Below are 143,171 nucleotides of genomic sequence, written 5' to 3'. Positions count from 1 at the left end.
TGCTGAACCCAAGGTTTTACCATTTTCTCATATGCTTTATTCTAAAAGTTTCATAGCTTCAGCTCTTACATTAATATCTCTGGTTCATTTTGAATGAAGTTTTGTATAAGGGGTAAGGTAAGGGTCTAAGTTAATCTTTTTTTTGTGTGTGTGTGGATATCCAATTGTCCCATTATCATTTGTTGAAAAGATACTATTTTCTCTATCTATGACACAGAGTTTTGCTCTGTTGCCCAGGCTGGAGTGCAGTGGAATAATCTTGGCTCACTGCAACCTCCACCTCCCAGGTTTAAGAGATTCTCCTGCCCCAGCCTCCTGAGTAGCTGGGATTACAGGCACATGCCACTATGCCCGGCTAATGTTTGTATTTTTAGTAGAGACGGGATTTCACCATATTGGCCTGGCTGGTCTTGAACTCCTGACCTCAAGTGATCCACCCGCCTCAGCCTCCCAAAGTACTGGGATTACAGGCATGAGCCACTGTGCCTGGCCTTATTTTCTCTATCAAACTGACTTGGCACCTTTGTCAAAAATCAACTAACCATAAATATTAGAGTTTATTTCTGGACTCTCAAATCTGTTTCTTTGATCTATATATTTATATCTTGTATTAGTACTAAATGGTCTTGATAACTTTAGGTTTATAGTAAGTTTTAAAATTAGGAAGTAAAAGTTTTCCAACTTTGTTTTAAAAAAATTATTTGCTATTCTGGGTCTTTTCATTTCCATATACATTTTGGGTAAAGCTTGTCAACTTCTGCAAAAACCCTGCTGGAGTTTTGATGAAGACTAAGTTGAATGCATGCATCAATTTGGGGAGAATTGTTATCTTAACAATATTGAATGAGTTTTCCAATCAATGATCATAGAATGTCTCTCCAATTATTTCGATCATCTTTAATTTCCCTCAGAATGCTTTGAAATTTTCGATGTACAAGTTTTATAATTCTTTTGCTAAATTTATTTGTATTTTATTATTTTTAATCCATTGTGAATGGAATTTTCTTGTTTTCAGATTGTTCATTGCTCATATACACAAATACCAATATACCCTTTTTTTTTTTTGAGATGGGGTCTCACTTTGTTGCCCAGGCTCGAGTGCAGTGGCTATTCACAGGCAAGATCACATTGCACTATAGCCTCAAACTTCACCTCAAGTGATCCTCCTACCTCAGCCTCCCAAGTAACTGGGACGAAAGGTACATGCCATCTCCACTGAGCCCAGCCTTCAGTGTATTTTTGCATATTGATATTGCAACCTGCCACCTTGCTGAACTTATTAGTTCTAATATGTGTGTATTCCTGAGGGTTTTCTGCATAAAGAACAATGTTGACTGCAAATAAAGACTTCCTTTCTAATCTGGGTGCCTTTTATTTTTATTTCTTGTATGGTTGCTCTGGCTAGAACCTCCAGTACGATGTTGAATAGAAGTTGCAAGAGCTGACATGCTTGCATTATTCTTGATCTTAGGGTAAAATAATTCAGTTTTTCATTGTTAAGCATGATAATAGCTGTAGGTTTTTCATAGATGCCTTTATCATGTTCTCTTTCAAGTTTGAGAATTTTTATTATGAATTGGATTTTGTCAAATGCTTTTTCTGCATCTATTGAGATGACAGTGTAACCAAGGAATTGTGAAAAAAGAAAAAAAGATGAGAATATGGTTTTGATACTTTATTAATATAGTATGTTATGTTAATTGATTTTAGGATATTAAACCATCTTTGCATTCCTGGGATGAATGTCAGTTGGCCAGAGTATATAATCCCTTTTATATGTTGCTGGATTCAGGATCAAACTGAATTTTAAAAATATACTGACTTTGGAAGCAATTCAGAAATTTGTCAAGTAAAGTGGCCTCCTTATAAAAATCTTGATGGTTTAAAGATATTCTTAAAAATTAGAAAGTTCAAATATCAATATCTTTTGTCATTAGGACTAATAACCCAAAAGATTTAAAAATAATTATATTAAGTATAATTAATATGGCAATTAACAATGTAGAATGTTTTCAAACTATGAATTTTTTAAACATTATGCAAATATTTTATTCACTTAAATAAGGGAAAGTCTATTTGCTTTTGTGAAAGTTCATTCATTTCTTAATGATGTTTTGCAAGACCAGTATTTATTTTATTTCACCATTATAATTATTGACTAATAATCTCATAATCTTTCTAAACATAAAAATTCACAGTTCACGTTATGATTTATTTATTTATTTTATTTTTTGAGATAGAGTTTTGCTTTTGTTGCCCAGGCTGCAGTGCAATCTTGGCTCACCACAACCTCCACCTCCGGGGTTCAAGTGATTCTCCTGACTCAGCCTCTTGAGTAGCTGGGATTGCGGGCATGGGTCACCACACCTAGCTAATTTTTTGTATTTTTAGTAGAGACAAGGTTTCACCATGTTGGTCAGGCTGGTCTTGAACTACCGACCTCTGGTGATCCGCCCCCCTCGGCCTCCCAAAGGGCTGGAATTACAGGTGTGAGCCACTGCGCCTGGCATGAAATTTTAATAGCTAGGCTTCGTTTTGAACAGTGAACATTATAGCTCTATCCCCCAATTCATCCTTTTTTTTCAAAATGAGTTTAAAAAGGTCTCTCTCTTTTTCACAAGCTAGAAAGTATCCTTCGTATGATGAAGATTCAAATTGCATCTTATTATCATGTCCTGGGACACTTCTCTGAAAGAATATGATGTCGCTTTTTGTGTCCTTGATGTTATCAGGAGGATTCATTTCCTATACAGAAAAAAACAACATTACCTAATTATTTCAGGACATGAACAATTTGAATATACGAAGTTTGTTTTGAAGTATATTACTGAACAGAACCAAAGTAGTTTTGCTTCTCAAGAGTTACATAAAAAAATCTCTGAACAGCAATACTGACCTCCTCTCCTTCTTAACTCCGAATCTCCTATTCTCCCTGTCATGGTTTGCATATTCAGGTCCAGGCCTCTAGTTTTCCCCTATTCATCAAACAGCTTACTTCTCTCCTCTCCCATTGAGTGGTGTCCACATTTGCTCAAGATGAAGTAGAGTTCCAGCAAAGACCACAAGCTTTTTGGGCTAATGTCAGTTTCTGTCCTCTATAACTATTCACAGCTAAAGACGTTGATGACCTCCTCCCATAAACTTAGGCTAGTTCTAGTTTCTTTTTCTTTTTGCTTTGAGACAGGGTCTCGCTCTGTTGCCCAGCCAGAAGCGCAGTGGTGAAATCATAGCTCACTGCAGCCTTGAACTCCTGGGATCAATCAATCCCCCTGCCTCAGCCTCCTGAGTAGCTGGGATTGTAAGTATACACCACCACATCTGGCTAATTTTTAAAATTTATTTTTGTAGAGAAGGGGTCAGGGGGTATCTCACTTTGTTGCCTAGGCTGGTCCTGAACTCCTGGCCTCAAGTGATCCTCCCACTTCGGCCTCCCAAAGTGCTGGGATTCCAGGTATGAGCCACCATGCCTGGCCTGTCCAGTTCTCGTTTCTGAGCCAACTGTGAGAGAGACAGGAAGTGCCAGGAATCTTAGCTTACTCTTTCAGTGGAGCCTGAAATTAAAACTTACTGTGAATAGACCCAATACTTGTTGTAGGGCTAGGCCCTGGGTTCCTGTATAAGCCTGCTGTATTGGCTCAGTTGGCAGCCCTTGACTCTGCCTCCCTGCCAAGCACTCCAGTTCCATAGTAGTCTTGAATTTCTGTCCTGAATATGGTCTACTTGGCTGGGCCCTGCCCTAGAAGGCCAAATGCAGATTCTTGTATGTTTCAGTCACAGAATAGGGTCCTGTGACAAATGGTTAGATTACTTGAAACTATAATCTTGCAGGTTATCCAACTGGTAGTGCTGCCTGCACTTTTCCTGTTAGTGCAGCATGTCTATTTTGCAGGATGGATCAGAACATGTGGGCACCACCTAAGGTTCTTCCATGTTAATCCTGGAACCAGTAGATGTTTTGAACTTAATTTTGGCCTCATGGCAGCACAGATTCCCATGATCCTAAGCACTGACAGAGAAACCTCCAGAATTAAAATAGCATTTCTTCATCCTCCTAAGATGACTGAAAGACTCTGGGTGGTGGAGGTCACCTCCAACTTCTCAATCAGTTGTGGAATCGATAGTCATAACTCTTGACCTTTGTTCTTTATCAACAAGTGTGGGTCTTAAGTTGATGAAAGTATAAACTAGTTTCCCTGTTGGCACCCACTTCTGCAGCTGTCTACAATATACCACAATTTAGGAAGAGACCCTAAGCTGTGGGCATCAATTTGGAACTAATCTGAAATCTAATGTATAAATGAGAAATAATCCATAGCCAAAACTTCAAAAGCTCTAGTAACATTACAGAGGAAGATGAACCAGTATAGAAAGTTACAGTTGAGCTGGGCGCGGTGGCTCACGCCTGTAATCCCAGCACTTTGGGAGGCTGAGGTGGGTGGATCACAAGTTCAGGATATCGAGACCATCCTGGCTAACACGGTGAAACCCCGTCTCTACTAAAAATACAAAAAATTAGCTGGGCGTGGTGGCAGGTGCCTGTAGTCCCAACTGCTGGGGAGGCTGAGGCAGGAGAATGGCCTGAACCCAGGAGGCAGAGCTTGCAGTGAGCTGAGATTGTGCCACTGCACTCTAGCTTGGGCGACAGAGCAAGACTCTGTCTAAAAAAAATAAAATAAAATAAAATAAAAAAAGAAAGTTACAGTTGAAAGTGAGAGTGTGGATAGGTAGAACAGGTGATCTCTTTAATCACAGTTATTGCACATTTCAGAATAGAGGTAAGGACATCCTTGGGCAGTAGCTTTCCTAGTTTTGATGTTGACCACTCCCAGCCATCATACGGAAGGTACACAGCAAATGGATGTGAAAGCAATCCCAATGACCTTGGAGAACCCCCAACTTGGAAAGCCCTACCTGGTGAAACTTGAGTGCTCCAAGGGGAAAGGGATTTTTTTTTTGTTTGTTTGTTTTGTTTTTACATCAGAAGGGGTTGAATCTGAATCCAGGGAAAGTTGATATTGACCTAACATCTCCCAAGTGCACTGGAAAGTCTGAGGGAACCCTGGCCAAGCCTGGATATAGATACATATATACATGTATATGTATATATATGAAACAGACACTGACAGTAACCTCTCAAAGCAAATCCCTCTTAGAGTTGTCAAGGTTCTTGACCAAAGAACTTTATAGGACTTTATAGCTAGTAATCAACAGTGAAAGGTGAGCACATAAGAGCAGCCAGTTTTATCTTTTTTTTTTTTTGAGATGACGTCTCATTCTGTCACCCAGGCTGGAGGGCAGTGGTGTGATCTCGGCTCACTGCAGCCTACGCCTCCTGGTTTCAAGCAATTCTCCTGCCTCAGGCTCACAAGTAGTTGGGATTACAGGTGCGTGCCACCATGCCTGGCTAATTTTTGTATTTTTTTTTAGTAGAGACAGGGTATCGCCATGTTGGCCAGGCTGGTCTTGAACTCTTGATCTCAAGTGAGACACTCGCCTTGCCCTCCCAAAGTGCTGGGATTATAGGCATGAGCCACCATGCCTGGCCTGTTGTATCTTATTATCTAGAACCTAGGCCACTTTTATAACCACTGCTAAGATCCTTATTAGTGACAGGAAAAGGGATTAAAGACAAGGGCTAAAACTGGTCCTAGTCCACCCCTCACTCTCTCCCTCCCTCCAACTAATATTTGCTGAGTTCCTTCCAGAAGCAGATTTGCTATGATGCTGATGAAGCTTAAATGTCAGATTCCCTCATTTGCACAGATCTCTTCAAGCCACCCCCCGCCCTTTTTAAAATTTGAATTAAATTATTAAGCTTATGCCTTTGGTAATTTTACATTTTTTTTTTTTTTTTTTTTTTTTTGAGACCGAGTTTCGCTCTTGTTGCCCAGGCTGGAGTGCAATGACACGATCTTGGCTCACCGCAACCTCTTCCTCCCGGGTTCAAAAGATTCTCCTGCCTCAGCCTCCCCAGTAGCTGGGATTACAGGCATGCGTCACCACGCCCAGCTAATTTTGTATTTTTAGTAGAGATGAGGTTTCTCCATGTTGGTCAGGCTTGTCTTGAACTCCTGACTTCAGGTGATCCGCCCGCCTTGGCCCCCCAAAGTGCTGGGATTACAGGTGTGAGCCACCATGCCCAGCCACATTCTTTTTCTTTAAAAGGGCATCAAAATTGAATAAACTTCAGGTTCCCCCAAATATGGATTTGCCCAGTTCCTACTAAGTGCCAAGCATTATTTCCATCTTCTTAACATTGTCACCAGTCTCCCTCAACAAGAATCCACTTGTAGGTTCGGACTTATCCCAGTTTCTGAATCTGCCTCTGCAGCTGAGTTTTCCTCTATCCCACATAGCTTGAGCTTGGCCATCTCCTTCCCTTCTAATTATGTTGCTCAGTAACAGCATGCTTAACCCTTTCCACCCTACCCTTCCATCCCAGGCCTCTTATGCCATTTTGATAACTAAGCTGCCTGTCAGGTCTAGAATGGGGACTCCAAATTGTCACCTGAAGGGGTGGCACTCTGGTTGGAGGGAGATAGCTGAGGAATTTGTCTGGGGGCTGTATCTGTTGCATATGCACCGTTCTTACTTGGATTATATTTTAGAGTGGCTTTTTTCTCCCTCCCAAGTTGCCCCTTGGTACCTTCACTAAGGTCATATCCTAACTGTCTTTCAGTGGGGACTGGGTGGGCATGAAAGCAGTTATTTATCGGGCAAATCTCCACTCAAAAAGAGTCTTCATGACATGGAATTCTCCTCTGAAGCATTGCCAATTTGTAAGCAGCCCTGGCTACTCTTACTGGCTCAGTCTGTAGCTATAGTTAATTGTGGTTTATCTAACAATAATAGAGGAAATAGAGAAAAATAATAGAGAATAATAATGGAGAATAATAGAGAAAAAGTAGAGGCCAGAAATACTTTATACCTGGCTTTCAGATAATTATAGCATTACATTTACAGCTGATCTCATAACTTTTATTCAATTACATTAACATTAAAAATAACATACATCAGCTGGAAGCTGAAGCTTGTGTCTAAGACTTAGGCTAAGGATCAGCAACAAAACAACTAGGGATTAAAATATTATCATAATTTACAAAGGTGTAGAAATACAGAAGGATAATTAGCTTCATTCTTCATAGCAGAACTCATTCTGGAAAGTCACATGTTATTCTTAAATGTATAACTCACATATGTATTCTACAGTATTATTTGTATAAAGACTGATTATTCAGTAGATGCAGGTCATAAAACAAGTGTTGTATCTCCTCTTCCTTGTGACAGGCTCAGAAAAACCACCGTTATCACAATAGGTAAAGAGTTTGATAATTTTTAGTAAGTATTCATTTTAATGGTTCTCTGCTTCTTGTTATTTCTGTTCTAGACAAAAGGTTGGTCTGAGGATATTTGAGTTTTCTTATTATATTATTTATATTAACATTAGAAATAATGTTATATTTCTAATTATATTAAATATATTAACATGATTGAAAACAAAGTAAGTCTCAGTCTTACCTTAAAGGAAATAATTTTGTTCTCACAGGAGAGAGTTGAAATTTTCTCACACTTCACAGAGATGGTTACAGCCATACCTCTAGGCTTGCTGTCTTTATACATACTTATAATAAATATGGTCCGGGGTGCATTATCTGAAATAAATATAATGAGAACTCTAGTTAGAAGAATTTTTGCACAGGAACATTTGCGGAAATTTAACCAAAGGATAGTCCTTAATACTCCTGTTCCCACTTTGAGACTTGGCCAGTCTGCAGGAGACTATGTACAGCTGGTCAGACATTTTTAAAAACACAGTTCAGGCCTGGCACAGTGGCTCATGCCTGTAATCCCAGCATTTAAAAGTTAAAAACAACCTTTTATAATCTATATCGTTAAAATACTCATAAACCTTGCAGCATGTGTGTTGTAACACATATTAAACTGTGGAGTTGTTTGTTTGGGAGGCCAAGGCAGGCAGATCACTTGAGGTCAGGGGTTTGAGACCAGCCTGGCCAACATGGTGAAACCCCAACTCTACTAAAAATACAAAAATTAGCCAGGTGTAAGTGGTGTGTGCCTGTAATCCCAGCTACTCGGGAGGCTGAGGCATGAGAATCGCTTGAACCTAGGAGGCGGAGGTTGTAGTGAGCCGAGATCACACCACTGCACTGCACTTCAGCCTGGGCGACAGAGTGAAACTGCGTCTCAAACAAACAAACAGCCCTACAGTTTAATGTGTATCACAACACACACGCTGCAACTTTTTCGAGTATTTTAAAGATGTGAATTCTAAAAGATTGTTTTTAACTTTTAAATGCTAAATAAAATATTTAAAATATATGTTAAGGTAAGTATTCAGTATTTTTAAAGAATGCACATTCACTGCTTCAACTCAGCCTAACTTTGATATTTGGAATTCGTATTTTGGAAGGCACAGTAGACTTGATCATTTTCTTTTCTTTTTAAGTTTTTTGTTTTTTTTTTTTTTAATTTTAGAGACAAGGTCTCTATATCACCCAGGCTGGAGTGCAATGGCTATTCACAGGTACGATCATAGTGTACTACAGCCTCAAAGTCCTGGCCTCAAGCAATCCTCCTGCTTGAGCCTCCCAGGTAGCTAGGATTACAGATAGATGCCACCACACCTGGCAACTTAATCCTTTTCTCTTGTACTCTAAAGTTTCTGGGGGAAGACAGACTCATTTGAAATGCGTGTGTATTTATTTTTAATATTTTGAAAACTATCAGCATTTTCAGCTGTAACAAGCAGGGATTAAGCATCCAACTATAGAGGTTTTAAACAGTTAATGCAATCACAATAAAGGGATTGGTGATTCAAAGGCAGGCTCAGAGAGGCATGACCCCTAGCAATGTCTTATTGTATCCAATTTTTAACCCCATCTAAAAAACGTGGATGCCTTATAAAGTTTCTTGTAAGTGAAATTATTGTTACTCCTGTGACTTTTCATCTAAAGATTGGGACTAGCACAGAAAAATGTAAGCAGTAAAACAGAATGGGAAGAAGTAGCTAGTCATTTCTATGTTTACGAATTAAAAAAAAAATACCTCTACAGTCAGAATCAGTCATATCTTCAAATAGGGGCCGATTTCCTTGGTCAATGAAGAGAACTTGGTCATTCAAATTTCTTATGATTGATAATTTAGATTCCATCTTGTGAAAGTAATCTGATTCCAGGTTTTCTACAATAAACGTTAAATCTCATTTAAAAATACATACTTTATTTGTTAATTGACAAATAAGTATGCTATATATTTTAGTTTTCTAGAACTATTAATGACAATCTTCTGTTCCAGAAGTAGCTACATTAAAGTTGCCTATTGTTTTTTAACCTACTCTCAAAGGCACACTCAATTTCTTGTTACCATTCAGAACTACTCTGCCTCTGAAGTGTTAACTTCAAATATCCTACTTTCTGACCAGTCTCTTACCCTTTTAGTTTTCTTACACTTTTACTCCAACTCTATGTGTTCTTAAATTTCACAACATCTTCCAGTCTCCTGACTCTTGTATTTCCTCTCTATCTAACCTCTTCCTGTCTTCCCTTCCTCCCCTGTGCACTGGATCTCAGAGTTCATTTTGTCTACCATTTTGCCAGGATATTTAATCCCTAACTTATTTGTCTTTCTGCTACAAAACTCCAAACTTGGCTGCTGAGTGCTGCTGGTGAACAATGGCACAAGGGTTCAAATTGGTGCCATTACAAGCATATCAATTGTCAATAATTCTTTTGTTTTCCAGTTCAGCACTCTCTCCCATAGCTGATAGCCGCAATTTCAAATTTTCTTTGCTCTCTTCAGGACCTCTACACCATCATCTCTGTTTTCATTTTCAGCAAATGATTTCCTGCTACTCCATGTACAAATTTAACTCTGGCAGCACCAGTTATTTCCTCTCTTCCTTTTGTCTCAAGGGGAAATGCGAAGGTGCCATTTCTGGTGTCTAGGGCTGATCCCATTTGTGCTCGCCATGTACCCTCTACTGAAGCTTTGATTTACCAATCATCCTTTCTCTTCTATCAACCCAGCAATTCTACCTCCTGAGTTTTATCCTGAAGAAAAAATCAGACAAATGTGTGAACATTTTTGTACAGGAATGCTTATGGGAACATTGTTAATAACAACAACAAACTGGAAACAAGCATTCACCAATTAGGAATTGATTAAATAAAATGGGCAAAGATATGCCCTTATTGTGAAATATCATGAACTTAATATAACTGCAATTACTCGTTGCCATAGAGAGATGTCCATATATATCACTAACTGGAAAAAGCAGCTTAGGTATAGTACAATCCCTTTTAATAAAAATATAAGCATTTCTGTGTCTGTATATATTTTATATATATATATATAGAAAGAAGTGTAGAAATATTGTATCAAAATGGTAGCTATCATTATTTCTGGGTGGTTTTTATATTTTTGTCTTTCATATTATTTTTTTCATTGCCTCAATTAGTTACAATGAACACATTATTTTCATAATCAAAAAAAGCACAAAGCTCTTTGAGATTTAAAACTGCTCCATCAACCCAATCTCACTTTGCAGCCAGTCTTGTTTCTCTCCTCCTTTTAACAGCCAAGCTTTTAGCAAGAATTGTCTGTATCATTTCTTCAACTTCCATTCACTGTTTCACTCATTGCAATCTGCCTCTGCCTCCAAGCTGCTTTCATTGAGATCACCATACTCCTTGTTGCTAAATCTAAAAGCTGTGTTCTGGCCCTTGATTCTCAAGGCTGCAAAATTCAACACAACACCTATCCCCTCAATCTTGAAATGCTCTCCTGGGAGTCGGTGGAATTCTCTTCGTTTTTCTTCTTCCCTTTTGGTTAGTCTGCTCTCTGTTCTGTATTAGCTTCTTTCTACTGCATCCTTTAAATGTAGGTATTCCCCCCAGTTTGGTACTTGGCTTTTACTCTCTCACTTTACACATTTCCTCTGATTTGTCTTTTTATCTCTATAGATTCAAATGCCATTTCTATGCATAAGCCTTCAATATCTCTATCTCCAGCCCAAATCTTTGTCCTGAGCTCAGAACCACATGTAGAAGAGTTTTTGGACATCTCCACTAGGATGTTCCACAAACATCTCAGATCCAAAACTCAATGCGTCATCCATCCTCCTCTTTGTATACACAAAAACCTGCTCTTCTTCCCTTGTTTCCTATTTCACTGAATGGTACAAATTGCCTAAGTGAAAAATGTAGGCATCACCTTTTCTACTTTCTTCTCCTTTCCAAGTCCAACCCTAAATCATGTCCTCTTGATTCTCTCAAGTGTTTCTAAAATCCATTCACAGCTCCTCATCAGCACTCCCCTATGTCTACCATCATTTCTTGTAAGAACTAAAATAATAGCCTCTCAACCCTTTTGTCCTTCTCACCCCACACCATCAATTCTTTATACCAAAGTCAGAATGATATTTAAAAAATATATTATTTCTGGCCGGGCGCGGTGGCTCACGCTTGTAATCCCAGCACTTTGGGAGGCCGAGGCGGGCGGATCACGAGGTCAGGAGATCGAGACCACGGTGAAACCCCGTCTCTACTAAAAATACAAAAAAAAATTAGCCGGGCGTAGTGGCGGGCGCCTGTAGTCCCAGCTACTCGGAGAGGCTGAGGCAGGAGAATGGCATGAACCCGGGAGGCAGAGCTTGCAGTGAGCCGAGATTGCGCCACTGCACTCCAGCCTGGGCGACAGAGCGAGACTCTGTCTCAAAAAAAAAAAAAAAAAAAAAAAAAAATTATATATATATATATATATATATATAATTTCTGAATTTTAAAGAATCATATGGCTACCTGGAATAAAGATTATATTTTCCAGATTTCCTTGCACTTGGTGTGGCCATGTGATTAAATTCTAGTCAATGGAATATGAGGGGAATTGATGTGTTTAACTTCCAATTAGAGTCTTTGAAAGGAATGAGCCTGACTTCTCTTATCTTGACCCTTTCTTGATAACTGGGATATGAACCGAGGAAGTATGATGATTTTCAACTATGTGAGTGAGATCAACAACTGGGGGATGGTGGGTAACAAGACTGAAGAAAGCTGGGGGTCCCAGTATCATCAGGTTGCTTCCAGCCATACTGCTTCTGAGCGGCCTACTTAGACTTTCTTTGAGAGAAAAATTCTCTATCTTATTCAGCTACTGTATCTTTGGATGTCTTTGTTACAACAAACTAATCTTTACCCTAGCTAATACATATTGTGCTTCATTAACCCTATTATCTCCAAGACAAAGTCCAAATTTCACATCTTGGGGTAAGAGAACGTCTTGCTCTACACCCTGTTTATCACTCTGGCTTCTCTCACCAGCCTTCTACTCCTACTCTACTTCCATTCTGAATTACCCTGAATTCATCATAAATGCCATGGTGTCTTTCAGATCTTGGCCTTTGAATGTGGTCTTCTTGCCCCCCCCATTCCTATCTCCTCTACTTCCAGAATTTTCTGCCACCCCCCCACCACCAACCCGGGAACCTCCCAAGCTTCTTCCAAAAGCATTTCTGAGAGGAGGTGTTACCGATTTTGGACAATTCTAATGCTTCAATCCCTTTTTCCTATGCAACGCTCCCCCCGCAACAGAATCCGTGACTTGGTGCTAATCTTAGGACCTATGAAACAGGCAAAGTCTATTTTGTAGATTCTAAGAGCTGGAGAATTTTTTAAGGCGTAGAGAAGCATCTTTTGCTAGAGTTTCTTCTTTGTATGTCTTATGATCATCTTCATTCCAAAGCTGTGCTACTGAGTCCACATTTCTTTGAGGGCAGATTGGCTTTCCAAATACATTGGTATTATGAGAACCATTTTTTTTTCTCAGCTGACAATGGTGATATAGATGTGTCTCAAGCAGATACTTAGTTTGCAAAGAAAAATAAATTCATTTATACTTTACCATCATCTTCAGCTAAGAGGGGGAAAAAAGAGAAACAGAATATGTAAAATTTTGTATTTCAACTCAGAATTTAATCTCATTCTAGCTTTCACTTTTGCTACTCCTCTTTCTCGAACTCCTATTTTTATGGTTTAACGGTCTGTCTTGGCTTTCATCAGAATATTATATAATCATCCAAAAGGCCCATAAAATGAAGCTTATCAGACTTAGTGTGTTCTCAGATAATTTAGACATAAAACTTAAACCTAGGGTTTAGAAATTTCAATATGTAACTAAAAATAAGTTTTATAAAATAAGAGATTTTACTTTTAAATTGATTGCTTAAATGGAAAGTCACCTAAGAAAACTCACCTAATAATTTTTTATGAAGGTTTTGTTTGTGTGTGTGTGTGTGTGTGTCAGGGTCTACTGTCATGCAGGCTGGAGTGAAGGGGTGGGATCATAGCTCACGGCAGGCTCAAATTCCTAGGCTCAAGTGATCCTCCTGCTTCAGCCTCCAAAGAAAGTAGGAGGTGTCCACAGGATATTTTTCAATTTTTTGTAGAGATGGGGTCTCACTTTGTTGCTCAGGCTTTTAAATGAAAGTTTCAAATGAAGGCAAACTTTCAAATGAAGCCAAATTGTTCACAGAAGATTAATCATAAGAATCAATTTTTAGGCTGTGTGTGGTGGTTCATGCCTGTAATCCTAGCACTTTGGGAGGCCGAGGCAGGAGGATCATCTGAGATCAGGAGTTCAAGACCAGCCTGGACAACGTGGCAAAACCCTGTCTCTAGTAAAAATACAAAAATTAGCCAGGCATGGTGGGATGCACCTGTAGTCCCAGCTACTCAGAAGGCTGAGGCAGGAGAATTGCTTGAACCCAGGAGGTGGAGGTTGCAGTGAGCAGAGATTGTGCCACTGCACTCCAGCCTGGGCAACAGAAAAAAAAAAGAATCAATTTTTACTTGTCAAACATATTTACATAAAATGGTGTAATTCACAGAACTCTAAATTTAGAGAATCTCTTACATAATTTGCCAATTTGCTTTGGGAAATTGTATTTCCTGAATGCACCCAGTTTTGTACTGGGATTTTTCCCATGGAAATCCCATGAAAACTGGGATTTTCATGATGTGCACTTACTGCCACCTGGAGAGTGAGCTACTGCTTATTAAAGTGCCAGGACACGTGGTGTGACAAAGTGCTGAGACCTTGGACATGTTATGGTTAATTTCTAGAGGTCCACTATTTTTTTTTAAGAGCCATTAATATTACAATGAAATTTGGTGACAAAAAGAGTCACTTAATAGTTCACCTCACAACATCTTTTCTAGTTGAATAGATTTATCTGAACCTGGTATTTGTTCTATGGCATTAGCCTTACCTATAAAGTAAAGCGTATTGTCAATAAATTTCATTGCCACAAAGTTGACGCAATTGTCTTCTACTGGTTCAGCAGCCATCTTTATTCCTAATGAAAGCAAAGAGCCATCTGTTAAGAGACAATGATTGTACCTTTTACTACTACTTTATACTACCTTCAAGTTCAGTGGTCAGTCAATCACCTAGTATACTGATGAACAATCTTGACAGTCAATAAATGCCAGAAGTTTCAGCTTATGAATACCCATGTTTAAGTGTTCTCTTACAAATCATCAGATATTTGGAAGATAGAAAGCATTTTCTCATTAAACAATATTATAAAGGGTAGATAAATGGCCCAGTACTGAACTGAATCATTATTTTAGTATTCCTTGAGAAATATAAATATATTATCAATATAAATATATTATCAATATAAATATAGTTTCATCTGATGATGCCAGAAACACATCTAATCCTGCCCTTTAGGAAGGACTGGCTTCATCCTTCTCTTACAACCAGTGGGTTCCTATGGGTGAGAGGCGGAAGGTTAGTGACTTCATTGTCAAAGTGGTAAAGGTGAAACAATGATAAAAAAGTGCTTCCATCTGAGGGTACAGGCAGGGTGGGAGAAGGCTGAAGCGCTCTGGCATTTGATGGCCCTCTTTCTCCCTGAGCAGCAGTGGTTTTTGATCTGGAGTCTAGATTATACTATATTTTTAACACAAGTAATACATAAATACAATCTTGCTGTAAAATCAAGGCATACAGGATTTGAAAAAAATTTAAATCCTTCTATTTGCTCTTCCTTTCTGCCCCTCTTCGAATATGGTGTGCGGGCTTCTAGAATTTTGTTATGGAATAGGAGTTCTCAATGTGAGAAATCTGTGAACTTGGATGGGGAAGAAAATACACATGTATTTTCACCAGCTTCTGAAATTTAGCATTCCTTCCATGATGAGTTGCAGGAAACAAACCACAGTATTATTAGTAGTACGTGTGACTCTGTCATTAATAGAAATACCTATTTTCTATTGTGCTACAATTATTGCAGAGATCTTGAGACATGGTTTAAACTCATTACTACTTTGAAATTACAGAAGTTTAGTTCTCACAGTAGATCTTATTATTTAATGTGTTGGTAAAAAGGCACATATATACTGCATCAAAATTTGTTTAAAAATTAAATGGTATGCAGGAGAGTATTCATAAATCTGTGCTCAAAATTTTTCTAGCATGATATGAGGCCTAGCATGTATGGTAGAGTAAGCAGGAATTTAAGACTCAGTTTAAAAAAATTAATCTGAATTAAGCTAACCCCAAAATAGTTGTCAGTTGGTGTTATACAACAGTTTTGTCTAGATTTAGTTCCTTATACACATCCAAATGTGGATGGTTATTATTTATTTTATTTAATAAGTTTAAATAAAATAAAATTTTATTAAACATTAATATTTAAACTTACAATTTATTTTTTCTTTTCTGCATTGGTTTTTATTAAATGAGTTTCATATCCAGTTTAAAAGGCAAATGTAAACATGCTTTCTTAAAGATGTATCATAAGCTGTTTTCTTTCAGTGAATTGAAGTGTTTGACAGAGAAGCAAATGTCAAAACCATGCTATCAGACATGTTTCTTTGTACTTATTATGCCAATAAGCATTTGTACTTATTATGACAAGTTTACATATAAAGTTTTTTTGTATTTTTATTTTACTTGTATAAATTTATGGGGCACAAGTGTAATTTTGTTTCATGAACATATTGCATAGTGGTGAAGTTAGGGCTTTGAGTGTATCAATCACTGGAATAGCACACTTTGTATCCATTAAGTATTTCTCATCCACCTCCCTCTCACTTCCCCCACCTTTTGAGTCTCTATTGTTTATCATTCTATATTGTCTATGCATCTGCACTACTTAGCTCCCACTCATAAGTGAGAACATGAGGTATTTGCCTTTCTGTGTCTGAGTCGTAGTCGTTTCACTTAAGATAATGGCCTCCAGTTCCATCCATGTTGCTGCAAAAGAGATGATTTCATTCTTTCTTATGGCTGAATAATATTCCATTGCATATATGCATACAGACACAGACACACACACACACACACACCATATTTTCTTTATCCAACCATCAGTTGATGAACAACTTAGGTTGATTTTATATCTTTGCTATTGTGAATAGTGCTGTAAATAAACATACAAATGCAGGTATCTTTTTGGTATAATGATTCCCTCTGGGTAGATATACAGTAGTGGGATTGCTGGATCAAAGGGTAGTTCTATCACTTATTTGAGAAATCACCATATTATTTTCTATAGAGGTTTTATAAATTTATATTCCCACCAAGAGTGCTTAAGTGGTTCCTTTTTCTGCATCCTCAACAATATATGTTATTTTTTGTAATAACAGCCATTCTGATTGGTATAAGATAGTACCTCATTGTGGTTTCAATTTGCATTTCTATGATGATTAGTGTTGACAAGCATTTTTTCATGCTTGTTGGCCATTTGTATGTCTTCTTTTGAAAAATATCTACTTGTGTCCTTACCTCATTTTTTGATGAGATTATTTGTTTTTCTGTTGTGAGCTGTTTGAGTTCCTTGTAAATTTGAGATATTAGTCCCCTGTCAGATGTATAGTTTGCAAGTATTTTCTCCCAATCTGCAGGTTGTCTATTTACTCTGTTGATTATTTCTTTTGCTGTATAGAAGCTCTCTAGTTTAATTAAGTCCCATATGTCTATTTTTGTTTTTATTGCCTGTGCTTTTGTGGGCTTGTTCATGAATTCTTTACCTAGGCCAATGTCCAGAAGAGTTTTCTCTAGGTTTTTTTTTTTCCATTTTACAGTTTCAGGTCTTACATTTAAGTCTTTAATCCATCTTGTGTTGATTTTTTTTTTTTTTTTTTTGAGATGGAGTCTCGCTCTGTCGCCCAGGCTGGAGTGCAGTGGCGCGATCTCGGCTCACTACAAGCTCCGCCTCCCAGGTTCACGCCATTCTCCTGCCTCAGCCTCCTGAGTAGCTGGGACTACAGGCGCCTGCCACCAGGCCTGGCTAATTTTTCTGTATTTTTAGTAGAGACGGGGTTTCACCGTGTTAGCCAGGATGGTCTCGATCTCCTGACCACGTGATCCGCCCGCCTTGGCCTCCCAAAGTGCTGGGATTACAGGCTTGAGCCACCGCGCCCGGCGAGTTGATTTTTATACATGGTGAGAGATATGGGTCCACTTTCATTCCTTCTGCATATAGCTACCCAATTTTCCCAGCACCATTTATTGAAACTGGTGTCCTTTTCCCGTTGTATATTCCTGTCAGCTCTGCCAAAAATCAGTTGGCCTAGTATGTGGCTTTATTTCTGGGTTCTCTATTCTGTTCCGTTGACATATGTGTCTGTTTTTATACCAGTACCGTGCTGTTTTGGTTACTATAGCCTTGTAGCGTAACTTGAAGTAGGTAAAAATTTTTTGATAACTCTGTTCTAATATAATAGGTTTCCTTTATACAGTTAAGTATTTAATTTTATGTCTGTAAAAACATTGTTCTGAGAAGGGGTCCACAGTCTTCATATTTCCCATGAAAGCCCATGCCACAAAAATAATTAGGGAGCCCCTACACTAGAATTCAGTGGTGCCTTGGGTTCCTGAAGGCATTTACGGTTGGGGCTCTAAGGAAGATGGGTGAGTCACAATTGTCAATGGTACACAGAGGAGTAGCCATAAAACTGTGTTCATAGGTAGAGAACTGACTCAAATTCTTTCTAACATAATCTAAAAGCAAGCATATATGTAAGCAGGAAATTAAAACTCAGTTGAAAAAACCTAATGCAAATTAAGCTAACCACAAATACTTGTGAGTTGGCAGCTATTTAACAGGTTTATTTTCTTTTTTAATAGAGATGGGATCTCATTATGTTGTCCAGGCTGGTCTTTAACTCCTGGACTCAAGACATTCTCTCTTCTTGGCCTCCCAAAGTGCTTGAGATTACAGGCATGAGTCACTGGCCTGATTTAACAGTTTTATCTAGGTTTAGTTCCTTATGCTTATCTAAGTATGAACAGTTATTAAATTTATCTTATTTAAATAATATTTTTTTTTGAGATGGAGTCTCACTCTGTCACCCAGGTTGGAGTGCAGTGGCACGATCTCAGCTCACTGCAACATCCACACCACCCCTCTCACCTGGGTTCAAGCGATTCTCCCATCTTAGCCTTCCAAGTAGCTGGGACCACAGATGCGTGCCACCACACCCAGATAAGTTTTCGTATGTTTGGTAGAGATGGGGTTTGACCACGTTGCCCAGGTGGTCTTGAACTCCTGAGCTCAAGTGATTTGCCTGACTTGGCCTCTCAAAGTTCTGGGATTATAGGTGTCAGCCACCATGCCTGGCCAACACATTTAAATAAAATAAAAACTGATGTACAAATGAATTTAAATAAACATTTAAATATTATAAAATTTAAATATTCATCAAACATTTAAATATTATAAATATTAAATATTTATAAATATTATAAATATATTATAAATATTAAATATTTATAATATTTAAATTTATAATTTAGAGTTATCACCTACTTTTTTAAAGGAGGGGATAAGGAAGACTCTTAGAGAAAAATAATATAGCAAAGGATGAAAAGATCACTGAGATAAGTCTAAACATTTTTTACCAAAACCCAAACCAACATTAATATTAAAAATCAGAACAATAATGACTAGGCTGTGAACTCCATGAAGGCATTTTCTTTATTCACCTTTATGGCTTCATTGCTGAACACGGCCCTATTATCAGCATCAGAAGGTGTTTGTTAATGACTGCATTAACTAAGAAGGCAGACATTTGTTAACCTGAGAGGCACTCTGTGTTTTGATTCGTCACCAGTTGGTGAAATAATGACTAGCATGATCTTCTCTACAAACCTTAATGTTACGTAATACACACATATTTATTAAAGTAATTCACCTGAAATGTATTCAGCAGTATGGGCAGGAATTGGATTAAATTACTGGTGTTTACTATTTTGAGTACATAGTTAGCCAATGAGTGAATGGATTTACAGAAGGACAATATTTGAGCTGATTCACCAGTTAAGGTTTGAGCATGAACTATGCATCAGGAATGTGGCCAGTAGCTGACCAAGCCACACATGAATGAGAGTTAGCTCCTACTCTCCAGTGACTCAGAGTCTAGTGGGAGAGAAGAATCTATAAAGAGTTACAAAACAATGTAATGAATGATATAAGAGCTGAATTTACAAGAGATTCATTCTTTCTGTTTGATGGTGCTGGAGAAGGTTACCACAGGAAGTGATGACTGTGCTGCCTTGAAAGAGAAGCAGGCATTTTCAAGGCCAGAGGAAGAGCTTCCACCAAGAAGAGGCAATGTGAACAAAGGCTAGGCAGCAGGGAGACTGAGAAAACATGGGTTGTTTGAGGCCTCAACATTTTTACCATAAATAAGGCAAATGTAGTCACATTTTACAGAAAGAATGCATTTCTAAAGATCTCACATAGTTCAAGGTTAACTTTTCTTTTCTTTTTTTTTTGGATACAGAGTTTCGCTCTTGTTGCCCAGGCTGGAGTGCAATGGCGCGATCTCAGCTCACTGCAACCTCCACTGCCCAGGTTCAAGTGATTCTCCTGCCTTAGCCTCCTGAGTAGCTGGGATTACAGTCATGCGCCACCATGCCCGGCTAATTTTGTATTTTTAGTAGAGACGGGGTTTCTCCATGGCTGGTCTCGAACTACTGACCTCAGGTGATCTTCCTGCTTCAGCCTCCCAAAGTGCTGGGATTACAGGGGTGAGCCACCGTGCCTGGCCTAATTTTGTGTTCTTTTAGTAGTGAGGGGGGTGGGTTTCTCCATGTTGGTCAGGCTGGTCTCGAACTCCTGACCTCAGGTTATCTGCCCGCCTTGGCCTCCCAAAGGCTGGGATTACAGGCGTGAGCCACTGCGCCTGGCCAAAGTTAACTTTTCTTTGGAAAAAAACGTAAAAGTTTGAGAGGAGATATTCTTGGAGTACATAAACCTACAACTACCAAAGCATATTGTTGCTTGCTATCTTTTTTTCAACTTTCTCAGCATTATTACTAGTGTTTTGTAGCCTGCTGTCTCCACACAGCCTATTATGGTGGTACTTTGGCCTTTTTAATATTGTTTTCTTGCATAAAACCTTGGTTTCAACATACTTATTTAGAGTTGGTTTTTTTTTTTTTTTTTTTTTTTTTTTTTTTTTTTTTTTTTTTTTTTGCACAGCAGTAACAATACATCCCTTAGCACTTGGATAACATTATCATATATAAAATTATTTAAAATTACATTAAAGGCTGGGCGCGGTGGCTCAAGCCTGTAATCCCAGCACTTTGGGAGGCCGAGGCGGGCAGATCACGAGGTCAGGAGATCGAGACCATCCTGGCTAACACGGTGAAACCCCGTCTCTACTAAAAATACAAAAAATTAGCCGGGCGAGGTGGCGGGCGCCTGTAGTACCAGCTACGCGGGAGGCTGAGGCAGGAGAATGGCGTGAACCACGGGGGGCGGAGCCTGCAGTGAGCCGAGATCGCGCCACTGCACTCCAGCCTGGGCGACAGAGCAAGACTGCGTCTCAAAAAAAAAAAAAAAAAAAAAAAAAAAAACACCACCACCAAGAACAAAAGAAGGGACCTGATTGAACAAGATGGGACAGAGGTCAGACAACAACTACTGAAGCAATTTTAACAGTTAAGAGTTGATGAGGCTATAAATTAAGGTAGTGAATTCAAGAGATACTAAACAGCAGGATTTCTCAGCTGATCTGTTGTGGGTCAAACAGAAGAAGGAGGAACTGAGGATGACTTCGTAGTTTTTGGATTGGGCAATTTGTTGAGTGGTTACCTCATTCATTAAGAAAAAAGAATGAAAATACAGCTCAAGTGTAAAATAATTAGTTCAGTTTTGTAAATCTGAGATGTATCACAGAAGTCAAAAGAGAAAGAGTTTCAGGAGGGGCTGCTTGAAATCAGAAACTGCAGAGCTCCTAATTTACATATAAGCTTACACTTGTTCATTGAATTTGGCAATTAGGAAGTTTTGGGTAACCGTAGAACAGTTTGGGTAAAGTGGAGGCAGCAGATGGTAGGTGGACAAATATCTAGGACAGAATGGGAGGGGGAAAAGTAAGGACAGTGACTACAAACTATTCTTTTAGGAAGTCTGGCTACAAAGTAGAGAGTTAGGGTAGTAGTTACTGGTGGGGGGGAGAGTTATATACATGTACAAATTTTAATTTGGCTCCAGATACATAGTTCCAATGGTAAGAGATCTAATAAATTACTTTTCAAAACATGTCCTAGTTACCTGCCCAAAACTGAAACCTGGGAGTCATTCTTAACTCCTTTATCTAATCTTTCCCTTGTCTGATAAATACTGTAGATTCTAACTCAGAAATGTCTCCAGAATTTGGTATCTCCTCTCCGTCTCCAACAGCACTGTTTTAAATCAAGCCCTCATCACCCCTGGCATCTTCTATTTTAATACTCTTCTACTTGGTTTTCTTGCTTCCAGACTCTCCTCTGTTGTTGCCAGAGTTATTCTCTCTGCCAGACCAGAACTTCCCCTTCCCCTGCTTTTTTTTTTTTTTTTTTTGCCTGCAAACCCTGCCTCATCTTTCATCCCGTATCTCTTTAATAGTTCCTCTATGAAAACTTCTCTGCTCTTTCATTCCTAGCTAATTATTCTCTCCTCAGAGTCCCACCTCCTTCACACCTGTTCATGCTTCTTAAATAGCTCTTACTACCCTGAATTGAGATTACTTTGATTAAAAATAGGTCTGTTCAGCTTCCATCTGAGTTTTAAGACAAGGAGTTGTCCTTTTTTCCCCTGAATCTTCAACACTTGGAAAGAGCTTACCACACAGTAAGAACTCAATAAATGTTGTATGAATAAAAGTTTGCTATGATAAACCTTGTTGCCATGACAACAGCATAGAAAGGGATGTGTAGAATATATATATTTTTTCTATCTTAAACTTTCCCTCTACCTGAAAGCCAATGAGAAGGAGGAAGAACAGGAGGGAAGCCTGAAAACAGAATTTAAAAAATAGAATAATTTTTTAAATGTCTTCTCCATTTTTCCCTAGTAGTTTCTTTTTTATTTCATGTGTTGATTTTGAATTCTTCATTCTTATTTTCTTACAGTTCTTCTTGTTAGTTCTCAATACATCTATGACTGATTACAAGTGGTGTGTTCTCATTCCCATTCCTCCTCTCCTCAATTTTCCTCTTCCTTTCTCATCCATGTTTCTTTGCTTCAACTCTAATCTATGAAAATAATAGTATCCATTGGATAAAAATGCTTTGACTATTTCATCTAAAATTCTCAGACTATTGACTTTTTTTTTTTTTAAGAGTTATAAACCACCTCAGAAAGATCCTCCCAGGAGTAAGCAGTGACAATTTGTTCTTTAAAACAAACAAAAAAATTTAGTTATGCAATACTTTGACAACTAGCCAGAGGCTAGTGAATGGCAGAATTTCATGATGGAAATTAGAACACATGAGTTCCAGTTTTGTCTGGGGCAAGTCACTTAATTTTAAGGGTCTCAGTTTCCTCATTTGGATAAGGAAGTTGGATAGTCGATCTTTAAGGTCTGTTCCAGCTCTACCAACCTGAAATTCTAGACTCTAGTTAAAGCTGTAAGGAGAGAACCAATGATATGTGGCAAACGGCCTAGTAACCACTTCTTCATAATTCTAAGACAGTACATATTTATGGCATATTTATTATACAATCAGCGTTGTTAAGCCACTAAGAGTTTAAAAACATACTATTAGGCTGGGCACGGTGGCTTACGCCTGTAATCCCAGCACTTTGGGAGGCCGAGGCAGCTGGATCACTTGAGGTCAGGAGTTCGAGACCAGCCTGGCCAACATGGTGAAACCCACCCGTTTCTACTAAAAATACAAAAATTAGCCGGGCATGGTGACATATGCCTTGTAGTCCCAGCTACTTGGGACACTGAGGCAGGAAAACTGATTGAACCCATGAAGCGGAGGTTGCAGTGAGCCGAGTTCATGCCACTGCACTCCAGCCTGGGTGACAGAGCAGGGCTCCATCTCACACAACAACAACAACAACAGCAAACAACAACAACAACAACAGCAAACAACAACAACAACAGCAAACATACTACTAGATTAAAAGTTAAAACGCCTTGAACTTGAAAAGCAACTATGATTATGTTTATCCTTGCTGTGGAGTTCCAATCCTGTTGAATAGGTATGGGATGAAATGAGGGAGCATGCTACGTAACTAATTCCCTGAGATCAGGTAGGTAGTCGGCTTGACAGCAACAAGATCAAAACCTAACTTTTCAGTTCTATAAATCATTTTTTCCTTGAACATTCTGCCATCTTATTATGAATGTGTGTATGTGAGTGTGGAAGAGGTGAGAGTAGAAGAAAAAAATAAGTTTTTAAGTTTTTGTTTTTGAGTCTGTAGACTCAAAGCAAAAATCAAAATGGAACTGATGTAGTTTAAATGGCCTAGTTTGAAAAGGAGAATTGAATTGAATCTCAAAGAATGCTTAAAGATTTGAATAGATAGAGAAGGAAATGGACCAGCATTTATGTGATAATCAAAACAATGTTGTGGTGGGGGTGAATTGAATAGAGCGATTTTTTTTTTCCTTTCTTTTCTTTTCTTTCTTTTTTTTTTTTGAGACATGGTCTGGCTCTGTCACCCAGGCTGGAGTGCATGACACAGCGAACATGGCTCACTGTAGCCTTGACCTCCTGGGCTCAAGTGATCCTCTTGCCTCAGCCTTTTGAGTAGTTGGGACTACAGGCACATACTACCACGTCTGGCTAATTTTTGTATGTTTTGGAGAGACAGGGTTTTTGCCATGTTGCCCAGGCTGGTCTTGAACACCTGAGCTGAAGCAATCCACCTGCCTTGGCCTTCCAAAGTGCTGGGATTACAGGTGTGAGCCACTGCACCCTGCCTGTGATTTTTGGATTGTAGTGGAACAGTCCTGCTGTTTTGCAGTGAACACAAGGTAAAGTGGGATTAGATTATGGAGGGCTTCGGAAATCAGGTAAAAGAGTAAATTTAATCTCACAGGCAATAGGAAAACATTGCAGATAAAAAGTTATTTTGAAGGAAGTTTTTTTTTTTGTTTGTTTGTGAAAGTCTCGCTCTGTTTAGTGGCTGAACTCACCACAGATTTGACTATCCTGGGCTCAAGCAATACTCAGCATCCTGAGTAGTTCTACAGGCATGCACCAACATACCCAGGTAATTTTTTATTTTTTTGTAGAGACTATGTTGCCCTGGCTGGTCTCAAATTCCTGGGCTCAGGCCTGCCTGAGATTCTAGGCATGACCTACTGCACCTGCCCTGAAAGAAGATTTAATAGAACTTAAAGTAGCTGAATATAGGCAAAAAAGAGGAATTTTAGGTGTCCTAAAATTTAGGGGGTCCTAATTTTTGTTATTCAACTTCAAACAGAGATATTTATTCAGCCCTTTCCTTAATTGTGAAAGAAAATTATCTCGGGGAATGCTATATTATCCAATTGTAGCCCAGTCCAAAGGTGTGGCAGATTTCATAAGATGACTAACCATGGGCAAATTTTTTGTTTGCTTTTAATGTAACTGATTCTGTCTTGAGACTCCCTTTAAAGAGAAGCTTATTTATTTTACCACTCTAAAGCAGTGATTCTCAGGGCGTTCCTAAAGTGAAAGCTATTTCTAAGAATTCTAAGACGTAATTTGTCTTTTTCACTCATTCTCTCATGAGCGTACAAAAGAGTTTACCAGAGGCTACATTCTGTGCAATATTGCAATAGTCTGAATGCAAAGCAGATGAGAATCCAGCAGATCTATATGGCTTCTATTAACCCAGTTAAAACACTTGTAAAAATAAAAAAGGGTCACTCTTTATGCTTTTTTTGGTTGTTAAAAAAGTACATAGTTATCTTTAAACATGTTACTTATGCTAACATTTGATGCGCTTAATGTAAAGGGAACATGAGAGCAAAAAGTTTGAGAACCTCTCCTCTAAAGTGATACTCTCCTATATCTGATAAAAGAAAAAAATTCTACTCTGACTTTGCTTATATTTCTTATGTTGATACTGACTGCTCATCGTAGTGATGCTAGATGGTTTATATTCCTCTCAATTGCTTTTCTAGCTTATTTACCTCTAATTGCCATGGCTGACTTTCCAAATAAAGAAGAATGATATTTCTTACCTGCGACAAATAGTTTCTTGCGAGAGGAAGCGATCTGGAAGGGCTGAGGTCCCTTTCCTCTTCCCGAGGCTGTGTAGACTGTAGCAGGTGGCAGCCGCTTTAGCAGCCAGAGTTGGCAGCCAGGAGGGCAAAATGCACTGGAAGACAACTCTTTGCTGACTGTCCAGGCAGTCGCCAGGGGAGCAAAGGGCTCAGCAAGCTGGGGAGAGAATGAGGAAGAAGGTGGAGGGAGGAGACTGCTGCCAGCACTCCTTGGGCCCGCCTTCAAACAGGCTCTTTCCTAGGGCAATAGAAGTTGAAATAAAGTGGCAGAGGATATGAGTACTTCTTTTAATGTAGTATCACTATTTTCATGAAATCTTTTCTTCCGTAAAAGTCGGGGCTCTGTGCCTTCCAAAACCTGTACCTCTTTCTGAGTACCTCTGACTTTAAGAAAGCACCTCCTTAGTCCATTAGAAGCATCTTCTTTTGTCATCTGTCTCTCTTCATTTTCAGACTTCCTGGTCACATTTCAGCACAAAACTTTTTCTTATTTTACAATGCGGAATAATCAGTCGTATTGGGGTAATTCCTACAATGTTACAACACTTAAAATATTTCTAAAATGTAACATTTTAAAAAAAGGAACATTTTGCAAATATTTCTTTTACTTTATAACCTCATTCAGGACTTCCCCTTCCTCCCAAGCTCAATATAGTGTCAAAGGATAGTTGATACAGGCCATTAAGATTTACTTTTCAGTGGAACAGGAGTCCATTTTCATAAAACATCTTAATCTGCTATATCAGATGCAAACCACATGGATACCATCATTAGAATTTTATTTAATAATTTTTACATTTTCTGCAACAGAAAGTAAGCTTGGGGAGAGGGATACCAAAATTCAGGTAAGAGGGTAAATATTTACTTACAGTTTCCAGTGTTAACACTTTCTATTCCTGGAATGATAGCAAAGACTGACTTAAAATATTTGAAATACAATTTAAGGATACATATTTTTGGGGCTTATGTTCAACTCGTTAAAAAATAGTCTTATAAAATGTAACTTTTGAAGAGCGGAGTGTAAATATCACAGTCTTGAAAATAATTAGTGGAAACAAAATTTCTTAGCCATTTTTTTCTTGAACATGTGCTAACCTGTATTACTTTGCTAGGAAGGGAATTAGCAAGGTGGCATTTTGTTTTTGTGTTTTGCCAGTACAGAGATGATATAAAAACATAGGGGTTCCTAGAGTCAGGTAACAAAATGCTTACCTAAACACTACTTTTTGTTGGTTTGTTTGTTTTAAAAACAAGATAGGGTTTTCATTTTGGGAAGTCATAAAAACATCACGTCCTTCAGCAGTGATTACAAAGGAAGTCTGTGGCAGGGTGGCTGGAAGTGCTTGGTGTGGTGACTATCAGAAGAAAAAAATAGTACCTTTAAGAAGTATATGATAAGAATACATACATGGCTCAAGTTGAAATAGTAAGTTTTCACCTTCCAACTGTAGAGTCCAATTGGGCCAATTAACACAAAAGCACGAAGTGGGATCAAGTAGTCATCAGAAGCAGAGCACTAAGCAAGCTCTAATTTTAAATATTCCATTGCCAGTGAATTTTCTCCAGCTGTAAAGATGCAGAAGGTGTAATTTACACATTTTGAAGTTTTGGGACAAACGCTTTTTTCTTTGATATAGAGCAATCCAAATGTCTCAATGTCCTTTGTACTTCATGGAGTTGTTTTCAAAGATTAAATGAGATAATGATGACAGCCCTTTGAATATTTTGAAGCTCTAGATAACAATATCTATATCATCTCACTTATTCCTACCCATTTAGCTTATGCAATGGAGGTTAGGATTTAAAAAATAAAATAAAATAAAATGTCCATGGTGTTATCTTAATCTCATGAAAGCATTTATGCATTAGGTGGAATCATTTTTCTTGGAAATATTTTAAGAATCGGATGGACAACCACCTGTTTAAATATCATACAGTGTGAAGGCTGTGAGATGAATTCCATGAGTATTTCCCAGACCCTTGGGTTTAATGAACCATTAAAAATAATAACAGTAATCATAATAAGGAGGAGGAGATAAACATAGTGGACAACTCTACATTTTACCAAGTAAAGACACTAAAAATGTAAGAATTTTTTTCTTTTTATTTCATAAAACTTATCTCACCTGTGCCCCCAAAATTAGGAAGGACATGTTATCAGAATAAAGCACAGTCACTTTAAAGTGAATATATTTGACTTGATGAAAACTTTATACTGCTCAGGAGTCTGAAACAATAAAGATAAAAATTAAGGCAAACTAAAACTTCATTCCTTTTCCCTTCATTTTACCACAGAGGGTAAAAATTCAACACAGATTGCTATTGTTCTGGGACAGTGTTTGAGACTCCTTACTTCGCCATAGTTATCTAGGCTAGTATTTAGTTACGTGGCCTATATTTCACCATATTAGCAACTCAGATTAAACACATTGAGCGCTTATTTTCTAGGAACTTATTTAAAACACCTGGCTTCTTCACAAACAGCAAATAAATATACACACACGCAATACTTCCAAGGCTTGATGATAACTAACGTTTAATCATGCAAAAGGAGAAAAAAAAAAACCTTAGTAATGTATGTAAGTGTTAAATATAGTTCTCTAAGATGTAAGATTTTGTACCTGGAGCTTATGGATGTGTGTTATTGACTTTTGTGTTATGAGGTAATTTGCTTTGTTTTTTTCTTCCACATCCATTAACTGGGCATAAGCTTGGAATGTTTATCTTTGAAATTGCAGGTCAAAGCCTCCACATTAAAGCACCCGATGAGGCAAAGCTACAATTATGTGAACCATGTGTGTTATGCAACACTTTTTGATAGCTGTTGCCAATTAAATTGACTTAACTTATTGACAGACTCGGGGAAGAATTTTCTAAGAAGGTGTGATTATGAAAGTTTGGTTGCACCAAAGAGGAAGAGGGGTAGTAACTGAGGCTCTGGATCTAAAAGCCTTGCTTGTGGGCCAGGGGAACACGTGATTAAAGCCTTCCTGCAAACACAGCATCTGCAAACGCGGTTTTAAACCCTTCCTGCAAACAAACCAAGTAAATTTTACTCGAAAAGAGGCCGTGGATGTGCTATTTTGTGTTCCTTTGCTGAGATTCTAAGCCGCTGGGACACACCCCGGCCTTGCTTTGGCAAGTCTTCCTTGTTCTTTCTTGACCAGTTTCAGATTTTTTCCTCATTCAAACACACACAGGGTGGCAGGGAGAGATTTTTGTTTCACGACTATTCCAAGTCGAGGGGAAAGAGCGGGAGAAAACCAGAAAAAAGCTGCCCTTCCGTGGGGCCAGGCTCTGGGAGGCTGCGGTGGGGAAGTGGGGGGGGTAGTTGGGGGGGGCGGGGGCGGTGGGAGGGCTGTCACGTGACTCGTGCGGGGGCTGCTGGGAGTGCGGCGCGCTTCCCACCTCCACCCGCGAAGTCCGAGCACCCCGCGCCCGGCGTCTTCACTCCCTCGCGTTCGCTGACGAGGAAGGTCCCCATACCGCGAAGTACATTGGCCTTGGGGTGGGGCCGGAGGGATGGGCGCCTGTGAGAATGTGACGGACTGTGACACAAGGAAGGGCGAGAGGATGGAAGCTTCCTCTGAGGGGCTCTAGTGGGACGGAAGCAACAGTAGGGAGGAAGTGGGGAGGGGCGGTGAGAAGTGAGGAAAAATGGAGGCGAAATGGCATGAGGGGCTAGGATGGCGTTGAGAAGAGGGAGAAGACTAGAAGGAGACAGCTGCATGGGGCAGAAGGGACAGTGCTTAGTAACAGCCAGGTCACTAAGCCTAAGATGGCAGAGCCAGGGCAGTGGTCAGTGTTTGGCACACAACGAAGACCAGCCCGTCCACCAGGCCTGTATCTGCTGAGGCCTTGAGCTATGACAGGAGAACGAACTTATTTTTGCAGAAACAGTTACTCCATTACAAGTTTTCATTTGACATAGGGGCACAGTGTTACTTTGGGAGAGAAGAGAAGGGGGTGAAAGGGAAAGGGAGAATTAGAAGGGGAAGGGAGGAGAGAAAAATCTGCCTGTTGGCTTCTCTGAAGTATTTTCCAACTCCCAAGGCAAAGTTAGCACTGCTGTGCATGTGTAGTATTTTCTAGATACTATTAATACTATTACAGCACGTAAACTTACATACTATAAAGGTACTGGCAGGAATGGAGACGTACGATACAGAATTTACTTAATAAGCATCTTTCAAATTTGTTGTTGCTCTGTCTTCTATATATGCATATTTTATAGGACTAATTAAACAGATGCGTTAGAGTTACCCAAGTCAGCATCGTTTCTCAAAAACAAGAAAGTCATTTGATAACTTGAATATGGACAGGGCTCCCCTCATCTCAAAGACACAGCGACTATACACTTCCAGGTTTCAACATTTGGACTCCTAGGGAAAATGCCTTCCGAATTTATGGAAAAGTACAAGTAAAATTTGAAGCTACTTTAAAGTAAGGTTGGACAGTGGGAATAACCTCAGACTCGAAGAGTGAGATCTCGGTTCTAGTTTAGCTCAGTCTTACTGGTGTCACTTGATCCACCGTCACTGTCCCTGTTTTCTCACTTGTAAAAAATGAGATTGAATTAGATGAACTGTAAGACCTGTTTCAACATTAAGATTTTGTGAAGATAGAAGAATCCTTTTTTTTTTTTTTTGAGGTGGAGTCTTGCTCTGTTGCCCAGGCTGGAGTGCAATGGCACAATATCGGCTCACTGCAACCTCCCTCTCCTGGGTTCAAGCAATTCTCTCGCCTCAGCTTCCCGAGTAGCTGGGATTACAGGCGCCTGCCACCACGCCCGGCTAATGTTTGAATTTTTAGTAGATACAGGGTTTCACCATGCTGGCCAGGCTGGTCTCGAACTCCTGACCTCAGGTGATCTTCCTGCCTCAGCTTTCCAAAGTGCTGGGATTACAGCCGTGAGCCACCGCGCCCGGCCGAAGATAGAAGAATCCTAACTGAGCCAGTCCTGAAACAAGGCAGAATTGCCAGAGAGACTCATTTGGCTAAGTACATAGAGAGGAGTAGTTGAAAATGATAGGACTAGTAGGCTTGCACCAGATAGTACAGGACCTTGAAGGCCATATCATGGAATTTCAGCTTATTCTGGAACAATGAAAGTTTTTGAGTTAAAGGAATGCAGTAATCAAAGTTTTGAAAGATTACCCAAATAGCAGTTGATAGAATGATTTAGAGGAGGGAGAAATTGAGTTTAGGAAAGTGACAGATAATGACAGTCTAAATTAACATCAGCAGTAGGAGTGGGAAAAAGGGAAGGGTTCCAGAGAGCTTGTAGCATGGAGTTTGTACCTAAATCTGGCATTGTTCTAAGCTTTGTAGCTGGTGCCTTCGGAATATGATGGCAAATCACCTTGTAAAGCCTGATAATAGAAATTGCAAGAGGCCAAGAGAATTGGAGGTAAGCTGTATGCCTATGGAGGCTTAATCTTTTATTCTGTTTTACATACTACTCGAGTTTCTTCCCTGTAAGAAAGCTGTATAGATAAGTGGAATTTAATGTATTCGTATGCCCAGAGCTAGGATTGTCCTACAACATAGCAGGAACTATGTTGATTCCAGCTGCTTTTTCACTAAGTATAGGCCTCCAAGAAACTATTGGGAGATTTCTTTTTGGTAGCTTGAGATCTAGAGACAGAAGTGAGTCTGTGCCTTTATGATCCATAGGATTTTATGTAATTATTTTGCTGTGATAAGTAAGATAACTAGGTACTATAGTTACTGATCTTTTTAAAGAGCACAGTATCCTGTCCTTTACTACTGCCCCCACCAATTGATCTGTTGCATTTGGGACATGATTTGCTCCCTTGAAGATTATATTGTTTTGCAAAATTTCGCAAGCATTTGGCTACTATCTAAATTGTGTTTAGCTTCATTGCTATGAGAACATCTACTGGTTCAAGATACCAGAGGCTTTTTCAGCAGGAGTTTAAAACCACATTTAAAGTCTAATTTAAGGCTGGGCCCATTGGCTCATGTCTGTAATCCTAGTGCTTTGGGAGGCTGAGGCAGGAGAGTCGCTTGAGGCTAAGAGTTTCAGGTCAGCCTGGGCAACACTGCAATACCTTGTCTCTGAAAACGAGGCGAGGCGAGGCGAGGTGGGGCGGGACGGGGCAGGGCGACAAAACACAAAACTAGCTGGGCATGGTGGAATGTGCCTGTAGTCCTAGCTAGCTACTCAGGAGTCTGAGACAGGAGGATCGCTTGAATCTAGGAGGCTACAGTGAGCTAAGATTGTGTCACTACACTCTGGCCTAAGTGACAGAGCGAGAACTTGTCACAAAAACAAACAAATGAAAAGCAAAGTCTAGTTGAAAAGCAAAATAAAATTTAATATATTGAGCAAAGTGTTTCTTGGGCCTGTACATTTCCTTAATAATAAAAACTCAAATGACTAAGTCATATGCTTTCTAGCATGTTTGCCTTTTTCTGAAAAATGTTTTATTTGCTTTTTCTTAATAAACAAAATATGTATGTCCTGAAAATCTTATTGACTGTACCTGTTTTCTTTATTTTGTTCTGTTAGTCTCCAGTGCCAGATAGTCCACAGCTGTCCTCTCTTGGAAAATCAGATTCATCTTTCTCTGAAATTTCCGGACTATTTTATAAAGATGAAGCCTTGGAGAAAGATTTAAATGGTGATGTATAAAATGTTTATATTTCTAAACATCAGTTTTATAATGCAGAAGGTTTGTTATATTTTATAACTTACATGATTTTTCTTGAACAGATGTGAGCAAGGAAATTAATCTAATGTTGTCTACCTATGCAAAGCTTTTAAGGCAAGTACTTACAGTATATTCTCTGGGGTCTTTATGTTAGTTTTCTTCTGGAAACTCTGTATTGGGAAGTTTAATTCTGTGGCTGCCAAACCTCTCCAGTAATTAAAACTCTGGAATTTTTTATTCTACCTCAGTCCCTTATAATAGATTAGTTGGTTATTTTCAGGGAATAGTGTCAACTTTTCCATTAAAAATCCTTTTTTTTTTTTTTTTTTTACTCTTGCCAAGCTAATACTAGACTGTATATATCTTGGTCTGTGATTAGATGACATTACATTTTAAATTTTATGTAAATACCTCTTTGAGAAAAATGTTTGGTGAAATTAATGATAACAGACTGATATTAAAGATAAATATTTATGTCATAGAGAGTCAGCCTTTCATATCAATGGATTCTGAGTCTGTGGATTCAATCAACCACACATTGAAAATATTTGGAAACAAAGGGTGGTTGTGTCTGTACTGAACATGTACAGACATTTTTTTCTTGTCATTATTTTTCAAACAATACAGTATAACAACTGTTTACATAGCATTTACATGGTATTGGTCTTATAAGTAATCAAGAAATAATTTAAATTATATGGCAGAATGTTCTTAGGTTATATGCAAATACTATGGCATTTTATATAAGGGACTTGAATATCTATGAGGGATGTTCCTTTGGTATCTGTGGGGGATTCTGGAACCAATACCCCATGGATACTGAGGGATGACTGCATTTATATTTTACCTATATCTATTTTAAGACCAAATTTAAATATTTTATTAGCTTAATATGTTTATAGAGTATTTTTTTTACACTGCTGGACAGTCATTATCCTTGGATAGTGGTTTGTATGGTTGTAAAAATAATGTATATAATTGAATATTAGTGTTATAATGTATAAGATACACTTCCTGTTGTGTCAGGAGACCTTTTTGAGTAGTCAAAAATATTTGTGGGACTAATTTTTTTTCTGAAGAGTATTAGTAAATTAATGAAGTTCTGTGGCACATAAAGCCATTTAAATGAAATAGTTAACAAATATTGCGTAATGAAGAACAACATAATGATGTTGTTTATATCTACTTAGTTTAATATACAACTTTTTTTCCTATTAGTGAGAGAGCAGCAGTAGATGCGTCTTACATTGATGAGATAGATGAACTCTTCAAAGAAGCCAATACTATTGAAAATTTTCTAATACAAAAAAGAGAGTTCCTGCGACAGAGGTTTACAGTGATTGCAAACACATTACACAGATAAAATATATACTTGAAATAAGCTGAGAATTTAAACCTATTATTGTTACAATGAAAGAATGACATTTATGCTTTGAAAGCTCTCGAGTTGTTAAAGAAAATGTATATCTTGATTAGAGAAGGGGAAATTCCTTGAATTTCTAGGTTTAAAAAGGAACTTTTAAATTCCTTAATGTTAATATTAATGTTCATGTTAATGTCCTAAGCTGGCCATTAACATGAACTACGTCACTTTTCTTTTGAGGGTCAAATATTTAGCTTATTTTATAGAAGTGTAAATTATTTAAATCTTATGTGGATTCTTTTATTTTTTCCTTAAACTTCTTAGTGTTTCTTAAACTTCCAAAAAAGGATTCAGTTAATTTATAATGTTTAATGATATTATACTTTTAGAATATTTTGTTTAAATATCAGATAGTTTTGGAGATAATTTTGAATTTTTTTTTTTATGTTCAGGATTATAAAAGAAAGTTAAAACCTTAGAGGTGATTTTTCCAGTTTCTTAGAATATAATGATATAACTGTGTGCTATTTCCATTTGATTATTTTCACTATTAGTTATTATGTATGACTAATAAAAGCTCTTGGCTTAAAATTATTTTCTTCTGGTAAAAGTAGTAAAATAAAAACCAGAAATTACTCACCAGAACCTTGTATGAGTTGGCTTTTTTACACATCAACCACATCAACATGTGCAGTTAATGAATTATATTTAGAAACATTAGCAGCAGTGTGGTATGGGATAAAGATTAGTGATCCAGAAGTAAATAGATTGGCTTAAACAACAAGATGACTTTGGGAGGTCACTTCAATCCTATTATAATTGAGAAATTGAATTTGGACTGGAGGATCTATACTACTCATCTAGCTAAAAAATTTATCCCTTTAATGTGAAGTACTACCATGATTTTACTGAAAACTTTCTATATTATATATTACTATATGGGATAGCTATATTAACCAGATTTTTAAACAAAATAGCACCCATTTTTCAATCATATAGGCAGTTCAGTTTATTACATGTATATTTTTCCAATATAAGCAATCAGAAAATTGCAGATAGTACTATAGGGAATTGTTATTCCTAAGGGAGACTGCACATTTGCCTTGCTGCCTTCTAAGCTCTAAAATAAAATCTCATTTCATCATATTACTGTTGTAAGGCATAAACACCACATAATGTAAATACTCATATAAGAAAAGATGACAAAAGTGAAATAAAGTAATACTTGCTAAAGAAAATTGGTTAAGTGGAAAAAATTATTGGGTTGATAGAGGTGGTAGCACAGAACAGGTTGGAGGTCAACAAAGTAATTATTAGAAATGAATTTTTTTTTTTTTTTTTTTTGCCACGTGCAGTGGCTCCCATTTCTAATCCTAGCTACTTGAGAGACTGAAGTGGGAGGATGGCTTGAGCCCAGGAGTCTGAAGCTGCCGTGAGCTATGATTGCATCACTGCCCTCTAGCCTGGGTGACAGAGTGAGACTCTGTCTCTAAAAAAAGAAGGAAAGAAAGGAAATTTTTTCAATTTTTTATTTTATTTTATTTTTTTTTGAGACAGAATCTTGCTCTGTTGCCTAGGCTGAAGTGCAGTGGTGCGATCTTGGCTCACTACAACCTTTGCCTCTCGGGTTCCAGCGATTCTCCTGCCTCGGCCTCCTGAGTAGCTGGGATTACAGGGGCCTGCTACCACACCCGGCTAATTTTTTTTTTTTTTTTTGAGACGGAGTCTTTCTCTGTCTCCCAGGCTGGAGTGCAGTGGCGCGATCTCGGCTCACTGCAAGCTCCGCGTCCCGGGTTCACACCATTCTCCAGCCTCAGCCTCCCGAGTAGCTGGGACTACAGGCGCCCGCCAACACGCCCGGCTAATTTTTTGTGTTTTTAGTAGAGACGGGGTTTCACCGTGTTTGCCAGGATGGTCTCGATCTCCTGACCTCGTGATCCGCCTGCCTCGGCCTCCCAAAGTGCTGGGATTACAGGCTTGAGCCACCGCGCCCGGCCTAATTTTTGTATTTTTTTTCTTTTTTATTATTATACTTTAGGTTTTAGGGTACATGTGCACAATGTGCAGGTTTGTTACATATGTATCCATGTGCCATGTTGATTTGCTGCACCCATTAACTCATCATTTAGCATTAGGTATATCTCCTAATGCGGTCCCTCCCCCCTCCCCCCACCCCACAACAGTCCCTGGAGTGTGATGTTCCCCTTCCTGTGTCCATGAGTTCTCATTGTTCAATTCCCACCTATGAGTGAGAACATGCGGTGTTTGGTTTTTAGTCCTTGCGATAGTTTACTGAGAATGATGTTTTCCAGTTTCATCCATGTCCCTACAAAGGACATGAACTCATCATTTTTTATGGCTGCATAGTATTCCATGGTGTATATGTGCCACATTTTCTTAATCCAGTCTATCGTTGGACATTTGGGTTGGTTCCAACTCTTTGCTATTGTGAATAGTGCCGCAATAAACATAGGTGTGCATGTGTCTTTATAGCAGCATGATTTATAGTCCTTTGGGTATATACCCAGTAATGGGATGGCTGGGTCAAATGGTATTTCTAGTTCTAGATCCCTGAGGAATCGCCACACTGACTTCCACAATGGTTGAATTAGTTTACAGTCCCACCAACAGTGTAAAAGTGTTCCTATTTCTCCACATCCTCTCCAGCACCTGTTGTTTCCTGATTTTTTAATGATGGCCATTCTAACTGGTGTGAGATGGTATCTCATTGTGGTTTTGATTTGCATTTCTCTGATGGCCAGTGATGATGAGCATTTCCTCCTGTGTTTTTTGGCTGCATAAATGTCTTCTTTTGAGAAGTGTCTGTTCATGTCCTTTGCCCACTTTTTGATGGGGTTGTTTGCTTTTTTCTTGTAAATTTGTTTGAGTTCATTGTAGATTCTGGATATTAGCCCTTTGTCAGATGAGTAGGTTGCAAAAATTTTCTCCCATTCTGTAGGTTGCCTGTTCACTCTGATGGTAGTTTCTTTTGCTGTGCAGAAGCTCTTTAGTTTCATTAGATCCCATTTGTCAATTTTGGCTTTTGTTGCCATTTCTTTTGGTGTTTTAGTCATGTAGTCCTTGCCCATGCAAGGATTACAGGCTTGAGCCACTGCGCCCGGCCTAATTTTTGTATTTTTAATAGAGACGGGGTTTCGCCATGTTGGCCAGGCTAGTCTCGAACTCCTGACCTCAGGTGACCCACCTGCCTCAGCCTCCCAAAATGCTGAGATTACAGGCATGAGCCACGGCGCCCGGCCAAAAGGAAATTTGTAAAAACTAAATACAACCAGAACATTTGTGAGTTAATACGACATGTCATCTGGATTTCGACCTACCATCATTAAGAAATGTTCTTTTTCTAAGCATTTATTACTAATATGAAAAACAAGGCCGGCCAGGCACGGTGGCTCATGCTTGTAATCCCAGCACTTTGGGAGGCCGAGGCGGGCGGATCACGAGGTCGGGTGATTGAGACCACGGTGAAACCCCGTCTCTACTAAAAATACAAAAAATTAGCCGGGCGTGGTGGCGGGCGCCTGTAGTCCCAGCTACTCGGAGAGGCTGAGGCAGGAGAATGGCATGAACCCGGGAGGCAGAGCTTGCAGTGAGCCGAGATTGTGCCACTGCACTCCAGCCTGGGCGACAGAGCGAGACTCTGTCTCAAGAAAAAAAAAAAAAAGAAAAGTAAGGCCAACAGGTTGTTTCAGACTAGATTTCATAATATACTTGTTATATCCTGATGGTATCACCATTGTTTAACATCTAGTTCTTCCCTTTGCAGGTTCAGAAAATTGATTTGATCATTTCATTTGATATGATTAAGACTGGAGAACTGATTTTAAGTCACAATGTGTTTACTGTTCAGCACTGTTCAGAATTGTTATACCTTGTAGTATAAAGGTGCCTGAAAGCCTAATCATGAAGGCTTATTTTTTAAATCAAATTTGGATGGCTTTGGTACCATCCACGTAGACAAGAGTAATTATCTTGGCTAGGCGTGGTGGCTCACACCTGTAATCCCAGCAGTTTGAGAGGCTGAGGCAGGCAGATCACTTGAGGTCAAGAGTTCGAGACCAGCATGGCCAACATGACGAAACCCTGTCTCTAATAAAAATAAAAAAAAGTAGCCGGGTATGGTGGCATACACCTGTAGTCTCAGCTACTCAGGAGGCTGAGATGAGAATCACTTGAATCCGGGACGCAGAGGTTGCAGTGAACCGAGATTGTGCCACTTTACTCCAGCCTGGGTGACAGAGTGAGACTCTGTCTCAAAAAAAAAAAAAAAAAAAAAATCTCACAACTGGAGAAATGCTATTGCAGGAATCCCATTGCCCTTTAATTTACACTTCTAATGTTACTCTTTACTATTTCAATAAAATCTCACAAATTTATAAGTTATTTTTCATTGATTACTAATCAAAATATATACCAAACCATCTTTGTACTCTGCTATATGTTTTAAGACACTCCCTTCTGACAATTTTAACCACTTCTTTCTTGAAATACAATTTTGCTAGGAAAACATGATATGTTAATGTTAAAAGTAACTCTGTGGCAGTGCTGTGGGAGTTATTAGAAGACCTTTTGGTAAGAGAGTCAGAGAGGTAGATTTTAAATTGGATTTTTGAAAAGGAAAGGGGATATTTCAGGCAGGGGAAAAGTTTCTTCAGTGGCACAGAAGAACAAACATATCATGGTATGTTAGTCACTTTGCTGGGATGATAATTCATGAAGGGGAATAGTGTATGGTCTAAAATCCTGGAGAGTAGGGACAATCTTGTTTCTTGGTATTCTTTCTTTGTAGCACAGTATTTGCTACATTGGTGCTAAAAATGTTAAATTAATAAAGTCATATACATTTTAAGGGCATACTTTCACTCATGCTAGATTGTTAGAAAATGTTCTGTAAAATTAATGAATAGAAAAGAAAAGGAAGGATGAAGTGATTTAAAGGCAGAGAAAAAGGATGAAAGGTAAATTGTTGCCAGATTGTAGAGTCCTCTAGTGGCAGTCTAAGTTCAGACTTTATTCTGTGTTGGAATCTTCCAGAAGAGAAGAGTGGCATAATGAAATTGATGCTGTGCATCAGGATAAACGGACTTAACTGTAGCGTGAGAACAGGTTTGAAAAAGAAAAGTTTAGGGAGGGGGAGACCACTATTGGTGGTCTAATTTTAATATTTCAAACAGCTACTGATTATAGATAGGGTGTTTGGATGGTTGTCATGGAAATAAGCCCCGCCCCTTAAGCCACCTCCTCTCTTTGACCTGTCAGTGAGGGAGGGACAGTCCAGGCAGTTCTGTGCGTGTTCACCGTTTAGTAATACTCAGAACTGCCAGTGTGAGAGGATTTGGAAATCACGGGATCTGCTCAATACAAAAATTTTTTTCGAGTCTTTCTCCATTTTATCAGGAGTCTTTCTGCCACTGCAGTGGATTTCCTTCCTGTGATGGCACACCGGCTCCCAGGTAGAGAGTTTGCCCCTTTCTCTTCCTCATCCTCCTCTTCTTGCCAGTCTGTGCTTAGAATTCTGTGCCTCTTTCCTGAAGATTGCTGGGAGCTTCTGAAGCTTTGCGTCCTGTGTGGCTCAGATGAAAGAGCAATTCCTCAGAGTCCCGGAAGTTAAAGAAGGCTGAGTTAGGATTGTTTCCTCATGGTCAGGGAAACAGCCTTCACATTTGTATATTTTATGCAATATTTAGGGCGGGATTCAGGGGCTTGGGATTCTTTGGGATTTGCAATAAGAAGAATATTCAATATTTAGGCTTTTCTAAATTGAAAAATCACTGCCACATGTTCTAATGTAATTGTTTGGTTTCTCTATTTGCATTTTGCGGGGACTGCCTTAAAACTCATTTATTGTTTTATAGCCTTCTATTATAGTTACCATTGTTACATAATTTTATGTATAGAAATTGGCGGATCTACAGCTTTCAGAAATCATACTAATATGCACTATAAATTTTAAAATTACTTAATGTAGTAATTTAATGTTTGCAGTATGCAAGGGAATGTATTATGTACTGGAAGGAGAGGGGAGACAAACACCAGACCCTGTACTCAAGGAGTACTGGTAGTATCATTTATCATACAAGACAGATAGGATAAGGTCCATATGAGAGCTATAAACAGATGCTGTGAGTTCAGACTAAGGAGAATCAGTTCTTGCTGTAGGTAAGGGGAATGCTGTGTTTATAAAGCAAATGACATGGAAACTGGATCTTGGAGGATGAGTTTGGTGAGTGAATTTCATCTGAAGGAGTTGGGAAATATTTTAGATGAAGAAAATTGATTGGGGGGAAATTAAACATTGTATTTTGACATGTTGAAAGTCACCTGCAAGAAGTAATTGATGAAATTAAGAGACTAGATGAGATTGCCAAGGGAGAGTGCTGAGATTAAAGATCCAAGGTAGGACCTTAGGAACATTCATGAAGTGATAAGGGGCATAAGGAGCCCATAAAGGGAATTAACATTTGGAAAGCATCCACTGTGTTTATATTTGATTATGACAACAGACATAAACAGGAAGTATTAACCTCCTTTTATTTCCATTTTATCATTGAAAAACCTGAGGCTCAGAGACATTAAGTAACTTGCTCAAGGTTGTCAGCTAATAAGTAATAAAACTAGCAGAATGCAGAGAGTAGTTACAGGGCAGCAGGAAAGTTAGAATAGGACAATGTCTCAGAAGCTATGAATAGAAAGGAGTTTAAGAAAGTGTAATTGTCAAATTCTATGGAAACTTTGAAGAGCATGTAGCAGATTACCAACAGCATGCTGTAGAGTATACAACATATAGACATGTAAATATTTTCTACAATGTAAAATGCTTTAAATTCGTGTATCTCTACTTAGACAAATGCCCAATCAGGCCATTTAATTTACTTAAAAAAGTAAGATGAGTAAATTACATACCTGACCTTAGGGAATTTATTTGAATCTGAGAATAAGATAAATATGCATAATGTTAATAAAAGTAGAGTAAGATAAATACCTGAGAGTTTCCTTCTCTATCTTTTCAAAGCATCCTCTTTGTACTTCTGATACTGTAGTTCCCAGATTTTAGTATGCTTAAGAATACCTCCTTGTCCTTCCCCAGAGATTCTGATTTATTAGGACCAGAATGGAGTCCAGGAAACTGCATTTTAGCTGTAACACCAGGTATTTCTGTTGCAAGTAGTCCTCATACCAGACTCTGAGAAACAATGCTGAAATAAAACACAGTGTCAGTGATCTGTTTACTAGGCAGTCAGTTCTTTTATTTCAGGGTTCTAATGCTTTTTATCCTCAGCAGTACCAAGTACTTTGTCAAATGAATAAAATAAAGAAGATATTACACCTTATTAGACTGATCATTAAAAGCTATGTAAATATAATAATAGCATTTTTTGAGTATTCTGTTCTAAAAGCTTTACATAAACTAACTCATTTATTATAGCCTTAGAAGTAATATGAATTATCGTTATCCCCATCTTAGAAAAGAGGAAACAGACCACAGAGAGGTGATAAGTGTCTTTCTCAAGGCTTCTTATTTGGGAGAGGGCATATTTGAAACCAACCAGTCTGGAGGCAGGTAGAGCCCCAGCTCACACCCTTAAATATTACACTGTGCTGCCTCTTAAGGGAAGTACTGTAACACTGGAGATAGACCTTGACCAATTAATGGAATTTGCTTTTTTTTTTTTTTTTGAGACGAAGTTTCGCTCTTGTTGCCCAGGCTAGAGTGCAGTGCTGCGATCTCGGCTCACTGCAACCTTTGTCTCCCAGGTTCAAGCGATTCTCCTGCCTCAGCTCCTGAGTAGCTGGGATTACAGGGGTCCACCACCATGCCTGGCTAATTTTTTTTTTTTGTATTTTTAGTAGAGATGGGCTTTCATTGTGTTGGCCAGACCGGTCTCGAACTCCTGACCTCAGGTGATCCACCTGCCTTGGCCTTCCAAAGTGCTGGGATTACAGACGTGAACCACTGTGCCCCACTGGAATTTTCTTAGAACTAGAGAAAAGGACACTGGGAAAGACATTCAGGGTGAAAGAGAATTTTATTTGAAAAATCAGCAAAGAATTAGGTTTGACTCAATTGTTACATGTCATATAGGGGAATAGAATGTCTCATGTGCTTCATGCTGAATTTTTGAAAGATTTGGAAGAAATGGAATAGTAATAACTTGCTAAAAGAATGCAAATCTCACTTCTTAAGAATAATAGTGTTCCTATATGTTAGCTCATTTTTCTAGCCTAGATTTCTGAATCACTCTTAAACTTTTATGAGATAAAGAATTCTATTTTATAGCACTTAATTATTTATTTGACCACCCCTCTATGTTAGGCAGTACTGCCTTGTGAATACTCAGTAATGTTAAAATAATAGGGAAAAGTTTCAGTACCTTATTATACAACAATGATTTTTACTTCTTGTGCCTTTTGCACTTTAGGTAATTTCAGACTGGATATCACTGCATAATTTAATTTTTGACACCCTTCTACTGGAAAATGCTTTGTATTTTCATGTATATGCCATTAAAATAAAAGGAATTAAATTTAAGATCTTATTAAATTCACTAGAATCGCTATGAAATCTTTGGAATCACATTCTGGTATATCTAAATTACTGGGGTCAATACAATTAGATAATATTGAATGGTGGTCATTTTTATAAAAACGAGGTTGCTCTTAGCACATCTGAGGTTGGCATGTAGATTTATTCTTGTAAAAAGACAAGCATTGTTCAACTATGAGAAATGATAAAAATAGTAATTGAAGTCCTAAGTTAGTTCTTAGGCAGATTAGTAGTCCTAAATTAGTTCTTAGGCAGATTAGTACTACAAAAAATGGAAGAATTGTTGTGGGTTGAAAATGGAGAACTAGGCCGGGCGCGGTGGCTCACGCTTGTAATCCCAGCACTTTGGGAGGCCGAGGTGGGCAGATCACGAGGTCAGGAGATCGAGACCACGGTGAAACCCCGTCTCTACTAAAAATACAAAAAAAAACTTAGCCGGGCGTGATGGCGGGCGCCTGTAGTCCCAGCTACTCGGAGAGGCTGAGGCAGGAGAATGGCGTAAACCCGGGAGGCGGAGCTTGCAGTGAGCCGAGATCGCGCCACTACACTCCAGCCTGGGCGACAGAGCGAGACTCCGTCTCAAAAAAAAAAAAAAAAAGAAAAAAGAAAATGGAGAACCAAGCCTTTGATAGTCTGGGAATGAGGAAGGAGAGAGAAGAAATTTGGAGACTGTATTTGGTGTTAGGTTTACGTTTCCCTCAACTGCCTGTTGATAAGATTATTGTCTGTGGGAAACAGGCAAGTTTATAGAAGATTTGGTAAAATATTTTTTGTGCTTTTGGTTTCCTCTGCACAGTTTTCAAAAGGTACTTGAGAAATACTCATCAGAAAAAAGCCGTCTTTGGGCAGTGTCGGGGTCTGCCATGTGTTGCACCGCTACTGACCACAGTGGAAGAGGCTCCACGGGGCATCTCTGCTCGAGTCTGGGGACATTTTCCTAAGTGGCTCAATGGCTCTCTACTTCGAATTGGACCTGGGAAATTCGAGTTTGGGAAGGATAAGTAAGCCTTGATTTTGGAGAACAACTTGGATTTCTTGGCATGGGCGGTTCTATGGGATACGCATTAATATCTGCTTCCTCTGTGAGGTTAATATTGCCATTCCATCCCTTTGATTACAGATAAAGAAACTGTAGCCTAGAGGAGAAAAAAGGAGACTTTTTAAACAAAATGTCCTGCTTTTTCTGCTCTGTAGACTATTGTAAATTTGAAGCCCTCTGTGGTTTGTACCAAAAGAAGAGAGGTGTCAGAAGCTGTCAGTGTGATGACTGAGCTGTTTCCCCACAAGTTCCTGAAGGAAGGGCAATGTCTCCTCATACCACTCTCTCCCTCACCCAGCACTTGCCAGACACGTGGTCTCTTTCAGTTCCTCAAACTGGGCACAGTTGTATCTTCTCAGCATCTTAGAATTAGTTCTCTCACCTATGTTCCCTAATCTTCCCAAGACTGGTCTTTTCATTCAGATGTCAACTCAAATCTCATGTCCTTTGAGCCTTTCCTGATCTCCCAACATAAAAATGCCAGCACAGTCATCCCTCAGTATTCACAGGGCATTGGTTAGAGGACCTCCCTAAATACCAGAATCCAAGTATGCTGAAGTCCCTTATATAAAATGCATTTATTTGCTTTTAACCTACATATATCCTACCATATCTTTTAAATCATCTCTAGATTACTCTATAATACTTAATACAATGCTTACACATACTTCATTCCCATGGATTTGTCTTAGTACTCAGCAAATTCAAGTTTTGCTTTGCAGAACTTTGTGGCATTTTTTTCCCACAATATTTTTGACTCCAGAGATTGGTTGAATCCACAGATGTGGAACTATGGATATGGAGAGCTGACTGTATTAATTACAATTACCTATTTTAATTCTCTACAGTGTTATCAGTGTCTGGTATTTTTTTTTTTTTTTTTGAGATGGAGTCTCGCTCTGTCGCCCAGGCTGGAGTGCAGTGGCTCAATCTCGGCTCACTGCAAGCTCCGCCTCCCGGGTTCACGCCATTCTCCTGCCTCAGCCTCTCCGAGTAGCTGGGACTACAGGCGCCCGCCACCACGCCCAGCTAACTTTTTTGTATTTTTAGTAGAGACGGGGTTTCACCATGGTCTCGATCTCCTGACCTCGTGATCCACCCGCCTCGGCCTCCCAAAGTGCTGGGATTACAAGCGTGAGCCACCGCGCCCGGCCAGTGTCTGGTATTTTTTATTTGTTATTTGAGTGTTAAGCTCTGTTCCCCCACTAGAATGTAATTTGATGAGGGTAGATACTTTTTCTAGTTCATCCTGTATCCCCACTACCTGTAACAGTGGTCTGCACCTAAATAGCATTCAATAAATAGATGCCAATAAATGAAAAACCCAGGCAGGCTGAGGAGCCTAGGGGTAGGGTGGGAAGGAGGACTGGTCGAGCCCTGGGTGTGGGACAGAGTGCATGTGTGTGGTGTGTCCCCAAGGGCAGAAAGGTGGCGAAGGGAGGCAAATCCAAGTGGGTGGAGGGAGGGAAGGGCGGGAGGAGAAAAAGGTGGGAGGAGGACCAGGTGGGAGGGTGGCGGCCCACTCAGGACCCAGCGGGGGCAGCGCGATGAGGCGGATGACCCTGTTCCTGAACCGCAGCCCGAAGAACGGAAAGGTGGTTGCTGTATATGGAACTTTATCTGATTTGCTTTCCGTGGCCAGCAGTAAACTCAGCATAAAAGCCACCAGTGTGTATAATGGGAAAGGTGGACTGATTGATGATATTGCTTGGATCAGGGATGATGATGTTTTGTTTGTTTGTGAAGGAGAGCCATTTATTGATCCTCAGACAGATTGTAAGCCTACTGAAGGATTGTTAGGATTCCACACAGACTGGCTGACATTAAATGTTGGAGGGCGGTACTTTACAACTACACGGAGCACTTTAGTGAATAAAGAACCTGACAGTATGCTGGCCCACATGTTTAAGGACAAAGGTGTCTGGGGAAATAAGCAAGATCATAGAGGAGCTTTCTTAATTGACCGAAGTCCTGAGTACTTTGAACCCATTTTGAACTACTTGCGTCATGGACAGCTCATTGTAAATGATAGCATTAATTTATTTAGTGTGTTAGAAGAAGCAAGATTTTTTGGTATTGACTCATTGACTGAACACCTAGAAGTGGCAATAAAGAATTCTCAGCCACCGGAGGATCATTCACCAATATCCCGAAAGGAATGTTTCCGATTTTTACTAGCAACTCCAACCAAGTCAGAACTGTGATGCCGGGTTTTGAACTTCAGTGGTGCCGATCTTTCTTGTTTGGACCTTTGATACATTCACTTCAAAATGGCCAATTTAAGCCTCTGTAATCTTGCACATGCAAATCTTTGCTGTGCAAATCTTGAACGAGCTCATCTCTCTGGATTAGTGCTTGACTGTGCAAATATCCAGGGAGTCAAGATACTCTGTTCTAGGCAACCTACAGAATGGGAGAAAATTTTTGCTATCTACGCATCTGACAAAGGGCTAATATCCAGAATCTACAATGAACTCAAACAAAACAAGAAAAAAATCAAACAACCCCATCAAAAAGTGGGCAAGTGATACAAACAGATACTTCTCAAAAGAAGACATTTATGTAGCCAGACACATGAAAAAATGCTCATCATCACTGGCCATCAGAGAAATGCAAATCAAAACTACAATGAGATACCATCTCATGCCAGTTAGAATGGCAATCATTAAAAAGTCAGGAAACAACAGGTGCTGGAGAGGATGTGGAGAAATAGGAACACTTTTACACTGTTGGTGGTACTGTAAACTAGTTCAACCATTGTGGAAGACAGTGTGGCGATTCCTCAAGGATCTAGAACTAGAAATACCATTTGACCCAGCCATCCCATTACTGGGCATATACCCAAAGGATTATAAATCATGCTGCTATAAAGACACATGCACACCTATGTTTATTGCGGCACTATTCACAATAGCAAAGTCTTGGAACCAACCCAAATGTCCATCAATGATAGACTGGATTAAGAAAATGTGGCACATATACACCATGGAATACTATGCAGCCATAAAAAATGATGAGTTCATGTCCTTTGTAGGGACATGGATGAAGCTGGAAACCATCATTCTGAGCAAACTATCGCAAGGACAGAAAACGAAATACCGCATGTTCTCACTCATAGGTGGGAATTGAACAATGAGAACACTTGGACACAGGAAGGGGAACATCACACACTGGGGCCTGTCATGGGGTGGGGGGAGCAGGGAGGGATAGCATTAGGAGATATACCTAATGTAAATGATGAGTTAATGGGTGCAGCACACCAACATGGCACATGTGTGCATATGTAACATACCTGCACATTGTGCACATGTACCCTAGAACTTAAAGTATATATATATAAAAAGATGCTCTGTTCTAATGCAGAAGGAGCATCCCTGAAACTGTGTAATTTTGAGGATCCTTCTGGTCTTAAAGCCAATTTAGAAGGTGTTAATCCGAAAGGTGTAGATATGGAAGGAAGTCAGATGACAGGAATTAACCTGAGAGTGGCTACATTAAAAAATGCAAAGTTGGAGAACTGTAACCTCAGAGGAGCAACTCTGGCAGGAACTGATTTAGAGAACTGTGATCTCTGTGGGTGTGATCTTCAAGAAGCCAACCTGAGAGGGTCCAACGTGAAGGGAGCTATATTTGAAGAGATGCTGACACCACTATACTTGTCACAAAGTGTCAGATGAGAAATTTTAGGGGCTGGAGGAAGATCTACAAGATGAAAATGTTTTCCTTACCACTTTTCTTTCTCCACCCACTCAGTTGTCTAGAAGAAATAACACTATAAGGAAATTTTAAAAAAACATTTAGAGGATTATGCTTGTTCTCAGCAGTGCATAAGGGAAAAAACTGACTTTTTTTCCATCTTCTGATTCTTAACAGAAAAGCACTCATTTAATAGATGTAGGGAAACTAGATATTGCTGCTTTTTGAACAGGGTAGGAGGGTTTACCTAGTTTTATGACCGGGAATAGTATCTATTATATTTGCTTTTAAATAGGCATGATGTGGAAATACCATCTTGGTTTGAGATGCATTTCAGGATTTTAATTTATGGAAAGCACAACATATGCAATTATATTTATTGAATACCTAGATGCAGTATGGATATTTAAATTGTTAAAACTTTATGAAAACTTGGTAAAGGTTGTTCAGGTTTATAAATAGCTTTAGTGATGCCTCCCCTCTTTAAATACCTGTCACACTGTATGAATATGGTGAGATCAGACTCCCTAAGACTCTTTTCAGGTTCATTTTTACAATGTTTACTTTTTAGGACAAAACAGTAGCTAAATTAAAGTAATATCCAGTTCTTACTGATTGAAACAGAGTGGAAAGAAAGACATTGTTGTACATCACTGTCATTCCAAAGGTACAGTAGAACTCTGGATGGAGGAAGAACTCACCTATCACCACAACACTTACAAATAAGAATTTCTCAGAATTTCATTCTAGGCAAGTTCCACTCAACACCAGACCAAGCAATTCTATCTGTTTACACTATTAGCCTAGTTTTCTCATATAATCATCACAAGCATAGGAAGATACTTCAAAACCAAAAAAGCGAGGTGCATCATTAATATTCATTTAATTCAAATACCAAATAGTCTACATAGGGCCAGCTTAGAAATAGATACTAAATCCAGAGCTACTGCAATCAAAGCTTATATGAATGAATATGGTAGAGTTGTCTGCTAAAAGGCAATGTAATACAATTGCAGCTAGAACCCTACCGTGGGGAATGAGGAATTTTTTATTTTTTTTTGAGACAGAGTCTCGCTCTGTCGCCCAGGCTGGAATGCAGTGGTGCGATCTCAGCTCACTGTAAGCTTCGCCTCTCGGGTTCACGCCATTCTCCTGCCTCACCCTCCTGAGTAGCTGGGACTACAGGCACCCGCCACCACGCCTGGCTAATTTTTTTGTATTTTTAGTAGAGACAGGGTTTCACCGTGTTAGCCAGGATGGTCTCGATCTCCTGACTCATGATCAGCCTGCCTCGGCCTCCCAAAGTGCTGAGATTACAGGCATGAGCCACTGCGCCCGGCCTGTGAATGAGGAATTTTAAACACACATTTGATTATAGCCGCCAAAAAATATATATAAAGTAAAAATAAAGGCATTTGGCTGGTCCAAGATGTAATACCAATCAGTCAGCACCTGTGATTCTTTTATATTTATATATATATAAAAATAAAACAAATTTTAGCCCAATTTTCTTGAGTCATTATCTTTCTGCAGCAGCAGAGGAAGGGCCTGTACCTCCCTACCAATGACCTGGTGTCCTTATTTCTACCCCAAGAGCAGGGATATTAGCTGTGTCCGAATGGGTTCTGAATTCTACAGACTCATCAACATGAGGCAAGGAATCATCGAAAACCACCTGTGTCTCCTTCGGGGGAATGACATATCTTTAGTATTTATGTAGCTTATTCTTCTGTATCTACATATGCAAAGCTTTCCTTAACAGTAAAGGGTACATATGCATAGTGGGAGGAGATCAGACCTTTACAAGTGAAGGAAAGCAACTTCAGAAATGAATTATTTTCTTTGCTTTATTATTTTTACCAAGACAGAGAAGTATTATTGTATTGAGAAATAATCTATTTTCATAATTACTATGTGCCTAAATTATATTTAAATAATTTCACTCTGTACTATATTTTCAGGAATTATAGAATGCATTATTCATTCACTTAAAGGTACCTCTGTAGAAATAACGTAAAACTGCAGAAAGATCTGAAAGATCTAAACATGGTGTGCTTAGAAACTGCAGACTTTAGATCTAATGTATACTGCATTAATGAACGATATAAAGTGTTGAAAAAAATGAAAAACCAATAACTCTTCAGTATAAATTTCTCTCAGTGTCTACTAGGGACGTGCAGCTATGTGACAAAACCTCTACGGCGAGGAAGGAATCTGCTTTGTTTTAAACATTTTTAAATATTAGAAATAATTTTTTATTATAAAAGTTTTACCCATATAAACTTTTTAAAATATAGAAAAGGGAGGCTGGGGGAAGCATGTACCACCTGACACATCCTTTATTATCACTTTGATGTATTTCCTGCCAGTTTTCCTCACTATTTCTATGGATTTGTTTTAAATAATTACAGTTATATGTAGTATTTTTTGCCCCACTTTAATAAAACTTCACACTATCATAAGCCTTTTTATCCATGTTGCTACCAAGTCTGAATGATCATTATTTTTAATGGCTAGATAAATTCCAGGAATTATTGTTTTTTAAAAAGATACTGTGGTAAAATATAGATAACATACAATTGACCATCTTAACCATTTTTATATATAGAATTCAATGGCATTAAGTAGATTCATACGATTATGCTACCATCCATCCACAGAATTCATTTTACCTTGCAAAACTGAAACCCTGTATCCACTGAACACTAATTTCCCATTCTTCCCTTCCTCTAACCCCTGGCAACCACCATTCTAGTTTCTGTTTGGTAAATCACCATGCCCTTTCCTCTGGGCCTGATTGGAATTTGATCATGGTCCTTCTGTGCCTCTCATGGTCTGTTGTTGGAAACAGACCAAGAATTAGGAATGCTTAAAAAAAGACTATGAGGCAAAGAGAAGTAGAAGAGAAGGACGGCAAAGGGGAGGAGGAGAAACTTAATCTAGCTCCCAGAGAATAAACAGCCTCTTACAGAGGGTATATGGTATTTCACCTGCTGCAGAAGGAGACGCTGTAATATATTTTTCAAACCAAGTAGCAGAACCACTCAGGGCGCAGGCTTGCCCCACAGGCCTCTTTGAAGATAAGTGTCTTTGTGGGAGAAGTGGATGGCATGGCTGGCCCTCACAAGTGTCTACTTTGTCCTCAAATCAGTTTCTTAAAAGCCAGTGGTGGGCATTTATAGCAGGAACAAGGTCTAGCCTTCCCCTTGGACAGATATCTTTAGGTCAAAAGGAGATAGACACTCAGTTTAGTGGTTGACTCCCCAGATAGGACCTACAGGGAGAGGCAGTGACCTAGGGAAGGGCAGTGTAACCTTTCACCTATGGATAAGAATAGCCCTGCTCACTTGTGAAGCTCTTATCACTCTGTTAGATGCCATTTAACAGATTCATGTCAGCATGCAGACACAGTGATGACATGCCACAGGCCTATCTTCAATTAAATTTTTTTCATCAATGATTTAATTGAAGACATATTAGTTTTTAAAGTTATGTGAAAGCTGGGTGTGGTTGATCACACCTATAATCCCAGTGCTTTGGGAGGCCAAGGCAGGAGGATGGCTTGAGGCCAGGAGTTCAAGGCTAGCCTGGGCAACATAGCAAGACTCCATCTCTACAAAAAATAAAAGTTAAACAAAAGTAAAAAGAATAAAGTTACATGAATCTAGGCAGAATACTAAATAGCATCAGCACCTTTAGTCTCTACCATTCTCTAGACAGGATTTCAGGATCCATAGTCTAGGCTCCCAGTTCCTGGACTATCGCCACTGTAATGATTGTCCCCCTCCATGCCACTTTGACAAGGCCACATACTAAGGCCATACTTGGAAGTTACTCTACAGAATTTCCCCACCCCTGCAATCTTGAACTCTGAAACTTTACTCTGCTCAAAACCCCAGTTTTCACAGTCCTACATTCCCATTAAACTTATTTTTTTCATTCCTTAAAGTTCTCCTTTCCTTCCTGTCCTCCACCTTCTTAAGGCTTATCCAGTGTCTCTTAATTTCTTCTCCCTGGCCCAGACTTTGCCGTCAGTCACTTCAAGCACTTTCAACACCACGCTCACTTCCTTTGCCCTGGTGGTCACTGCCTCTTCTCTGATTATTTTCAGTTCTAGATTAGCCCATCCTTAGTTTCCCCTGCTCATGGCCCAGGCCTGCTAAGCAGGTCTAGAGCAAATCACACAACCTTGCTGATTAATTCAATTACAAAATGATGATTTCCAGTCCTAGCTGAGTGCTTGGTGCTGCCAGGAATCTTTAGCAGTCAGTGTTCTTTCCAGCTTCTCACGGGGTCTGCTGCAAGTCTCTGACCCTTTCCTGAAGCCTCCTTCATTCTCCCCGTCCCTTTCACCCTCAGCAGATAAACTGGGCTACTTCATAGGAAGGAATGACTTGAGGGACAGCTGCATTTGAACTCCTTCAGCTTCCCTCTTCCCACCTCCACACTTCCCCACACTCCTGATCAGAGGACGCAGCTCTCTTCCTCTTCTCTGAAACCTTGATGCATCATGATGGCTCCCATTTCCTCATCTACCAAGTAACTCTTAGAGCTCCCTTACCATTTGGGATGCTGTAGAGCCCAGGATGTAGTGTCATCACTGAATTCAAACCCTTGTTCTGCCACTGAGCAGCCCTGCGACTGTGGGCATATTCCTCTGAACCTTGGTTTCCACATCTGTAAAATGGGAAAAATATTCCCTTGCAGGGTCAATGTGAAGGGAAAATATGTGTATAAGGGATGTAGCAAAGTGCTTAGCACAATACCTGGCATGTAGTAAGTGCTTGGTAGATGGCAGTTATCTCACTGGCAAACTTATATCTAGATACTCTCAAACGTGGATCTCCCACCCTGCCCCCAGCTCTTGGGCTCTAGACCTGTATTTTGCCAACTGGCTGTGGAACATCTATACTCTGGTGTTCTACAAATAGTTCAGACTCTCTCAAAACCGAGCCATTGACTTTTCCCCAGTACTTGTTCTTCATGTCTTCTCCATCCCAGTTAAAGCATCACCAGCCAGCCAGTCATTCAGGTCCAACATTTTGGACCCTCTTTTTGTTGCTGCCTACATCCTATCAGTCATCTCTGACTTGTTTCTGGAGTTTGTCCTTTGCTCACTGGTGCTACTTCAGTTTAGGTGCTTATCTTCTCTTGCTTGGATTATTGCCTGGGCTCCTCGTTGGCTTCTTCAATCTGCATGCTGTTCTTTGTATTCCAGGATGCTGGTCACACAGTTTCACTCTCCTGTTTCACAACTTCACACTTTCCTGCTGAAGGTCATTAAGCCTTAGTCTAAGTGCTGGTGGTCTCAGGCAGACCTGTTTCTCCAACATTATCACCTGCCACTGACAGCTGCGCCCACATGCTACCCCCTCAACTGGCTGTTCCTCTAAGATACTATATGTCTTCTGACCCTTCCTCCTTCCATCACCTCTGCCCTTGTCCCCTCTGCAATTGGCAGACATCCGTAAAGACCCAGCCAAATGTCTCCTTCCCTCTTGACCTTTCCCTGATTCCCCCAGCTTTCCATCCTGTTGCTCCTTCTCTGCATAAATAGTTTTTTTCTTTTTTGAAGTGTCTCCCTTGTAGCAGCAATCTCTTTGTATCCGTTATTTATGTGCCTGTAAGTGCTAACCTTGGCACAATGCCTGGCAGATAGAAGACGTCGACTTGAATAAATGAATGCATGGAATGACAGGATGTCTTGAGATAGAGTCTAACAAGTTGAAATCTATTAAGTAGCAAAAATTCTTGAAATTATTGTAAGTTTTTTTGAAAAATACTACCAAAGTAGACAAACCATTAGTTAACATGATCAAGAAGAAAAAAGGAAAAGGCACAAATATACAAAGTATGAAATGACAATGGAGAAGGAATAATTGAAACAGAAAAAAATTAATTACAAGAGACTTTGAAGGCCTTTATGCAAATACATTTGAAAGCCTTGATAAAATGGATAATTCTATAGGGAAAGCAGATTACCAAAAATGATGGAGGCCAGGTGTGGTGGCTCATGCCTGTAATCCCAGCACTTTGGGAGGTCAAGGCAGGATAACCTTAGCACTTTGGGAGGGTGAGGCAGGAGGATTGCTTGAGGAAAGGAGTTCGAGACCAGTCTTGGCAGCCTGGCCAGACCTTGTCTCTACAAAAATAAGAATAAAAAGAATTAAACAAAATTGATAGAGAGGGAAGTTTTTTTTTTTGTTTTTTTTTTGTTTGTTTGTTTTTTTTTTGAGACAGAGTCTCGCTCTGTCGCCCAGGCTGGAGTGCAGTGGCGCGATCTCATCTCACTGCAAGCTCCGCCTCCCGGGTTCACGCCATTCTCCTGTGTCAGCCTCCTGAGTAGCTGGGACTACAGGCACCCGCCACCATGCCTGGTTAAATTTTTTTGTATTTTTAGTAGAGGTTTCACCGTGTTAACCAGGATGGTCTTGATCTCCTGACCTTGTGATTCGCCTGCCTCGGCCTCCCAAAGTGCTGGGATTACAGGCGTGAGCCACAGCGCCTGGCCTTAGAGAGGGAAGTTTTAAGTAGACCAGTTTCTGTAGAAGAAATAGCAACCTCATTAAGGAAATGTTTCTCAAAAAAATTACCAGGTCCAGATTATTTCACAGATGAATTCTACCAAACCTTCAAATGTGAGATAGTCCCAATACTTTATAAATTATTTCAGAGCATCAAAAATGAAGGAAACTTCCCAATTGTTTTTATAAAGGAAGCAGCATATTAATATCTAAATATGACAAAAATCATGGAAAAAAGTAAACTGCAGATTAATATTATTTATGAATATCCACGATAAAGTACAAAATAGGCCAAATATTGTGGCTCACACCTGTAATCCTAGCACTTTGGGTTGCTGAGGCAGTAGGATTTCTTGAGGCCCGGAGCTCGAGATTAGCCTGGGCAACATAGTGAGACTCCATCTTTACAAAAATATTAAAAAGTAGCTAAGTGTGGGGGCGTGTCCCTGTAGTCCCAGCTACTTGGGAGGCTGAGGCGGGAGGATCACTTCAGCCCAGAATTGAGGATGCAGTGAGCTATGACAGTGCCACTGCACTCCAGCCTGGGCCACAGAACAAGACCCTGTCTCTTAAAAAAAAAGTACAAAATATGTAATACTAATAGAGCACTAATAAATATTTTGTTAAGAAACAGAATTCAATACCACATTAAAAAATAAAATTAACTTTGATCAGGTGGGATTAATTTCAAGAATACAAGGTAGGCTTATTATTAGTAAATTCATTAATATAATACAAATAGACAATATTAAGTTCCAGGAAAAATAATCACAGAATTATCTCCATAGATGTTGAAAAAGCTTTTGTGAAAATTTAACATTCATTCTTCCTAAAAATTGCTTAAGAAAGTAGGGTTTGGCCAGGCACAGCGGCTCACGCCTGTAATCCCAGTACTTTGGGAGGCTGAGGTGGGTGGATCACAAGGTCAGGAGATCGATACCATCCTGGCTAACATGGTGAAACCCTGTATCTACTAAAAATACAAAAAATTAGCTAGGCGTGGTGGCTCGTGCCTGTGATCCCAGCTACTCAGGAGGCTGAGGCAGGAGAATCGCTTGAACTCGGGAGGCGGAGGTTGCAGTGAGCTGAGATCATGCCACTGCACTCCAGCCTGGGCAACAGAGTGAGACTCTGCCTCAAAAAAAAAAACAACAAAAAAAAGAAAATAGGATTTGTAGGATTTGTTGGGTAGTTTCTAAATATGATTTTATATGCATGTATTTCTTAATATATATCTCTTGGTATATGTATATAATATATATTATAAATATCTTATATATCTCTATCTATTATATCTTGGTGCTACAAGCAGTAATACTACATTGGAAAATATACCAGTATTTTCTTCAAGTCCAGAAACAGGAAAGGATGGTCAGTATCTTCACTACTGTTCAACATTGTACCAGATGTAAGCAATGCAATTAGATGAAAGACATTGACCAGAGGCACAAGGACTAGTAAAGTAAAATTATCTCTTTTTGCAAGTGATATAATATTACTATTATATTAATATAATACCATATTAATCCTGGAAAACCATAGAGGATCAATGATAAAACTAAATTTAACAATAAAAGGTAAGGTCACAGGATATAAAATTAACACACTGAAATAATATCGTTCATATATGCAAACAATAATCAGAGAACATAATGGTAGGGAAACTTCACTTACAATTGCAACAAAGAAGATTAAATACTTAGCAATGAATTTAGAAATATGCAAACTTTAAAACACTCTTGGAAGACAAATTCAAACAAATGGAAAGACCATCCCCTGTTCTTGAATAGAATGATTCAACATCATAGAAATGTCCCAGTTCTCTTGAGTCAGTTTATAAATCTAATACAATCTTAATAAAAATTCCAACAAGCTGTTTAAGAAAGTTGGACCAATTGATACTAAAGTTCATATAGCACAATAAATATGTAAGAATTGACAAGAAAACAATAAAATTTTTTTTTCAGAGGGAGCAACTAGCCCTACCAGATATTAAAATACACCATAACACCTTTACAATTAAAACATTGTGATATTGGTGCAAGAATAGACCAATAGATGAATGACATAGAATAGAAAGACCAGAAGTAAACCCAGGAACTTAGGGAAATTTAGTTATCTGATAATAGTGGCATCTCCAATCATTGGGTTAAAGAAGGACTTTCTCTTTCCTGCAATTTAAAAAATTCTGGTAAAATACATATAACATAAAATTTACCATCCTAACCATTTTTAAGACAACAGTTGAGTAGTGTTAAGTATATTCATCTCGTCATGAAACAGATCTTTAGAACTTTTTCATTTTGTGAAATTGAATCTCTAAACTCATTAAGCAGCAACTCTTTATTTCTCCTTCCTCCTTCCTCCTGTTAACCACCATTCTACTTTCTGTTTTTATGAACTTGACTACTTTAAATACCTTATATAAGTGGAATCATACAGCATTTGTCTTTTTACCACTGGCATATTTCATATCGCATAATGTCCTCAATGGTTCATTCATGTTGTAACATGTGACAGGATTTTCTTCGTTTTAAAGGATAAGTAATATTCCAGTGTATGTTTGGGGGAGGCAAAATTTCCCCTCTTACCTCTTAGGGTCTCCAGCTGAACCCAATAATTAAACTGAAATAGGACAAATTAACAAGAGAAAAGCATACCAGTTTTATTTAGTAAGTTTTACATGTACCTTGGAACCCCCCACCCCCCTGCCACTCTTCAAGAAAATTGAAGAGCTAAAGAATAAGTCAGGGCTGAAAGCTTATATACTAGGTTGGACAAAGAATAGTAAATGGTGAAAATGTGACAAGACAAAGGAGTTTGGGCCAGGGCAGTTAATTGTGGGAAAGTGACCATGAAGATAAAGGTTAGTTTAACAAGGTTCATTTGCACAGATCTTTCTCATTTTCTCAGCCTCAACTCCCTACCTCTGGTGACATAAATATCTTCCTCCCTTCCGGTACAGGGAGGGCACCTTTCACATGGGAGTTTTATTCCTGCTTTCAGGAAGGAATAAAGAAGGTCAGAGTGCCCTTCATTGCATCTGCTATTTTTCAAGTGCCTTTTAACTCAAAATAATCAGTATGTCAAAGTGGCATATTTTGGTGTAGCATGCTCTGAACCCTTACAGTGTAAACATTTTGTTCATGCATTCAACCACTGATGGACACTTGAGTTGCTTCCACCCTTTGGCTATTGTGAATAATGCTGCTGTGAACATGGGTGTACAAATATCTCTTCCAGTCTCTGCTTTCAGGAACCATTGCCTTTTAAGACAATGATGTTAGCTTTGTTTACCCATACTGAGGATGTTAAGCATTCAATGTGTTAAGCATATGAAAGAAGAGACCATATAATAAACCATTTAAAAAGCAAAGCCACAAACTTTTCCTTACAGTTTTCAATGTTTATTTAAGTAGATCATTTCTACTGTAATCATATGGACAAAAATGATTATCCAGGAAGGACAGTTATCTTATTTGTCTACTTTAGCATAATCTTGATAAAGCTGAAAAATTTTAAAGTAAATAGAAGCTTTAATACATATAAGATATGAAGATAACTATTTCTAAAAGCTTAGGAACTCATTCTTTTTCTTTCTTTCTTTTTTTTTTTTTAAATGAGACGGGGTTTTGCCGTGTTGCCCAGGCTGGTCTCAAGCAATCCACCTGCCTCAGCCTCCTAAATTGCTGGGATTACAGGTGTGAGCCACTGTGCCCAGCCTGGAACTCATTCTGATTTGGTAAACATCAGGCATCCCATATCCTCTCATGCTATTCTCTTAGCCATGGAGCAAAGATTAGAATTTTCTTAGGATTCACCACAGTAGGGGTTTTCTAAAACGTGAGGGTTTTTTTTTTTTTTTTTTTTTTTTTTGAGACAGAGTCTTGCTCTGTCGTCCAGGCTGAAGTGCAGTGGCGCCATCTCGGCTCACTGCAAGCTCCGCCTCCCCGGTTCACGCCATTCTCCTGCCTCAGCCTCCCGAGTAGCTGGGACTACAGGCGTGTGCCACCACGGCCGGTTAATTTTTTGTATTTTTTAGTAGAGACGGAATTTCATCATGTTAGCCAGGATGGTCTCAATCTCCTGACCTCGTGATCTGCCCGCCTCAGCCTCCCAAAGTGCTGGGATTACAGGCGTGAGCCACCGTGCCCGGCCTATTCTTTCCTTTTATACCTAGGATATACCCAAAATGCTATCCTCCCATAATTTCAAGTTCTCTGACTAATCAGGTTGTGCTGGGAACCTGTCCCGTTTCCTTATCTTTATATTTGAAATGAAGATCTATCACTCTGTCCCTCATTTTTATCCCATGTTTTCTTACTAATATTTATTTATTTATTTTCTGCTTTTGAAGGTACAATCATTGGTTTGATGGGATGGCACTGCTTCACCAGTTCAGGATGGCAAAGGGCACAGTGACATACAGGAGCAAGTTTCTACAGAGTGATACATATAAGGCCAACAGTGCTAAAAACCGAATTGTGATCTCAGAATTTGGCACACTGGCTCTCCCGGATCCATGCAAGAATGTTTTTGAACGTTTCATGTCCAGGTTTGAGCTGCCTGGTAAAGCTGCAGGTGATAGTGATGATTATTTAAACTATTACGATATATAACCATCTATACAAACATAAATCTTGAAAATAGATTTTTTTGTGTATGTGAGAGGATGTTGAAACTGCTTTCTCCCTTTGAGTGTGTGCTTAGCGTCGGCTACAGTAAGCTGTGGTACTGAAATAACTCTAGGGTTTGGTTTCAGCCATGACTGACAACACTAATGTCAACTATGTGCGGTACAAGGGTGATTACTACCTCTGCACTGAGACCAACTTTATGAATAAAGTGGACATTGAAACTCTGGAAAAAACAGAAAAGGTAAAGTATACGCAAAAAAAAAAAAAAATGAATAAAATAGATCGTAACATTTCTTTCCATTTGAAATACTTTTTAGAGTAGTATATATCAAGAAGAAATTGAAGCCTTAACTACACAAAAAGAAAGTTATTCATGATGCAGGTCACATTTACCCTCTGGCCTGATGGCCTCTGGGTTGGTTTTCCTTAAATATAATTCTAAACTCCTTCCTTAGTCCTAATATCTGAAGGCTAGGGTAAAGGAGAAATAGAATAGTACTGATCTATTTGGCTAGTTGGGGTGTTCTTCCTAGCTATGGTTAGTATTGGACTGGAGGTTGTCTCTACCTGTATTTCCTTCACATAATATATTAATTAACAGAAAATTTTAGACTAGATTTTTAATTTTAATTCTTATGCTTCTTTTGAATTTTCCTGTGATATTAGGCAAATTTATTCAGGATGGTTTTGTTGTTAGTAGTGGTGATGTGTTTTTGTTTGTTGTTTTAATCTTGATTTCTTTTTTTTAGTGGGAAAAATAATTTTTATTTCTCAGAGGCAAGAAATTAGGGCTTACATTGCAGTTTTCATATCATATTTTTAAAAACATTAGATATTTCTACTATTTATGCATGTAAATAGAGATCTGCCCATTAAAAATCTCCAGTGGTCTCAAATTTGCAGGTAGATTGGAGCAAATTTATTGCTGTGAATGGAGCAACTGCACATCCTCATTACGACCCGGATGGAACAGCATACAATATGGGGAACTCCTTTGGGCCATATGGTAAAGTTGCAATAAAGGTCTTTTTAGAAATAATTGAGACCAGGCACGGTGTGTATATAAAGATGAATACTACAGGTTTGTTTTTTACCGGCACGAGCAGAGAGAGGGTGCTCTGGACACCTCTACACCCAGCTCTCTCTCCTCTTTATTACTTGATCTCAGATAAGGAGGATTCTTCAACACTGTTATAGGAAACAGCAAACATCCTTCTAAGTAAAATGTTTCAGCAAAATGGATCCATGAACCCAGCAGTTTTTGGTCCATCTATCTTATCTTGATCATTAAAAAAATCAATTTTATAATAAATTACCTCTGTTAACCAAGTAGATAACTTTGTAACTCATTCATAATATGATAAATACTATTTCACCATTCTAAACTACATTTTTTTTTTTTTTTTGAGATGGAGTCTTGCTCTGTTGCCAGGCTGGAGTGCAGTAGTGCAGTCTCGGCTCACTGCAACCTCTGCCTCCCAGGTTCAAGCAATTCTCCTGCCTCAGCCTCCAGAGTAGCTGGGACTACAGGTGTCCTCCACCATGCCTGGCTAATTTTTGTGTTTTTAGTAGAGACGAGGTTTTACCATGTTGGCCGGGATGGTCTTGATCTCCTGACCTCGTGATCTGCCTGCCTGGGGCTCTCAAAGTGCTGGGATTACAGGCGTGAGTCACCGTGCCTGGCCAATTACACTTTTTTTTTTTTTATTTTTATTTTTATTTTTTTACGAAGGCTTGCTCTGTTGCCCAGGCTGGAATGCATGGAATGCAGTGGCATGATCTCAGCTCACTGCAACCTCCACCTCCCAGATTCAAGTGATTCTCCTGCCTCAGTCTCCTGAGTAGCTGGGATTACAGGTGCTTGCCACCATGCCCGGCTAATTTTTGTATTTTCAGTAGAGACGGGGTTTCAGCCATGTTGGTCAGGCTGGTCTTGAACTCCTGACCTCAAGTGATCTGCCTCGGTCTCCCAAAGTGCTGGGATTTCAGGCGCGAGCCACTGCGCCTGGCCTAAATTACATATTCTAAAATAATAGTTACTAGATCTGTGATTTTCAACCTTTAATGTGCCTAACAATAATCTGGAATGTAGATAGAATCATCTGGATTTCATTCATCTTCAGGGATTCTGGTTTAGTAGAACTGAAAAGAGGCCAAGAATTTGCATTTTAACATGGTCTCTGGGTGATCTTGGTGCAAGTGGCCCCTGGATCTCACTAATTAACCCAGCCAGTAATCATGAGAGCCTGTGCTTGTTACTTTGCCTCAGTTTGCTCCTTATACAAACTCTTGGAGAGTCTCCCAGAGTTCAGCTGACAGTATTGGGCAGGTCCGATCTTTCTGGACATTCCTCTGCTGGGTGTCCTGGGTGTCTGTTTGTCTTACCTAATGCCTTCAAGACTTGCAGTTAGAGCAGTTCATTAACTAATGTGTTTAAATTCTGTGAATTGAGTAATCCAATTGCTGAGACAGGAAATTCATCTCTTTATCTTCTCCTAATCCCAATGAACACTGAATCTACTTTTTTTTTTTCCTTCACTTGATTATTTGGTTCAGTGAGAAGCTTTTGAACTGGAACTCAATGTGCAGGTGACTGCAGGGAGCTCGACTACTTGATAGACATTTGGGGGAAACTTAGTGATTCTCATTGTAATACAGTAAAATGCTTGCTAGTAATTGCTACCTTTAGGAAGTAAAAAGCTTTGGTTTTAGCTTTTCTAGATATTTTTAAAAGGCTTTTTAAAATTTATAAAAATCCTGTAAACATTAATCAATCCAGTTGGTTTTTAATACTTATTTAAAATATGTTCTTCAGACTAATATTAGAGACAATAATAGAGTACTCTTGGACTATAGAGCTTGCCTAATATTTCTTTCATCACTGTACAAAGCATGATGTTTTGTATATAGTGAGTTCTCAAAACATATCTATATCCCCAACCTAGACCTCCCAAGTATTTTATATCCAATTGCTTACTCAGCATTCTTCCTAGAATGTCTAATAGGCATTACAAAATTAACTTGTCAAAAACCAGACTCCTGATATTTTCCTCTAAACTACCACCACCTCCTCCTCCTCTCCTCCCCCTCCTCCTCCTCCTCCTTCTTCTCTCTCTTCCTTGTTCTCCTTCCTTTCCTTCCCTTCCCTTCTTTCCCTCCCTCCCTCATTCCTCTTTCTTCTTCCTTCTTCTTCTTTTTCTTTCTTCGATTACAGATGGGGTCTTGCTATGTCACTCAGGCTAGACTTGAACTCCTGGGCTCAAGACATCCTCCCAAGCAGCTGGACTATAGGCATGCACAATTGTGCCTGGCTTATTTCTTTCTCTCCTTAAGATGAGTCTTCCCCATCTCAGGAGATACTAACTCCATCTTTCCAGTTGCTAAGGACAATAACTGTGGAATCATCCTTTACATTTATCTCTTACATCAGTTGATCAAAAAGTAATTTCAGGGTCAGGTGCAGTGGCTTATGCCTATAATTCCAGCACTTTGGGGGGCTGAGGCGGGTGTATTGCTTGAGCTCAGGAGTTGAGAGCAGCCCGGACAATATAGCAATACCTCATCTCTACAAAAAATACAAAAATTAGCCAGACATAGTGGCATGTGCCTGTGGTCTCAGCTACTTGGGAGGATGAGGTGGGAGGATCACTTGAGACCAGAAGGTTGAGGCTGCAGTGAGTCGTGATTGCACCACTGCACTCCAGCCTGAGTGACAGAGTAAGACCCTGTCTCAAAAACAAAACAAAAGAAAAGTAATTTCAGCAATGCCTTCAAAATATATCAAAAATCCAACCACTTCGCACCACCTCCATGGCCAACACTCCACTTTGAGTCACTATCCCTTCTCACTTGAATGACTGCAGTAGCCCCTAAACTAGTTGCCCTGATTCTGCCCTTGCCCCACTTCAGTTTCTTTTCAGCACTGTAACACCAGAGTTACCAGAGTTATCCTTTTAACCCACACCCGCTTCTCTGAGCTTACCTCCTAGACTGTCCTTCTCGCTTATCATGATAGGGCCACACTGGCCTCCTAGCTGATACTTAAACACTCCATTCGTGCTCCTGGCTGAGAACTTTTGCATTTGCTCTTCCCCTCACCTGGAATGCATTTCTCCCAGATATCCTCAAGGCTTTCTTCCTCACCTCCTTTAGGTCTTTACTCAGACATGACCCACTTAGCGAAGCTTTTACAGACCAGCATATTTAAAGTTGCAAACAGTAGCCCCTACTCCTCATATGATCACTCCTAATCCTTATTCCTTGGCTTATTTTCCATTATAGTTCTCATTGTCATCTGATGCATTGTATTTTTACTTATTATATGATTTAAAAGAAAAACAATGAGACAAAATAAGAGATTTTGTCTGAGCACAGTGGCTCACACCTGTAATCGCAGCACTTTGGGAAGATGAGGTGGGAGGATTGCTTGAGACCAGGAGTTCGAGGCTGCAATGAGCTATGATCACACCACTGTACTCCAGCCTGGGTGATAGTGCAAGGCCCTGTCTCTAAAAAAAATGAAGAAGAAGAAGGCAGAGGAAGCGGGGGGGGGGGGGATTTTTGTCTATTTTGCATATTTCTGTATACAAGTGCCTAGAATATAGTACTAAGAACACTCAGAAGGGTATCTGGAATATAGTCGGTGCTCAAAAAGTAGTAGTTGCAGAATAAATAAAGAACTGTATTGGAAAGCAGATAAACAAGCAGAAAATTGTATACAATGAGATACGTGCTATGACTACGGGGATGTAATGAGGACATACGATAGGGGCACCAAGTGCCTTTGGGGTGGGGAAGAGTCAGGGAAGACTACTTGAGGAGTGGATATCTGAGTTGATTCTTGAAGAGCCAGTAAGCAATAGCCAGATGAATGATTGCATGAAAGAATGTTGATGAGAAAGGTTGGGATGGAACCCAGAGTGACCCTAGGGGTCCAGAGGGTTGGAGGGAAGGAGTTGGACATGAGTGCAAATGGAGACTGTAGTTGTTGGAATAGGGGAAGGGAGGGAAGGAACAGAATTTGAGGATATTCCTGGCTGCTATCTTTTTTTTTTTTTTTTTTTGAGTTTAAGAACTTCAAATCTATGACCTGTCTATTCACCATACATATGAGACAGGTCCATTATAATCATTACCTCATTATATAATAGCTCTTTTTTATTATTATACTTTAAGTTCTGGGGTACATGTGCAGAATGTGCAGGTTTGTTACATAGGTATACGCATGCCATGGTGGTTTGCTGCACCCATCAACCCGTCATCTACATTAGGTGTTTCTCTTAATGCTATCCCTCCCCTAGCTCCCCACCTCCTGAAAGGCCCTGGTGTGTGACGTTCTCCTCCCAGTGTCCATGTGTTCTCATTGTTCAACTCCCACTTATGAGTGAGAACATGCGGTGTTTGGTTTTCTGTCCTTGTGTTAGTTTGCTGAGAATGATGGTTTCCAGCTTCATCCATGTCCCTGCAAAGGACATGAACTCATCCTTTTCTATGGCTGCATAGTATTCCACAGTGTATATGTGGCAGATTTTCTTTGTCCAGTCTATCATTGATGGGCATTTGGGTAGGTTGCAAGTCTTTGCTATTGTGAACAGTGCCTGGCTGTTATCTTAATGTTTCCTATGAATTAGAGATGAAGTTAGCATTATAGTACAATGAATCATTGGTTGATCACTTTGGATGTGCTGTTTCAAAACCTTAGCTAATTATTTTCATAGAGCTAACATTTTTAAGATCCAAATCTTTGTTTGAAATAACCCTTCAGGAAATAAGAGTGTCATGCATATTGCATAAATCTCTTAATTGCTTTTGGCAAGTCCACAAGTGCAAGAGTTGTCTTTTAATCTAGAATACATGTAAAACAGGTAAGATAGGACTTTTCATTTTTCAGGTTTCTCCTATAAGGTTATTCGGGTTCCTCCAGAGAAGGTGGACCTTGGGGAGACAATCCATGGAGCCCAGGTGATATGTTCTATTGCTTCTACAGAGAAGGGGAAACCTTCTTACTACCATAGCTTTGGTGAGTCCAGAGATAAGGCAAATTTCAGTGGGCCCTGCCTTGATGTTGCTGTAGCAGAAGGACTAGTTTGGCAAATGTTATGTTAATAGTTTGTCACACTATGGTGATAATGAGACCAAGGTTGCATTTTGATGCCTGGTAAGGTTATTCTGTTTAGTCACATACTCCTGACCGTAGCCAGCTGACTGCTTGAAAAGATATACTGTAGTTGCTTTAGTATAAGCAATTACTAAAAAATTAATTGATATAATTTAAAATTTTAGGCAACCTTAAAGCCCACAAATACTAATCATACATGAAAAGGTTGTCTTGACTATATTTTTTGGGGAAATTCATATTCTATATAGATTGATTCAGCTTTTACTCAGAATATTTATTTTCTGTATTTTAAATCATTATAGCCAAACTGCTTCTAGATTCTTATCCCCAGTATAAGCAGGAAAAGGATTAAGGGATACGTGTAAAGATCATAAAGACACTTTAATACTATACTTTTTTACTTTGTTCCTAAACCAAACAATTTAAAAAGAAAAGGAAAAAAAGATAAAAAGCAAGCTGAGAACATGCAACCCAAGCTATTCTAAGCAGTTCCCTTTTTTATAAAGGAACAGGAAATATGTATAGTAAAGCTGGGAGACAGTAAACATGTATTTCTGGCTGGCATTTTTTTAGGGCATCAGTAGGCATTCAGACAAGCCCCCATAACTGGCACATTTCAGACAACTCTAGTTTGCCAAATAACATTTTTATTGTTGCTGGAACCTTTTAGGAATGACAAGGAACTATATAATTTTCATTGAACAACCTCTAAAGATGAACCTGTGGAAAATTGCCACTTCTAAAATTCGGGGAAAGGCCTTTTCAGATGGGATAAGCTGGGAACCCCAGTGTAATACGCGGTTTCATGTGGTGGATAAATGCACTGGACAGGTGGAGTATTTTGAGTATATTTATCATGAAAATTGTTGGAAACAAAGGCAAATTTCCATATAGTTGATTTTTTTTAACCTTCCCTGGGCATTATTTGCATAAGACACTTTTAATCAAGGATATTACCTTCTTCTGTAGGTTGAGCTAGCTACTTATTAATTAGTACGATGGATTTTGCATATTAGAGAATTATAGGAAATGATTTTATCTTTTTAATGATCTGATTCAATTAAAATGGCGTCCAGGAAACTCTTAGGGTGGATTTTTTCCATATCATAATAGTTGCTAAAGAGGGTGTTGTTCGTGCAGAAATCTTCTGTAATTTTTGCAATAATACTTTAATTAGTTGATTCTCTGGCTTCCTTTTTCTTTTTTTTTGAGATTTTTTTTTAGACGGAGTCTTGCTCTATCACTAGGCTGGAGTGCAGTGGCGAGATCTCAGCTCACTGCAACCTCCACCTCCTGGGTTCAAGTGAGTCTCCTGCCTCAGCCTCCCGAGTAGCTGGGACTACAGGTGTGCGCCACCACACCCAGCTAATTTTTTTGTATTTTTAGTAGAGACAGGGTTTCACCATGTTGGCCAGGATGGTCTCAATCTCTTGACCTCGTGATCCACCCACCTCAGCCTCCCAAAGTGCTGGGATTAACAGGTGTGAGCCACCGTGCCCTGCCCAATTCTCTGGCTTCTTAATATGTGAATATGACAATCCTACTAAAGTCCATGCATGTTGGTTGAATATCTTTTTATACTCCTGATTCATAACGCTATTATATTTGCCTACTTTTTACCTCTCTAAAGAGATAGTATCTTAAATTTACTCTATCTGGATCTCATTACAAAAAAAAATTTAGTAATGACTGCACCTTAAAAAAATTAGTCTCTGAATTTATCATCAGTATACTGAGTAGCAATATTTTCTATTTAACCACACAGTTAGAGTCCAAGATTTATATATCACTCAAAACACTGGGCTATATTTCATGAGGGATTTAAGTTCGTTGTAACAATTGATTGGTTTATATCAAATAGCCCCAGTTCATTGCTTAAAAAAGCAATGTTTAAATCAAAGCATTGCTTCTACATTCTGTATTCTACTTTTATATATACTGGACCTGCCACTTCAGAGGGGAAAATCCTCCTAATTTTCTTATTTTGAACTTTTTGGACCTGTTTCCTAAAGGAAAGGGAAAAAAGAAGAAAACTAAAAAGAGTTTTTTTCATTGTTTGTGTTTTCCCCTGCAGCTCCTTCCAGGGAGATACTACAGCAAACCTTTTGTTACATTTCATCAAATCAATGCCTTTGAGGACCAGGGCTGTGTTATAATTGATTTGTGCTGTCAAGATAATGGAAGAACCCTAGAAGTTTACCAGTTACAGAATCTCAGGAAGGCTGGGGAAGGGCTTGATCAGGTAAACATTAGAATTTGTCAAGAGTCATCAAAATAATTTTGAACTCCAAGATCTGGCTTTGGCTTTGGAATTACATGTTTCTCTCTCTCTCTCTTTCTCTCTTTTTTCTTTTGAGACTGAGTCTCGCTGTGTCACCCAGGCTGGAGTGCAATGGTGCGATCTCGGCTCACTGCAACCTCTACCTCCCAGGTTCAAGAAATTCTTGTGCCTCAGCCTCCCAGGTAGCTGGGATTATAGGCACGCACCACCATGCCCTGCTAGTTTTTAATGTTTTTGTAGAGATGGGTTTCACCATGTTGGCCAGACTTGTCTCGAACTCCTGACCTCAAGTGATCTGCCTGCTTCAGCCTCCCAAAGTCTTGGGATTACAGGCATAAGCCACCATGCCTGACCTAGGAATTACATGTTTCTCTTGTCTCCTTGTGGCAAATAATGAGAGAGAGTGGTTTTAAAGCATTGAAGACATAGCTTCATCATTTATTTAATATTAAAAATAATTTGAAATAGCTTATTTAATACCTAATAAGTAAGAAACATGGCAAAGAGAGCCAAGATATGTGTTTAGAAGCATATGTGGCTGGGCACGGTGGCTCACGCCTGTAATCCCAGCAATTTGGGAGGCTGAGGCAGGCAGATCACTTGAGCTCAGGAGTTTAAGACCAGCCTGGACAACCAAAATGGTGAAACCTCATCTCTACTAAAAATGCAAAAATTAGCCAGGTGTGGTGGTGGTGGGCGCCTGTAATCCCAGCTACTTGGGAGCCTCAGGCAGGAGTATCGCTTGAACCAGGAGGTGGAGGTTGCAGTGAGCCAAGATTGCACCACTGCACCCCAGCCTGTGCAATACAGTAAGACTCCATCTCCAAAAAAAAAAAAAAAAAAAAAGCATAGGTGATAGTTCCTTATTTCCCTATTACACTTAAGCACCAAAGTTTGCTAGAAGGGATAGCAAAGTAGACTGTCAATCAGTCCACCTAGTTGAAGAGATTCACTTTTTCCTGATGCTGAATCCAAGGTAAAGTTTTTCCTTGAATTATGAAATATACATTGTTTCTAGCTGTAGCTTTATTTTTTAGCTATAGTTTTCTTTTTAAATGTTTGTAAAATAGTACTTATTAAGTTTACTTATGCCTTGCTAAGCTTACTTATAGCTTTATGGTAGGTCTTGACATCTGTGGTTGTTTATCTCTTTTCTGTTTTAAGATTGCCTGTGTTTTTCATGGCCTTTTGCATGTCTATACATTTTAGAATCCATTTATCAGGTTTTGTTTTTGTTCTTGTTTTAAAAATAAAATTAATTGTTTATATTTGAGGTTTACAACATGATGTTACGGGGTACATGTAAATATTAAAATGGTTAGTATAGTGAGGCAGATTAACATATCTATCATCTCACATACTTTTTTTGTGTGACAAGAGCAGTTAAAATCTACTCGTTTAACAAAAATCTCTGATAGAATACAATCTTATTGGCCGGGCGCGGTGGCTCACGCTTGTAATCCCAGCACTTTGGGAGGCCGAGGCAGGCGGATCACGAGGTCAGGAGATCAAGACCACGGTGAAACCCCGTCTCTACTAAAAATACAAAAAAATTAGCTGGGCGTGGTGGCGGGCGCCTGTAGTCCCAGCTACTCGGAGAGGCTGAGGGAGGAGAATGGCGTGAACCCGGGAGGCGGAGCTTGCAGTGAGCCGAGATTGTGCCACTGCACTCCAGCCTGGGCGACAGAGCGAGACTCCGTCTCAAAAAAAAAAAAAAAAAAAGAATACAATCATATTAACTTTATTTCTTACATTTGTACGTTAGACTTCTAGACTTGTTCATACTACATATCTACTGTTTGGTATCCTTTGAGCTACATCTTGTCTTTGCCTTCCCCTCCCCTCTGGTGGTAACCACTGTTTCATTGTCTTTCTCTGTGTATTTGAGATTTTCTTTAAAAAATTCCACATAAAAATGAGATCATGCAATTTTTTTTTCCTTTTCTTTTCTTTTCTTTTTGAGACAGAGTCTCACTCTGCCACTCAGGCTGGAGTGCAGTGGCATGATCTCGGCTCACTGCAACCTCTGCTTCCGGGTTCAAGTAATTCTCCTACCTCAGCCTCCTGAGTAGCTGGGACTACAGGCACGTACCAACATGTCTGGCTAATTTTTGTATTTTTAGTACAGACTAGGTTTCACCATGTTGGCCAGGCTGGTCTCTAACTCTTGACTTCAGGTGATCCGCCTGCGTTGGCCTCCCAAAGTGCTGGGATTACAGGCATGAGCCACAGACCCCTGCCTCATAGAATATTTTTCTTTCTGTGTCTGGCTGTTTCACTTAGCATAATGTCTTCCAGGTCCATCCATGTTGTGGCAGACGTTAGGATCTCCTTTTCTAAGATTGAATAATACTCCATTGTGTGTATATATCACATTTTCTTTATCCATTCATCTGTCAATGGGTATTTAGGTTGTTTCTGTTTCTTGACTATTATAAATAATGCTGCAATGAACGTAAGAATGCAGCTATTTTCATGAGGTGGTGATTTCATCTCATTTGAGTATGTACCCAGGAGAGGGATTGCTGGGTCATATGTTGTACAGTTGACCCTGAACAACACGGATTTGAACTGCATGGGTCCTTATATGCAAATTTTCTTCTACCTCTCCACCCCTGAGATAGCCAGACCAACCCCGCTTCTTTCTCCTCCTCAGACTACTCAATGTGAAGACAATGAGAATGAAGACCTTTATGATGATCTACTACCACTTAATGAATAGTAAATATATTTGCTCTTCCTTATGACTTTTAATAGCATTTTATTTTATTTTTTTTGAGACAGAGTTTTGCTCTTGTTGCCCAGACTGGAGTGCAATGGCGCGATCTCGTCTCACTGCAACCTCCGCCTCCTGGGTTCAAGCAATTCTCCAGCCTCAGCCTTCCGAGTAGCTGGGATTACAGGCATCTGCCACCATGTCCGTTGTATTTTTAGTAGAGATGGGGTTTTGTCATATTGGCCAGGCTGGTCTCGAACTCCTGACTTCAGATGATCTGCCCACCTTGGCCTCCGAAAGTGCTGGGATTACAGGCTTGAGCCACCACACCTGGCCTTTAATAACATTTTCTTATTTTCTTTTTTCTAGTTTGCTTTATTGTAAGAATACAGTATATAATACATATGAGATACAAAATATGTGTTAATTAACTGTATGTTATTGGTAAGGCTTCCAGTCAACAATAGGTTATTAGTAGTTAAATTTTTGAGTAGTCAAAAGTTATGTGTGGATTTTCGACTATATAGGAGGTTGGCACCTCTACCCCGCTCCATGTTGTTCAAGGGTCATCTGTATTTTTGATTTCTTTAGGAACTCCTATACTGTTTTTCATAATGGCTGTAACAATTTATATTCCCACCAACAATGTACTGCAGTTCCCTTTCTTCTACACCCTTGCCAACATTTGTTATCTCTTGTCTTTTTGATAATAGCCATCCTTATGAGTGTGAGGTTTTATGTAGTGGTTTTAATTTGTATTTCCCTTATGGTTAGTGATGTTGAGCACCTTTTTATATGGCTATTGGACTTTAAAATTTTATTTTACTTTTTAGGGACAGGATCTCACTCTGTTGCCCAGGCTGGGTGCAGTGGCATGATCATAGCTCACTGAAGCCTCAAACTCCTGGGAACGCGTGATCCTCCTGCCTCAGCCTCCCAAGTAGCTGGGACTACAGGTGCGTGGCACCACACTCAGCTATTTTAAAAACTTTTTTTGTAGAGGCAGTGTCTTATTATGTTGCCAAGGCTGCTGTCAAACTCCTGGGCATGCGTGATCCTCCTGCCTCAGCCTCCCAAGTAGCTGGGATTACAGGTGCATGGCACCATGCTCAGCTAATATTTTTAAAATTTTTTTGTAGAGACAGGGGCTTTGTTATGTTGCCAAGGCTTTTCTCAAACTTCTGGGCTCAAGTGATCCTCCCGCCTCAGCCTCGCAAAGTGCTGGGATTACAAGTGTGAGCCACCACACCTGGCCTCTATTTTTGGAGAAGTGACTGTTCAGGTCCCTTGCCCATTTTTTATTTTTAATTTTTAATTAATTAATTAATTAATTTTAACTTTTAATTAAAAAGTAAACTTTAATGTTGAAAATGCAAACTTGGGGAAGACAGCAAAGATCACACACAAGGCTGTCACTTCACACTTGGAAGGTTGCACAGCGGCCAGGCAGAGGCACTCCTCACATCCCAGACGGGCGCAGCTGGACAGAGGCGCGCCTCACTTCTCAGACAGGGCAGCGGCCGGGCAGAGGCGCTCCTCACTTGCCAGATGGTGGGCGGCTGGGCAGAGGCGCTCCTGGGGCGGCAGGGGCAGCAGGGGCGGCAGCTGGGCAGAGGCGCTCCTCAGTTCCCACGGTGGGCGGCCGGGCAGAGGCGCTCCTCACTTCCCAGATGGGTGGGCAGCCGGCTTTTCCCATTTTTTAATTGGGTTATTTGTTTTTCTGCTATTGAGTTGTAAGAGTTCTTTATAAATTTTGAGGCCAGGTGTGATGGCTCACATCTGTAATCCCAGCACTTTCGGAGGCCAAGGTGGGAGGATTGCTCGAGCCCAGGAGTTCAAGATCAGCCTGGGCAAGATGGCAAGACCTCATTTCTACAAAAAAATTTAGAAATATACAAATTTTGAGTATTAATTCCTTATTAGATGTGTGGTTGCAATTTTTTTTTCCCAGCCCATAGGTCGCCTTTTCGTTTTGTTGATTGTTTCCTTTGCTGTGCAGAAGCTTTTAAATTTGATGTCAACTTGTCAGTTTTTGCAAGGAAAAAACCTGATACAGTATTGCAACTGTAGATCAATTTGGAGATAACTGACATCTTTACAATATTGAGTCTTCCAATCCATGAACATGGAATATCCCTCCATTTATTTGGATCTTTTAAAATTTCTCTCAGTAAAGTTATAGTTTTCAGTATAAAGATATTACATTTCTTTTTGTGTGTTTTGAAATTATTGTAAATGGTATCTTTGAAGCTTTCATTTTCTGTTTATTGCTCTTTATGAAATGCAATTGATTTTGTATATTATCTTCATATCCAGAGATCTTGCTAAATTCACTTATTAGTTCAAATAGTTGATCCACAGATTATTTTGGATTTTCTATGTGCACAGTCAAGTTACCTGAAAATAATGACAGCTTTCTTTCTAATACTTAGGGCTTTATTTCTTTTTCTCGCCTTACTGTACCAGCTAGGTCTTCGAGTTGAATAGAAGTGCAAGATAGTGAATAGAAGTTGAATAGGTAGTGTTGAAAATGTTTAATATTAAATATAAAATTGCTATAGGTATTTTTCTAGCTATCTTTATCAGCTTATCTTAGTAGTGCCTTTTAATGAGTAAACATTCTTAACTTAATATAGCCCAGTATACAGTCTTTTCCTTTATGACTTATACATTGTACGTCTTGTTTTAGACATCTTCTCATGGCAAGGTAATGAAAATATTATCCTATGTTATCTTCTAGAGAAGTCAAATATCTGCATATGCATTATTCTGTTTCTGGACTCTATATTCTGTTCCTTTGTTTCTACTTATGGTTACTTGTGCACTGCATTAAAAAAGTCTTAAGGTTTAGTATCAAGTTATCCTAATATTTTTCTTTTGAAAAGAGTGTCATGGCCATCCCTGGCCCTTCACGTTTTTGTATAAGTTTTAGAATCAGCTGTCAGTTCCCCACACAAAAATATGGTCACATTTTAATTGTATTTGCACTGAACCAATATATCAATTTGAGAGAGGACTAACCTCTTTACACAATGTTGAGTCTTCCAGTATGTGAACACAATATATCTTTCCATTTATTTGAGACTTCTTTAATTTCTTTCAATGTTTATAGTTTTCTGGTTACAGGTTTTCTGCATCTTTTGTTAGATTTATTCCTAGTTTTTTTTTTACATTATTTTAAATGTTGTTTATTTTTTGCTTTCATTTTATGTTAGTGTTGCTATATAGCAATTTTTTTTTTGAGACAGGGTGACGGTCTCACTCTGTCACCAAGGCTGGTGTGCAGTGGTGTGATCTCAGCTCACTGCAACCTCTGCCTCCTGGGTTCAAGCAATCCTCCCACCTCAGCTTCCCGAGTAGCTGGGAATACAGGCATGTGCCACCATTCCTGGCTAATTTTCATATTTTTTTGGTAGAGATGGGGTTTCACCATGTTGGCCAGGCTGGTCTTGAACTCCTGACCTCAAGTGATCCACTGACCTTGGCCTCCCAAAGTGCTGGGATTACAGGAATGAGTCACCGCACCTGGCTGGCAATTGATTTTTGTTTGCTGATTTTATATTCACGAATATAGTAATTACACTTACAAATTCTAATAATTATAGATTCTTTTAGATTTTTTACATCTATAATATCATATGCAAGTAATGACAGTTCCTTTTCTAACTCTACATGTAAGCTGTTTATTGACTTTCTTTTTTTTTTTTTTTTTGTCTTATTTCACTGGATCTTCAGTACAGTGTTGAATATAAGTGATGATAATGGCATCCTTAACTTGTTCCCAATCTGAGAGGCAAAGCTTGCAGCATTTTACCATTAAGCATGCTGCGTGCTGTAGATTAAAAAAATATAATAGAAACTGTCCCTTCTTGGGGGTCATGATGGGCAGCAAGATGCGTCTGCTAGCAGGGTCATTCAGGTAGTAAAGCCACATGCTCCATTAATAAGCTTCCCTGCTAGAAGAGACAATCCTAAACCCAATGTACCAGAAACTTTGAGATCATCAGGGCAACCATCTCAAGATTCTGCAATTTCCCAGCCCTCTAAGGGAAGTAAATTACTAGATTTGCGATGTACCAGACACTGCAGAAGTAATGAAAACATTACCTCAGAAATATAGAAGTAAACTTGTGTCTCAAGAAGAAATTGAATTTGTCCATTGCGGAGATGCAGAATAATCACTGTGGCTGCTGTTTGTCATCAGACGAGAGAATTACCTTTACAATAAAGGACTTCCAAAAAAAAAACCAGACTTTTTTTAGAGCAATTTTAGTTTTAAAGAAAAATCAAGCAGAAAGTATGGAGAGTTTCCATATTTCCCTCTCCTGCTAATGGTACATTTGTTACAACTGATGAATCAATGTAGGAGTGTTACATTATTACTAACTAAAGTCCATACTTTACATGATGGTTAGGTCTGTGTTGTACAGTTCTACGGGTTTTGAAAAATGCACAATGTCATGTATCTACCAATATCATACAGAATAGTTCAATGCCCTGAAAATCTCCCTGTGCTCCACCTATTCTTCCTTTCCCCTTTCCTCCTCTCAGCCCCTGGAAACCACTGATCTTTTCACTATTTCTCTAGTTTTGACTTTTCCAGAATGTCACATAGTTGGAATCATACAGTATGTAGACTTTTCAGCTGACTTTTTTCACTTAGCAATATGCATTTAAGGTTCCTCTGTGTCTTTTGTGGCTTGAGAACTCATTTCTTTTTATCGCTGAAGTATGTACCACAGTTGTGTATTCATTCATTTATTGAAGGACATCTTGGTTGGTTCCAATTCTTGCCAATTATGAATAAAGTTCTTATAAATATTTGTTAGCAGGTTTTGTGTGGACATCTTTTTAAAAAGATACATTTTATTAGATTAGGAGAGTTCCCTTTTACTCCTAGTTTACTGAGATTTTTTGTCATGAATAGATGTTGGACTTTATCAACTGTTTTTTTTTTTCTGCACTATTGAGATCATCATATAACGTTTATCCTTTATTCTATGAACGTGGTGAAGTACACTGACTGATTCTTTAAAAAATGTTCATAACAGCCATTGATTGATTTTTGAATGTTAAGCTACCCTTCCATTCCTGAAGTAAATCCCAATTGGTCGCATTGTATTTGCTTTTAAATATATTGCAGGATTTGCTTTGTTACTATTTTGTTTAGAATTCTTTGTATCTATGTTCATGAATAAAATTGCCCTTTAATTTTTTTCTTTTCTATAATGTTCTTACTAGGTTTTGGTTTTGTGGTTTTTCTAGTCTCATACAATGAGTTGAGAATTGTTCTCTGTTTTCCTTCTCTCTGGATGATATTGTATAGGATTGACATTATTTCTTAAATTTTTGGAATAATTCAACAGTAAAGCCTTCCAGACTTGAACATTTCCTTATAGGCAGATCTACAGTTCTAGAATATTGATTTGGTTCTCTTTTCCAATTTATAGTTCTCTACCACAATTCTCAGTTTAAAATAATTTCCTTAAACATATTTAGAATAGTTAAAGTCTGATAACTATTATCTGGATCTTCCGTGATTCTGTTTCTGTTATCTGTTGTTTATTTTGGTTTTTAATCATGTTGCCTTGTCTTTTCATATGCTGGTTATGTTCTTTCATTTGCAGAATATTGTGTTTTAAAAACTGTGGAAATATTTTGAGACACAGGATGATGTTATTTTCCTCTAGAGAAGAATTTCACTTGCTTATATAATTTGAAGCAGGATTCAGTCCATGCAAGAGCTGGACTATTTCTTGTTTATTCTTATTCGTAGGGTACAGACCTGTGAGGTCCCAACCCAAAGGACTACAGGTTTACTAGGCCTTCCTCTTCTTGGAAAATTGTAAATTCAAACTTTTGTCACTCTAGCCCTCAAAACTATTGAAAAGCCCTTCTCTTTAAAGTTAAGGGATAAGCGAGTTGCTATGGCTATATCCTTATCAAAAAGTAGCATGAAGTATCCTTGTGGTGATGGATCTGTTCCGTATCTTGAGTGGGGTGGTGGGTATATGAATTTACACATGACAAAATAGCATAGAACTAAATACATGCACACACACACACACACACACACACAAATGAGTGCATGTTAAACGAGAATAAGGTTGGTGGATTGTATCAATGTAAATTTCCTAGTTGTGATATTGTATTATAATTATGCAAGACATTCCCACTGGCAAAAGAGGATGAGGAATATATGGGAAATCTCTGTATTATTTCTTTTTTTATGGTGTAAAAAGTATATATATATATATAACATTAAATTTACCATTTTAACCATTTTAGGTGTGTAATTCACTGGCATTAATTCACAATGTTGTGCAACATCACCACTATCCATTTCCAGAACATTTTCATCATCTCAAACAGAAACTCTGTACCCATTAAACAATAATTCCCTGTTCCCCCCACCTCCAGTCCCTGGTAACCTCTATTCTACTTTCTGTTTCTATGAATTTGCCTATTTTAGGTACTTCATATAATTGGGATCATACAATACTTGTCCTTTTGTGTCTGGCTTATTTCACTTAGCGTAATGTTTTCAAAGTTCATCTATGTTGTAGCATGTATCAGAATTGCATTCCTTTTTAAGGTTAAATAATATTCGATTGTATACACACACACACACACACACACACACACTATATTTGTTTATTCATCTGTTGATGGATACTTGGGTTGTTTCCATCTTTGGAGTATTACGAATAATGCTGCTATGAACATTGGCATACAAATATCCAAGTTCCTTTTTTTAGTTCTTTTAGGTATATCTCTAGAAGTGGAATTGCTAGATCATGTAATTCTGTGTTTAACTTTTTGAGGAACTGCCAAACTGTTTTTCCACAGTGGCCACAGCATTTTTCATTACCATCAGCAATGCACAAGAGTTCCAGTTCTTCACGTTTTTACCAACATTTGTTATTTTCTGGGTTTAAAAAAAAATAACCATCCTAATGGGTGTGAAGTGATATCTCATTGTGGTTTTGATTTGCATTTTCCTAATGACTAATAATGTTGAGCATATGTTTAAGTAGTTAGGGGAAAACTTGCCCCAGTATCCAGTTGGTTTCTGTGGGTTTCCTTTTCATCCCAAACCTGGCCCCTTTGTTCTTCACTGTCTTTTTAGCTCACCAATGCCTTCAGGCAGCTGTTTTAAACATTTTGTCCATAATTTCTAGTTGTTTTCAATGGGGTAGTTGATCCATATGATGTAATCTACCATTATTTGAAGTGTCTTTTGGTTTAGCTATGACTTTGCAAGAGAAAACAATTGTAAATATAATTTAAAGTCATTTTTAAAAAGCTAGTAACTTCTGAAGCCATGGTGACCTTTTAGAAAAAAAAAGCTAATAACTCTTTATGAATCTTAAGAATAGCACTAAATCTTTACTCACTAAAAATATTTCTGCATGCTACAGAGATCATATAGACTAGGTATATGGGAGGAAATGGTGCAGTTTGTTCTCCATCCTACAGTATTTCAGGAGAGGAAAATGGGCTTAAAGCACTTACTGTCGGGAAAAACACACTTACTTTATTTGGGTCTCCTGCTTAAACATCATCTCTACGGAGAAGCTGTGTTGGGAGTTTCCAGGATAATTCATTAGGAGGATTCATAAGACTCAATATAGGTCAGGCGAAGTAGCTCACGCCTGTAATTCCAGAACTTTGGGAGCCCAAGGCAGGAGGACTGCTTGAGTCCAGGAGTTCGAGACAAGCCTGGGCAACATAGTGAGATCCCATCTTTATTTAAAAATTTAAAAAAGACTCTATATAGTCATACTCATGACTCATGATTACAGTAAAAGGATACAAAGCAAAATAAGCAAAAGGAAAAGGTGCTTGAGATGAAGTCTAGAGGAAACCAGGTACATGCTTCCAAGATTCCTCTCCCAGTAGAGTCACAATGGACACGCTTAATTCCTCCAGGAACTAGTGACAACGTGTGTAAAATGTTGTCTTCCAAAGAAACACTGGGATGAATCATATAAGCATAAAACCCCTACATGGTGACCCTCAGTTACTGATGTTCCAGATCCTCAAGGGAATGGAGGTGTTCATTATAAATCACATTGTTAGCATAAACTGTCTGGACAAACTACTGCGGAGTCACTTAAGGACTGGCACATGCAAGAACACTCTTATCAGACAGAACAGCCCAAGGGCTCAGTTCCCAGTAACAGCCCAAGGTCAGTCATGAAAACAAGTCTTTCTTGAAATAGTGCAGGGTTTGAGCAACCCAGGCCTGCTAAGTTGATCCTTTTCCACACAAAGGGCTACCTGATCAAATCTGAAGAAGGAAAGCACTGCTTGTTACTCTCTAGTTTCTTACTGTTTGTTATATAATCATTTGTTTATTTGATGCTAATTAAATAACACTTTTTTTTTTGAGACGGAGTTTCACTCTTGTTGCCCAAGCTGGAGTGCAATGGCACGATCTCGGCTCACCGCAACCTCTGCCTTCCAGGTTCAAGCGATTCTCCTGCCCCAGAATCCCGAGTAGCTGGGATTAGAGGCATGCACCACCATGCTCGGCTAATTTTGTATTTTTAGTAGAGACAGGGTTTCTTCATGTTGGTCAGGCTGGTCTTGAACTCCAGACCTCAGGTGATCTGCCTGCCTCGGCCTCCCAAAGTGCTGGGATTACAGGAATGAGCCACCGCACCTGGCCACAAATATTTTCTAATTTTTAAATTTCTTTATTATCATTCCTCCACTAGAATATAAATTATATGAGGCCAAAGACTTTGCTTTATTCATGACTGTATCTCCAGTGTCTAAAACTGCTTGGGCTATAGTAGGTACTCAACAAATATTAAGTAGGTGAATGAATGGAAATTATCATTTATTTAAATATTTAGGAATGCCAATGATGTTGACTGGATCTAAATTATTGGGACGTACTGTTACCATATGAATGACAATTTTCATCTCTTTCTTCTTCCCAAACAGGTCTATAATTCAGCAGCCAAATCGTTCCCTCGAAGGTTTGTTTTGCCTTTAAATGTCAGTTTGAATGCCCCTGAGGGAGACAACCTGAGTCCATTGTCCTATACTTCAGCCAGTGCTGTGAAACAGGCTGATGGAACGGTATGCTATGAACAGACATTAGACTAAGACTTTGAACTTTAGTGGTGTTACTTTATTCTTTAGCTGTTTTCCAAAATGTTTGGTACCCAATAACTTTTATAACATTCATCCGAGCAGGGTAAGGTCATGTAACATTGCTTGCACAAGAATTGCAGAAACAGTGGGAATTAACACAGTGTTTATCTATCCTTCCTGTGCTTTGAAACAGAGATATGGAACTGTCTAATGGTTGTGGAATGTCTATTCATTTGAGCTTGGCATTAGCAATCCCCACCTTTTTTTTTTATTTATTTTTATTTTTTGAGATGGAGTCTCGCTGTGGCGCCCAGACTGGAGTGCAGTGGTGCTATCTCGGCTCACTGCAGCCTCTGCCTCCTGGGTTCAAGCAATTCTCCTGCCTCAGCCTCCCGAGTAGCTGGGATTACAGGCACCTGTCACCACGCCTGGCTAATGTATTTGTATTTTTAGTTGAGATGCGGTTTTGCCATGTTGGCCCGGCTGGTCTCAAACTCTTGACCTCAGGTAATCCGCCTGCCTCAGCCTCCCAAAGTGCTGGGATTACAGGCTTGAGCCACCGTGTCCAGCCGCAATCCCCACCTTTTAGATAATATGTGCTTAGCACAGGCCTATCATTGTGTAGCTGTCGATGCCTTAGCTTTAGAAGAATAAAAAGCATATGTCCACCTCCTATGTCATTTGACAGCTTATTAATAAAATTTGATAACCATTGTGCATCCACACATATGATGGAGAGAGGAACACTATTAAAAAATGACATAGAACCTCAGTTCCCAAGCCCTGTCACAAACCTTTATAGGGTATGAGGCTCCTCACTGACCTACATAAGAGGAAAATAAGAATTAAGCAACCACTACAAATCCTTTTTAAATCTCTTTTAGATCTGGTGCTCTCATGAAAATCTACATCAGGAGGACCTAGAAAAGGAAGGAGGCATTGAATTTCCTCAGATCTACTATGGTCAATTCAATGGCAAAAAGTATCATTTCTTTTATGGCTGTGGCTTTCGGCATTTGGTGGGAGATTCTCTGATCAAGGTTGACGTGGTGAATAAGACACTGAAGGTGATGAAAAACTCTTTCCTTTTTGAACTTTTCAGAGACCTGTTCTTCCCTTTGAATTAGTTTGTTTTATTTAAAGTAGCTCTTAAGATTCTTCAGTATTTAGGCAGCTCAGCTATTTTCTTTTATTTGAGAACTATGAAATCATCTAAGTTAGGGGTATGTTTCTTCTAGGGAATCCAAATTGACCCCAGGCCCAGCAAAATAATTCTGTGTTTCATCTTGATGTTATTTTGGGAGCAATTGTGGGGTTAGGGTTGTTGGGACACCTATATTTAAAGTTGATGGCAAATTATAGTTACACAAATTGTGTTCGATGGTGATGGAATCTGGGACTGCAAAGACTCTCTCTCTTTCTCCCATATTCAACTCAGTAGGCCTGATTCTTTTACTTTTGGAATATTCTATTGACAGCCTGTGTTAGTCTGTTCTGTGTTGTTATAAAGAAATCCCCGATGCTGGATAATTTATAAAGAAAACAGGTTTAGGTAGGGTGTGGTGGCTCACGCATGTAATCTCAGCACTTTGGGAGGCTGAGGGGGATGGATCACAAGGTCAGGAGATCAACTCCTGGCCAACATGGTGAAACCTTGTCTCTACTAAAAATACAAAAATTAGCTGGGCGTGGTGGCACATGCCTGTAATCCCAGCTAATCAGGAGGCTGAGCCAGGAGAATCACTTGAACCCGGGAGGTAGAGGTTGCAGTGAGCTGAAATTGCGCCACTGCACTCCAGCCTGGCGACAGTGCGAGACTCCGTCTCAAAAACAAAACCAAACAACAACAACAAAAAATAAAAACAAAAAAAAAAAGAAAAAAAAGAAAAAGAAAAGAGGCTTATTTGGCTCATAGTTCTGTGGGATGTACCAGCATGGTACCAGCATCTGCTCAGCTTCTGATGAGGCCTCAGAAAGCTTACAATCATGGCAGAAGGCAAAGAGGGAGCCTCATGTCACATGGTGAGAGAGTAGGAGCAAGACAGAGAGGAGGAGGTGCCAGGCTCCTTTAAAACAACTACCTCTCAGACGAACTAATAGAGCGAGAGCTCACTTATCACCAAGGGGATGGTGCTAAGCTATTCATGAGGGACTGGCCCCCATCACCCAGCACTTCCCACTAGGCCCCACCTTCAGCACTGGGCTCAGCACTTCAGCATGAGCTTTGGAGGGGACACACATCCAAACTATATCACAGCCAAATTCATGCTTGGAGTGACAAAAGCCATAGAAAGCTCCCTACTTACTAATTGCCTTTTATCGAATGCTTTTTTTGGGACTTGCAGGTTTGGAGAGAAGATGGCTTTTATCCCTCAGAACCTGTTTTTGTTCCAGCACCAGGAACCAGTGAAGAAGATGGTGGGATTATTCTTTCTGTGGTGATCACTCCCAACCAGGTAAATATATTTCCCTATCACCAGTCAGAAAGAAAAGTAGCACTGAATCATCTGATAAATCAAGGATGCACACTCATCTGTTGATAGTTTACTTTGATTCCTTTTCCCTTCTCTTCCCCTCCTTACTATTTATATACCCTTTTATCTCAATCCATATTTTATTGTTTTAAAGTTCTGTTTGGAAGACCATAATAACAATTTGTATTTACATAGGAATTTGTTATTTACGAACTACTTACACATATTTAGTTATCAAAACAACTTTGTGGGATACCATTTTATACATGTGGAATTTGTAAAGTAAAGAAGTTGAAGTAGACTTGCATCAGATCTCATAGTGGTAAAGCCAGTATTTAAATCCAAGTCTTTTGACTTCCAGTCTAATGTTTATACCATCATGTGTGCTGCCAATTTCAATGAACTGACCTCCAAGTCCAATGTCATCAGTCCTGGTCCAGTGTCCCAATAACACTATGCACCATCTGACTTCTTGTCTAGGGCAATCTTATGGTAAATAGGTTCACTTTGAGTATCAACTTTGATTAATTATTAGTGGCTGCCTGGGGTGCAGGGCTCTGAGGCCTTTTAAGGGTTCAGTAAGAAAGGCTGTGATCAATTAGCAATATCTGCCATGGGCTTTAGGAGGACTTTGTCCTCATGCCATGCACTTGCCATTCCTGGAATTAGATTTGGCAGATCTCAATCTGCCTTGCAATGCTGCCCTTTGAACAGCTCCAAAGTAACACAAAATGGAGGCATTTCTAACTTGGAAGAAAGAGTTTCTGTCTTTTAGAAGATTGGAAACGTGCAAGCAAAAATATTAAACTCAAAAAAATCCTATAAAGGTGATTGATAGGAACAACTTGATTTCTTTGCTGTAGGTATGAACTTCTTTAGCCATGATATCCTTTCCAGTCCAGTTCAGCAACTGAGGAAACAATTTGTGCATGTATAGGTGAGGCACTGTGCTAGGTTCTGGGGAAAGATATTAAGATGTGTAAGACATGGTCTTGCTCTATCTTTCTCTTTTTTTTTTTTTTTTTTTTTATAAAGACAGGGTCTTGCTCCGTCACCCATGTTGGAGTGTAGTGGCACAATCTCAGTCCACTGCAACCTCTGCCTCCCAGGCTCAAGCGATCCTCCTGCCTCAGCCTGAGTAGCTGGGACTACAGGTGTGCACCACCATGCCTGGCTGATTTTTGTATTTTTTATAGAGATGGGGTTTTGCCATGTTGCCAAAGCTGGTCTTCAACCATGATCTCAAGCAATCCACCCACCTCGGCCTCCCAAAGTGCTGAGATTACAGATGTGAGCCACTGTGCCTGACCAACATGGTCTCTCCATTAGGAATTTTATAGCTTAGTGGAGGAGACAGGGAAATTTTTGATGAAAGAAAGATAATTTTCAATATTGTCTTTTCTAGAATGAAAGCAATTTTCTCCTAGTTTTGGATGCCAAGAACTTTGAAGAGCTGGGCCGAGCAGAGGTACCTGTGCAGATGCCTTATGGGTTCCATGGTACCTTCATACCCATCTGATGGGACAACCACAAGGTCTGGAAACTAGGTTTAAAATAAGTGTGCACTTGGACATAAAGACTGGAGAAATAAACACTGAGGACTCCAAAAGGGGGGCAAGGAGGAAGAGGGGCATGGGTTAAAAAGCTACCTGTTGAATACTATGTTCCCTATTTGGGTGATGGGTTCGTTAGAAGCCCAAACGTCAGCATCACACAATATACTCATGTAACAAGCCTGCATATGTACCCTAGAATCTAAAATAAAAATAAAAAGAAAAACAAAGCATGTACTCTATACAAAAGACAGAGCATAAAGGGCACTGTACCTCCCAAACCAATGTCCCAAATAGACATTTAGTTTAAAAATTTCTGTTAAAAACAGAATTCACTATTTCCTTGCCACTGTCAAGTCACGCCATGGCAGAGGCTCGAGTGCATACGAGCTTTGGTTTTACCCTTAATACACCATCATGGCCAACGGAGGCATTGCTGCTGGAGGTGTCATGGCCATTAACACTACTATATAAGAGGTGCTGAAGACCGCCCTCACTCATGATGGCCTAGCATGTGCAATTTGTGAAGCTGCCAAAGCCTTAGACAAGCACCAAGCCCACCTTTGTCTGCCTGCACCCAACTGCAATGAGCCTACATATGTCAAGTTGCTGGAGGCCCATGGTGCTGAACACCAACTCACCCTAATTAAGGTTGATGACAACAAGAAACCAGGGGAATGGGTAGGCTTCTGTAAAACTGAGAGGGAAACTCCTGAAAAGTGGTTGGCTGCAGTTGTGCAGCAGTTAAGGACTATGTCAAAGAATCTTAGGTCAAGGATGTCACTGAAGAGTATTTCAAATGTAAGAAATGAACAAATAAAACTTTGGCACTCATATTTCTTAAGAAAAAACACCACAAAGAATTCATAATATAACTATGGTTATATATATATATGTGTATATATATATATATATAGGCTTTTCCTTGAAATAATTAAGAAAGTATTGATACAACCTTTTGAAGAGAGTTTTAAATTTCATTTATTGGCTATATCTTCCTCTAGGTAATAATAAGAATACATGAAAGAAAAAATCATGTATTTTGGTCATTACTGCAAGAATTAAAGAAAAAGGAAAGAAACATGAAAGGTGGCTTGCCAGTTAAGACAGGTTTATCTTAGAAAAAACAAACCCGAGAGGAGCCTTTTGGCTGAGTTAGGTTAGAGGCACACTTTTTTAGAGACTAAGAGTTTTTAAGGATTCAGGGTGGGAGAGTTTATTAGAGGCTTAGACTGCTTCTGTGTTTCTTTGTTGTGTTTATTTGGGAGGGAGAGTTGTGTGTTTGTTCCCATACATATTTTTTGCAGCTGCAGGCATACCCCCCAAAGTCTGCTTTTAGCTTCCCTATCTTAGTGCACCTGAAAGGAGAGGAATGTCCTTATTAAGACCCTCTGTTTTACTGGGCCCCATTATATGAGGGTGAAATTTGGCAGTTACCCAAGAGACTTTCCCCCTACTTCCCTCTGTGCCCGTATTGCTTTATTTGTGTTTTACTGTCTGCTTTTTGTGTTTGCTTGTAGTTAGAAGAGGAGTGATTTCCTTGAAATGCATGAGGCTAGAAAGGGAGCTGGAACTTAAAGTGGCAGTTTGTCCAAAATAAAGATGCTCCTGCTCTGTCAATTACCATCATCAGATAGGTGGGTGACAGAGGTCCTAGGAGAAGAAATACAAATGATCATAGATAGTAGACTTTGAATATAAATCTGAAAAGCACCTTGTTCTTTCCATCACAGTCTGACTGTTACCATTGGTCCTAAGGTACTCAGAAGACAGGAAGCTGGCTATATCCTGCATGGAGGCTTCTGCTAAACTGTTTTCTTCTCTGCTGTCCACAACAGATGCTACTGCAATTGCACAACCCTCCTGTGGACCACCCACTACCCCCACCCCACCCTCGGCTCGGCTTTGGGAGCTTATTTTAAGGTACATCACTAAAATCAGGCATTTCTTCTAATCTCTAGGTGTGTAGTTCTCAGGGATGGATGACAAGCCAGTAGTTCTTCATTTAATTGGACAACAGGTGGCACTAGAGACCATATAATCTCCACATTTCTAAACCCTGCCTGTTCTTACCAACAGCGGTAAGCAGGCAAGGTCTGTCACTTAAAGGACACTCTTGCCAACACCCCCAAAATCCCTTGTTCCCTTTTCCTTCAGTTACACTCCCTTCCCCTTCAGTTACACTCCCTTCCCTCCGCTGAACTCCATTCCAGGACCAGTTAAACTGTTTATGCTCCTTCTGCATGGTGAATGCTCTGGAGAAGAGCCCCAGACATACAATATGGGACACCTGTGAACTCATGGTTAGGCTCTCTGCACGGTCCTGGACTAACAGTTTCCTGTCTAATTTTCCTTAAGAGTCACTTCAAACTTCACAGACCCTATCTTCTTTAGTAGTGTGTTCCATACATGCAAATTCCACGTGTGGAGCTTTGCACTGTGGCAATAAAGTAAAAGGGCTGAGTTCCATGTCTGGGTTTGTGAGATGCAGAACACAGCAGCAGGTTTAGAATGGCAAGAAGATGCCTAAACAGAACTAATACAGCAGATGCAGGAGCAAAGAGCCTAAGGTAACCATGAGAGTGTAAGTCCCCCAGAGTTTCCTTTCACACAAGTCCCTGAAAAGGCATTCATTGTACTTTTTCAGACAAAACATGGAGATTTGATTGATCTTCCTAGGTCTGAAAGGTGAAGGAGACTCTGGATGACCACTGTCAAGTCCATAGATCTGTCACATCTTTCCTCTGTTTATAAATCTCTATCTTAATACACAGGGAATGAAGTTCAGACATATGAAGGATAGCAGTATAATCATAAGATTTTGACTTAAGGATACCTGAATTCTGCCTTGGCTCTGCTCTCTGTTTCTTGAAGGAGAAGACAAAAAAGGATCAGTGGCATGTTATAGTGTAGGCACATATGCCTGGTAATCCAAGGGAGAAAGTTCTGGTAAAATTGAGTGAGCATATGACCAAGGCCCAAAGCATAGGCTGGGCCTCTTCCTCTCCCTAACCCCAACTCTTACCACTAGCCAGTGTCCAACGATTTAAGGAAAGGGAGTAAGTGGTGCACAACTGAGGAGAAAAGGAAGAGGCAAATGGGCAGGTTGGGTCCTCCACAGGAGGCAAGCAGTAGAAAAACATATGAACCAGCCAGCCAGGCCTCCTTGGGGCAGGGTGGGAGTAGGGGAGAGCTTTGGCTTGATGTTTTTTTTTTTTTTTTCCTCTGAGCATAGCTCTGGAGAGTAAGCAACACCATGTGTGGTACTTTTAACACATTGTAGGCCTGCCTGTGAGTAAACAAGGCCCAACCAGTGCCTGGAAATGTGATTTAAGCAGATGAAAATTCCCTTTTTGTGGGGAGCTAGGAGGGAGATAAGGGGGTGAAACCTCCTTTCCTTTATACTTAAATGACATTCAAGGCCTTTCAATAATTTGGTCCCCAATCAATATTTCCAGTCTTACCTCTCACCTATCTCCCCATTGTAGCCGAGAACTCGTCAGTATGCACTAAACAAGCTGTACTTTTCCACATTTCCTTTGCTTACATTCTCTTCCTGGAATTCCCTTATCTACCTGGTGAATCTTAAAATCCAGCTCAAAAGTCATCTCTTCTTTGAAGCTTTCTTTTACTTACTGAGGGAGAATTAGTGGTTTTTTTTTTTTTTTTTTTTTTGGTCATGATTTATTTCTGTGTTTAGCTCCCTCCCTAGCTTGAACTGTATGAGGACAGGGACCATGTGTTTGTTACTCATACTGCGCCCCTGGCACTTAGCAGTGCACTTGGCATTCATTAGATGTTAAATAAACACTTTTTTTTTTTCTACTTAATAAGTGAATGAGGACCGGAACGTGATAGATATGGGGCCTACCTTGCCAATATATGTCCATTGGAGTACCTTATGGGATCTTTTTTTTGGGGGGGGCTTGGGGAGGTTTATTAAGTGATGCTTTAGTCTCAGTCTCTGCCAGCAACTGGGGGGTGGGGTGACTCCACTCACCCCAGGATTTCCCAGACTTGCTGCTTTAGAGGAGAGAGGCAGGAAGCCAACTATCCTCTAAGCCCCAGCTTGGGAAGCTAGGCTAGTACTGGGGTGGGGGCAGCAGAGCTGAGACCCTCCAGCCCCAGCCCCCAGCCTGTGCTATGTTCCCAGCCTGAGCGGGAGGAGCTGAGGCAATCCTGGCCGCAGCCTCCCACACACAGCCCTGCTCTTGGTGCGCCATTCACTGCCCTGAGTTATTCATGATCTCTGCTCCCACATATTCACCTAGACACTCCAAAAGCCAGCCCCACACCCAGCCCCTTCAGGTCTTTAGTCCTGAGGAGAGCAAAAGGAGGGACAGGGACCCTTTAACTGAGCAGCTTCAAGGGGCCTCTCCTTTCTGTTGCCCACTGAATGCCAGCCCCTCGTCTTCAGCCCTCCCTTAGATAGGAAGGGGGGTGGTGGTCTCAGACTGCACCCCCTTTCTTCTTCTTCTCTTCCTGGCATCCCATTCTGTCCCAGCACAGCAGCCAAGAGCACAAAGCACAGCACCTGTGAGGCTGGTGGGCACAGGAGCCCGTGCTGGCACAGGCCAGACTGCCTGCATCCCTAGGTGTGGCCTGCTCCTGCCCTAGAAGCTAGACAGAGGGAGACAGAAAGCAGAAGTCGGGCAATGGGATGTGCGGCCCCTGTGGCAGGAGGAGGAGCACACGAACCCTGACCCTGCTACTTGGTATAGGCCACTCCAGGCCTCGCTTCTGTAAGAGCCTCTGTGGCTGGCTCCAGAGCTGCCCGGCCCCCATAAAGGGGACTGAAAGGAGGGTGGGTGGTCCTTGAGGAGGGGAAGGGTCTGCAGAGAATCACTCAGACACCAGATATTACCCAGCTCTTCCCCCAAGACCTGGAGGGTCCAAACTCCTTGCCCCAAACACCTGCATCTTGGGTGAGGAAGAAGGGCCTCTTCTGCTGTTCCTTCCCCTCAGAGATCCAAGAACCCACTCCAATGAAATGCAGGTACCCATGCCTACCACCTGCCCCTGGAGACAGCAGGGGAGTTGAGGCAGGAAGGCTGGCCAGGGGCCCTTATGGGATCTTTTAATAGAAGTTAGCCTTCTGAGACAACGCAGCCAAGCACAAGCCAGTAAATGTTGCAAGAGTGAAGGGGGAACTATACCTAAATGGCTGTTGATCTCAAAGTACTGAAAGCTAAGTTAAGAGGAACGTTATTTGCTTATTGGTTAGTGTGTTAGTCTGCTGGGGCTGCCATAACAAAGTACCACAGAGGTCTCAACAGAAATGAATGGTCTCACAATTCTGGAGGCTAGAAGTCTGAAATCAAAGTTGCTTTCTTCCTTCTGAGGGCTTTGAAGAAAGATCTGTTCCAGTTCCCTCTCCTGGGCTTGGAGATGGTGTTGTCTGTGTCTTCACATGATCTTCCCTCTCTATGTGTCAGTTTTTGAGTCCAAGTTTCCCCTTTCTACAAGAACACCAGTCATGTTGGATTAGGGCCCATCCTAAAGACTTCATCTCAATACGTGTGCAACAATCCTATTTCCAAACAGGTTAAACTTCAACTCTGCAAATGCAGTGAAATATTTTATTAAAACAAACAAGTATTATTAATAAAAATAATTTTGCAGAAATTTCTCTTACTCTTTCACTTTATTTTGATTCTTTAAGTTGGTTTTGGAATGAGCAACTATTTGTGTAACCACTGACTGTTAGAGAGTATTTATCACTGAGAGAGTCCATATCTGGGAAATAATGTTTCTGTTCTGAGTGATCTCGCAACAGTAATTCACTTATCTGGGGCTGTATTTTCTTATCTGTAAAGTGAAAGTATTGAACTAAACAGTCTCTATCTTGAAAATCTATAAATGTTATTTGAAGTTTTTCTTTACAGTACAATGGAGTAGATGAGACAAACATCTGAAAATGTATGGAGAGTGTTTGCTAAATAACCTGTTAGTAGTTTAATGCAGAACAAACGAAATATATAGCTGTAAATAGGAGATATTTGAGGGAAATCACCATTTGAGCTTATTTCGATCGCCCCCATCATTTTATCTTTCTTTTTACAGGAAACTTTTCCAAGTCTGTTATTAATCACTGACTTGTCCTGCTTTTCATCATTTGATTTTTCTCATATACAGTGGCGCTGCCCTCCCCAGTACCTGGAACAATGCCAGCCACATAGTAGATGCCCAATAAATATTTAGTGAAAGAGTGAATGGAAGCAAGAGGTGACATGATTCTGGGAACTGTGTGTAGTTTGGTCACTTTTGTGAGTAGATGTGAGGAAACAAGATCTTTTCACTCTCAATGTGTCTACACTGGCAGAAGAATTGCTAATATGTGTTCAGGGGTGCCTGTGTTCACACTATGCCAACCCAGAGTAATAAATGAGTCCATACACGCTTGTGGATAAGAATGGCTTTAGAATTTCCTTTAGTAAGAATCATTACACAACAGTCCAAAGGACTGTTGTCACGTGGTCCTATTTGTGCTCTCAAATTCTTGCTCTTTTTAAAATTTTTTTTAAAGAAATGAGGGTATTAATCCTAAGCAAAAAGAACAAAGCTGGAGGCATCATGCTACCTGACTTCAAACTATACTACAAGGCTACAGTAACGAAAACAGCATGGTAAGGGTACCAAAACAGATATATAGACCAACGGAACACAACAGAGGCCTCAGAAATAACACCACACATCTACAACCATCTGATCTTTGACAAACCTGATAAAAACAAGAAATGGGGAAAGGATTCCTTATTAAATAAATAGTGCTGGGAAAACTGGCTAGCCATATGTAGAAAGCTGAAACTGGATCCCTTCCTTACACCTTATACAAAAATTAACTCAAGATGGATTAAAGACTTAAATATCACACTGAAAACCATCAAAACCCTAGAAGAAAGCCTAGGCAATATCATTCAGGACATAGGCATGGGCAAGGACTTCATGACTACAACACCAAAAGCAATGGAAACAAAAGCCAAAATAGACAAATGGGATCTAATTAAACTAAAGAGCTTCTGCACGGCAAAAGAAACTGCCATCAGAGTGAACAGGCAACCTACAGAAAATTTTTGCAATCTACCCATCTGACAAAGGGCTGATATCCAGAAACTACAAAGAACTTAAATTTACAAGAAAAAAATCAAACAACCCCATCAAAAAGTGGGCAAAGGATATGAACAGACACTTCTCAAAAGAAGACATTTCTGCAGCCAACAGACACATGAAAAAATGCTCATCATTACTGGTCATCAGAGAAATGCAAATCAAAACCATAATGAGATACCATCTCACGCCAGTTGTTAGAATGGCAATCATTAAAAAGTCAGGAAACAACAGATGTTGGAGAGGATGTGGAGAATTAGGAATGCTTTTACACTGTTGGTGGGAGTGTAAATTAGTTCAACCATTGTGGAAGACAGTGTGGCGATTCCTCAAGGATCTAGAACTAGAAATACCATTTGACCCAGCAATCCCATTACTGGGTATATACCCAAAGGATTATAAATCATGCTACTATAAAGACACATGCACCTGTATGTTTATTGTGGCACTATTCGCAATTGCAAAGACTTGGAACCAATCCAAATGTCCATCAATGATAGACTGGATTAAGAAAATATGGCACATATACACCATGGAATACTATGCAGCCATAAAAAGGATGAATTCATGTCCTTTGCAGGGGCATGGATGAAGCTGGAAACCATCATTCTCAGCAAACTATCACAAGGACAGAAAACCAAACACCGCATGTTCTCACCCACAGGTGGGAATGGAACAATGAGAACACATGGACAGAGGGCGGGGAACATCACACACCCGTGCCTGTCTGGGAGTAGGGGGCTGGGGGAGGGATAGCATTAGGAGAAATAACTAATGGAAATGACAAGTTGATGGGTGCAGCAAACCAACATAACACATGTATACCTATGTAACAAACCTGCACGTTGTGCACATGTACCCTAGAACTTAAAGTATAATAATAATTAAAAAAAAAAAAAGAAAGAAAAAGAAACGAGGGTCTTGCTCTATTGCCCAGGTTGGACTCCTGGGCTGAAGGGATCCCTCTCCTTCTCAATAGCTGGGGCTACAGGAGTGCATCACCACGCCCGCCTGGCTCAATTCCTGTTCCTTTTGGTCTATAAAGCGGACTGTGGCCCTGGGGTTCATCCGATACAGTCACCAGTCACTGGAGCTTTACAGGAGAGAGTGGGAGGGGACGCTCAGAGAGGTCACTCAGGACCCAAAGTGTGCCCAGACGGGCCCTAACTACGTGGCGTGACCTCAGGCGGGGCAAACAGATCGAGAACACAGGGTCCCCATCCACCCTGACCGCTCCAGGGTATGCTTAGGTATCCCAACTCTTGCTCTCCGAAGAGATTCAGATAGCAAGAGACACCCTTAACTGTCTCCCGAGGTCGGGATTGGCCGGAGCGGAAGCAGAGACGCACTTCCCAGGTGCGCGCCTGGCACGCACTGCGCAGCCGCGGTGGGAGGAGGCACCGGCCGCGCGGCGGGAGGAGGTGCTGGCCGAGCATCGCAGACAGCGCCGGGAAGATGAGCACGACAGGTGGTGGCCGTCGCTGCCAGGCACAAGTGTCCCGCTGCATCTCCTTCAGCGCGAGCCACCGATTGTACAGGTAGGCTGTGCACACAGGTACAGCGGCGGGCGGCGGGCGCTGGACCCCGGAACGTCACCGGGGCGGGGCCGGCGGGCGTGCTGACGTCGGGCCCGGGAGGGACGCCGGGGCTGCTGGGGCGACGCTGAGGACGGAGGGCGTCGCGCGCTGGTCGTCTTCGCGGTGCTTCGGGCGGCCCCTAGCATCCTGGTGGCGGCTGGAGTGTCCCCAACCCTGGAGGACAACCTCCTGGGGGAGGTCGATGGTTAACGGAGCCGACTGCGGAGGGCGATGGCCCACGTCTGGGTGCGGGGCCCACACCCGGCTCTGCGACTCGAAGAAACGTCTCTGCCCCTAGGAGTCCCTTGGTGTAGACCACAGGGTTGCTGTGAAACTCAGCAGTGTTAAACTCGCGTATGTTACACAGTACCTGGCGCGGCGTAGACACCCAGTAAATGTTAGCTAATCTTGTATGCCAGGAGCATTGGCGACCATATCTAATGTAATTACAAGGCAAGTTTTAGCCCCGTTTTTTTACCAAAGACAGAATGAACCCAGTCCCTGGTGGTCTAGTGGCTAAGAGGAAAAAAAAAAAAAATGAACCCAGACGTTCAGTTTCCGAAGCAGCATAGTTGGGATTTGAATCCCGATCATACATACCGCTTGCATGCACTGACGAGTTGATTTTGAGGAATTTTACCACGCACTAACAAGCTCCACTCTCTGGCCCTCCGTATCGTCGTCTGTGAAATGAGGATGACCATTGCTATCTAACAGGATTCATCCCTCCATTCGCTAAACCAGGGTTTGTTTCGTGCTTGTCAGGGCTTGTGCTAGGTAACGGATGCATCAGGGATCTTGTATGGGGTTTCCAATCTGGCCTACTTTGTGGAGGGTACACTGAGAGAATTTTGTGCAAAAGACTTTAGCACTCTAAGTACAAGAAGTGGCTGAGCAGGAGAAAGTGGGGGTGTGTTATTCCATTTTGCATTGCCACAGAGGAATACTGAGACTGGTATTTTGTAAAGAAAAGAGGTTTATTTGGTTCTGCAGGCTATACAAGAAGCATGGCACCAGCATCTGCTTCTGTTGAGGCCTCAGGGAGCTTCCACTCATGGTGGAAAGCGAAGGGGGAGCAAGCAGGCAACTCACAGGGCAATTGAGGGAGCAAGAGAGAGGAGAGGAGGTGCCAGTCTCTTTTTAACAACCAGCTCGCCCATTAACTAATAGAGCGAGAACTCACTCATTGCTTCAGAGAGGGCACCAAGCCATTCATAAGGGATCCACTCCCATGAGCCAAACATCTTCCACTAGGCCCCACCTCCAACATTGGGGATCACATTTCAACATGACATTTGGAGGGGACAAACATCCAAACTACATTGGGGGGAATAATAAAGAGGATCTCAAAAAAAAAGGGGTTGTATAATAAGAAGCGTAAACACCTGAGGGTGGTAAGGCCTCATAGACAATGCAAAATTGAATGGATGGGTATAAGTATAAACATTCCTTAAGCAATTTGTTTTCTGTCTGAGACAACAGCCAAAGATTGTAATTTTAAAAATTCACCTGCTTTGAATATTCCTCAACAGATTGGTAAAGTTCTCATGAGGCAGTAGTTGAGACATAGTATAAAGCAAGATTGTTAAATAGGAGACTTACCAGGTCATGTAATTTTTTTTAAATTATTTTTTTCTGGATGAGTAGTTTAGCTTCTGAGAGAAATGAGATAGTAAGCCACTTTGCGGATCACCATCTATGTTTATCATTATTTTCTGTTATTTCATTCAGCACTTACCTAGTACATTGTAGGCACTCAGTAATGTTGAATTGAAAAGTGGAAGGCCCATGAGCAGATCAGTTGTTGTGGAACAAGGGGGTTGAAGTTAAGGTTTGTTTGTGCTAATTTGTATGGTACAGTCTTCTAATTAGGGAATATGCCATGGTTTCTGACATATACATGAGTAATAAAATCAACGTGATTTCTGACTCTCCATTTGGTGAGCTAAAGTAATAAACTGGGAAACTTTTCAAAGATGAGAGCAAATAATAAATATAAGGAACAGAGAAGGGGGTTTGAATGTGATACTTGTGTCATGCTGACTTTTTTTTTTTTTTGGTCAGTAAATTTCTAAGTGATGAAGAAAACTTGAAACTGTTTGGGAAATGCAGCAATCCAAATGGCCATGGGCACAATTATAAAGGTGAGAGAAAAACTGATGACATTTCAGCCCTTCAATAAGGATGAAAGAGTATTCAGCAAATGTAGACATAATGAATGGGAAAACTTACGGACACAGTGTGAATGCTTTGAGCCTTGAATGAGAAGTTAAATGGGAGTTCAGAATGAAAGGGTCTATTGTCTTGATTGGGTGCATGTTAAGTTTTACCTTGCAATTGTCAACTCTTACAAACAGTCCAAAACAATGAATGGTTTAAAGCATTTTTCTTTGTCCTAGAGTACACAATTTCTTTCTGATTATGTATGGCTGAGACTAATGTTAAAATTAGATTTTATTCTTTGAGTAAATAATGACTGACAAAAGGGGAATATTGCCTAGGAATGTAATGTATGGCAGAAAAATAAGTTTGGTCTAAAGCTTTGCCAGCATTGTTCCAAGAAAGTAGGTAATTTGTTCAAGGATAAGAGACTTGATTCTTTGAGGTACAGCCTGCCTTAAAAAACAGCTACATAAGCCATAGAGTATAAAACAGTATGTGGTGTGGTGGCATAAAAAAAACCAGACAAGGTGTCAGGAGATTAGGATTACTGGTTTAGCTACTGTCTCTTCCTTAATCTATGGTTTCTCAGTCTCAGTGTACTCACTTATCATGTAATACCTAGTGGTATTTGTACAGAACTAAAATACATAAATTCATAAAAGTTATTAATGTGTAAAGCACTGATAAAGTTTGTTTTTTGTTTTTTTTTTGAGATGGAGTTCCGCTCTTTTTGCCCAGGCTGGAGTGCAATGGCGTGATCTCCCCTCACTACAGCCTCCGCCTCCCGGGTTCCAACGATTCTCCAGCCTCAGCCTCCCGAGTAGCTGGGATTATAGGCGCCCGCCACCACGCCTGGCTAATTTTTGTATTTTTAGTAGAGACGGGGTTTCAGCATGTTGGCCAAGCTGCTCTCAAACTCCAGACCTCAGGTGATCTGCCCGCCTCGGCCTCCCAAAGTGCTGGGATTACAGGCTTGAGCCACCACGCCTGGCCAAGATTTTTCAAATGCTTCTCACAAGCACTTTTTAATTTACAAAGCATTACTTTAGACTTTGTATACATTCATGTGAGTAAGGGGATAAGAATTTAAGGCCCAGTAGTATTGCTTGTTCAGAAAGGTACTGCTCAGTATTGGACCAGCTTGCTGTGTAGCTGGACACCTGCAAGTACATTTTCTACTTCTACAGGCAGAGATTGAGCAGCATCTTGATGCTCCCTAGTGCGTTAACATAAGCAGAATTTACACTCTTTTCAGCCTTGACTGAGTGCCTCTGCTTAGCCAACGTTCCTACTAAGCTCCTTTGTCTTGATTGCGTTTTGCTTTGGTTGCTAAAAAAAAATCTTAACTAAAATAACAGATGTTTTGGGGTAAATATTTAAGTATAGCTTTTGGGGACAGATCTAATAATTTATGTTGCCAACTTGTGCATGTATGTTGCTAACTTGTGCTTGGATGTTAATCTGTTGAAAGTCATGCTGTTTTTTTTTGTATTTTGTTTTCTTTCCATAGTCGTGGTGACAGTACATGGAGAGGTATGTGCAGAAAATATTTGTGTGGTTTTTGCAGATTGCTGGGCTCTCTTTCAGCCAGTGTGGTGGATTCTGTGTTGAAAACTATTCCAGTCAGTATTGCTTCATTGTTGGCCCTTATATATGTGTGTGTGGTGAGCTGCCGCCATTCCAGGCCTCTCCTCTACCAAAGTGTTGTCTTTAATGTGCTGTATGTGGACAGGTAGAAGGGCTATACAATGGAAAGGATGCTTGAAGTACATGGTGCTTCCATGCTGAGGTCAATGATTATCTCTGGTATGAAGGCAAATGTGCAAATGTGGGCACAGTCTCTGCACATTGTACTGCCTTTAATAATTTGCCAGCCGTTTAATATGGAGAGCCTATGACAGCAATATTCACCTTTGTTTATTCTTTAGATTGACCCTGCTACGGGAATGGTTATGAATCTGGCTGATCTCAAAAAATATATGGAGGTAATGGCATGTTGGGTGCTTATTATGTGCTATTCCCTAAGTATAATATTTGGTGGCCCCCTATCTACCTCCCCAAGCAGTTATCTCCTAAGGTTCCATGACTTTGTGAATAGAATTGGATGTGGGTGTTGGGGAATAGTTGGAAGAACTACTCGCATGGCCTTTAAAGGTGTTGTGGTGACTTAACAGAAATTAGTCACAGTTGGGTTATGGTGATGGGAGGAAATTTAACATGCTCACCTTGTATTCCTTGTTGGAATATCCTGATTTCCTTCAGTTAACAAATTCTCCATTTCTTTTAAGACATAGCTTTCTCCTTGAGACTTACTTTCTTTCTTTTTTTTTTTTTTTCAGTAGGCACAGAACCAATGCAAACTTTTCTTTTTGGTAGAGATAGGGGGTCTCACTATGTTTTTCAGGCTGGTCTCAAATGCCTCCTGCCTTGACCTCCCAAAGTGCTGGAATTACAGGCATGAGCTACTGCTCCTGGCCTTCTCCTTGGAGCTTTCTCTTCCATCTCTGAATATTCCTTGTACCTTTGATCATAGATTTAGACACCACACTGTGTTGTTCATTCTAGCTTTATTATAAACTCACCAGAGCAGTACATCATAGAGATAACACACAAGGTGTTCAATGAAGAACTTAACTGATTGTGTCATTATAGAATTCTTGCACTGTAAGAGACTTTGGAGATTATTCAGACCAACTTCTTCAACCCATAGATTAAGATTGAGAGATGCTGAACTGACTTGCCCCAGGTCATGTGGCTAGTCATTTGCAAAGCTGGGAGTAGATTTCTTTCCATCCAGCTGTTTTATTATGCCGTCATTTCACTAGCAGCTTAGTTTTGTTCTGAAATTTGACATTTGCTTTATTAAAATGATGTTATTAGTAATGATTACTTCTTTCACATTACTTATTCATATATTCAACAAATTTCTCTACTTTGCATCAGTTTTTGAGCTAGGTATATAAAGATGAATGAGATGTAGCCCACAGAGTGTATACATTACTTTTTCTAGGAGGTGAAGAATATTAATTGTTAAATAACTGTTGATTTAATAAATGAGTAGAAGAATGAGTGAATGAAGAAACAGCACTGTGCTCAAAATACTTTAGGAAAGTTATAGAGATAGGGCCAGCATGCATTTATGGGGCGGGAGTCAGGGGGCAGTGGGGGAGAGAGAGAGAGAGAGAGACAGAGACAGGAGAAGAGGAGGGGGAGGGGAGGAGAAGGGAGGGGAGGAGAGGGGAGGGGAAAGAAAGAAAAAGAAAAAGAGAAAGGAAAAGAAAAGAACAGAAAGAAAGGAGACAAGACAGTAACATAAAAGGCCTCCACATATGACTAAATACTGGAGGAGGGGTTCTCTATGCTGTTTTCTGCTTTTGTATGCCTGAAGGACACCACACACTTTCATTAGTAAAAGTGGCTCATCATGGCATATAGAGTAAAGTTAGAGCCCTACCGTGGGGGGAGGATTGCTTGAGCCCGGGAGTTCAAGGCTGCAATGAGCTATGATTGTGCCCCTTGCACTCCAGCCTGGATGACAGACCCTGTCTCTAAAAACAAAACAAAAGAAAACAAAAAGCCCTGCATAAGAGGCTTTGATGGAGAAATTGGGACTGGAACTGGGATTGAAGATGAAGCAAGGATGCCTATTTTCTTGTTATTCATGTGGAACATCCTTTCATTGGATATATTTCAACAACTGTTTGATCTAGGACTTACTCTTTTTGTATGATTCTAGTTTTTCTCAAGAAATGATTGCTATTACTGTTATTAATGTACCCTTCTTGAAACTACATCCTGTGGAAAATTAGATTTTTTTTCACAAATGCTTAGATTTTTTGCAATAGCTAAAAGCAAAAACCTAGAAAGAATAAGGCAATTTAATCCTTGCTGATGATGAGGAAAAACATTATGTTAATATACATGAGCATTAGGGAGTAATAGTCTTTACATATTTATATTTTTCCTTCTATGAGCCCAAGATCATTCTTAAATTATTCCTCATAGCAAAAATTTAGAACTACTTACATAATTTCAGTCTAGATCTGCTTTATAAAATGTAGTAGTCACTGGATCTTTGTCCTTATGATATTGTGGCATTGTTGTGTAGGTGTGACAGTGTTATGGAAAAATATTTGTGCTAACTCTTTGGACAGGATTCACAAAGTGTTAAACCGAATTCCAAATTACAATGGCTTGTGTTGCGAGAAAGCTCCAGGAATTCTCTGCTTTTTGGTTTCTCACCTCTTTTTATTCAGTAACAAGGATTCCTAATCATTACCAACAGCTGGGCCTGACTTTATTTTACAACTTGAAATTTTGTAAGGTTGCCTTGTAAGACTCAAATCTAGTACTTACAAGTGTTTAGTTAGTGGCTAAGTGATAAGGTGAGGTTTAGAGGCATAAGTGGAACAATTTGGAATTTGAGTCATAAATGGAGTCAATGATATTTTCCCTTGGTTTTATCTCTAGGAGGCGATTATGGAGCCCCTTGATCATAAGAATCTGGATATGGATGTGCCATACTTTGCAGATGTGGTGAGGTGGGTGGCACTATATCTTGCTTTATATGGATTATAAAACAGGAATTGATTTGAATACTTTGATTGTTGTGTGATTTCTGAAGTTTTAATTTAATGAAATCTTTCGAAACTAGAATTTCTATTCTCTGTGAATATTAAACATGAAATTTTATTGTTTGCATTTTGAATTTTTTTTGTTTTTGTTTTTTTTCCTATAGCACGACTGAAAATGTAGCTGTTTATATCTGGGACAACCTCCAGAAAGTTCTTCCTGTAGGAGTTCTTTATAAAGTAAAAGTATACGAAACTGACAATAATATTGTAGTTTATAAAGGAGAATAGCTATTGGGGTTAGCATTGTACAAAGCCCAATTTCTTTCTGTGTTTGAAAAAGATTTTGATCCCCTTGGAATATTAAGAGGTCAACACGTGATTGTTGTACATATACATTGTGCTCTGGAGTGCCTATTTATTGAAATCATTGTAAGACCTATTATAAATTTAAGTCTATTTAAAACTAAATTTGTAATATATCCTGAAAATCATTTAGAGAGTCTTTTATTTATAAATTAAAAATCACTTCATTTTCACAAAATGTTTTGGTGTGGGATTATTTGAAAGCAAAAGAAATCTAATTTTGTCTTCTCCATTACCTCATTTTTACTTGGTATAATATACATGGTTAAAATGCTTATATTACTTCGAGTAGGTGAATCTTATAAGAAATAAAATTCAAGTGACCACAAAGTCTGGAGACAATATATATATTTTTAATAGATTGAACTCTCTTGATTACTACTTGTTGGGTGTGCTGAAGGCATAAGTGGATTCAGTGAAAATTAGACACACAAATCATCTGAGGCAATCTGTTGTGGATACATGTACAAAGATTGATGGAAATGCTGCTTTAGAGCACGTCGTTCATTACAATTTTGCACAGCGTATTGAACTATGAATTGCTAGTGAGGAACAACACATTAAACATATCGTGGAATATCAGTAAATTATTTATTCAGTGTACTCATCTGAATTTCTGAACCTTATGGGCACTTGAATAATTTCGACTCAGAAGACTGCAGAATAATCATATATTTTAAACTCTAAAAAATAGCATAAAAAGGATCAACTACCATATAGAATATTTCCTGTATATAGTTTTTCCTAATTGATCCTATTTTGTTCTGATTATTAAACTTACTATATGCTTGGCATTCTTCTCTGGGATCTTTTCCTCGTGACTAAATCCACAAGAAAGTATTTGCTTACTTTGCACAGAAGACTGTTCTGTGTTCTTGTTTGTATTCTAAATGTCTTAAATACAGGGTTCTGATTTTCTCTCCACATAGCAACTAGTATACAATGAATTCCCAGAATGTTGTTGCCTGAAAATAGTAAAAGGACTTTTGCAGTGATTACTATTCTAGAAAAACTTGCAAAGAGTAGTCTTTTTTAGTGATTGCAGAAATACAAAGTTTGACAGTAATGCAAATGGCCAATTATATTTGAATGTATTTTAGTTATCAATTTGAATGTTCTCTATGTAGAATGTTTTGTATTGATTACTTGAAAGGCAGATAGCTATTATTTATTAAGTCACTTTATGTTTTAATTCACACAAATACCCTGCAAGGTAGGTATTCTCATTCTTTAGGTAAGATAATTCAAGTTGAGAGAGTTTAAGCTATTTGCTTTAGATCATTCAGCAAATAAATTGGAAACTGGATGTTTAACATTCAGGGTCTTTCTGACTCTAAAACACAGACTCTGAAAAGGGACAATTTGAGTATTTCCAGATTTTTTGAGAGTCTGATCTTACTTATTTGTTACTCAATTTAATTTTTTTTTGAGACCGAGTCTTGCTCTGTCGGCGCGATCTCGGCTCACTGCAACCTCCGCCTCCTAGGTTCAAGCAATTCCCCTGCCTCAGCCTCCTGAGTAGATGGGACTACAGGCATGCGCCACCATGCCCGGCTAATTTTTTGTATTATAGTAGAGATGGGGTTTCACGATGTTGGCCAGGATGGTCTCGATCTCCTGACCTCATGATCCACCTTGAGATTACAGGTGTGGGATTACAGGTGTGAGCCACTGTGCCCAGTCAAAAATCTTATTTTTGACTGGATTCAGACTGAGAAGTAGAGGCTTGCAGTGAGGACGTTCTGTGTCTCTTGGCAATCTGTTCCTGGCGCTTTTCTTTAGCCTCCTTCATTCTCTTGGTCAAAAGTTTAGCATATTCTGGAGCCTCTTCCTTATTTTTCTTAATATACTGTTTCTTCAGAGCAATATGCTGGCATTTGTGCTGCAGGACACGTGGAGGAACAAGACGCTGAGTCTTGGGTGCTTTGGTCCTAGGTTTCTTACCTTCTTTGTTTTAAGTGCTTGCTTACGACATACTGGCAGACATCACCTTCTTGAGAGAGATTGAAAAGTTTGTGCATTCTGCTAGATCTTGGGCCCCAGGAGATGAGTACCATAGGATCAGCCCAGGAATATCCTTCTCTCCTTTTTTAACAATAACCAATTTGAGAATGCTCAGATTGGCATCCACAATGCACGCTTGAACAGATTATTGCTTTCTTTCTCCAGTTCTCCCTGGTCTGTAACAGGAATGCCCCTTACCCAGCAGCAGGCGACACGGCCATGGGTCAAGACATCCTGCTTTATGAGGAAACCTTGTTCCCACCACTGATTCAGACTGCATAACCCTTCCAGTGTTTACCCAGAACGTCAGCAGCAACTTCTGTGGCCATACGCTTCCCATAGAAAGCACGGTTTGCTTTTTATCTTGAAATTTTACCCATTCAGTATTCATTCCCTCTTTTCTCCTGAGTTCCAAACCACCTTTCTCCCTACCACATCACTGAAGCATCTTGAAGCAGCTGATCGCCTCTGAGGTACCATGAAAAAGAGGCCCGACTTCTGCTTTCATTTTTCATTTCTATTTTTATTTATTTATTTTTGAGGCAGGGTCTCACTGTGTCTCCCAGGCTAGAGTGCAGTGGTGCAATTTCAGCTGACTGCAACCTTTCCTTCCTGGATTCAAGTGATTCTCGTGCCTCAGCCTCCTGAGTAGCTGGGACAACAGGAGCACGTCACCACGCCTGGCTAATTTTTGTATTTTTTGGTAGAGACGGGATTTCACCTGTTGGCCAGGCTGATCTTGAACTCCTGACCTCAAGTGATCTGCCTACCTCGGCCTCCCAAAGTGCTGGGATTACAGGCGTGAGCCACTGCGCTCTGCCACATTTTTTTTTTAAATGCAGAATTTTGCCGATCTGATACCATATTAGAAAACATTTTTCATAATAACATTAACACTCCAGGTATTTGTTCATGAGTTGCTTCAAGAGAACTTTTGTTCCTACATGCCAAATGAGTAAATATTCTTAATGTATAGAAGGAAAAAAGTCATTATGGGGTGATGAGGTTTGGAAAAGCTTAGTGGAGGAATGGTACTTTCAGTGATGGGGTAGGGAGAGTGGTGGTTTGGAACTCAGGAGGAAAGAGGGAATGAATACTGAATGGGTAAAATTTTGTGAGCACAGTTACTAGGGTGGGAATATATAAAATATATTTGGGTTATAGTGAATATATTGATCTTAGTAGAGTGGTAGTGAGGTGTGAGAGTGTAATGAGAAATGAACTTGGAAATACAGGTTGGGGACAGCCTGGAGCGCCTTGAATGTCAGTCTTTATCTTTTGAGGAAAAGCAAGCTGTTTGTTTTTTAAAGAAGATAACCAGGTGGACAAAGGAAAGTGAGGAAACTATTTGCAAAGCTGTTGCAGAAATCTAGACATGAAGTGATGGGTGCCTGGACCATGGGGGTGGCAGTGGAATAGATGGAAGAAGGAGAATCGAGCTAATTGTGCAGTGCCCACTGTGGTGTCAGGCATTTTGCTAAATACTTCTTATATGACCTCATTTCATCCTCATAACCACCCTGCTGGGTGGATGTATTAGTTATCTACTGTAACAAATTACTCCCAAAAATAGTGGCTTAAAACAGCACACATTTATTATCTCAGTTTTGCACACCAGAAGGCCACCTCTGGCTCAGAGTCACTCATAAGACTGCAGTCACCTCAGGGCTTGACCGGGAAGGATTCGCCTCCCAGCTCACTCCCATACTTGGTGGTTGGACTGAGGCCTCAGTTCCTCCCTCTGTTTCTTGCTGTGTAGGCCTCTTCACAGAGCGTCTCCCAACATGACGGCCTGTTTCAGCAGAGTGAGCAGGTAAGAGGGCAAGGGAGAGTGCCACCAAGATTGAAGGCACAGTCATTTGTAAGCAAATCACTTTTTCTGTATTTTGCTCCTTCGAAGCAAGTCACTCCATCCAGTCCACACTCAGGGAGAGGGGATTATACATATATTGCTAATGTGCACATTTTGATGTGGAGATATCAGGTGATAAGACTGGAGAGGTAGGCAAGGAGTGTATATCATGCCCTTTTTGATGCCAGGGAAGTAAAGCACATTTCATTTCACAGGAGTGAAATATCAGAGCAGCAGCTGTTGTTTATGGTGGGAATTGTGGAGATTGTGGGGGGTAGAGGAATATAGAAATCTTGGAAACACAACTCTTGAAATTAAAACCAATTCTAAGGTGAGAAGTTAAAAAATATCACCATATCTCTGTGAACATAACGACCAGAGCTGAACGATCATTTGTATTACCTCAATTGAGGTAGGAACTACCAGCGAGTTATAAAAATAGCCAGGATGCTTTGATCAGTTGTGTACATGTGGTCACTAATACATTAGACCTATGATAAATGATCTGTTTAGCTTTTTAAACTCCAAACTTTTAAATTCCCTCTGGAATTGAAACTATCTTAAAGATGGGAAACAGATTGTGCTCATTTTGCTTTTGTTATGTCTGGGATATTTCTAACCTCCCTTGCACATAGAAAAATCATTGTTAGTTTCACACAATTTAACTTTATAGCAAGGTTCTGCTGCAAGACACTTCTGGAAAGTGTCCCAGATAAACACCGTTAAAATCTCCACATAGCTGCAGAGAGAACTGCTGTCGCCACACAAGTAAGGGAAGGTGGTTCTTGCACTGCATGATTTTCAAAGCATCATTTCTGCTTTCAAGTAGCCATCAGTTGGTTTGTTCTCTTCAAAAATGGACTCACCCATTTCCACCAGTGTTCTGCAACCATTGAGACAGAAGAATTTATATATATATATATATATATATATATATATATATATATAGAGAGAGAGAGAGAGAGAGAGAGAGAGAGAGAGAGAGAGAGAGAGAGAGAGAGATGGAGTTTTGCTCTTGTCACCCAGGCTGGAGTGCAGTGGTGTGATCTTGGCTCACTGCAACCTCCGCCTCCTGGGTTCCAGCGATGATTCTCCTGCCTCAGTCTCCGGAGTAGCTGGGATTACAGGCACCCGCCACCACACCCAGCTAACTTTTGTATTTTTAGTAGAGATGGGGTTTTACCATGTTGGCCAGGCTGGTCTCGAACTCCTGACCTCAGGTGATCCACCCGCCTTGGCCTCCCAAAGTGCTGGGATTACAGGCATGAGCCACTGTGCCCAGCCAAGAATTAATAATTTTAAAAAAGAAATAGAACAGTGTTCTTCCTACCCACCTTTCTTTGTAGTTCTTGGCTAAAGAAGCACCTCCCAGGCTTGTAAGCCTTGTATTCTTGAAGAAGCCCAGGAGGACGCAGTGGCTCATGCCTGTAACCCTGTATATTTGGGAGGCCTAGGTGGGTGGATCACTTGAGCCCAGGAGTTTGAGACCAGCCTGGGCAGCATGGCAAAACCCCATCTCTATGAAAACAAAAACAACCCCAAAATTAGCCAGGCATGGTGGCATGCACCTGTAGTCCCAGCTGTTCAGGAGGCTGAGGTGGGGGTACTGATTGAGCCTGGGAGATCAAGGCTGCAGTGAGCCATAATTGTTCCACTGCACTCCAGCCGGGGCAACAGGGCAAGACTCTGTCTCAAAAAAAAAAACAAAAAAAACAAAAACAAAAAAAACAAAGGCCAAGAAACAAGTAATGAGTACTTAAGCCCATATTTGCCCTTATCAAGCCAGTTTACTCTTCAGTGAAAATTCTTAAGTTAGTATGATAATAATCTGAACCAAGTTTTCAAACCCTTTTCACTTTTCCCAAGTATCTTCATAGATGCAAGCACTGTGGTTACAAACAACCTAAAGAAATAAAGGGATTAGCTTGTCTTTTACCTATTAGAAACTTTACTTGACCACAGATAGAGCCACTGATGGGTGTCCTGTGGGCACCTCAAACTTAACATTTCCAAACATGAATTTCTCGTTTCTCCTTCAAAACCTGTCCGTCTGCCCTTCTTCCTTAATAATGCCACTACCAAACATTCTTTTTTTTGAAGACAGATTCTCACTCTGTTACCCAGGCTGGAGTGCAGTGGCGTGATCTTGGCTCACTGAAGCCTCTGCCTCCCGGTTTCAAGCGATTCTCATGCCTCAGCCTGCTGAGTAGCTGAGATTACAGGCACCCGCCACCATACCCAGCTAGTTTTTGTAATTTTAGCAGAGACGGGGTTTCACCATGTTGGCCAGGTTGGTCTTGAACTCCTGGCCTCAAATGATCTGCCTGCCTCAGCCTCCCAAAGTGCTAGGATTATGAGCATGAGCCACTGCACCTGGCCCTATTCATTTTTTCAAGTGAGAAACCTGGGAGTTCTTTTTGACCTACTCCTTCCCCTTCCCACCTCTTACATCTAATCTATCAGAAAGTTCTGGTTCTACCTCCAACATATATAATGGTTTTTGTCTGTCTCTCGTTTCTTTTTTTTTTTGGTGGGGGGGAACTGAGTATTGCTCTGTCACCCAGGCTGGAGTGCAGTGGCACGATTTTGACTCACTGCAGCTTCCGCCTCCCAGATTCAAGTGATTCTCCTGCCTCACCCTCCCGAGTAGCTGGGATTACAGTTGTGTGCCACCATGCCTGGCTAATTTTTGTATTTTTAGTAGAGACGGGGTTTCACCATGTTGGCTAGGCTGGTCTTGAACTCCTTACCTCAGGTGATCTGCCCGCCTTGGCCTCCCAATGTGCTGGGATTACAGGCGTGAGCCACCGCGCCTGGCTGTATCTCTTATTTCTGATGCCACCACACTAGTCCAAACCGCCACTGCTTCTTGCTTGGATGACTGACACGGCCTCTTAACTGGTCTCTGCCTTCCCCTTTAGTTCTCCACAATCCTGTGGATCTTCCTAAAAGAGTAAATCAGATCTTGTCACTTCCCTCCCCCCGTATCACCACTTGAAAGCTTCCTCCTGCTTTTGGAATATAATTCAAACTCCCCACACTATCTACCAAGCCGGATAGGATCCAGTCCCTGCCTGCTTCCCAGCCTCAAGCCCTTCACTATGTTTTGGTTACATTAGCCTGCTCTGAAGTCCTCAGACGCAACAATTCCATTCCTTTCTCTAGAGCTCTGCATTTACTGCCCTTCTCCCTGAACTGCTGCTCCCCCAAATCCCCTGCAGAAAACCTAAGCATTCTTCAGATCTCAGCTTACATGTCACCCTCTTGGAGAAGCCTTCCTCAGGCCAGCCATATAGATAGAACCCTGTTGTATTCTAGGACAATACCATATACTCCTCTTTCTTGCAAGTTGTGTATATTTGCTTCCTTTTGTCTTTTTCACTAGTTTACTGTCTATCCCAACCACGAGGGTGTCAGCTTCACAAGGGCTGAAGCCCTGTCTGTTTGGTTCATTCTTGTCTCCCCAGGACTTAGTGTAATGCCTGCCATACAACAGGTGCTGAATAATTATTTACAGAATGAGTGAATGTGCCTGCCATCTCTAAAGAAGTGGTTGAATCTGGTAATCTGGTTTGGTAAATTTTTTGAGATTTATTAGCTAGACTACAAGTGTATACCACCATGCCTGGTTAATTTATATCAGATAGGTAGATAGATAGATAGATAGATAGATAGATAGATAGATAGATAGATAGATTGATTGATTTTTAGTAAAGACAGAGATGTTGCTATGTTGCCCACGATAGTCTTGAACTGCTGGGCTCAAGTGATCCTCCTGCCTTGGCCTCCCAAAGTGCTGGGATTATAGGCATAAGCCACTGCATCTGGTCTAATGCCAAACTTTTTGAGCATCATTCAGATAGGTGTTATTCTTTATGCAATTCAGCTTAGAGAACAACCACTACAACATAAAATAAAATTTCATAAGTATTCCTTCAAAGCTGTTTATCTGCCTAACTTTATCTTCCCGGGAATTTTCCATTGCTATTTGTGGATACAATTTGTTTTAGTCTTCAACTACTGATTTAGGTAAAGATAAGCCAGAACTCTAAATCCCATCCCTTTTGGTACATGGCCATCCTCATGACCACACAAGAGGCCTCCCTTTTAGCAGGGTAAACAATAAAGGTTCCATGTATTTGTCTCTCTCCCAGCTGTTGGAGAATAGATTTGTCTTAGGCAGGGAGAGCCTCAGCTGATTTTGCAAAGAATGCTCTTTATCATTCTGTTTGGCCCTGAGAGCAGGATTCCTTCTGGAATGTGGAACTGACCTCATTTGTGGTAACACTGAGGCAATATTTATTTTCTAGCAAATATGAGCCCCCTAATTTGTTGCCGTAATAACCCTCAGTAATTCCCAGATTACTAGGAGGAGAGTCAAGTCTCCATTCTTGAAGGGGAAAAGGGTGTTTGCAAAAGAAAAAAAATGCAAGTTAACCAGATTGTGGGGTATAACATATTCCACCCGCATTTGAGAGCAGGTTGATGTCTGTATGTTTCTGGAAAGGGGTCTCAGACCAGACCCAAAGTGCGGGTTCTTGGACCTCACACAGGAAAGAAATCAGGGTGAATCACAGAGTCTGGTGAAGTTAAGATGGTTTATTAGAAACTACTCTTATTAAAGAGTAGGATGTCCTCAGAAAGCAAGAAGAGGAACACCCCTACCTCAAACATAATGCTTGCTGATATAGGATAGTAGTGTAACTGAGTACTCCCGTTTGTCTAAGAAAAAGAGTTATTTTTAAAATTATTATTATTTGTTCTTTTTTCTTTCTCCTTTCCCCCTGCTCCCAACGGCTCTTCAGAAATGCAATTATAACCTTTTACCTCCCCTTCACCAGCTACTCCCTACGGGGCAAGTTCATCTAACATGCCAAGTCCACCTTTAAAAGCACCTGCTTTCTGCTCCAAAAGGGAAGTGGTACCCTGAATGGCAGGAGCCTTTACATCTTCCTCTAAGCTAGCTTTGGAATAAAAAGTCACTTTCTTTTTTCTTTTTCTTTTTCTTTTTTTTTTTGAAATGGAGTCTCGCTCTGTTGCCCAGGCTGGAGTGCAGTGGCGCGATCTCGGCTCACTGCAAGCTCTGCCTCCTGGGTTCACGCCATTTTCCTGCCTCAGCCTCCTGAGTAGCTGGGACTACAGGTGCCCGCCACCACATCCTGCTAATTTTTTGTATTTTTAGTAGAGATGGAGTTTCACCGTGTTAGCTAGGATGGTCTCGATCTCCTGACCTCGTGATCCGCCCACCTCGGCCTCCCAAAGTGCTGGGATTACAGGCATGAGCCACCGCGCCCAGCCAAAAGTCACTTTCTTTATACCAGACCTTGCTCTTGTTAACTGGAGTCTGTAAGTGGCATATGACTGAACCTGATTTTTGATTACATAAGGGCTAAAAATAATGTGCTTTATCGTATGTTTATTGCAGCACTATTTACAATAGCAAAGACTTGGAACCAACTCAAATGCCTGTCAATGATAGACTGGATAAAAAAAATGTGGCCCATATACACCATGGAATACTATGTGGCCATAAAAAAGAATGAGTTCATGTCCTTTGCAGGGACATGGATGAAGCTGGAAACCATCATTCTCAGCAAACTAACACAGGAACAGAAAACCAAACACCACATGTTCTCACTCATAAGTGGGAGTTGAACAATGAGAACACATGGACAAAGGGAGGGGAACATCACACACTGGGGCCTGTAGGGGGCAGTGGGAGGGACAGCATTAGGAGAAATACCTAATATAGATGATGGGTTGATGGGTGCAGCAAACCACCATGACACATGTATACCTATGTAACAAACCTGCACATTCTCCACATGTATCCCAGAACTTAAAGTATAATAAAAAAAAATTTAAAAAGTGCTTTATTAAAAAGGCTTGTGATCAATTTATGACAGACTATTAGTATTGTTATTCTCTTGTGTAATTATTGATTTCAGCAAGAATTTATGAGTGTACTATGATTTTAAAAGCAAAACCTATTCTTAAACTAAGAATGCTTTTTGTCCCCTCCCCCATCCTGCCCTTTTTCTTTTGAGACAGAGTCTCACTATCTCCCAGGCTGGAATGCAGTGACGCAATCACAGCTCGCTTCAGCCTTGACCTCCTTGGGCTCAGGTGATCCTCCTGCCTCAGTCTGCCAGGTAGCTGGGACTCAAGTTCACACCACTACACCCAGATAAATTTTTGCATTTTTTTGGTAGAGATGGGTTAAAGTATCTTCTCTGAACGTAATGTAATAAAACTAGAAATCAATAACAAGAGGACCCTTGGAAAATATGCATACACATGGAATTAAACAACATGCTCCTTAATGATCAAGGGGTCAATGAAGAAATTAAGAAGGAAATTAAAAAATTTCTTGAAGCAAATGAAAATGGAACTACAACATACCAAAATCTGTAGGGTACGGCAAAAGCAGTACTAAGAGGGAAGTTTATAGCAAAAACACTTATAACAAAAAAGTAGAAATATTCCAAAGAAACAACCCAATAATGCACCTCGAGGAACTAGAAAAGCAAGAACAAACCAAACCCAAAATAGGTGGAAGGAAAGAAATAATAAAGATCAGAGAAGAAATAAGTGAAATTGAGCCAAAAAAAAGTACAGAAGATGAACAAAATGAGAAATTGGTTTTTTGAAAAGATAAACAAAATTGATAAACCTTTAGCTAGACTAAGAAAAAAAGCGAGAAGACCCAAATAAATAAAATCAGAAATGAAAAAAGGAGACACAACAACTGAGACTTCAGAAACACAAAGAATCATTACAGACTATTATGAACAAGCATATACCAATAAATTGGAAAACCTAGAAGAAATGAATAAATGAAGAAATGAAATTATACTTTTCATCTTCTATGTACAACATACCAAGAGTGAATTGTGAAGAAGTAGAAAACCTTAACAAACCAATAGCTAGTAATGAGATCAAAGGTATAATAAAATGTCTTCCATCAAGGAAAAGCCTAGGACCTGATGGATTCACAGGCGAATTCAACCTAACATTTAAAGAAGGGCTAATATCAGTCCTACTCAAACTCTTCAAAAACAAAATTGAAGAAGAGGGAATACTTCCAAACTCATGAGGTCAGCATTACCCTGATACCAAAACTAGACAAGGACACAACAACAAAAGAAAACTACAGACCAATATCACTGATGAACATACATGCAAAAATCCTCAACAAAACACTAGCAAACTGAATCCTGTAATAGATTAAAAAGATCACTGACTACGATCAAGTAGGACTCATCCCAGGGATGCTTCAAAAATGATTAAATCGACAGAAATAAACATGATGTACCATATTAGCAGAATCAATAACAAAAACCATATAATTTTTTCAATAGATGTCAGAAAGTATTTGATAAAATTCATCTCTTTATCATAAAAACCCTCATCAAAATGGATATAGAAGAAACATACCTCAAATTATTAAAGGCCATCTATGTCAAACTCATGGCTAACATCAGACTGAAAGGGGAAAATTTGAAGGTCTTTTCTCTAAAGACTGGTACAAGATAAGAACTGCCCACTTTTACCACTTTTATTCAACATGATACTGGAAGTCCTGGCCAGAGCAACTAGGCAAAGAAAGAATAAAAGGGCCTCCGAATTGTAAAGGAAGAAGTCAAGTTAACCTTGTTTGAAGAGGACATGATCTTATTACTTAGAAAGACCTAAAAACTCCACCAAAAAACTGATAGAACATAAAACAAATTCAGTAAAGTTGCAGGTTACAAAATCAACATACAAAAATCAGTAGCATTTATATGTGCCAACAGTGAACAATCTGAAAAATAAATCAAGAAAGTAATCCCATTTATAATAGCTGCAAAAAATATAAAATACCTAGGAATCAATCTAACCAAAGAAATAAAAGTTCTGTACAAGGAAATAAAATTCTGATGAAAGAAATAGAAGAGGACACCAAAAAGTGGAAATATATTCCATGCTCATGGATTGGAAGAATAATATTGTTAAAATGACAATACTACTCCAAACAACTTACAGATTCAATGCAATCCCTATCAAAATACCGATGACATTCTTCACAAAAATAGAAAAAAAAAAACCTAACATTTATATAGAACCACGAAAGACCCTGAATAGGAAAAGTAATCCTGAGCATAAAGAACAAAGCTGGGTGGGACGCAGTGGCTTATACCTGTAATCTCAGCACTTTGGGAGGCCAAAGTGGGAGAACTGCATGAGGCCAGGAGTTCAAGCCTGTAATGAGCTATGAGTGCACCACTGCACTCCAGCCTGGGCAACAGAGTGAGACCCTTCACACACACACACACACACACACACACACACACACACACACCACACACACACACACAAACACACCCCGAAACACAAAAACTCCCAAACCAAAAAACGAAGCTGGAGGGATCACAATACCTGACTTCAAAACTTATTACAAAACATAGTAACCAAAACAGCATGGTACTGGCATAAAAGCAGACACATAGACCAGTGGAACAGAATAGAGAACCCATTTATAAATTCATGCATTTATAACCAACTCATCTTTGACAAAAGCACCAAAAACTTACAATGGGAAAAGTACAGTGTTTTCCAAAAATTGTGCTGAGAAAACGGCATAACTATGCAGAAGAATGAAACTATGCAGAAATATCTCACTATGCAGAAATATCAAATCAAAATGGATTAAAGAGTTGAACCTAACACCTGAAACTATGAAACTCCTGGGAGAAGGCATTGGGAAAATACTTTGAGATGTTGTTCTGGGCAAATATTTCTTGTATAAGACCTCAGAAGCACAGGCAACCAAAGCAAAAATAGACAATTGGGATTACATCAAGCTAAAAAGTTTCTGTACAGCAAAGGAAACAGTCAACAAAGTGAATAGACAATCCACAGAATGGGAGAAAATATTTGCAAACTATTCACCTGACAAGGGATCAATAATAAAAATCTATAAGGAGCTTAAACAACTCAATAGTAAAAAAAAATCCAATTTAGCAACGGGAAAAAAATTTGAACAGACATTTCTCAAAAGGAGACATACGAATTGCCAACAGGTATAAGAAAAAATGTTCAATATCACTAATCATCAGAGACATGCAAATCAATATCATAATGTGGTATCATCTGACCCCAGTTAAAATGGCTTGAATCAAAAAGGCACCAACAGATGCTGGGAAGGATGTGGAGAAAGGGGAATCCTCATACACTGTTGGTGGGAATGTGAATTAGTACAGCCACTATGGAGAACAGTATGGAGGTTTGTCAAAAAACCAAAAATAGAACTACCATGTGCTCCAGCAATTCTACTACTAGGTACACATCCAAAAGAAAGGCAGTCAATATATCAAAGAGATACCTGCACTCTCATGTTTATTGCAGCACTATTCACAATACCCAAAATATGGAACCAGTCTAAGTGCCCATCAATAGATGAATGAATGAAGATAATGTGCATATACACACATGATGGAATATTATTCAGCCCCCAAAAGGACAAACTTCTGTTATTTGTAACAACATGGATGGAACTGGAGGCCATTATATTAAGTTAAATAAACCAAGCACAGAAAGACACATAATTGCATGTCCTCATTCATATGCTGGAGCTAAAAAAAAAGTGGATCTCATGAAGATAGAATGTAGATTGGTGGTTACTAGAGGCTGGGAAGTGGGGGGGAATGGGGAGGATGAAGGGAAGAAAAGAATATAAATGTATTTAGTATCACCGAACTGTACACTTGAAAATAGTAAAGATGGCTCACGGTGTGGTGGTTTACATCTGTAATCCCAGCACTTTGGGAGGCCAAGGCAGGCTGATCGCCTGAGGTCAGGAGTTCCAGACCAGCCTGGTCAACACAGTGAAAACTCATCTCTCCTAAAAATACAAAAATTAACTGGGCATGGTGGCACCTGTAATCTCAGCTACTTGGGAGGCTGAGGCAGGAGAGCTGCTTGAACTCGGGAGGTGGAGGTTGCAATGAGGCGAGATGGGGCCATTACACTCTAGCCTGGGTGATAGAGTGAGACTGTCCCCCCAAAAAAAAGTTTTTAAAAAACTTACCTTCTTTTTTTTTTTGAGACAAGGTCTTGCTCTGTCACCCAGGCTGGAGTGCAGTGGCACCATCATAGCTCATTGCAGCCTCAAACTCCTGGACTCAAGTGATCCTCCTGCCTCAGCCTCTCTAGTAGCTAGGACTACAGGCGTGCCACATCTGGATAATTTTTAATTTTTTTTTGTAGAGATGGGGTCTCACTGTATTGCCCAGGCTCCAAATTTGATGTCAGACATGAATGTACACATACGGGAAACTCAACAAACTCCAAATAGTATAAACTCAAAGAGATGCATGAGACACATTATAACAGCGGCTATCATTTATTGAGCAGTTATTACTACTACTATTAATGCTATTGTTATTATTACACACTAACACAGTGAAGCAGGGCAGTTGTTTTTATCCCACATCCTTCAGCTACTTAAGGGCAGGCTGACTCCAAGGCATTATGGTTAAATGGGACAGCACAGTCCTTGGAGCAGGTCTGCGCTTCTGCCCTGCCTTTCACTAGCTCTGTGATTAAGGCTGGTTGCATAACTTCTCTGAACTTCAATTTTCTAACTTTAATTAATTAATTAATTAATTTATATTTAGAGACAGAGTCTTGCTCTGTTGCTAGGCCGGAGTGCAGTGGTGCAATCTCGGCTCACTGCAACCTCTGCCTCCCAGGTTCAATTCTCCTCCCTCAGCCTCCTGTGTAGCTGCGACTACAGGTGTGTGCCACCACGCCAGGCTAATTTTTGTATTTTTACTGGAGACAGGGTTTCTCTGTGTTGGCCAGGCTGGTCTCAAACTCCTGACCTCAAGTGATCCGCCCACATTGGCCTCCCAAAGTGCTGGGATTACGGGCGTAAGCCACTGCACCCAGCCCATAAAAACAACTTCTAACCTCAGGAAGCCTACACTCCAATGGGAAACCAAGGGTGACCCCAGACCAATTTATGCGAGTGCTCTATTTCCTTATCCACAAAGTGGGGAGAATGACAGTGCCCAGCTCATAAGGCTGTTGGGAGCTTTTAACAACATAATACTTGTGGAGTGTGATGGCTGGCATAGAGAAAGCACTGGATAACTGCTTGTTTTCCTTCTTGTTATTATGATTGGAGAGATTCTGCGGAGGTGGTGCCTGGGAGCTGGCCACACCTCCCCCAGAGGGGATATCCGGGTTTCACAAGTTTCTCTCCCTTCCTGAGCAACGGCAGGTGAGTCAGGGTCGCTTGTGCTCCCCTCCAGCTCTGGGATATATGCTGTCCAGCTGGTTACGAGTCTCCATTGCATCCGAGGAAAAGAGGAGCTGGCTGAAGGGAGGAGGAAAAGAAGGGCAAAAATTCCAGTTTCTTATGAAACTTTGTAAACATAAGGCTCTTATCTCAGTCTGCGGAGCACAAACAGGGTGAGGGCCATGGATCTGAATGTCTCCACCCGTGCATAAAAAATATGATTAGAGCTGAAGACCTAGAAGTCCCTTCCCCAGGCAGGGGACAAACTCTTCTGTTTCTAGAACCATTTAGGGAGGTGACAACTTGGCTTCGTCCCAGAGATTCAGGTGAGGACAGAACAGAGAGCAGGGTGTTCTTGCCCTGAGTTCCCTGCTAATGAGCTAATTCTGGCCCTTCACCTTTGTTTGGCATGAATTTTACCAGAAAAAGGCATGCTGCCTTTATCCTTGGTTCTCTGTACCCTCGCTACCTTTCCTGTGTTTTGTAAACACAGAGTGGTGTATTTAGCTTTCTTTTGCTGGAATTATTTTCACCCCATGTCCTGTGTCTTCCTTGTCCAGAAGAAATCATCTTCTAGCCTAAGAGCTCCAAAGAAGGGTGTGCAGGGGACGGCCATGTTCTGATGCATGCATTTACCTGTGTCGAACAGTCTTCCTGTTTTGCTACTGTCTAAGAATATTCTTTCCATTCTGTGGGCTCCTGGGCCTGGGCTTTCCTTGGCTTATCTCATGAATCTTCTCTTGGTCCCTTTCATTGGCTGCCTTCTGTGTTTAGGTTTGTAGGGGAAGGCCCCTGGAAGGTGGGTGGGAGAAGAGGCCCCTCTCAGGAGAGGCTGAGGTGCGCAGAAGCTCTTGTCCACTCAAGTCCATATTTATTTATCTTCTAATATACTTTGTTTGTTAGTTTGTTTGCTTGTTTGTTTTGAGGGTCTCCTTCTGTTACCCACCCTAGAGTGCAGTGGTGCCATCATGGCTCACTGCAACCTCAATCTCCCGGCCTCAATTGATCCGCCTGCCTCAGCCTCCTGAGTAGCCAGGACTACAGGTGAATGCCACTGTGCCTGGCTAATTTTTTTTTTTTTTTTGTAGAGGGTTTTTTCATGTTTCCCAGGCTGGTCTCAAACTCTTGGTCCCAAGTGATCCACCTGCCTCAGCCTCCCAAAATGCTGGGATCACAGCTGTGAGCCACCGTGCCTGGCCTTCTAATATAATTTGGATATTCCATGGATATTCCCGCCTTGATCTACATTAGGAACTTCCTGGAGGCTTATGCTCAAGAGAGGTAGTATCTGCTTGCTCAGCAAGCAGAGGCTGAGTAAGTGGAGGACTCTGAATATGGTTGTGCAGCAGAGTTGTGGGTATTTGTGGGAACATTGGCCTCAGGCCCAGCATTTAGATTTAGCTAGCAGACATGCCTGGGCAGCTAAACTGGCAATGTCAGACCAAACTGCCTGGCTTGACATTGCCAGGCAGTTTAGCGTATTCAGGGCTCTGCTTAGAAGCCACAATGCCAAGGCCTCATGACCATACTCTTCCACCCTTGAGAATCTTGTCCACCTTCATATCCGTCCATTCCTCACACACCATGTCCCGGGCGGGTGTCCCGACACGTCATTCTCTCCTCCATCTCCTTGCTCACTCATGTCTTCCAGGTTGTACTTGAGAGAGCCTAGGCCTTAGCGGTAGAATTGGTTTCAAGTTGCTGCCCTCCCACCTCCTGGAATGTAACTGGCTTTCTGGGTCTTAGTTTTTTTCATTTGTAATGCCTGCCTTGTAGCCCCATTGTGAAAATTAGTCAATAATTTGTTTTGAGGGCCCAATATGTGGCAGGCATTGTGGTAAGCTTTAGGGCAGGGGCATAAAGACCAGTTAAGATTTCTCCTTTATAAAACTTTTATTTTTTTGTAGAGATGGAGTCTTGCTATGTTGCCCAGGCTGATCTTGAACTCTTGGCCTCAAGTAATCCTCCTACCTGGGCCTCCCAAAGGAATTACAGAATGAGCCACCATGCCTGGCTGATCCCTCTTTTTGAATAGCTTTTGGTTAGTGTTGAGAGGCATGTTCATAAACAAATAATTTCAAAATAATGGGTAAATGCTAAGATAGAGGTAAGCCTTAGGAGTACAAAGGAAGGGAAAGAATGCTTTTTGGGTAAATGGTGAATGAGCTGGTTTTGTTTTTTTCTTTCTTTCTTTCTTTCTTTCTTTCTTTCTTTCTTTCTTTCTTTCTTTCTTCTTTCTTTCTTTCCTGTCTCTCTCTCTCTCTTTCTTTCTTTCTCTCTCTCTCTCTCTCTTTCTTTTTCTCTCTCTCTCTCTGGAGTTCAGTGGCATGAATCATAGCTCACTGCAGTCTTAAACTTCTGGCCTCAAGCAATCCTCCTGCCTCAGCCTCCCAAAGCACTGAGATTACAGGTGTGAGTCACTGCAGCCATCCTGGATGAACTGTTTTGAAGGATAGGGGTAGGTTGGGGTGAGTGTTCCCGGAAGAGAGAAGTGTGGAATTACAAAACAGTGTGATATGGGAACAATTAAAAGGTAATGTTCAAGAAAAAGAGTGACAGATGCTGTTGCTGGCAAGTAAATAGGGGCAAGGTCATGCTAGGTCTTATAGGTCATGCCAAGCATTTTGAATTCTATCTGTAGGCAACAGAGTTTTATTTTTATTTGTTTATTTTTATTTTTTTCACCTGGAGGTGAAACAATTTTATTTCACAGTTGCCTTTAAAACCACAAAGATACTATTTTCTTCATATAAAAATATTAGTACTGGGGGGAGAGGCCAAGATGGCCAACTAGAAACATCTATGGTCAGAGGCTCCCACTGGGAAGAGCCAAAATGGCAAGTGAATCCTGCACCAGCAACCAGAGTATCCAGGTTCTCTCACTGGGACTGACTAAGCAGTTGATGTGACCCACGAAGAGTGAAGAAAAGCCGGGTGGTGCGACGGCCCACCTGGGAGCCACACGGGGAAAGGGGAGCTCCCACCCCAAGCCAAGGGAGGTGGTTAGTGATCATGCTACCCTGCTGGAAAACCGTACTTTTTCCATGGATCTGCGCAACCCACAGATCAGATCCCACTTTTGAGCTACACTGCCAGGGCCTTGGGTCCCAAGCACAGAGCTGTGCAGATTCTCAGCAGCCACTTGACTGGAGACTGCCTAAGACTCCAGTCAAGTGCCTGCTGAGAATCTGCACAGCTGTGTTAAGTTAACTCTGCACAGCTCTGTTAAGTTAACAGCTCTGTTCTGTTAACTCTGCTAAGGGTTTCCAGAGGGGTGGGGGCGGCCATTATCACTGCAGCTGCCTGGTGCCTAAGATGACTGCGCTCTCCTGAGGAGGGGCGGTGGCCATCACTGCAGCTCAAGTCTGCCATTTTTCCCCTGCTGGTTTCATCTAAGCTCATAAGGGAAAGGAAAGAGTGGAAGATGTAGGGGAGCTCACTCAGCAGTGGAAGTTTTAAGTGGCAGAGGGGGAAGGTTTGCGATGGAGAGAATAGTGAGAATGGGAGGAGGAGGTTGGAGGAATGTTCTATGGAGGACAAATGGTGAGAGGGGCTTTCTCTGAGGACAGTGGTTGTGGTGTGACTAGACTGGCTGGTCCCAAGGGTCCAAAGGGAAGCCACTAGCCTATTAGGGCCGGGCTGGAGCATATAGGTTCTGGATCTGTAGGTCAGAGGGGGGTGCCCAGGAACATGCATTTTTTTTTTTTTTTTTGAGATAAGTTTACACTCTATGGCTCAGGATGGAGTGCGGTGATGCAATCACAGCTCACTGCATTCTCGACCTCTCCGGATCCAGGTGATCCTCCTGCCTCAACCTCCCTATAGCTGGGACTATAGGTGTGCACCACCACACCTGGCCAGTTTTTGTATTTTTTGTAGAGATGGGATTTCGTCATGTTGCCCAGGTTGGTCTTGAACTCCTGGGTTTAAGTGACCCACCTGCCTTGGCCTCCCAAAGTTCTGGGATTACAGGCATGAGCCACTGCACCTGGCCAGGAACATGCATTTTTAATAAGCATCCTGTGACAGTGATGCAGATGCTGAAGACCCCACAAGATGCTTATTTAAAATGCATGTTCCTGGACCCCACTCCAGATTTAGGAGCCATAACTTTTTGTGTCATTTTAACCAGCTCCAAGGTGATTCTTATGTGCCCTCAAGTTTGCGATCCCTGGCTGGAAGTCTTCGTGGTCTTGGGCACATAGTGCTAGGTGGCATTCACTGAGGTAGGTACAACACCTAGTACAGGGTCTGTCTGGTCAATGACAGTTATAATGCACACTGGGACCCTTGGTGACATTGGTGACTTACAGGAGGGTATGCAGGTCCAGTTCATTCCAGTAAGAGACTCTGATTATTAGCCGATGCACACAGCATCCAGAGGATGGGGGAAATATTTCTTCACTTTTCCCCTCAGTCACACCTCTGGGGGGCTGTCTTGCTCTGGTCTCCCTTCCTCTTATGCAGCCCTCTTCATCTTTCATATCTGCCGGCCTTTCTGGGTCCTACTGCAGTTCTGAAGGGGAGGATCATCCTGGGAGGTCTGTGTGTGCCCAGGGAGCTCAGGCCCTTCAGTATCTTTGGTGTAGACCGTGAACAAGACACACAGCAATGACTACCTCTCCTGGCACCTTCAACCCTATTTTGTGAACAGTTTATCTCTTTTCTCTGTCTTTTTCTCTGTCTTACTGATGGCTCCTCAGAAGCGAGTAGAAGGGAAAAGGAAAGAAAGCGGTGATGGGATGAAGTCCTTCCTGCTCCCATTATCATTCAGATTGAGATTGAATCAGTCATGTAAATGAACGGGCAGATGGACATCCTGCATACCGACCTTATGTATTATTATTATTATTATTATTTATTTATTTTTTGTAGAGATGGGGTCTCCCTGTGTTGCCCAGGAGCAAAGACCATGACTTATTTGGGCTAATGTCAGTTCCTTTCTTCTCTAACCATTCACAGTTAAAGACACTGATGACCTCCTTCCATAAACCTAGGCTAGCTCTAAGTTTTTTTTTTTTTTCTTTGAGACAGGGTCTTGCTCTGTAGCTCTGTCTCAAAGCCTGAAGTGCAGTAGTGAAATCGCAGGTCACTGCAGCCTTGAATTTCTGGGCCCAAGGGATGCACCTGCCTTGGCTTCTTAAAGCGCTGGGATTGTACTCAGATTTTAAGTCGGGTTTAAATCCTACCTTTGGTAGCCAGTCCTTCCCATTTCCTCCAGGGCACATGAATCTGAAGCTCTTGAAATTCTAATCAGTGGCACAGTAGTCAGAGTTTGAATTAAGCAAATGTTTATTGAGCTGTGCTGGTTCTAGATGCTTTGGGCAGTCCACATAAAAAACCTCAGTGACTAGTAAATGGAAAACTCAGGAAATGTCAGTGGTGTTGAGACATCCCTTAGAGAAAGGAGAAAGGAGACCTAGGAAGGGCTGGTGTAAAACTTCTCTGAGCAAGGCGAGAGGGAGAGAGCCAGAGAGAGGGCTGGAAAAATCACAGCAGGTAACAAAGAAAAATGAGAAGGCAACTGCAAGTGAAATGAACTTGGTGAGCTTATGTGTGAATGGCCAGGTTTCTAAGCCAGGGGAATCAGATCAGGTGGCGGGTGATGATCTTAAGACCTGTGGATCCTGGAAGGGCAGGGAGGAGAGGTGAACATCAGTAAGTGAGGAGAAAGAGTAAGCAAACAAAAAAAAAAACCCAAACAAAACCAAAACTCTTGAATCAGTCATGTAAATGAACAGTCAGATAAACATCCTGTGTACTGACATAACCAAGGGTTGCAGTGCATGTCCTAACTATCAGACTCTGACAGTTTCAGGGAGTGTGGCTGGTTATTGAATCCAACCAATAAATGAATGCTGTTAATGTTAACTTAATGTATATGCCTATGACCTTGTATCTGAGTACTGGCCCTGTGTTTCTGATGCCTGCAGGGGGTGGGCGGTAGGGAGTGGCTAGGGGATGTGGCAACCTGTTGCTAATTTACAACCCTCAATCATGAGGTAAGAATTGGAAAATCATTCCATCATTCCAGGATGTCCGTCCATCATTCCAGGATGTCCGTCCATCATTCCAGGATGTCCATTTGACCGTTGAGTAAGAGCCCATCTCTGCCCTCTGGAGCTCCCACGTGATCCAGGAAGAGAGGTATGTGAACAAGCCACAATGGTTTGAGGTTTACTGAGCAGGCCATAAAAGGAGGTGGAAGCTCCGTTCCATGAAAGAACAGGTAAAGAGGAATTAGACTCAAAACACCTTCTTGTGTTGGTTTTTCCCTTCCTTAACTAGATTTTGGGTTTTTGGAGGATAAATGTTGTACCTTCTTTTGTCTCTCCTATGACACTTAGCATGTCTGGTATCTTGGAGCATAGAGCAGGTGCTCAATAGTTGCTTGTGCTTACTCATTTGAATGCCTACAGGGCCTGTAACATGCCTTGCAGATGTTAGGCATTTGGTTTTTGTTAAATAAATGAAATTGATGCTCTCTCCTTTTGATCCCATTTCTTCATTTTCCTTCTGTCTTCCAAGGATTTGTATATAGGTGCTTATTAAAATAAATCATGAAGTGGTTGATGACTTTAGAACAAAATTTAACTACATTAACAATCAAGACATTTCACCTATAACATCAGCTAAGATTAATAAAAATGAGATCACTTCCAACATTAATGAGGTTGCAGGCAAATGGAAATTTTATAAATTGTTAAAGGGAGAATAATTGAGTTTTTTGGAGGGCAATTTGACACTATTTGTCAATAGCCTTAAGAAAGTGCATACCCATTCTGGCTAACACGGTGAAACCCCGTCTCTACTAAAAATTCAAAAAATTAGCCAGGCACGGTGGCGGGCACCTGTAGTCCCAGCTACTTGGGAGGCTGAGGCAGGAGAATGGCATGAACCTGGGAGGCGGAGGTTGCAGTGAGGCGAGACCGTGCTACTGCACTCCAGCCTGGGCAACAGAGCGAGACTCCGTCTCAAAACAAAAAAACAAACAAAAAAAAACAAAAAAAGAAAGTGCATACCCTTTGATCAGGATGTTCAACGTTTTTATCTTAAGGATGATTACTGCTGAGTGGAAAGAATTATATGGAAGGAAGAGAATCACAACATTGTCTATGATAGTGAAAATTGAAAACATCTTCAATGCTAGCCAGTAAGGGATTATGTGATTAATACCTTGAACCACTTAAAATAATGTGTTAGAAAAGTAACTGAAAAATGGGAACATGTTAAAAATAAGTAAAAAAAAAAAATAAAGTCACAAGACAATGTAGACCGTTTGGGAAGCTGGTAGGGTAGGAATTCTGCTCTGTTCCTCACAGTTATGTGGCCTCAGGCAGGTTGCTTGACTTTTTGTTGCACAGAAATTTTCTTTTCAGTAAATTGGAGACATTGGTGTCTCCCCTGCAGGTTGCTATAAAGATTGGTGAGATGTTTGTATAGCACTTGGTCCTGTGTCTGACAGGTAGTAGATGTTCAGTTAGCAGTGAATATTATTACCCGATTTCTGTAAAAAAAAAACAAAAACCCTCATATTTATATTAGCACAGTAAAAGAAAGATCACTGGAAATTACAGCAAATGTTAGCAGTGTTGTCTCTAACTGGTGACACTGCAGTCATTTTTATTTCCTTCTTTGAGTTTTTCCCTTTTACTAATGAACATAGATTAATATTACAACCGGAAATTAAATACTGTACTTAGAAAAGAAATGATGCTAGGCTTGTATTAAAAATGAAAGAATTAAAGAGATGAATTACTGATTCATTTCTTTTAGAATGATAATCTTACCTGGGTTATCAAAGATAACCTTATCTTAGGGATGATCTGTTTAACATCATTTTACTGTTGAGGAAGCAGAAGCTCTGAAAAGGAAAGTGACTAGTCTAAAGTAATAAATCAATTCATAGCAGGTTTCACATTCCTTGAACCAGTACTTTTTCAATCTACTAGTCTCTCTTTGAGGACACGGGGCTCAAGAGAGGGGCTGCTTCAGTCCCGGATAGGCCCCAAACCACTAGCGTCACCAGTAGAATGTCCCTTCCGGACTCTCCCAGGAAGCAACTTTTGCTTCTTTTCCCCTCCCAGGCAGTACAGTGCTAACCTAGGACAAAAGGGTCATGGGGACCTGCACATGTGTTCCTGGTCCTCTCTGTGAGTGGACCCCAAGGGGTGCTCCCCAGCAGGGCAGCGGCATGTGCTATTTGGACATTCATCCTGTGTGGATGACAGCATTATACTTCCTTTTTCTCTTATCAGCCTCAATGTATGTATGTATGTATGTCATGCTGCTTCTGAAAACTAATTTTGTCTGGGTTGATTCATGTTCAGAGTGTTGGTGCTGCTGGCTGCTAGGCTTAGCATGAGGTTCTTCCTGTGTTTTGTAATTTTGGATTTGCAGGCTCATGTGGAATGGGAGGCTTTTGGATTTTTTCTTCTTTTCTTCTGATTGTTCAACTGCACCTGTCTAGAGGTTTTGCAGTTGCTTCCTCCTGTCCCTCTGAACCCCAGGTCTAGAACACCTCATGAAGGTGGCTGGTGACAGGAGATACTGGAGACAGCACAGTGGGTGGCTTGGCTCAGTTCCTGGAAGGGAGGCTTTGTCCTTCCCCTCCCCGGGCCCATGGCTGCCCAGGAATTTGTAACCCCAGGTAGCACTGGGCAGCCATCCTGGAGCTTCAGCCGTGCTCACTGCTTTGGGTTTATCTTCCTTTTCTGATCCAAAGAGATATTAATACATATTTTTTTCAGCTCAACTATATCTTTTTTTTTAGAGACAAGTTCTCTTTCTGTCCCAAGGCTGGAGTGCATTGGCATAATCATAGCTTACCGTAACCTTGAACTCGGGCTCGAGCGATCCTCCCTCCTCAGCCTCCCAAATAGCTGGGACTGCAGGTGCTTGCCACCACATCTGGCTATTTTTTTTTTTTTTTGTAGAGGCGGGGCTTTTCTCTGTTGCCTAGGCTGATCTTGAACTCCTGGCCTCAAGCAATCCTCCCACCTCGGCTTCCCAAAGCACTGGGATTACAGGTGTGAGCCACGGCAGTGGGCAGGAACTGTATCTTTTGGTTTTCTCTTTTTATACTTTACGTACTATTGCAATGTGTTTGGAATAGTGAAGGTGCAACCAATCCAGATTCATTGTGCTATCCCGACCTAACAGGTGGTCTTCTGGTTGAGGGTGGGCACTTGGCTCTCAGGGATTGGTTCTGAAATCTCAGTGGTAAGGCGTCTTCCAGAGCAGCAGCGCCCCCTGGTGGCACGCAGTAGGATGGCCGGCAAAGAAGCACTCGGCGTGGGCGGGGCGGTTGGGGGTCGCAAGGCCACTTCCCTCCTTCCTGCAGGTTTTCAGAGATGGAAGGGGTCTTAGAGGCGGTGAGACCAACTGCCCACACAGTATGGTCGCCCATCTATGCCACACCCAAAGATGGTCAGTGTCAGCTGGATCCACTCCACAATTGGTCAGCTGTGTTTCCAAGGAGCCCTTCTTGTACTGAGTGGTTTCTCCTTGTAGCTCTCAGCCATGGGCCCTAGTTCTGCCATTTGAAGCCGCGCATAGCAAATGTGGCCCTTTTCTGTATCCTGTCAGCTGTTTGAGGGCAGCATCCTGTCAGCTGTTTGACGGCAGCATTAGACATTTCTTCTTCCGGCTCTTTCAGCCGGCCCCTCCAGACGATGGCCATTCCTGTTGCCTTGGTCCGCACGAACGATGGGTTATGCATGAACTTTGTAGAACACGGCCTTGTCTTCACCAAGGCGGAGGAGAGCCCATTCCGTTCCAGAGAGGATGCTGCCTCATCTCTTCTCTAAAAGAGGAGGAAGGGGAGCAGGTCCCTTCACGTTCTCAGGTCTCAGCTGAGAACTCCCTGGGAGTAGCGGGCCGTGAAATGTTTCACAAGGTAGCATCTCCCTCTAGTGGCCACCATGGTCTATTTCAAGATGCTTTCCTCCCTTCCCCTAGCCCTCGCTTCTCAAGGTTTTTTGTTTGTTTGTTTGTTTTTTCCCCCAGCTCAGAAAGATCCACTGAGAGATGACAGGGTGAGCTGTAGATTGCAAAGTCCCCTATCTGGCCTTCTGACTAAAATGAACTGATTCTGCAATGGTGACTGGTGAGACAGAACTCAGATTCAATTTCTGTGTTTCTCATGATTATCCTAAGCCAAAATTTGCAAATGGTTTTACACGTTAATTAGTATTATTCCCAGAAACTCTAGAATAATTGTTCTTCTTTTAGGTGGCTTCCTTATTGGTTGGCTTTTTGTGTGTCTGTGACTTTCTCTGTCCATCTCTACTTGCTAATGGTTGAATTGAGGTTTTTTGTTTGTTTGTTTGTTTGTTTTTTATTAGACAGGGTCTCACTTTGTCATCCAGGCTGGAGTGCAGTGACATGATCTTGGCTTATTGCAGCCTTGATCTCCTGGGCTTCAGCGATCATTCCACCTCAGTCCCCCAAATAGCTGGGACTACAGGCATGTGCCACCACACCTGGGTAATTGTTTTGCATTTTTTGTAGAGATGGGGTTTCGCCATGTTGCCCATACTGATCTGGAACTCTTGAACTCAAGTGATCTGCCTGCCTTGCCCTCCCAAAGTGCTGGGATTACAGGTGTGAGCCACCGTGTCTGGCCAGGTTCTTTAAGTTGCAATAAGCAGATGCCTTTATACATCAGTTCAAGTGAAGTTGGGGAGGTAGTTGGAAGGAGAAGGGGGTAACAAGGGAGCAAGAATGTCCACAGAGCCTGCATTTGGATCTCAGTTTCCACTCCAGCAGGAGTGTCTTATTTATATCCCCCCACTCTCAGGGAGGCCCCTCACACTCTCACTGATGGTGAAAACTCCTTCTGTTTAAAAATTCTTTTTAAAGTTGTCAACTTCTGTCTCTCCTTTTGTGTTTGTCTCTTTGTCTATCCCTCCCTCCTTGTTCTCTCTCTCTTTTTTTTTTTTTTTTTTTGAGACAGAGTCTTGCTCTGTCGCCAGGCTGGAGTGCAGTGGCACGATCTCAGCTCACTGCAAGCTCCACCTCCCGGGTTCAAGGGATTCTCCTGCCTCAGCCTCCTGAGTAGCTGGGATTACAGGCATGTGCCACCATGCCCAGCTAATTTTTGTATATTTAGTAGAGATGAGGTTTCACCGTGTTGGACAGGATGGTCTCAATCTCTTGACTTCGTGATCCGCCCACCTAGGCCTCCCAAAGTGCTGGGATTACAGGCGTGAGCCACCACGCCCGGCCTGTTCTCTGTCTCTTGTATCTCCCCATGACCTTCAGGGTTCAGACACTGGGTCACCTCTCGTTTCCTAAATGTCTGTTCTCTTTCTCGCCTCTCCAAGTTCAGCTGCAGAGCAGCTGCATTCCTCAGCAGGCAGTGGGGGAGACTCTGCCTTTCTCCTGTGCTGCAGCCCCTCTCATCACAGGCTTCAGGTGGTCCCTTTGGGCTCCCATAGTAGTCAAGCTTCCTGCTCATGATGAAAGGGATGCTGGTGCTTCTGAAATAAAGCACCAGGGGCAGAGGCTGATGGCTCAAGCCCAATTCCCAGGTCTCCCGGAGCTGGCTTCCCTGGCAGGCAATCACAGACTTTGCAGGGAGGAGCCATCTCCTTTGTTCTTATGTGTTGCTTCTTTCTTGCTACCCAGGCTCATGTTAATTGCTTTTCTGACATTTTTTCTGGCAAGTGATTTTTGCTGCTGCTTGTGGAGGTGACATGGCAAGCCCACAAGGGAGCAATAACAATGACCTGATGCAGAGCTGAGGAGGCTGGGGCTTCTATACGGGGTATAAGATAATGAAGTTGAGTCGTGAACGATTTGTTCTAAATGGTCAGTGAGATAGGCTCAGAGCCTTCAGAAATGAGAGTAGCCTGTGGCCAAGGCTTCCCTGAGAAGTTGTTCCCTTGGCCTTTGTAGTTCTGGCAGACCACCCTTCCTGGTGCAGGGATCTCAGGATATGGGAACTTGTGCACGGGGCTAGATGACTTCTAAGGTCTTCCAAGAGCTTGTGAATGTCGGCAGCACAGAGACTAGAACTATGATGATCATATCTTCCCAACTACCTGTCAGAACACGTAGTCTGGTGATCCAGCAACTCCGTTAGCCCAGATATTTATTCCACTTACTCTGTGCCAGGCATGGTGCTAAGCTGGAGACATGACAGTAAATAGGTCACAGTTCCCACCTCAGTTCAGCTCACAGCCTGGATGGGAGACAGACCCGCACTTAGATAATTATAATACAGCAGGGCGAGTACCAGGATCCAGTGATGTATGGGGGTTATTCTGAGCACAGAGGAGAGGTCTCAGGGGCCAGGACAGGCTTCCTGGAGGTGGCACAAACACTACTGAGTCTTGAATAAGCAGAAGTTATAGCTGGGCCAGGCCAAGGGTGATTTCTTTTCCTGCCTGAACCACCCTGTTTAAGAGCAACATGGGGAAACCAAGCCATATGAACAGGGGAAATTGACAAGCACAAGTCCCTTGACTTTACAGAACAAATTTTAATCTCCCTTTCTTTGTACGAGGATCTCCAACTCAGTGTCCAGCCACCCAAGCTCTGGCCTGTGGGGACCCTTCATAGTTCCTCCCAGGGGGTCAAGGCAACCCAGCATTTCCTGGGGGATGCAGATGAGTGTGGCCTGATAATCCTTGCTCCAATCAGCAACTGTCTAAAATGTGGGCCACCTGAGCACCCAGTGCCATGCAGAGCTCAGGGTAAGTGCTCATCATGTCCTTGATTGCAGCTGCGTGTGTGTTCACCTGTTACCTGTCAGGATGATCAACAGGAGCTCGGCAGTTGTAATCAGCAATGAGAGTTACACGTGTCATTAGGTTTTCAGGGTAACATGGGCCAGGCCAGAAGATATGTCTGCAAGAGGTCTCCTTGGTAGCAGCTATGGCCAGAGGAATTATAAAGGCAAGGCCTTCCCAGGTGGGCACTTCTGTTATTTTCTACTGGAGGCGGGGGCTGAGACCTCAAGTGGGGAAATGCCGATGTGGGCCAGTTTCTCTAAGAACTCTGGGACTCTGCTGGCCCCTAGGCTACATTTCTTGACTTTGCCATTGTTATTATTAGCTTTTCTAGGTAGATAGTAGGATAATGGGAGGCGATGTAGTTAAAATTAAAAAAAAAAAAAAATTTTGGCTGGGTGTGGTAGCTCACGCCTGTAATCCCAGCACTTTGGGAGGCCAAGACTAGCGGATTACCTGAAGTCAGGAGTTTGAGATTAGCCTGACCAGCATGATGAAACCCTGTCTGTACTAAAAATACAAAAATTAGCCAGTGTAGTGGCTCATGCCTGTAGTCCCAGCCACTTGGGAGGCTGAGGCAGGAGAATCGCTTGAACCCGGGAGGTGGAGGTTGCAGTGAGCCGAGATTGCGCCACTGCACTCCAGCCTGGGTGACGAGGGTGAAACTCTGTCTTAAAAAAAAAAAGTATTATGTGTATCGAAGGTATCCAACATGATGTTAATGTGATTTTATGAAAAGCAGCCTTTGCAGTCAAGTAGACATGAACTTGAATCTTAGCTCTGCCACTTCAGCTGTGCAGCTTTGAACACTTCTTTGAATGTGAGTTCCTCATCTATTAAATGGGGTTAATCATGTCTATTTGTATCTATTTCCAAAGAGTGTTGTGAAGATCCAAGGGGATAGCACATGTAAAGCACATTCTTCTTACCTTTTATCTCCCTGAGCTGAGTGTAGTGGCTGCAGTCATTCATTGAACAATTGTTTATTGTCTACTTATTGCTAACCATTGTTCCGGGTTCTGGGGAAACAGTAATGAACAAAGGTCTCTGTTCTCATCAAGTTCACATTCTGGTGGGGAAGCTTGAAAATAAGTAAGTAAACTAAGCAGGATGACTTCAGATAGTGATAAAAGCTACAGAGAAAAGGAAACAGCCCCGTAGGATAGAAGTGATTTGGTGGGAGGCCTGAAGAGGCTTTAGGGAGCACGGTGGTCTTTGAACCAAGACCTGGAGGCCAAGAAGGAGCTGGGCCTGCGGAGACCTGAGGAAGAGCATTCCAGGCAGAGAGAAGAGCAAGGGCACAATGTGCTGAAGTGGGAAAGCATTTGGCAAGAAAGAAGATGCTTGCAGGAGGAGCACTGTGAACCCTGGGGAGTGTGGGATGAAGAGAGGAGCAGGAGCGAGGTCAAGGCATGTTCCCAAACTCTGTGCTGAGGTGCTCTTCGTTCTGCTGTGGATTCAGAGGGGCTCTTTGGGATATTTTAAAGGCCGAAGGCAACACTCAACTTCTGTTGGGCTCCATGCAAACTACTAAGTAGTGCAGGATAGCTTGCAGACTCAATGTTAGATTGGCCTACATTTTTTTTTTTTTCCTTGAGATGGTGTCTCACTCTGTCACCCAGGCTGGAGTGCAGTGGTGTAATCTTGGCTCACTGCAACCTCCGCCTCCCAGGTTTAAGAGATTCTCTTGCCTCAGCCTCCTGAGTAGCTGAGAATACAGGCACGTGCCACCACGCCCAGCTAATTTTTGTATTTTTAGTAGAGACGGGGTTTTACCACATTGGCCAGGCTGGTCTCGAACTCCTGACCTCAAGTGATCCACCTGCCTTGGCCTCTCAAAGTGCTGGGATTACAGGTGTGAGCCACCGCTCCCAGCCTGCCCTACATGTTTTTTGATAAAACCATATTTTTCTGAAGCTACATTTTCAGTTTTTGTCATTTGCTATGACACAAAACATGTACCATGGGAAAATCCATATAGAATAGGAAATGAGGGCGGCAGTGTCTAATCCAATTCTAAGGTTTGAGAAGTTGTGCAGTGCCCAACAAGCACACACATCCCATTAGTGAGGAGTTGTGGCTAAGAATAAGATAAATTTTTTTTTCTAGTTTATATGCATTATTTTTTCTAGTGGCTACTAAGTTGTTAGGACAGAAATACTTCTTACTTGGGTCTAGCTACTTAATACACAGAACAGTTAGGTATTTCTTTAGGCCTAGGGTTACTGTGAAAAAAAGCATTGAGACATTAAGGGCATGATAAACAGACAAGGTTAGAAGCTCCGGGGCTAGGTGATGAGCTGTCATGAAATCTTTCTCATTTCAAGCGCACAACCTTATATTGTTGCCTTTTCATAGACCCAGGGGTGTGTGTTTCTGTGCATGTGCGGATAACCTGAAAAGGTCATCTGGATTTTGTAACTGGGAGGGTCCCCAACCATTAGGATCACCTGGGGGAACTTTGCAACAATAGTTCCCTGGCCTCTGCCCAGGGGATTCTAATTCAGTGGGTCTGACATTTGAATCTGAGTTCAAAGATCTCTGCTCTAACTCGCATTCTTTCAGGCAGCCAGGATGGCCCAAGTGGAGCCGGCCTGCCCAGATTTGGGGGTCCTAGTTGTTATACGTTGTGCCTGGGGCCAGGCTGTGTGGCTTTTTCGGATCTCCAGACTGGGAAGGGGCGTGGAGCACGTGTCCGTTGGAACCCTGGGGGAGGTCGGTGCTGGAAGCGCTCATCTCCACCTCCAGTCTGGGTGCGCGGCGTGAGTGACCCGAAAGGAAGACGATTCTTTCCGTAGGAAGCCCCTGCCAGGACAGTCACCACCTCCCAGGCCCAGTGGACTCGGACCCGAGCGTCCTCCGGGAGGGTTTCTGGGGCGTGGCGGCTGAGCGCGGTTCGGGGAGACGCGGCCGGGAGGTGGCAGCAGCGGCCCTCTGGCCGCCATGGTGCGTGCCGGGGGGCGGGGACGCGGGCGGCTCCGGGCGGGCGTGGTCCCTCCTGCGGGCGCCTGGGCTGGCCGGGCGGACCGCGGAGAGGGGGAGCCGCGGGGACGCAGCGACAGACTTGGGGTGCTGGCAGCGGCAGCCCATGCCTCCCAGGGGTTGCAGGCCTGGGCGCCGGGGTTGGACCAGTTTCCCGGGCATGGCACGCCCTGGTTGGTCTGTACCCATGGTTTGTGGTGGGGCAAGACGTTAAGTTGGGTGACACCGAGGTGAGCCACGGCCCTCGGCACCAGATGAGGAACCACTGTCTCAATAAGGTGTGACATGGAAAATGTGTGTGTCTATGTGTGACTTAAAGATATCTCCTTTGCTGACGTCTAAAATTTCGCTATTAGAGATGCATTCTTTTGTCCTAAAGATTGTTCTCTATTCAAGGCCCTGGGAGGGAGCAGTGCATTAGAACTTGAACTCTTTAGGGTGAGAATTATTTAATCTCATCTTTGTCGGCAAGGGAAGGGTTAGCCCTCAGTGCTCAAGACACAAAGAGGACTGAAGGCGCATTAATTGGTACTTGCTAATCAAGCCTTAGAGACCAGAGCACTCCCTGGGAATTTTACTTTAGACAGAAACCTCATTGGCCCTGGAGCAGCCCTGTATCCACTTTGTGAATGTTTTAGAGAGGGTTAATGGGGTACTAGCACAGTATGGTTAGTTCAGTTCATTGGATTATCATTTTGTAAAAGAGGCAGCATCTTTACTAGCACTCTAATAAATTATAAAATTATTATCTCCATTTCGGTTCCTTGTACCTTCTTTCTTTGAATTAAGAAAATGGTGTGGTAAGGTACAGTGAACTTTTGAGCCAGAAATTCCTGGCTTGGAGACCACTTTCTGCCATCTGTTGACTGGCTCTGTAATTCTGGAAAACAGCCTTTCTAAACTTCAGTTTTCTCATCTGTAAAATGGGAAAAATGCCGCCTACTTGGATGGTGACTGTAAGCATTAAATTAAATTCTGGAAGGAAAATATCTGGTATTTGTGCACTGATTTCACGTCTCAGTGCTGTGTGTGTAATGGTTACTGTGAGAGCTTCCCTGCAATTCGAATTTGTGTGTCTCATTCTCAGTGACACCAGTGATGCTGTTAAACAAGGACAATCCGGTTCATGGATTGTGACAACGCACACTGACATCAAGCGGACCCTGCCATCAGGTACAGAGGGCACCACAGTGACGACCAGGAACTGCTGTCCTTTCATACCAGGTTTTAGGAGGCTTTACCAGAAGGAATGAAAAATGCTGGTGGGCAGTAAGATCGAAACAGCATTTGAGGACTTGTTCTGCACAAAACCTTAAATTCTTCAAGGACTTTGACATTTGTTTATTCTTGTAACAAGTTAAAACCTATCCTGTGTGTTGGTTAGAGATCTTCAAACTGTAAATACCTTGAGGCAGGAGTGAGGTTTTTATCTTTTAAAGGACAGGCCCCTACTCTCCTACGTAACGAGTTTCTAAAAGTGGATGTGAGCACCAATCAATATTTCTCTGGTTGTTAAAGTCAAGAATAAAATGGTATTTTTAAGCTCACAACTGTGTAGTATGAATTCTGTACACTTTTATTTCCCTCTGTCCTCCTTTCCTATTTGAAAGTTTATTAGTTTGTGGACTTGGGATCGGATTATTCATGCATTATTTTTTGATGTTGTATGTCTCATGGTTCTAGGGTATTTTTGACACATATTCTGTTTTGTAATCATAGTTAAACAATTATTTTAGACCAACTCTCTGTGTGTAATTGGCTTCAACACTCACTGCTAGTCCTTTGACACTCTGTTTTTTTCTATTCTTGAGTAATTTTAAGTCATCATTTGGGCAGTTGAAATATATTTTAAAGTGATTTAAAGAATATGTGAGTGGCAGACATTCTGAGCTCTTTTGCTTGTCTGTCCTCAAAAACTAAAACTTATTTGTGAGTAAAATTTTCATCTAAGTGTTTTCCATATCAAAACTCTATAAGCTACTGCTCCATTGTAGTAGAGACAAAAAGATCAGCACAATTTTCATCCCTCCCTCCCTCCTTCCCTTCCCTTCCCTTCCTTTCCCTTCCCTTCCCTTCCCTTCCCCTTTCTCCTTCCCCTTCTCCTTCCCCTTCCCTTTCCCCTTCCCCTTCCTTCCTTCCTTCCTTTTTCTTTTGGTCTGAATGTACATAGAAAACACTTAAAAATTTGCTTGTAATTTAAAAACTTGTCAAGGTATTTCTGGATTTGAGTGTCTCTTGGTTACTTTTACCTGGAACCTGGTGAACTGAGTCCATTCCTCTGTTTCCCCTTTCTGTATTTTTTTGGAAAGTTTTCTTTAATTATATCTTCAATTTTTGTTTCTCTTTTGATCGTTCTAGATTCTTCTTCAGAAACATAACTCTTAGGCTCAATCTCTATTCCTGGTCTTCCACAGCTATCATCTTCTTTTTAAAGTACTGTATTTTATTGAATCTAAGCTAGTATTTGTTGTAAGAAGCACTGTTATTATATGTACAACTAAGGAAGAAAAATGCTGCCAATTAAACTGTGACATAATGCCATGATTACAGTCCTGTGAAATTGGTAAGTTGCTCACACCATTCTCTCTCTTATTTTGATAGACTTCATCTATTTTGAGGGACTTGGCAGTTGCTCCTGCCTTTGGTTGCATTGTTTGGCATGTGACAGGCAATTCTTTTTGCATAAGTCTCAGTTACAAAACATAGCACAGTTTCTACTTAAGGATACCTTCTTTCCTTGGGTCCTGTCAAGCACTTAGTCTTTTTTAAAAAAAAAAAAAGAATTGCAGTGGTTGGTCCAATAATAGACGTTTGCTTCAGTAATATCAAATTACATCCTGCTGCTTGAATTCCACGCCTTTCTGCATACATAATAACTTCTCGTTTCAATGCCAAACCATAGTGTAATCTTTTAAAAGACATTTTAAATGGCAATTAAACTCACATGTAATTGCAACAATGTATACAACTCAATTAAAGTGCTAACAACATGAACAGCTGAGACCAAGTTCACCCATGCCCAGGTCTTGATGACCTCACCATGGCAGCTCCCTGGCCCAGGGTGATTATAAGATGCCAGTGATTGCAAGACTTGGCCTGATTTCAGAAGTGATGATGCAGCAACACAGACATCTTAGAATTAAGGAAATAGTTTTAATTCTTGGTGCTCTTTCTTGGCATTCTGAAAGTGTTCCTCCAGTTTGCCATCTATAACACTTCCTTAGTTTTCTGCCATGTCCATTTCATTCATTTACTGCTTCCTATATGACTTTTAATTATTGTTTAATAATTTAATTTTCTTGGGAATATCTTTCTCTTATTACAACCAGTTTCCTTTATATCTTTTCTTGGAGTCCATTGGCCAAAGTCTCTTTCATAAGCCTGAAGCCCCTAATATTTACCCTGAGACTGTATTCTAGTTAGTAGAATGTGAATGGAGGTGATGTGTGTGACATATAGGACTTCCCCATAAGAGCCTTTAATGAGTTGTCCTCTGTTCTCTTTCCCCCCTTCCAGCTGAGTGCCATGAGAGGACAGTGACAACCTTGGAGGCCTCATGGTGAAGGTGGCAGAACCTTTGTTAGCCTGGGTGCTCACGGTGGACAGCTGCTCTTGCCAACCGGGAACATTTGCCTTGAGCTCTTTTGTAAGTGACAGATAAGCTTTTATTGTACTTCAGCCAAGATACAAACATTGGATGTATTTGTACAGTAGCTAAAGGTACTCTAATAATACGTATTCTGAAATCACCATGTACCCTAAAATATTTTAACAAAATTCTTGCAATATTTGTATGAGAACTGCTGGATTTTGCTTTCTTAACCAATTTGCTGTTGCTACTGAAAAAAGAGAATAACTTGGACAATGAAATGATCTAAAATGAGGTAACAAAATCATTACTGAATTTTAACAGTCCCATCATTTCTGCCAAAAAAAAAGAAGCAGCTTTAGAATACCATTCTTCTCCAGTGGGTGTGTGCTGGTCTGATTTGCTCGGACATTTGCAGAGGGAAGAACACTTACAAGTAGTAAGGGGCTGAAGTCTGAGTGGATCATATCTGAATATTGTTTAATATTGTTTTGGATGACATATTTTTTAAAACTCCACTCTTTTAGCTAACTGCTTTCTCTTGATATCCTAAGAGTTTTGCTTCACTGTTTATTTTAAAAGAATCACAATTAGGTCTAACATAAACAAAGGAGCTGGCCCCCCATCACACTTTTGTAAGAACCTAAAATGTCATCTCACATGCCAGTCTTTGAAGCTTATCCTGATATCAGTTTAACTCAGCTTGTTTTCTGTATCTGTATATCTATATGTATTTGTGTGTGTGTGTGTATATATATATATATGTATATATATATATGGTTTTCAGTTTCAATTTCATAGGGCCATATTACATTTTTATATTATAAATACCAATTTTAAAACATTTTCTTCTGGTTTCTATAGTAAGTTATCTTCAGAAGTGTGCTCTTTTTCTTGGTCTTCTAGGTGATGCTCTGTTTCCCCTGTTCTCTTATGGTGAATGCTGTTTTTCCATAGGCCTCATGAGGGTTCCCTACCCTATATCCCCAATTCCAGCCTGGCACATTGTTTACCTTTAAGCAAGTAGAGCTCCATGGAGCCTTGGTGCTTGCTTGCTAAAAGAGGAAGTGTAGACTGTGCAGATTGTCCTTGGCTTTGCTCACTGCCCTATTCCTATGTCTGTAGCTGAAGGGCAGCTGTGGACAGCTCCCCAGAATTGAAGGGCATTCATCTTGTGCAGCCCCGCTGAACTGGCATGGGATCTCCCCCTACCTCTTCTGCCTGTTCTCTAACAACCAGAACTGATGGGGGATGTGAAAATCTTACTCTCCAGCACAAACTACCTTTGTGCTTCCTATAAGGCATGCTGTGTGGAAAAAATGCCTTCCAAAACATGACGTGCCATTGCTAATCCTCTTCCCCTTCCTGCTCTGTGGTTTCCCAGTAATTGCATTCTATGAATGGATGTAGGTAGAGGGAGAGGGAATAGTTCTCTGGCTCCTCCAAAGAGTAGCAGTCGTAATAGAGAGCCAGGTTTTCATTTGGCTTGGCCCTGGGTCTCTGAACTGGGGGTAGACAGTAGGAGAGAAAGAAAATGTCTATCATCTTTCGAGATGATGGTGCTGCTCTGTTTTCTGAGGCGAAGCATGGACTGTTTGTCTCGATGCCGCTCAGCTTTAGCAGCTTTATTTAGTTAGTAGGAATTCCTTCTAGATTCCGGTAACAGGTTGTTAGTCTTCATTTTCATTATTGTTGTGAGTTTTTGTCATTTTTCTGTATAATAAATAATTTAGGGAGAAGTTTGGAGATACTTTGTCAGGAACTTCTAGCCAAATGCCATTTTAAACTCTAAATGGACTTGATTTTATTTTACTTAAAAAAATTAGGTCTGGGAATGAGTTCAGTTTACTTATTCGTCATGTTCTGTTTGCCTTAAACCACTTATGAAGTGTCCACGGGCTCCAAGGTTGCCTTCCAATGCTTTTCTAAATCTCATTGCTGCTTGCACCTTTGGAGGAGGCAGGGTGAGTGAGACCTTTTTTGGTAGCTTGTAGCCATGCCAAGCAGTCATCAGATGGTGGGTAATTTCTTTTATCTAGGGTCTCATTCAAGGTTCTTTGGTTGTTACTGATAGAAACCAACTACAGCCAGTTGTGTGTGGGGGTAGGGGGCGGGAAGGGGAAAGAGTACATTGTGATACTGGGATATCTTACAAGATCCCAGGACAATTGGGCCTTTTAAGAGGTGGGACTAGGAGCTCAGAAGCTGTTAGGAGCCCATAGTCCTTGTTCATTCTCTTCCTCTGCATCCGTGTAAAAGAAACATTAATTGCAAACAAAGTCCTGTTCAGGGTATACTTGTGACTTTGCTCCTGACGTGCATGGTGTAAAATGGATGCCCTATAGCTCCTGAGTTTTCCTCTTGTTTATCCAAGTAACCAGCTCAGATTGACTAGATGCCTCTAAGTCCTAATTTCAGACTCCCAGGGAGAGAGAGAGTTGGATGGGCTTGGGTCACGTGACCACCCTAGTCCAGTCGATATGGATGTGTGTCTGTGTATGAGGTGGTACAAGCATGACTACTGGCAGTTGTCAGAGAAAGGGGCTTATTGTGAACTCGGCAACTCCCTGCCACTCTTGGCTTTTGGAATCAAACCCCCTAGACCCAATCCTAGGGGGAGCAGGAGTTCCTGGCCATGTGTTCCTTGGGCACAGTGGAGCACTCGTCTTCCCATTGTGCTGTGGGGTCTTGGGGGGGCTCTCGTGAAGAACTGTTGAGTAATTTATAAGACCGCACACCTGCATCTCCAGCTGACTCCCATTACATTTTCCTTGGCCTTGTTCCCACTCCCCTCTAATCAGAAAGACTCTTTAATGAGAGATCCACATTTTGCAAACTTTCTTTCTAGCAGAGAAATTATTTGGAAACCAAAGTCTTCCTTCAGTTCCAAAGCAGGACCAATCAAAGTGGACGTGGCCCTTCTGCCACCGTTATACTTTTTTCTATGCAGGTAGAAATGGAAATAGGTTTTTCATAGATACATGCAATGGCATTCTGCTGAAGTTAGCAATGTAGGGAGAGCACTGGCCTAGGGGTCAGAAGTTCAGATTTTGTTCTCGACACTGCCTTTCAGGTAAAACTTCAAGATTTTGGGCAATTTTACAAATCAACCCAAATATCAGTTTTTAAATTAATAAAATGGGGATATTTTCTTTATCATCTTATCAAGTGCTTTAAATATGATCAAATTTCTATAAATAGAAGACATTCTTTATTACATGCCTTTGCATGGACTATTCATCACTTTCTAACAAAATTCCAATGGTTAATAGAGATATGAGGTTTGACAGCAGCAGGAGAGGTGGGAACATAGAAAGGGTGATTAAATAATCCATCTAATCATATAAGGTAAGTTAGAGGCAGAGCTGGGGTTAAGGCTTAAACACAGGTCTTCTCCAGGTCCCTGTTTTTTTTCAGCAGACCCTCCTGTCTCAGTTTGCAGTTGGCCCATCCTGATCTGACATAAAAGAAGAGACTCCATGTTGAGATCCAACCACAGTGCTAGGACCTGCCCACATGATAAATGTCTGTGCGTATCCTGGACAAGACTTTTAGTTAAAAGTGCTGACTGCTTTGTAAATCTCTACACCTGGGAGATCAGACCTGTTGGCGTTTTCTCCTCTTCCTGCAGTGTGTCATGTACCATGGTGGGTGGAGGACGAGGTGAGAAGAACTGCAGTAGGCAGGGACTCAGCAGAGGTAAGGCAGGTCCAGGGGGCGATTTTCTCCTCTGTGCCTTCTGCGGACTTTGTGGGATGAAATAGGGTTAAACTAAATGACCAAACCTGAAGAAATGAGACCTCACTTCCTTTGGTTTTGAAGCAGCAGAAGAAATGTGACAGGAAAAGCAAAAAGAGTAGGTACCGCTGTTAGAGCACGTTTTAGTTTACAAGGGTGTTCATGGGTGCTGGGCCACTGATCTTCACAAGCAACCCTGTGGGCCGGATTTTGTTATTGTCACTGTAATCCGGACAAGTATCTGGATAACAAGTCCAGCCAAGGTTAAGAACCACTGCTCTCTGCTTTCCCCAAATTCATGGCAGGGGACCAGTTACCTTCTGACCTATTGCTTCTCAAACTTTAATGTGCATAATAAATACCCGTGGCTGTTGGTAAACATCAGGTACTGAACCAGGAGGTCTGGGAGGGCCTGAGATTCTGCATTTCTAATCAGCGACCAGGTGGTGCTGCTGGTCCTGGAACTACCTTTGAACAGCAAGGTAATCTGACCAAGACACCTCCTTGATATTGACCACTTGCAGGGCTGGGTGTCACCTGACCCAGGGTCCCCAGCTGTGCTCAGGTGGACTCTCCCCTTTCGACATGGCCCCCCTGCCTTTCTCCCCACCCTCTTTGTATTAGGGTTCTCCAAGGGTCCCATGACAGGCCTCCTGCAAGATGGGGAATGAGAAAAGTTGGTAACTTGGCTCAGTCCAAATCTGAAATCTCAAAACCAGGAAGGAGCAGGCAGGTGAACCCACAGCGCAGCCCCAAGTCTGAGGCTGAAGACCTGAGAGCCCCCGGCAGGCTGATGGTGCAAGTCCCAGAGCCAGAAGGCCAAAGGACTGGTGTCTGATGTCCAAGGGCAGGAGGAGAGAAAGCAAAGCATCCCGTGGGGGAAAGGAGAGAGAGAGGGCATGGGGCGGCAGAGAGGAAACTCAGTAAGCTAAATATGCCCCCCTCCTCTGCCTGCTTTGCTCTGGCCGTGCTGGCAGCCGACTGGATGGTGTCCTCCCCATTGAGGGTGGGTCTTCCTCTCCCAGTCCACTAACTCCCAAGTTCACATCATCTGAAAACACCCCGACAGACGCACCCAGAAACAATGCTTCACCGGCCACCTCGGCCTCTCTCAGTCCGGTCAAGTGGACAACTGATATTCACACTCACACTCCCCAGCCACACTGGTGTGGGGCTCTGCCCCTTTGTGTGGTTACACTCTGAGCCGTGGCGCCTCTTCCCTCCCATCACTGGGTTTGCTCCTGTGGCTCCCAGACTGGGCTTCCTTCCAGCACTGCTTTTGGTGCCAGGGCCGGTGCCTTCCAGTTTGCCCCATTTGTCGATGTTAGCCCAGTTCTAAGGTCTGCCAAGGCAGGAGGGAGGCTGTGCTGTGAAGATCAGAAAGTCTGGTGTTTGGGATCAGAAGATTTGAGTCCTGCTCTGCTACTTCCTGGCTGTATGACCTTGAGCAAAAGTTACCTGACCTCCCTAAGCCTTAGTCTCCTCACATGTAAAGGGATGAAGATTGCTGCCTTATAGGTTTACTGTGAGATTAAATTAGATGATGTAGGTAAGGTGCCCACAACAGAGACTGGTATGCTCAATAAGCAATCATTCTATTATTGAGGAGGTTGGAACTAAGCATTTATTGAATATACAGCATGTGCTGTATGTGGCACTAAGTGATTTATAGACATCATCTCATTTGAGCCACAGAACAAGCCTGCAAGGTACACATGATTTTCTCTGTGTACTGGTGAGGTAATTGAAATCAGAAAGGGTAATGACTCACCCATGAGTGCACAGCAAGCAGGCTCTAGGACCAGAACTTGCATTCCTATTTGTCGATCTTTGAAACCTTTTGTAGGTTTTCTTTTCTTTTTGAGATAGAGTCTCACCCTGATGGCTGGAGTGCAGTGGTGCCATCTTGGCTGCTGCAACCTCCACCTCCCAGGTTCAAGTCATTCTCCTGCCTCAGCCTCCAAAGTAGCTGGGACTATAGGTGCACGCCACCATGCCTGGATAATTTTTGTATTTTTAGTAGAGATGGGGGTTTTACTATGTTGGCCAGGCTGGTCTCGAACTCCTGACCTCAAGTGATCCACCTGCCTTGGCCTCCCAAAGTGCTGGGATTACAGGCGTGTGGGCCCCTTTTGCAGGTTTCTTTGACAGAGTTATTGCTGGTTTGACAGAGAAGAGGGGCTCAATGAACACTTGTCTTCTTAGATGTTTAGGGGAGGGAAAGCAGCACCCAGAGGGCTGAAAGGCAGCCTCACTGCTCTCCATTTGCCCTTGGAGGACAGACTGGCAGACAGGAGCAGGCAGGTTAGAGATGAACAGCCAGGTCAGAAAGTGACTTTGATGGGAGACACTAACAAATGCTGCCTGTCTAGCCCCTGCCCTGTGAATGAGGGAATGTGGGGCCTGCAGGAACTATAGGCTTTTGCGTCTTCTTCAAGAGCAAAAAGCAATTTTTTTTGGGGGGCCCTAGTGGGTCAAGAAGGAGCTGGTAGCAGCAGGGTGAGTAGAGTGGGTGGGGAATGAATGAGATTTCCCTATGGTTGAGGCGTGGGGTGGAATGGGCACGCCAGCAGGCTTCCACCGACTCTCCATGCAAAAGAGTCCTGAGGGGCCCAAGCTCACCCATCTCATCATCTGCCAGACCCAGGCACTGCCCATCACGAGTCTCTGCCTTTGCCGCCTGTGGCACTAGGTTGTTGATGTGTAATGTAAATCGTGCCTCTAGTAAAGCAGCCTGACAGCGGGGCGCATGCTGATGAGAACGTGAAAGTGGACTGGGGATGCTGCAGGGAGCTGGCAGCTCGAAGTCCCAAATAATGGACTGTGGGGCTTGTCTGGTCCCTTGCAGTGGACTCTTGCCCATCCCAGGCCTTGCTCAGTGGGATGAGGAAACCATATGGTGAGGGATGGAGGCTGAGGCTAGAGACCTTAGATATGGCTGTCCCAGAGACTGGTTACTTAGCCCACTGTCCCCTCCAACCAGGCAAGCTGTGGCACGGTGCCCGACATGCTCCTCAGAACGGTGGCAGCATTGCCATGCACTGCTGTGCAGAAGGAGGACAGTGACGCTTTTTGCACTGCCCTTTCACACCTCTTAGAGCAGGCATTAAGATGAATCCATTTCACGGAGGAAGAGACAGAGCTAAGAGAAACTCAGCCAAAGTCTCCTGGCTTCCCAGTGATGGTGTTGGCCCTATTTTGCCGGATGGGAAACAGCACTCCACCTTACTTCATACCAGCTCTTGCAGTTCTAAAGCTTGTAGCTGTCTATCTTGAAGAATTTGCAGATTTTACACAATTACAGGGGAAAAAAAGAACTATGACGTATGCTTCTTTATTTATATAGCTAGATTCATACATTTTTGATAGTTCTATTATGTCTCACAGTTACCAAAATTCTTTTTATCTGAGACTGGGGAGTAAGGGCTTTGCAGAAGAAGAGTCCTCTCCCCTCATCCTTATAACTGCTAAATTGAGATCCTCTAATTCACTTAAAGCTTTATTTATTTTTAACTTTTCATTTTGAATTAATTTCAGTTTTTTAAAAAAAGTTGCAAAAATAGTACAAAGAATTTCCATACACTCTTTAACCCAGATTCCCCCAAATGTTACCATCTTATATAACTTAGAGTGTAATGATCAAAATCAGGAAATTAACATTGATAAGATACTATCATATAATCTGTAGCCCTAATTCGAGTTTTGCCAGTTTTCCCAACACTGCCCTTTTCTAGGTCCAGGATCCAGCCCAGGGCCACACATTGCCTTTAGCTCTCACGTCCCCTTAGTCTCCTATAATCTGAGATAGTTCTTTAATTTTTCTTGGTCTCTCATTACCTTGACATTTTTGAAAAATACTGCCCAGTTATCATCTAGAATGTCCTTAATTTGGGTTTATGTGATGTTTCTTTGAGATCTAAATCCAGGCAAGAATAGCACAGAAGTGATGTTGTTTCTTTCCCAGAGCATCATGTTAAGGAGCACATCATCGATTTGTTTTATTATTGGTGAGGACTTTGACTTCCTGTTTAAGGTGGGGCCTGCCAGTTTTCTCTACCATAAAGTTACTATTTTTACTTTAGTAAAGCATTTTGCGGAGAGATACTTTATAGATATCCTTTTTCTCATCATATTCTGCCCTCTGATTTTAGGATTCATTAATAATTCAGCCTGAAATAATTATTTATTTTTATTTATTTATTTTTTTGAGACAGGATCTCACTTTGTCATCCAGGCTGGAGTGCAGTGGCACAATCTCAGCTCACTGTAGCCTTGACCTCCTGTGCTCAAGCGATCCTCTTACCTCAGCCCCCCAAGTAGCTGGGACAGCCAGGACCACACCTGGCTAATTTTTTTTTTTTTTGGTATTTTTTTTAGAGACAAGGTTTCATCATGTTGCCTAGGCTGGTCTCAAACTCCTGAGCTCAAGTGATCCACCCACCTTGGCCTCCGAAAGTGCTAGGATTATAGGCATGAGCCACCGTGCCTGGCCTGAAATAATTATTACTGTGGAATTTAATTCATATATAAATATAAAGACAAATATAGGTATAAAGCAAAACTAACAGAACTTTGTAGGCATATTGGCAGGATTGTATCACTTCTTACATTGGAACACTATTTGCTTGGTTCTGTTCATATTTTGGTCTCATTTAGTATAGTTTAGTCAGTTGTTAAGTACATAAAATGTTGAACGTCACATCTTTGCCACTGTGTTTACTTTCAAGAGTGACAATATTTCAGCTGCTGCCTGATCATTCCATCTGATTCATTCTTGTCTTTCAGAGCAAACAGCCCCACTGGAGCTCAGCTCTGCCTTCTAAATTTGATCTAAACTTAAGCTCTGTCTCCTCCATTTAGCCTGAAGATATGTGGTATTGCTCTGTGTGCCCCAGCAATTCTAATTTCCACTGAGGACCAGCCTTTTCTTGGTGAATGACTCAGCATTTTACAATCTGACATTTTAAGAGAAGCACTTTGCTATTAAACTGAAGCCATATATTAAAGTTAAACCATGAAGCACGCATGGGTCTAACAAAGGTTAGACAAAGATAAGACAATTTGTCACACCTACCAGCCTGCAGTGCACAGCAGGAATGAAATGAGATTCCTAAACCCGAGCAGACCGGGGCCTTTGACTTCTAATTCTAATGTGAAGAAACTCTCCTCTGTGGCGGCTGTCACTCTGGAATCCAACAGACCCTCTCTTGGCTGCATTGATAAGCTTTGCAGAGGGGTTCTGTGCTCTAGATCTGAGGCCCTGGTTAGAACAGAGTATTTTAAGTGTGTTTAAAAGTTGAGCTGGGCACGGTGGCTCATGCCTGTAATCCTAGCACTTTGAGAGGCTGAGGCGGGTGGGTCACCTGAGGTCAGGAGTTTGAGACCAGCCTGGCCAACATGGCGAAACCCTGTCTCTACTAAAAAAACAAAACTTAGATGGACGTGGTGGTGTGTGCCCATAATCCCAGCTACTCGGGAGACTGAGGCAGGAGAATCACTTGAACCCGGTGGGTCGGAGGTTGCAGTGAGCTGAGATCATGCCACTGCACTCCAGCATGAGACAGAGTGAGACTGTCTCAAAAAAAAAAAAAAAAAAAAAAGTTGAACTTTGAAATTGGGAAAGTTATAAATTACAAGTGAGTCGTTAATGATTTTTGTTTTGTACTGAAGAAGAATTGATGAAATAGAAAAGAAAGTCTAAAGAAAGCCTTCCTATATGAGCACCGAGAGGGCAGGCTATCCATTGAGTGATGGTTCTTCCCGCATCATGTATTTCAGGTGTACAGAATTGTTGATGTCTTCCCTGCCCGCAGAAATCCTGGCCAGGAGGGATGGCTATTTGAGTATATCCCTTGTTTGTCTGTGCTCTACCTATACAATAGTAGTGATCCAGGGCACTTTTCTTTGTTAGCCTTGCTATGTCTTGCTCTTCCTGAGTATGGGAGGAGAGGAAGAGGTAATTAGAAGGAGAAAAGGAGAGGAGAGGGACATGAATGCCAAACAGGGGGAGAAAGTAAGGGAAATGCAGCTATTTTCTGTCTCTGTCCCTTTCCAATATCCTACCATCTAATTCCTGATACTTTAGGTCCTCTAAATCCTCCATTGAGGCCCTAGTGCCCCTGGAAATTAAGGCTGACCTCTCCTAGCCCACTGCAAACTTGTTTGTCCCTTACCAAGCAGTCTTAAAGCCAACCCATAGCCCTCAGGCCCTCTCTTCCGCAGGCTTGCCAGAGCTCTCTGCTCTTACCTAGAATCTGCATCATTTACTGATTCATCCAGCAATCATTTATTGATGCCTATTCTAATCCGGTCTAGGGGTTGTGCTAAGTACTGGATATATTAAAAAAAACCTAGACATGATTCTTACCCTTGGGATTTAGTGGGGTTTTTTAAGTGAGTTTTTAAGTAGATAATCATAATGCAGTAATAAGATAGCATCACTAAGTACCATATATCCTTTCAAAATTGCTCTACTCATTTGACACTCATGATCACCCTAGGAAGCAGGTGCTATTTTATATAGTTTGCTGCAGATGAGGCACAGAGAGGTTAAATAATTTACCTAAGGTCATACAGCTGATAAGTGGCAGAGCTGAGATTTGAACCCAGATGAGCTGGCTCCAGACGTCAGGCTTATGACTGGCGTGCTTTACTGCCTTGAAGTGGGTCAAGCATGGTAGTGGGTACCCCAGGTGTTACAGGCATATGGGGCAGGGCCTGGTGGAGGTGTTGGGGGTGGTTGAGGGAGTTCTGGGTCTGGTGATGTGTAGAAAGCACCTTGGTGGGGGCCTGGGCAGCTGAAGTTTCCTTCCCTCCCTTCTTTGTTTTTCCTGCCTTCAATATTTCCTGAGCATGTGTTAATGTGCTGGGCAGGCTGCTAGGTACTGGGGACCAAGGATGGGCTTAATGTCGCCTGGGAG

General features: G+C 41.0%; 4 protein-coding genes, 1 long non-coding RNA gene and 3 pseudogenes across 13 annotated transcripts; 6 read left to right on the top strand and 2 right to left on the bottom strand.

Moving 5' to 3' along the window:
- Window positions 1–2,210: 2,210 nt before the first annotated feature.
- Window positions 2,211–25,696, bottom strand: IL18 (interleukin 18). 2 transcript variants are annotated; one of them, XM_003253149.4, is made up of 6 exons: window positions 25,491–25,696; window positions 14,285–14,371; window positions 12,919–12,930; window positions 9,067–9,201; window positions 7,519–7,652; window positions 2,211–2,745 (listed from the first exon to the last, which is right to left on the bottom strand). In XM_003253149.4, exons 2-6 carry the CDS (start codon window positions 14,361–14,363, stop codon window positions 2,524–2,526), a joined length of 582 nt encoding a protein of 193 aa, XP_003253197.1. In that variant the 5' UTR covers window positions 14,364–14,371; window positions 25,491–25,696; the 3' UTR covers window positions 2,211–2,523. The 2 variants fall into 2 exon arrangements, with proteins under 2 accessions (XP_003253197.1, XP_030684646.1); XM_030828786.1 differs by lacking the exons at window positions 12,919–12,930; window positions 14,285–14,371; window positions 25,491–25,696 and adding an exon at window positions 10,018–11,429 and having other exon boundaries at window positions 2,458–2,745.
- A 3,251-nt stretch (window positions 25,697–28,947) lies between these two features.
- On the top strand, window positions 28,948–34,214 carry TEX12 (testis expressed 12). 2 transcript variants are annotated; one of them, XM_004090557.3, is made up of 5 exons: window positions 28,948–29,024; window positions 30,856–30,942; window positions 32,068–32,179; window positions 32,272–32,323; window positions 33,428–33,786. In XM_004090557.3, the coding sequence occupies exons 2-5, from the start codon at window positions 30,880–30,882 to the stop codon at window positions 33,570–33,572; spliced, it is 372 nt and encodes a 123-aa protein (XP_004090605.1). In that variant the 5' UTR covers window positions 28,948–29,024; window positions 30,856–30,879; the 3' UTR covers window positions 33,573–33,786. The 2 variants fall into 2 exon arrangements, with proteins under 2 accessions (XP_004090605.1, XP_003253198.1); XM_003253150.3 differs by having other exon boundaries at window positions 28,982–29,097; window positions 30,864–30,942; window positions 33,428–34,214.
- A 4,633-nt stretch (window positions 34,215–38,847) lies between these two features.
- Window positions 38,848–89,106, top strand: BCO2 (beta-carotene oxygenase 2). Of its 6 annotated transcripts, XM_012495852.2 has the most exons (13): window positions 39,755–39,813; window positions 42,932–43,136; window positions 57,752–57,975; window positions 58,157–58,272; window positions 58,935–59,037; window positions 63,922–64,050; window positions 64,820–64,980; window positions 66,224–66,391; window positions 78,102–78,239; window positions 79,139–79,321; window positions 80,600–80,710; window positions 82,134–82,262; window positions 88,345–89,106. In XM_012495852.2, exons 3-12 carry the CDS (start codon window positions 57,774–57,776, stop codon window positions 82,245–82,247), a joined length of 1,425 nt encoding a protein of 474 aa, XP_012351306.1. In that variant the 5' UTR covers window positions 39,755–39,813; window positions 42,932–43,136; window positions 57,752–57,773; the 3' UTR covers window positions 82,248–82,262; window positions 88,345–89,106. The 6 variants fall into 6 exon arrangements, with proteins under 6 accessions (XP_012351302.1, XP_012351303.1, XP_012351304.1 ...); XM_012495848.2 differs by lacking the exons at window positions 39,755–39,813; window positions 88,345–89,106 and adding an exon at window positions 38,848–39,043 and having other exon boundaries at window positions 82,134–82,523; XM_012495850.2 differs by lacking the exon at window positions 88,345–89,106 and having other exon boundaries at window positions 39,110–39,813; window positions 82,134–82,523.
- On the top strand, window positions 44,722–46,851 carry LOC100586742 (annotated as a pseudogene).
- LOC115838571 lies at window positions 82,699–83,093 on the top strand (annotated as a pseudogene).
- Window positions 89,107–90,770: 1,664 nt separating the features above from the next.
- Window positions 90,771–98,390, top strand: PTS (6-pyruvoyltetrahydropterin synthase). 2 transcript variants are annotated; one of them, XM_003253155.2, is made up of 6 exons: window positions 90,771–90,926; window positions 93,030–93,109; window positions 94,639–94,661; window positions 95,057–95,113; window positions 97,599–97,669; window positions 97,867–98,390. In XM_003253155.2, exons 1-6 carry the CDS (start codon window positions 90,844–90,846, stop codon window positions 97,988–97,990), a joined length of 438 nt encoding a protein of 145 aa, XP_003253203.1. In that variant the 5' UTR covers window positions 90,771–90,843; the 3' UTR covers window positions 97,991–98,390. The 2 variants fall into 2 exon arrangements, with proteins under 2 accessions (XP_003253203.1, XP_030684645.1); XM_030828785.1 differs by lacking the exon at window positions 90,771–90,926 and adding an exon at window positions 91,043–91,418.
- Window positions 98,391–99,755: 1,365 nt separating this feature from the next.
- Window positions 99,756–102,791, bottom strand: LOC100597794 (annotated as a pseudogene).
- Window positions 102,792–128,893: 26,102 nt separating this feature from the next.
- On the top strand, window positions 128,894–130,471 carry LOC115838595. The gene is made up of 2 exons (XR_004033628.1): window positions 128,894–129,202; window positions 130,012–130,471. It is a non-coding gene; the product is annotated as an uncharacterized LOC115838595 (long non-coding RNA).
- The last annotated feature ends 12,700 nt before the right edge of the window (window positions 130,472–143,171 follow it).

Source organism: Nomascus leucogenys, chromosome 15 (assembly GCF_006542625.1).
Source record: "Nomascus leucogenys isolate Asia chromosome 15, Asia_NLE_v1, whole genome shotgun sequence".
NCBI lineage: Eukaryota > Metazoa > Chordata > Mammalia > Primates > Hylobatidae > Nomascus > Nomascus leucogenys.
The sequence above is the reverse complement of the archived record's forward strand: the minus strand, read 5'-3'. Positions and strand labels throughout refer to the sequence as shown.

Coding starts and splice junctions, on each gene's coding strand:
- BCO2 (XM_012495848.2), top strand. Junction 57,976..58,156: donor GCTGCCTGGTAAAGCTGCAG/GTGATAGTGATG, acceptor GTTTGGTTTCAG/CCATGACTGACAACACTAAT. Junction 59,038..63,921: donor GAACTCCTTTGGGCCATATG/GTAAAGTTGCAA, acceptor TTCATTTTTCAG/GTTTCTCCTATAAGGTTATT.
- IL18 (XM_003253149.4), bottom strand. CDS start 14,363: ATGGCTGCTGAACCAGTAGAAGACAATTGCGTCAACTTTGTGGCAATG. Junction 7,653..9,066: donor GACTGATTCTGACTGTAGAG/GTATTTTTTTTT, acceptor TATTTATTTCAG/ATAATGCACCCCGGACCATA. Junction 2,746..7,518: donor ACAAAATTATTTCCTTTAAG/GTAAGACTGAGA, acceptor TTTTCTGTATAG/GAAATGAATCCTCCTGATAA.
- PTS (XM_003253155.2), top strand. CDS start 90,844: ATGAGCACGACAGGTGGTGGCCGTCGCTGCCAGGCACAAGTGTCCCGC. Junction 90,927..93,029: donor GCGAGCCACCGATTGTACAG/GTAGGCTGTGCA, acceptor TTTTTTGGTCAG/TAAATTTCTAAGTGATGAAG. Junction 95,114..97,598: donor ATCTCAAAAAATATATGGAG/GTAATGGCATGT, acceptor TTTTATCTCTAG/GAGGCGATTATGGAGCCCCT.
- TEX12 (XM_003253150.3), top strand. CDS start 30,880: ATGATGGCAAATCACCTTGTAAAGCCTGATAATAGAAATTGCAAGAGG. Junction 30,943..32,067: donor AGAGGCCAAGAGAATTGGAG/GTAAGCTGTATG, acceptor TTGTTCTGTTAG/TCTCCAGTGCCAGATAGTCC. Junction 32,324..33,427: donor ACCTATGCAAAGCTTTTAAG/GCAAGTACTTAC, acceptor TTTTCCTATTAG/TGAGAGAGCAGCAGTAGATG.